Below are 141,742 nucleotides of genomic sequence, written 5' to 3'. Positions count from 1 at the left end.
ATTTAGTTGTGTGCAAAAGGCATAAAATTGGAAAATGCTCATTTGTCGTGTGCTGGCACACGGCAAACTAGTTTGCTTTGCCGTGTGTCGTATCATGGGCACACGGCAAAGTAGACTAGTTTGCCGTGTGCCAGATCTATAGCACACGTCAAAGCCGTCCCGCCCCAGTACTTATCCTCTCCCGGGCCGACTCACACACGAACACAACGCCACACACCGTCCGCCGCCCCTCCCACCCCGTGTCGGCCGCCGCCCCTCCCTCCCCTCCATCCCCTCCGGCGAGGCGCCCTTCCCTCCCTCCAGCGAGGCTGAAGCGGCGCTCCTACCTCCCTCCGGCGCGGCCCAGGCGGCACCCCTCGCTCCCCTACCATGGCGGCGCCCCTCCCCCCCTCCACCCCTCGTCAAGCAGCGCCGGCACGCCCTCGCCCCTCCGTGAGCAGCTGCGGCGGCGCCCTCGCCATCCTCGACTTGCAGCTGCGCGGCCCCGCCTCTCCCTCACCGGCGATGGTGCGACCCCTCCCCTCCCCAGATCTGCGATGTGGATGGCCGCCGCCATTGCTACCTTCCCGGATCTGCGAAGTGGATGGCCGCCATCGCTCCCGCTTGTGGATGGCCGTGTGCGCCACAGCCGTCGCCCCCTTCCTATAGCGCGGCCCCCTGGCCTCGACCCGAGGGTGGCGGCCCTGCCTCTCCTTGGCCTGTGGCGGCGCGGCACTGCCTCTCCCCGAGAGCAGCGGCAATGGCGCGGCTCCGGCATTCTATCAACGGCCTGCAAGCGGTGGAGCGGGGGTGCGGCTGAGGCTGCTGCGGTGCGGCGGCGGTGCGACATCGACGGTGGAGGCGCAAATGGCTCCAACGGCGGGGGAGCGAACGGTGACATCGGCCGGCATGGCAGTAGCGACGGCGGCGGTGCGACATCGACGGTGGAGGCGCAAATGGCTCCAACGGCGGGGGAGCGAACGGCGACGGCGGGGGAGCGAACGGCAACATCGGCCGGCATTGCAGTAGCGGCGGCGCCGGGGGTGCGGGCGGCGGTGGGAGTGCTGCCGGGCCTGCATGGATTTCCTTTTTTTATTTGCTATTCATTTTTTGCCGAGTGTCAGAAAATGCACATGGCAACCTCTTTGCCGTGTGACCGACAAAATGCACACGGCAAATGACCTCTTTGCCGACAGTTGTATACCGTGTGCACTTTGTCATGTGTTACACACGGCAGTTATATTTTTAAAAAAAATGTATTCCAACTAAAAAATAAGTTAAAATAGTTTCTCTATCATCTACTCTACCTCTGTTAAAGTTGTATAATTTTTAGACCCATTTAACTATTATTTTCTTGTTATCAAAGTTGGATTGAAAAAAAAAGGAAAACTGCTCTGCTATGGTGAAAATCAGAGTGGTTTTGGGGGGGGGGGAGGGAGGGAGGGGGATGTGGTGTAAATCAAACGGTTTCAAGAGTTCAGGATGTACGATATCCAGTTTCATAGTAGTTCAGGGGGAAATTCGGACTTCGGCGAGAGTTCGAGGGTATAAAGTGGACTTGTTCCTTTAGAAAAATGCTGAATGAACATTAAAACATTATCGGGGGTATTTCTTTTATCATATTTAAGGGCTCTGAAGAGCCACATTGCCACGAAACAAAGGGAAGAACAACATATATTCTCTCTGGTTGGTATACAAGATTAGCCACAAGCCAAGGAGTTTATAAACAAAAAATATCGCTAATTCCATCTTCTATACTGAGATATACCATCAGACATGTAATATGATTCGTGCTCTCGCAACGAATTGAGCCTTTAGGTGCCCGTGCTACATAAACAGGGTCCTCTCTTTTTTTTTGCTGCACACAGAAGCAGCACTACTAAAAAAACATTTTAAGGGCGAGTAAAAACCTATTTTTAGGAACGGGTGCGCTACCCACCTCTAATTTCCGTAGCTTAAAATAGGATTTGTAGGAACGGGTAACATGCCCGCTGCTACAAATAATTTGTAGGAGTGGATCATGGGCTCACCCACTCCTACAAATCAATTTGTAGCAACGGGTGCGCCCATGACCCGCTCCTACAAATCATTTTCTAGAACACGAAAAAAATTAGAAAACAACTCGAAAACAACAAAACAAAAAAGAAAAAAATACCCATACTAATCGGCCACCACCACAAGCTCCTCTCCTATCGAGGTACATTTTTTTTATGAAATATATGCACTTGCGTAAACCGGGATTCGAACCGCCTTCCTCAAGTCTCTTGCGTACTTTCCTTACCGCCACACTACACAGTCACTTGTGACTCTATGGGGTATGCTATTCTTTTATATTAATTATGAAATTGATTTGTAGGGGCGGGTGATGCCACCACCCGCCCCTAAAAATATTTTTTCTATTTTATCAAAAAAATTATTTAATTGTTTAATATAGCAAAACAAATTAAAAATATATGAAACTTCTACACCATGATTATTGTGAACTATATAAATATAAAAAATATGCCAACTATATTTCAGTTTATATAAAGGTTAAGTTTATGGAAACTTTAAAGTATGGATTCAGTTATATGAGATACTACATAGTTATTGCTATTAGATAACTTATAATAATTTTTTGGACCATTAGATGACCTTAAATGAAAATGTTATCAACTATATAGTTTTAGATCTCATCATTCTCTACAATTTTGATATAAAATTTGACTTCATCCGAAATTTTTTTTGTGTGGAACCATTTGTAGGGATGGGTCATGCTATCACTCGCCCCTGAAAATGCCACCATTTGTAGGAACGAGGGAGGCCATGACCCGCCCCTACAAATGACACCATTTTTAGGGGCTGGTAACACGCCCCTAAAAATGCTTTTATAGGGCGGTCGGATGCTACAGTACATTACTAGAAAAGATACCTTTGGCACCGGTTGAAGAGGGCCTTTGGTACCGGTTTTTCCAACCGGTACCCGGAAAGTGGTACCAATAGCTAGGGTCATCAGCACCGGGTAAAAGAACCGGTGCCTAAGGCTCTCTTACCAAAATATTTTTGTCAAAAAGGTCTGGCCGGGTTTCGAACTCAGGATCTCTGACTTCACATGCACCTTTCTTACCATCTCACATACACATCACTTCTGATGGGAAGAGAGATATTTTCCTTTTAAAGTAATCCATGGATGAGCCTAAGGTACCGATTGGTAACACCAACTGGTACCTAAGGCTCCTAAGGTACCGGTTAGTAGCACCAACCGGTACCTAAGGCTCATCCATAGGCACCGGTTGGTGGTACCACCCGGTATTAATGTAAAAATTACCACCCGGTGCCTATGGAGAGCCTTAGGTACCGGTTGGTGTTATCAACCGGTACTTAAGGCTCGTCCATAGGTTCCATCTAGTATAGGTATCGGTTTATCTTCATATCGGTACTTTTGGGGTGGACCTTTGGCGTGTTTTCTAGTAGTGGCAACCCTGCTCCATTTGTAGTAACGGATGAAATTTTGGTCCGCTCTTTAAAAAAATCGGGGCATTGCTACAAATTATTTTTGTAGTAGTGCAAACTCCTAGCTAGAGAAACAAAAGCTTATAGAGAAGCTAGCCAAACTTTGCTTTCCTGTGTGCCATTCTCGTCGAGGCATCTTCCAGGCATTCTAAACGAGTTGTATTTGTGCACAGCTGAACACGGATTCGTCATATATAGTATATGGTCACCACATTGGGCTTCCTGATGCCGCTCAAGCCTGAATGTCTTTACCTGCATTTTCCTGTCGAGCAAGCAAACCTAGCAGAGTAATAACTAGCTACACTATTAGTGCTTTAGCTTGTACAGCAGTAAAGGTCGATTTATAGGCATGCATGGTTGTATAAACCGATTATTATTGGTACTTATATATCATGGCAAGTAATGAGCTAAGTCAAGGATATGAAAGTTGAAAAGCGGCTATTCATTTAATATTTTATCTTTTAAAATTGAGTTTAGGAATGTCATACTATCAAGAGGGACATGAACTCTTACAATCTTCTCAAGATGTAATCCTATGTCAATTTCTTTTTGCAGAATCAATCGATTGGGGGTCAAATGAGCCTCGGGACGAGAATTCACCGGCACCGGCAGCGTCGCAGTGGCCACCTAGCTGATTTAGAGTTGCTTATGGTATTTGTTCTACAGACTTATTGTTGTTGGACTAGACTTGTTTAATTAGTTGGACTTGTGCTTGTTGAACGTTACACTTATGGCATCAATGTTGGACTTGTGCTATTTGTGATATTCGTGCGATGTAGCGTGAGATATTTGTGTTATTATGTGATATTTGTGATGGATGTGCCTTATATATACTATATCGCTTGTATGGAATGTATGTATGCTTTATTTGTGATGATGAATGTGGTTATTACATAAAAAACAGAAGAAAAAAACAGCAAGCTTTGCCGAGTGTTTTTACCCTGACACTCGGCAAAGCAACCATTTTTCTATTTACTGGAAAACTGATTTGCCGAGTGTAATTACCTAGACACTCGGCGAAGTTTGAAACTTCGCCGAGTGCTGCAGATCTGGCACTCGACGAACTTTGGATCTGTGCCGAGTGCCACGCGTCTGGCACTCGGCAAAGTTCCCCTCCCCTGTCCCGTTCGCCCGTTCGGCCGTCCCGTTTCAATTTTTTTTGTCGAGTGCGGCGTGGCACACGGCAAAGGTTTGCCGAGTGCCCGAGAAAAGACACTTGGCAAAGCCGGCTTCGCCGGTAGAAGAAAGGCCGTGTGCGCTTCGCCGAGGGCTACACTCGGCGACTTCTTTGCCGAGTATTTTTCTGCCTTTGCCGAGTGTCTCTGGCACTCGGCAAAGTAGGCGAGTCGGGTAGTGCATTTTGAAATCTCAAGAATTTACTGCAGACAAAAAGTGATGCTCTCATATAAAAAAGGCACCTTTGTTTGTCATAATTGACCGATCTGAATTTGCTCTGCAACACGGGAATTAAATATTTGATGCTACTTTCCTAGTGTAAATTCTGAGTTTCTGACTAATGGTTCCATTTTTGAAGTTAAATTGAGTGATTTCATTATTAGATTGAAAAAAAATAAGAAAGCAAATACCATATATACACACACACACACACACACACACACACACACACACACACATATATATATATATATATATATATATATATATATATATATATATATGACACCCCATGTCTTGCCATCAAGTGTAATGCCCAAGCTTGGCCGATCTGCAGACCGGGGCGGCGTCTCTGAACCTCCAACCTGGCATTGTCCACCTGAGCATTACCAACCTCTACATGCTAATCATGGACCGAACATTACCCCCCACCATGCATCTCAAAGTCATGCATGTGTGATGGGCTGGTACATACAGGAGCTAATGTGCCTCGCGCAGGCTGAACAGTACTATGGAGGAACTAAAACCTTGGTATTTACAGATTGTGGTTTCCTGATACCGCTCATTACTGAATATCTCTAGAGAAGTTTTTTATTGCTGCAACTTTTGCTCGATCATTTCTTAGCTTGCATGCATCCTCCGAGAGGACAAGGTCTCTCTCATGTGCTCCATCTCACAGATCATGTGCCGTGCACAGGTCATTTTATAGCTAGGCATGCCTGCTCGTATGCATCATTACAATTAGTATCTTCTTGCAAATAAATAATAAAGAGTCAACTACTAATAATTGAAAGGAGCTTGGCATAGATGTAATGATATAATACTACACTAGCCACAACAGCACGTCCATTTGCTGAAATAAACAGAAGACTACTGGCCGGGAAGGGGCCATTAGCGCCGGCTCTTAATAAAGTGTACTATCAGTTGGTCAACCGGTAGCACGGCCTTACCTGGGCGGGCGGGCGGGCGGGCGGGCGCGCGCGCCCACACACACACCGGACTAGACAACGGGTAGTGAAATATAATCAACCAGCTCACTCCCAGTTTAATTTGTGTCACCAGCCTATAGCCAAATAGGAGTAAGTGACAATTGAACACCGCATCGTCATGTCGTCATCATCATCACTCACAAATAACTTGGGCTCCTCTGTGCTGAACGTTGCTGCATATTGCTAACAACATCTATCGTCCAGGAAGGTTCGTTCAGGTTTATGTGAAATAGAAGAATGCATGGATCGGATCAGCCGACAGGCAGAAATTATTGGGATTAGTCCCACATTAATTATGGGGGAAAAATTGAACCAACTTAAAAGTGGAGGGAGTCACTCACCTCTTGAGCTAGCTTTTGGGGTGTAGCAAGACTTTCTCCGGGTGTGCGCTCCGTTGGGCCGACTCTCCTGGTTTTTGGGCCGACAATTGGTATTAGAGCTGGGTCTGCAATCTCCTGTGCCCGTGCACACTCGGGTGATGCAGGCCCGAAGCCCAGTGGACTCATGGGTGTGAGACCTGTGTGTGCTCGTGTGTCGAGCCGGTCAGTGGTGGACCTGTGGGTGTGTGGCCCGTGTGTCGGGCTGGTCACTGGTGGACTGTGTGGGTGTGGGACCCCGGTCAATGCTGAGGGGGCAACAATGTGTGACGGGGGAGATTGTTCGGATTAGTCCCACATTGGTTGTGGGGGGGGAGTTGAACCAACTTAAAAGTTGTGGGAGTCACTCACCTCTTGAGTTAGCTTTTGGGGGGTAGCAAGACTTTTTCTGGGTGTGCGCCCCGTTAGACCGACTCTCCTGGCTTTTGAGTCGACAGAAATGAGAGGGATCAGGAAACAAATGTATGAGCGGCCCGATCCCTCTCATTCGTTTCCTGGAAAACGGAATAAATTGAGTTGAAAAATGGATTGATACGGTAGATCCGGACATGCTCTCTGCTGGCTGAAAATTAAATTGGAAATGGATTGTCCAGTACCGATTTGAGTTGTTCAGTGGTTCTGGCTGGACTCCCATGCATAGCTCTGTCTCGGACTCTGATGCTGCTGCTATTGCAAATTGATACCAGTAACAGTAAGTGTGATAATTGCTTGAAAAAAGTGTAGGGACATATTTTATTTATATTGTTTGTACCATGCACGGTGCCATCAATATTCCTGTAGTAATGTGAAATGTTAAGAACTTAAGAATTGAGTTTTGGTTGCCCTTCTTCGGCTTGATCGAGATTGTGTCACATCCGGTTTTAAGAATAATACCGAATGCATAACTATATGTATGCCAGAATCAAGTTTCATACATATAGAGACATTATAAGTGAATAATCAGTAACAGTATCATGAAAAAGAGAAAATAAAATAATTAAAAGACTATTAGAGTTATACAACTTATCCTGGAAACGAAGGCTTCCAACTTCACAGGCAAACGACTGGGGGTTGCGTACGCCTAGAACTCAGCAACATCTTCAGAAATCTTTATACACCTTCTCCTTCTGAGCAGCAGTAAGCAAGGGTGAGTACACTTATGGTTGGTACTCAGCAAGGCCACCAGAAATAACCAGAATGTGATTTATATCCATCTTTAAGTTTATTAATCATGTGAGGGTCCAAGCCGCTCTTGACCGTGAGCACGACTGATATATCAGTTTTACACTCTGCAGAGGTTGCACACTTTACCCACAATTCGTGTTTCCCATGTCGTCCGGGTTTGCAAAGCCCTTAAACACTTCCTTTGGTGAGTGGCTAGGGATTCACTACGAGACTTTTCCAAAAAAATCATTATATGTACGCACTGGTCCCTTTTTCCGCGGTACCTCAGAAGACGAAGCTTCCTTCACCCGCTCCTCAAAGCTCAATAACCCAAAAATCCACCAATCCAACTCCCCAGGCACGACATATAGATCATCTAGTTACTTAGCCAAGACCAGAGCCATATAGTATTGTGGTTGCACTGTTTTCTTGGGTGGTTCTCCATGTTCCAATTAAATCAAGTATTCTCATAAATAAGCATAGATCGAAGTATGGTTAGGGTCACTTGCCTTTCTCCAACGAAAAGCTACTCTTACTGCTCTTCGGCTCTGGCTCACTTGGAAATCTTGATTCTTCAATCTTCGAACAATGATCCTTCTACTCAGAACAATTATCGGGCAAACATACAAAGCAAACAATAAGATACATCTAAGAACAATACACCAAACAAAAGAAAAGCTTTAAAAGATCGCAATAAAAGATAGGGCTTGTTGCTATGGTTACGAGAGCGCAAGAAACGCGAAAAACGGAACTAAAACGGTGATTCTATAGACTAAACGGTGCTTCAGGGATCTAGTCGCGATTAACAAAAGGGTTAAGGACTAACAGAAAAGATTTGTAAGACACAACAAAATGTGCTCACGGAGGATAACAAGGTGATAAAACTATTGCACATGTCACAAGGATCACGTGAGCGCAAGAATCGATGAAAACGGAGTTAAAACGAAGAAGTTATAGCCAAAACAAGGTTCTAGTGGCTTATTTGTGAAGAAACAGAGCTTCCATGGGCTAGATCTGAAGAAACTAGAGGTCTAAACATAATTAAACCTAAACTTCAGGGGGCTAACTTGAAAAACTACAGGCTAAGGACGGTGGGTTCTATATTAGAAAAGTTCGAGGGGTTTTCTAAAAAGTTTTGCATTAAAATAGAAATATTTTTAAACTCAGGAGGACTGCAGGTTTATTTAAACAAAATGGAGGGGCTCTTTTGCAAAACGCACCCTGGTTGACCGGTATAGGTTTAGTTGACTTGGATTGGACCTAATCGTGGCCGTCCGATCGCGATCTAACGGTCAGGACAGGTTGGGGCGGCTGGCGGCGGCACAAGCGACCTGCGGCGAGCTAGGGGCGGCGGCGCATCACCGGACTTGGCCGAAATGGCCGTCCGGTGCTCGATTCGAGCGCGGTTTGCACTAAGGGCAAGCGCGCGGCATGAGCAACTCATCTAGGGCGGTGGCGCAGAGCTAGAGCGGGCGGAGCGGAGCTCGTAGCGGCGCACGGAGCGACAGCGTGGGCGCCGGCGGCGAGCAGACCGCGGCGGGGGCTCGCCGGCGTTTCGCGATAACGCGATTCCGGCTCGGTTCAATGCGGGTTTTGCTCGGGGAGGTAGCGCACGACGCCAGGAACGCGATTGCGGCCTCTACATGGCGGATCGGCGGCGTTGAGGTGGCTCTGTGGAGAGCGGCGGTGGAGCAGAGCCGGCGGGCGCGGGCGCGCGCGCAGGAGTGAGAAGGGGAGGGGAAAAAGGGGTCGGAGAGCTCCCTTGCTACCTTGCGAAACTTTGGGGCGGTGAACTTGTCGAGGAGAAGGCACGGGGTCGACGGCGAAATGGCGACGACTCGCGAGAAGGAAGACACCACGACAAAGAGGACGACGAGCTGAGCACTAGGGTGGTGTCGGATTTCACCGGAGATACACGGATGCGAAGGATGGTGGGATTCTGGGGAAAAGATTATTTTAGGGATTCCCAAACAAGGAGCCTCCCTATGGGTAGTCTATATTTTTGTGTGGAGTTGCCATGAGAGGTTGGTTTAATATATAGGGAGAAAAGTCTCATTATCCCACATCAACTAGCAATGTGGTACTAAACCTCCCTCCCATGCTAATGGGCTTTACGTGCATTTAGCCCATTAGGGAACACATGAATGGGCCCTTGAGGTCTATTAGAGATTTATGTACTTTTGATAGACTTAGCCCATTTAAAATTCGGAATTAATTATTTTCGAAATTAAAATAATTCTAGAAAAATCTAGAATTCATATTTAAAGTCCGAAAAATATTCCAAATGGCCCAAAAATTCTAGGAAAAATCCTAGAAATATATTGGGACCTAACGAACTCAAATAAAATATTTGGAGCTCATGAGTAGATTTGGAAGAGCCTCTAAAAATTATAGTTTGCTCTAGGGAAAAATAGGAAAAGAATCCAGAAAAATCCGGAAAATTCCCAAGAAGAACTTTTGATGATAGAACACGTTTTGAAAAGTTTTCACACTCAACAACACTTTGCATGTGACATGAATGCATCACCCGAAGAACAACTTCATTTAATTTGAAAAACAACCAATATTTATTTTCTTTTACACTAAATTCTCTGTGAAGAAAAATAAATGTTGAGAAAATTTTAGAATTGTGAGAAAATTGTTGTTTTAATTTTAATTTTAATCACATCCTGAAATTCAAAAATTTCAGGGTGTGACAGATTGTTAGTATTCCTTCATTAAAGTGGAACACTGGAATTCAAGTGGCCGCCTGCACTTGCGTTCTTTCTTAACCTTCCAACTGAATTTCAACAGTGATTAGTATTTTGCATTTTCTGTGGCCAGAAGTTTGAAAACTGGCCTGCACAGGGAATGCTACAGATCTTATAAGTATTCATGATGAGTGTACCTTTTTGTCTCTATACTTTTTTTTTTCCATAACTCAATGCTCAGTGTGTGCACATTTCTTTGAATGTAAAATTGAATGAACTGGTGAGATCGGAGAAAAATTAAGATACAATGTTGAGGCATTGATTTGTATTGTTTAGGTTGTTTTTGTGAAAAAAAATTATCTGCATACAACGGTAAGCCAAAAAAATGTTTTCTCTGTAAAGTGCTGATATCATGAGCATCTTAGTTTTTAAATTTCTTGCCTGCAAGAAATGTCACATGCACAAAGATATGTAGGATGAATCCTATTAATTATTTTTTGCATATACTGAATTGTATTCATGCCTATTCCTTTGTTGATTTTCTTTTATTTTGTTTGCTGGCAGTGTTGCTGATCTGACGAAGGCATACCCAAGTATTGAAAAAAATGATCTGGTTTTGCTCCAGGAGATTGCCTGCTATATGCTTCTGGCATCCGGAAATGTCTATGTTACTTCGGCAAGAGAGAATTTCAGATGCTCAGATATGTTGACAGACTCTGTAATTGCCTTAATAATTCTGAAACTTTGGACGCAACAGTATAAAATGTCTGGACCGTACTTTTTGTAGGACATTGATGCCCTTACAGTTTCAGCTTTATCTTGTCGCTGAATTTGTTTATCCATTACTCTTCACAACCTTAATTCCTTATAAATGTAATTGTTCAAATATATTTAAATTAAAATTCAGATGATGATGTCCTGACTGTTGCATGCCTATTGCATTCAGGATTAAACATTCTCTTGCCTCTTAAAGTAAATTATTCAGAACCAATGTAAGGTCGCGAAACTGAAGAAGACCATTGTGTTGTTCTTCATGGCAATGTAAGAATTGACTGTTCCTTATTATGTCAATCAAGATAGGAGAAAGCCTGAATTTTGTTTTTGGTTAATTGATAACATGTCTTGCTGTTGTCTTTGTAGTTGTGGTGTTATAAATGGTTATTAGTGTTTGAAATACTGTACTTGTGCACGAAACTTTTATACGTTGTATTAATTGCCTCTTGTTTTGGTTTGGCTAGCTTCAGGGAATGAGAGGGGTGAGTGGTTGAGTAATCTTTGGTTTGCAGTGTTTGACCCGGAAAATAGACACTACAAGCACTTCAACGTGGTTTGCTGGTGCATCAACATTTATATGATGTGTATATTTATTTGTACAACTCAACCTGATTTTGTTCTGTTTTTTGTCAATTTGTTTCCGGTGGAAGATTGTAACTTTGGGAAGATGGTTGGTCAGGTAGCTGAATCCGATGTCCATTCCATGATACTAATTCAATTTAGATTGACTCGAGGCTTTTGACTTTGCAAAAAGCTTGTATGTGTGTCATAGTCAGAAGAATTTCTTCTGTTAGAACTTAGAATTGCGAGCTACAGCCAGCCAAGCAACACACACATTTACCTCTTACATCAGCATCAATCTGGCCTAGATAAACTTCCCCTGAAGTGCAACAATTTTGTTGATTGCCCACTCTTGTAACCTGTCCGACATCAGGTAATATGTTGTCATGGGACACATGACCGACTTGACCAGTTGTAGTCAGCCTGCCAAGTGACTGAAGACACTTCTGTTGGATATCCCACTACACAAAACTTTGGAGGGTTTTTTTTCCCTTTTTTGCTTAAAACATACAGATTGCGCAGCATAGTAGTTAGTAAACAAAGCTATCGGCAACAGCAAGATGCCTCCATATAAGCACATTGCATCTCCACATTTTACAGGGGTAGATGAAGCATTGCAAACGTTTTCTACTCTTCAAATAACAGTAATTAGTTCCAGACTTCTGGGCTTTCAAGGTTTGCAGCACATAGCCAACGGTTACACAACTAGATCAAACGATTTAGTAGTGCAAGTGCAGACACAAAAACAACCAAACAGCGAAACTGAAAAGTCTGCTTACATATCCCCAGTTTAATGCAAGTCTCTGATTACTAATCTCTATGGAGAATGAAGGCGAGATTTCAGCACAAGCAGATGGAAGACGCATCCGTCACTCGCCATCAGCATCAGCGTAGAACATGCTTGGGTACACCCAAAAGGGCTGCAATTGGGTGTACCAGTTCCTCTTGAACTCAATGTCAGGGTCATTGTCTGGATCCCACACAGCATCTGCCTCATCACCAAGCCCATGCAAGATCCAGGGTACATCATAATATGCGTAGTACAAGCAGTTGTTCCTCCTACCCCATCGTCCCGGGCTGATGCAAGAAAACGCAGGGCTCCTCACATCGCTTCCAATAAAGAGCACGTAATTCTCCAGCTTCTCTACCTTCACCCAAACTGCAGGTACAGTTGACATGTCGAGGCGATAAGCTTCGTAGTTGACAGGTGCCCCATCAAATAAAAGGGATATGTAGTGGTCAACAATGAGGAGTATGTCACCACACACCACAAGCCATGGCCTTAGATACGGGCATGCATCCATGTCATCCCACCACACAGTTGATATCTCCTGCAGACCAAGCTGGGGGGCCAAGGATAGAGTGTGGAGCCTGTACTCATAGTCCAGCGCAATGAACTGACCTTTGAACTCCACAATCTGCTCAATCCGTGAATCATTGAGCCTTAGTTCTGACCAAGAATCACTTCCAAGTGGCCAATCAAGCAGGGAGTGTTGGGTGCTGCCTTGTTTGGGTGCGGCGCAAACTAGGAGGTGTGCATCATGTGAGGCGAGGGGAGCTGTCAGCATGCCAGAGTAGAAATAAGTGTCCCCACTGAATCTGAATGGGAGCTGTGGTGGTAAAACTCTGGCACCTGTGAATACATCAACCACAACACAATTTCTGCCGCCACCACAAATCAGCTGACCATAAGAAGAGCCTGCAAAGCGTAACATCTCAAATGTGTCTTCAGGAATCTGGCAGCGCAGGGCAGTTCCCAGGTTGGCTAGATCAAGGACCTGGCATGTGCGGAGCTTGTGACCGTCATCACTTCTGGAAGGGAGACGACGAGCATGGACTCTGATATGAGGTCGGACAAGGAGAGGTGGGAGCAAGGTGCAGAATGTGGATTTGGATGGGTATGAGGAGAAGGCGGAGCGCCAAGAGCGACAGGTGCCCGCAAAAGCGAGGACCTCGAGGAAGGAGCCCAACAGAGGAATGATGGATTGAAGCAGACCTTCTGGGAGATCCGCCCACCCTTGAAGCCTGCACACAGCAGGGGTTGTAGGAGAGGCAGAGGCGCTGGAGATTTTGCTAGGACTTTGCATGATGTCAGACTCTGCGACAAAGAAATGATCAGCAAGTTAGAAATACGAACTGAAAGAGAAATGAAAAATGGCAGATAGCTTGCTTGAGACATAGATACACTACAAAGAATTTAGTATATGTGTTAGATCTGGAACCACTTGTTTGGTTGTTATACAATCACGAACAAGAAACTCGATGCGGCTGAATAGCTCCTAGTATTCATCAGGTAAGACATACAGATGCAGGAAAAATGCAGTTTTGTATCCAGACTCGCTGAAATCTAATCTTTTTCTTCTACACTGCTTAACCCATATCTATTTCAGAACATGATATTTAGAGTGTCCTGCTGTACACAGAATTGACATATGAAACCAAGGTGAAAATTATTTTCTAATGGAAAAAATGCCCAATCAAGTGCTGAAATATGTGCTCATGTACCTTTCAAAAATGAACCGTGCATGACATACAGGAAAAAAAACATTTCAAATATCTTCTCAAAAGCACCAGCTTATACACACAAAAAAAGGTGGATGTTTTATCCTAGTCACATTAGTTGTGGGGCCCTGCACACATCTTTTTTATTCTACTTGACTAACCAGGTTCATATATTCTAGGGTTGGCAGTTGGAAGTATACTATACAGTTAAAGCAGAACTCAGGTGGAAACAAGATGCTAACGAAATTTGCTTGTTTGGTTTGGATTAAGAAATGGATCGGAAGCACTGATGAAGAGACACGGATGTACCAAATGAACCGAATAAAATAGGAAATAGGGACTAGGTGGCACCATGGCAGGTAGCCTCTCTACTACACATATTAGCACATATGCATCATGTACACGCACAAGAAAATTCTGTTCTCCAGATTAAATGTTCCCAGTTCTACTGCCTACTTGCCCAGTAGTCTTAGTCTACACAAATGCCAATACAAGAAAAGAAGCAAGGGTTGTTCAAATCAAGTAAATGTGCAACAATGTGCCAAAAGGTATACAAGTGATTTTAGCTCCTGCACTTGAGGAGAGCAGAACCCTAGCATCGAATTCGCCTAAATGTACCCGATCAATCAGATCCACCGGCACTAGGGTTTCTCCGTGCAGTACATATTATAATCACACCAAAGTCCAATGGGAACGAAACCCTGATAGCTCGATTCAAGACACAGGAACAAATGCTCGACGCGATTTCCGAAGGCCCTAAGGAGAAGGCACGGATGAACCGAGTAAGCAAAAGAAAGGAACCGGAAGAGAGGTGCAGGACCAGGCTAGCAAGCAGGCGTGGGTCGGCAGCGACGGTGCGGCGGCGGCATCTGGTGCCGTCGATGACGGCGTTCCCTTCCTCCGCTTCCCACCTCCAGACGGGAGTCCGGCGGCTTCGTCTCCCCTCCCTCCGGTCTGTACTTTGCTCTCTGGCTGTGGGCCAAAGTTGGGCTTTATTAGGTTGGGCCGTAGATAATTCCATGTTGGGAAGCCCAAATGAAAATCCTGCTTGTCCGTGTGATAATGATGAATGCTTAGCAGAAATGATTCCTCAAAAAAAAAAGAACAGAAATGATTATACTACTGGATGTCATAATACGTCCCTCAAACAAAACACAGAGAAGTTTTTTTAAAAAAAAAACACTGAGAAGTTAATGTGCGCTACGTTCATACAGTAGTATCTAACAATAGTGTTGCTTGCATACTTTTTTTTTTTGAAAAGGGAAATTTTATTGATTTCAAGCACAATACATCAAGGTGATACATCGTCTTGAAATTTTCCCGACCTCTGCCTAAACGACACACAGCCTAAAAAGAGTTTGATAAAGATTCTTCCACACTAATGACTGTCAATCCGAAGACTAGACCGCCACCCATGTGCCCGGGCAAAAAAATCCTTGGCCACCTGTGTCAAGAAATGAGAGGCCGCTACAAGCTTGTCCTGCAAAGTATACTTTTGAAGGATAGCCCATGTACGGAGCCAGTGCGTAGTTGAGTAGATAACCTGCAAAAAGAAAGATTTTTTGTTATCGAACACCACCGCATTTCTGCATAGCCAAACAGACCAACACAAGACTGTCGCGCCCAGAAGTACTAGTGGCTTATATTCTTTAGAAATTCCATTGAGCCAACTCCCACACATACTAGGCATATTATGAGGTTTTGGTATGCCCCAGGCCGCATAGACCGAAGCCCATACCATTCTCGCGAATCCGCAGTCAAAAAACAGATGTTGTATCGTTTCATTCTCATGACAGAAACAGCACTGTTGGTTCCCCTGCCAATTCCGTTTTGCAAGATTATCCTTTGTAAGAATGACGCCTCGTCTAAGATACCAGAGGAATATCTTTATCTTGAGTGGGGCTTTTAATTTCCATATTCTCTTATTTAGATTAGGAGTGTTCTGATTGATTAAACCCAAATAATGTGACTTTACCGAAAAAACACCTGTCTGGTCTAGGTTCCATTTAAATTCATCCCTTTCTTGGCTGAGAACTATAGTTGATAGACGTGAGATAAGATTATTCCACATCACCAACTTATTGCCAATTAGATCTCTACGCCAGGAGAGGTTCGGGATCTGTGTACTTAGTACATCAGCCACCGTATCCTGTTTCTTCCTGACTATATTATAAAGTTGTGGGTATTGATCGCGTAAAGGACTATTTTCTAATCAAGTGTCTTCCCAGAATCTTACTTGAGACCCATCCTTTATCACGAATGTTCCGAATCTTAAAAAATCTCGTGTTACCTTCATCAGGCTTGCCCAAAAATGTGAATCTCCGCTCTTCCATTGGGCCTGTACCAACGGTTTAGACCCTAGGTATTTATTGCGTAAGATCTGCTGCCATGTACCATCTGTTGTTAACAGGCGGTACAGCCACTTACTGAGCAAAGCTATATTTTTTAATTCCAAATTATGAATCCCTAGTCCCCCTTGATCCTTGGGTTGACACAAGATGTCCCACTTTGCTAGCCGATACTTTTTTTTATGCTCGTCACTTTGCAATCCACATATTGTACAAGGTACTCCATGTTAATTTGTGGTATTTTTCTTGGTCTTTTTTCTATATGCAATCATTTTATTTCATTAAACATATTTTTTGGGGATAAGTCAAATTTCAACTACAAGTGTTTTGAATAACGAAATATAATGAATTGAAAAATAATATTCATGTTATTGAGTCCAGTGTGAGGCCGCATCCATAAAATAGGAGGGAATTTCGAACATCTTGCTCACGAATCATGACCACGAACATGTGGCTGAATCATTTTAAAATTGTATAAAAAGCAAACAAAGTCCGAAAAACATAAATTTTGTCATGATATCATGATTTCATACATCGAGGCTATGGTAAAAAAATCGACAAGGTTTTAAACAAGTTATCACGTACGTTCCTTACAAATCGAAGCATCTCCGGAGAAAATCCATTGAGTTGAGAAGGAGTCGTTCAGATTTTGAGTCAAAGTGACGGACAAATTGGGGTTTGACTTCAAAACTTTTTGTATATGCAACACATAATTTAGATTCTTTCGTGCCAAATTTTGGTTATTTTTTGAATTCGTCTGATAATTATAATTTAGTTGTGTGCAAAAGGCATAAAATTGGAAAATGCTCATTTGTCGTGTGCTGGCACACGGCAAACTAGTTTGCTTTGCCGTGTGTCGTATCATGGGCACACGGCAAAGTAGACTAGTTTGCCGTGTGCCAGATCTATAGCACACGTCAAAGCCGTCCCGCCCCAGTACTTATCCTCTCCCGGGCCGACTCACACACGAACACAACGCCACACACCGTCCGCCGCCCCTCCCACCCCGTGTCGGCCGCCGCCCCTCCCTCCCCTCCATCCCCTCCGGCGAGGCGCCCTTCCCTCCCTCCAGCGAGGCTGAAGCGGCGCTCCTACCTCCCTCCGGCGCGGCCCAGGCGGCACCCCTCGCTCCCCTACCATGGCGGCGCCCCTCCCTCCCTCCACCCCTCGTCAAGCAGCGCCGGCACGCCCTCGCCCCTCCGTGAGCAACTGCGGCGGCACCCTCGCCATCCTCGACTTGCAGCTGCGCGGCCCCGCCTCTCCCTCACCGGCGATGGTGCGACCCCTCCCCTCCCCAGATCTGCGACGTGGATGGCCGCCGCCATTGCTACCTTCCCGGATCTGCGAAGTGGATGGCCGCCATCGCTCCCGCTTGTGGATGGCCGTGTGCGCCACCGCCGTCGCCCCCTTCCTATAGCGCGGCCCCCTGGCCTCGACCCGAGGTGGCGGCCCTGCCTCTCCTTGGCCTGTGGCGGCGCGGCACTGCCTCTCCCCGAGAGCAGCGGCAATGGCGCGGCTCCGGCATTCTATCAACGGCCTGCAAGCGGTGGAGCGGGGGTGCGGCTGAGGCTGCTGCGGTGCGGCGGTGGTGCGACATCGACGGTGGAGGCGCAAATGGCTCCAACGGCGGGGGAGCGAACGGCGACATCGGCCGGCATGGCAGTAGCGACGGCGGCGGTGCGACATCGACGGTGGAGGCGCAAATGGCTCCAACGGCGGGGGAGCGAACGGCGACGGCGGGGGAGCGAACGGCAACATCGGTCGGCATTGCAGTAGCGGCGGCGGCGGGAGTGCTGCCGGGCCTGCATGGATTTCCTTTTTTTATTTGCTATTCATTTTTTGCCGAGTGTCGGAAAATGCACACGGCAACCTCTTTGCCGTGTGGCCGACAAAAGGCACACGGCAAACGACCTCTTTGCCGACAGTTGTATACCGTGTGCACTTTGTCATGTGTTACACACGGCAGTTATATTTTTAAAAAAAATGTATTCCAACTAAAAAATAAGTTAAAATAGTTTCTCTATCATCTACTCTACCTCTGTTAAAGTTGTATAATTTTTAGACCCATTTAACTATTATTTTCTTGTTATCAAAGTTGGATTGAAAAAAAAGGAAAACCGCTCTGCTATGGTGAAAATCAGAGTGGTTTTGGGGGGGGGAGGGAGGGAGGGGGATGTGGTGTAAATCAAACAGTTTCAAGAGTTCAGGATGTACGATATCCAGTTTCATAGTAGTTCAGGGGGAAATTCGGACTTCGGCGAGAGTTCGAGGGTATAAAGTGGACTTGTTCCTTTAGAAAAATGCTGAATGAACATTAAAACATTATCGGGGGTATTTCTTTTATCATATTTAAGGGCTCTGAAGAGCCACATTGCCACGAAACAAAGGGAAGAACAACATATATTCTCTCTGGTTGGTATACAAGATTAGCCACAAGCCAAGGAGTTTATAAACAAAAAATATCGCTAATTCCATCTTCTATACTGAGATATACCATCAGACATGTAATATGATTCGTGCTCTCGCAACGAATTGAGCCTTTAGGTGCCCGTGCTACATAAACAGGGTCCTCTTTTTTTTTGCTGCACACAGAAGCAGCACTACTAAAAAAACATTTTAAGGGCGAGTAAAAACCTATTTTTAGGAACGGGTGCGCTACCCACCTCTAATTTCCGTAGCTTAAAATAGGATTTGTAGGAACGGGTAACATGCCCGCTGCTACAAATAATTTGTAGGAGTGGATCATGGGCTCACCCACTCCTACAAATCAATTTGTAGCAACGGGTGCGCCCATGACCCGCTCCTACAAATCATTTTCTAGAACACGAAAAAAATTAGAAAACAACTCGAAAACAACAAAACAAAAAAGAAAAAAATACCCATACTAATCGGCCACCACCACAAGCTCCTCTCCTATCGAGGTACATTTTTTTATGAAATATATGCACTTGCGTAAACCGGGATTCGAACCGCCTTCCTCAAGTCTCTTGCGTACTTTCCTTACCGCCACACTACACAGTCACTTGTGACTCTATGGGGTATGCTATTCTTTTATATTAATTATGAAATTGATTTGTAGGGGCGGGTGATGCCACCACCCGCCCCTAAAAATATTTTTTCTATTTTATCAAAAAAATTATTTAATTGTTTAATATAGCAAAATAAATTAAAAATATATGAAACTTCTACACCATGATTATTGTGAACTATATAAATATAAAAAATATGCCAACTATATTTCAGTTTATATAAAGGTTAAGTTTATGGAAACTTTAAAGTATGGATTCAATTATATGAGATACTACATAGTTATTGCTATTAGAGAACTTATAATAATTTTTTGGACCATTAGATGACCTTAAATGAAAATGTTATCAACTATATAGTTTTAGATCTCATCATTCTCTACAATTTTGATATAAAATTTGACTTCATCCGAAATTTTTTTTGTGTGGAACCATTTGTAGGGATGGGTCATGCTATCACTCGCCCCTGAAAATGCCACCATTTGTAGGAACGAGGGAGGCCATGACCCGCCCCTACAAATGACACCATTTTTAGGGGCTGGTAACACGCCCCTAAAAATGCTTTTATAGGGCGGTCGGATGCTACAGTACACTACTAGAAAAGATACCTTTGGCACCGGTTGAAGAGGGCCTTTGGTACCGGTTTTTCCAACCGGTACCCGGAAAGTGGTACCAATGGCTAGGGTCATCAGCACCGGGTAAAAGAACCGGTGCCTAAGGCTCTCTTACCAAAATATTTTTGTCAAAAAGGTCTGGCCGGGTTTCGAACTCAGGATCTCTGACTTCACATGCACCTTTCTTACCATCTCACATACACATCACTTCTGATGGGAAGAGAGATATTTTCCTTTTAAAGTAATCCATGGATGAGCCTAAGGTACCGATTGGTAACACCAACTGGTACCTAAGGCTCCTAAGGTACCGGTTAGTAGCACCAACCGTTACCTAAGGCTCATCCATAGGCACCGGTTGGTGGTACCACCCGGTATTAATGTAAAAATTACCACCCGGTGCCTATGGAGAGCCTTAGGTACCGGTTGGTGTTATCAACCGGGACCTAAGGCTCGTCCATAGGTTCCATCTAGTATAGGTATCGGTTTATCTTCATATCGGTACTTTTGGGGTGGACCTTTGGCGTGTTTTCTAGTAGTGGCAACCCTGCTCCATTTGTAGTAACGGATGAAATTTTAGTCCGCTCTTTAAAAAAATCGGGGCATTGCTACAAATTATTTTTGTAGTAGTGCAAACTCCTAGCTAGAGAAACAAAAGCTTATAGAGAAGCTAGCCAAACTTTGCTTTCCTGTGTGCCATTCTCGTCGAGGCATCTTCCAGGCATTCTAAACGAGTTGTATTTGTGCACAGCTGAACACGGATTCGTCATATATAGTATATGGTCACCACATTGGGCTTCCTGATGCCGCTCAAGCCTGAATGTCTTTACCTGCATTTTCCTGTCGAGCAAGCAAACCTAGCAGAGTAATAACTAGCTACACTATTAGTGCTTTAGCTTGTACAGCAGTAAAGGTCGATTTATAGGCATGCATGGTTGTATAAACCGATTATTATTGGTACTTATATATCATGGCAAGTAATGAGCTAAGTCAAGGATATGAAAGTTGAAAAGCGGCTATTCATTTAATATTTTATCTTTTAAAATTGAGTTTAGGAATGTCATACTATCAAGAGGGACATGAACTCTTACAATCTTCTCAAGATGTAATCCTATGTCAATTTCTTTTTGCAGAATCAATCGATTGGGGGTCAAATGAGCCTCGGGACGAGAATTCACCGGCACCGGCAGCGTCGCAGTGGCCACCTAGCTGATTTAGAGTTGCTTGTGGTATTTGTTCTACAGACTTATTGTTGTTGGACTAGACTTGTTTAATTAGTTGGACTTGTGCTTGTTGAACGTTACACTTATGGCATCAATGTTGGACTTGTGCTATTTGTGATATTCGTGCGATGTAGCGTGAGATATTTGTGTTATTATGTGATATTTGTGATGGATGTGCCTTATATATACTATATCGCTTGTATGGAATGTATGTATGCTTTATTTGTGATGATGAATGTGGTTATTACATAAAAAATAGAAGAAAAAAACAGCAAGCTTTGCCGAGTGTTTTTACCCTGACACTCGGCAAAGCAACCATTTTTCTATTTACTGGAAAACTGATTTGCCGAGTGTAATTACCTAGACACTCGGCGAAGTTTGAAACTTCGCCGAGTGCTGCAGATCTGGCACTCGACGAACTTTGGATCTGTGCCGAGTGCCACGCGTCTGGCACTCGGCAAAGTTCCCCTCCCCCGTCCCGTTCGCCCATCCCGTTCGTCCCGTTCGCCCGTTCGCCCGTCCCGTTTCAATTTTTTTTGCCGAGTGCGGCGTGGCACACGGCAAAGGTTTGCCGAGTGCCCGAGAAAAGACACTTGGCAAAGCCGGATTCGCCGGTAGAAGAAAGGCCGTGTGCGCTTCGCCGAGGGCTACACTCGGCGACTTCTTTGCCGAGTATTTTTCTGTCTTTGCCGAGTGTCTCTGGCACTCGGCAAAGTAGGCGAGTCGGGTAGTGCATTTTGAAATCTCAAGAATTTACTGCAGACAAAAAGTGATGCTCTCATATAAAAAAGGCACCTTTGTTTGTCATAATTGACCGATCTGAATTTGCTCTGCAACACGGGAATTAAATATTTGATGCTACTTTCCTAGTGTAAATTCTGAGTTTCTGACTAATGGTTCCATTTTTGAAGTTAAATTGAGTGATTTCATTATTAGATTGAAAAAAAATAAGAAAGCAAATACCATATATATATACACACACATATATATATATATATATATATGACACCCCACGTCTTGCCATCAAGTGTAATGCCCAAGCTTGGCCGATCTGCAGACCGGGGCGGCGTCTCTGAACCTCCAACCTGGCATTGTCCACCTGAGCATTACCAACCTCTACATGCTAATCATGGACCGAACATTACCCCCCACCATGCATCTCAAAGCCATGCATGTGTGATGGGCTGGTACATACAGGAGCTAATGTGCCTCGCGCAGGCTGAACAGTACTATGGAGGAACTAAAACCTTGGTATTTACAGATTGTGGTTTCCTGATACCGCTCATTACTGAATATCTCTAGAGAAGTTTTTTATTGCTGCAACTTTTGCTCGATCATTTCTTAGCTTGCATGCATCCTCGGAGAGGACAAGATCTCATGTGCTCCATCTCACAGATCAAGTGTCGTGCACAGGTCATTTTATAGCTAGGCATGCCTGCTCGTATGCATCATTACAATTAGTATCTTCTTGCAAATAAATAATAAAGAGTCAACTACTAATAATTGAAAGGAGCTTGGCATAGATGTAATGATATAATACTACACTAGCCTCAACAGCACGTCCATTTGCTGAAATAAACAGAAGACTACGGGCCGGGAAGGGGCCATTAGCGCCGGCTCTTTATAAAGTGTACTATCAGTTGGTCAACCGGTAGCACGGCCTTACCTGGGCGGGCGGGCGCGCGCGCCCACACACACACCGGACTAGACAACGGGTAGTGAAATATAATCAACCAGCTCACTCCCAGTTTAATTTGTGTCACCAGCCTATAGCCAAATAGGAGTAAGTGACAATTGAACACCGCATCGTCATGTCGTCATCATCATCACTCGCAAATAACTTGGGCTCCTCTGTGCTGAACGTTGCTGCATATTGCCAACAACATCTATCGTCCAGGAAGGTTCGTTCAGGTTTATGTGAAATAGAAGAATGCATGGATCGGATCAGCCGACAGGCAGAAATTATTGGGATTAGTCCCACATTAGTTGGGGGGAAAGTTGAACTAACTTAAAAGTGGAGGGAGTCACTCAGCTCTTGAGCTAGTTTTTGGGGTGTAGCAGGACTTTCTCCGGGTGTGCGCTCCGTTGGGCCGACTCTCCTGATTTTTTGGCCGACAATTGGTATCAGAGCTGGGTCCGCAATCTCCTGTGCCCGTGCACACTCTGGTGGTGCAGGCCCGAATCCCAATGGACTCGTGGGTGTGAGGCATGTGTGTGCTCGTGTGTCGAGCCGGTCAGTGGTGGACCTGTGGGTGTGTGGCCCGTGTGTCGGGCTGGTCACTGGTGGACTGTGTGGGTGTGGGACCCCGGTCAGTGCTGAGGGGGGCACCAATGTATGACGGAGGAGATTGTTCGGATTAGTCCCACATTGGTTGTGGGGGGAGAGTTGAACCAACTTAAAAGTGGAGGGAGTCACTCACCTCTTGAGCTACCTTTTGGGGTGTAGCCAGACTTTTTCCGGGTGTGCGCTCCGTTGGGCCGACTCTCCTGGTTTTTGGGCCGACACAAACAAGAGAGATCAGGAAACAAATGTATGAGCGGCCCGATCCCTCTCATTCGTTTCCTGGAAAACGGAATGCAAAATTGATTGACATGGCCGATATGTACGTGCTCATGTATGTTTACTGGAAAGTAAATTGAAAAATGGATTGATATGGTCCATCTGGATGTGTCTTCGTACATGTATATTTGCTGCAAATTGAGTTGAAAAATGGATTGATACGGTAGATCCAGACATGCTCTGCTGGCTGAAAATTAAATTGGAAATGGATTGTCCAGTACCGATTTGAGTTGTTCAGTGGTTCTGGCTGGACTCCCATGCATAGCTCTGTCTGGGACTCTGATGCTGCTGCTATTGCAAATTGATACCAGTAACAGTAAGTGTGATAATTGCTTGAAAAAGTGTAGGGACGTATTTTATTTATATTGTTTGTACCATGCACGGTGCCATCAATATTCCTGTAGTAATGTGAAATGTTAAGAACTTAAGAATTGAGTTTTGGTTGCCCTTCTTCGGCTTGATCGAGATTGTTAGTATTCCTTCATTAAAGTGGAACACTGGAATTCAAGTGGCCGCCTGCACTTGCGTTCTTTCTTAACCTTCCAACTGAATTTCAACAGTGATTAGTATTTTGCATTTTCTGTGGCCAGAAGTTTGAAAACTGGCCTGCACAGGGAATGCTACAGATCTTATAAGTATTCATGATGAGTGTACCTTTTTGTCTCTATACTTTTTTTTCCATAACTCAATGCTCAGTGTGTGCACATTTCTTTGAATGTAAAATTGAATGAACTGGTGAGATCAGAGAAAATTTAAGATACAATGTTGAGGCATTGATTTGTATTGTTTAGGTTGTTTTTGTGAAAAAAATTATCTGCATACAATGGTAAGCCAAAAAAATGTTTTCTCTGTAAAGTGCTGATATCATGAGCATCTTAGTTTTTAAATTTCTTGCCTGCAAGAAATGTCACATGCACAAAGATATGTAGGATGAATCCTATTAATTATTTTTTGCATATACTGAATTGTATTTATGCCTATTCCTTTGTTGATTTTCTTTTATTTTGTTTGCTGGCAGTGTTGCTGATCTGACGAAGGCATACCCAAGTATTGAAAAAAAATGATCTGGTTTTGCTCCAGGAGATTGCCTGCTATATGCTTCTGGCATCTGGAAATGTCTATGTTACTTCGGCAAGAGAGAATTTCAGATGCTCAGATGTGTTGACAGACTCTGTAATTGCCTTAATAATTCTGAAACTTTGGACGCAACAGTATAAAATGTCTGGACCGTACTTTTTGTAGGACATTGATGCCCTTACAGTTTCAGCTTTATCTTGTCGCTGAATTTGTTTATCCATTACTCTTCACAACCTTAATTCCTTATAAATGTAATTGTTCAAATATATTTAAATTAAAATTCAGATGATGATGTCCTGACTGTTGCATGCCTATTGCAGTCAGGATTAAACATTCTCTTGCCTCTTAAAGTAAATTATTCAGAACCAATGTAAGGTCGCGAAACTGAAGAAGACCATTGTGTTGTTCTTCATGGCAATGTAAGAATTGACTGTTCCTTACAATCAAGATAGGAGAAAGCCTGAATTTTGTTTTTGGTTAATTGATAACATGTCTTGCTGTTGTCTTTGTAGTTGTGGTGTTATAAATGGTTATTAGAGTTTGAAATACTGTACTTGTGCACGAAACTTTTATACGTTGTATTAATTGCCTCTTGTTTTGGTTTGGCTAGCTTCAGGGAATGAGAGGGGTGAGTGGTTGAGTAATCTTTGGTTTGCAGTGTTTGACCCGGAAAATAGACACTACAAGCACTTCAACGTGGTTTGCTGGTGCATCAACATTGATATGATGTGTATATTGATTTGTACAACTCAACCTGATTTTGTTCTGTTTTTTGTCAATTTGTTTCCGGTGGAAGATTGTAACTTTGGGAAGATGGTTGGTCAGGTAGCTGAATCCGATGTCCATTCCATGATACTAATTCAATTTAGATTGACTCGAGGCTTTTGACTTTGCAAAAAGCTTGTATGTGTGTCATAGTCAGAAGAATTTCTTCTGTTAGAACTTAGAATTGCGAGCTACAGCCAGCCAAGCAACACACACATTTACCTCTTACATCAGCATCAATCTGGCCTAGATAAACTTCCCCTGAAGTGCAACAATTTTGTTGATTGCCCACTCTTGTAACCTGTCCGACATCAGGTAATATGTTGTCATGGGACACATGACCGACTTGACCAGTTGTAGTCAGCCTGCCAAGTGACTGAAGACACTTCTGTTGGATATCCCACTACACAAAACTTTGGAGGTTTTTTTTTCCTTTTTTGCTTAAAACATACAGATTGCGCAGCATAGTAGTTAGTAAACAAAGCTAACGGCAACAGCAAGATGCCTCCATATAAGCACATTGCATCTCCACATTTTACAGGGGTAGATGAAGCATTGCAAACGTTTTCTACTCTTCAAATAACAGTAATTAGTTCCAGACTTCTGGGCTTTCAAGGTTTGCAGCACATAGCCAACAGTTACACAACTAGATCAAACGATTTAGTAGTGCAAGTGCAGACACAAAAACAACCAAACAGCGAAACTGAAAAGTCTGCTTACATATCCCCAGTTTAATGCAAGTCTCTGATTACTAATCTCTATGGAGAATGAAGGCGAGATTTCAGCACAAGCAGATGGAAGACGCATCCGTCACTCGCCATCAGCATCAGCGTAGAACATGCTTGGGTACACCCAAAAGGGCTGCAATTGGGTGTACCAGTTCCTCTTGAACTCAATGTCAGGGTCATTGTCTGGATCCCACACAGCATCTGCCTCATCACCAAGCCCATGCAAGATCCAGGGTACATCATAATATGCGTAGTACAAGCAGTTGTTCCTCCTACCCCATCGTCCCGGGCTGATGCAAGAAAACGCAGGGCTCCTCACATCGCTTCCAATAAAGAGCACGTAATTCTCCAGCTTCTCTACCTTCACCCAAACTGCAGGTACAGTTGACATGTCGAGGCGATAAGCTTCGTAGTTGACAGGTGCCCCATCAAATAAAAGGGATATGTAGTGGTCAACAATGAGGAGCATGTCACCACACACCACAAGCCATGGCCTTAGATACGGGCATGCATCCATGTCATCCCACCACACAGTTGATATCTCCTGCAGACCAAGCTGGGGGGCCAAGGATAGAGTGTGGAGCCTGTACTCATAGTCCAGCGCAATGAACTGACCTTTGAACTCCACAATCTGCTCAATCCGTGAATCATTGAGCCTTAGTTCTGACCAAGAATCACTTCCAAGTGGCCAATCAAGCAGGGAGTGTTGGGTGCTGCCTTGTTTGGGTGCGGCGCAAACTAGGAGGTGTGCATCATGTGAGGCGAGGGGAGCTGTCAGCATGCCAGAGTAGAAATAAGTGTCCCCACTGAATCTGAATGGGAGCTGTGGTGGTAAAACTCTGGCACCTGTGAATACATCAACCACAACACAATTTCTGCCGCCACCACAAATCAGCTGACCATAAGAAGAGCCTGCAAAGCGTAACATCTCAAATGTGTCTTCAGGAATCTGGCAGCGCAGGGCAGTTCCCAGGTTGGCTAGATCAAGGACCTGGCATGTGCGGAGCTTGTGACCGTCATCACTTCTGGAAGGGAGACGACGAGCATGGACTCTGATATGAGGTCGGACAAGGAGAGGTGGGAACAAGGTGCAGAATGTGGATTTGGATGGGTATGAGGAGAAGGCGGAGCGCCAAGAGCGACAGGTGCCCGCAAAAGCGAGGACCTCGAGGAAGGAGCCCAACAGAGGAATGATGGATTGAAGCAGACCTTCTGGGAGATCCGCCCATCCTTGAAGCCTGCACACAGCAGGGGTTGTAGGAGAGGCAGAGGCGCTGGAAATTTTGCTAGGACTTTGCATGATGTCAGACTCTGCGATAAAGAAATGATCAGCAAGTTAGAAATACGAACTGAAAGAGAAATGAAAAATGGCAGATAGCTTGCTTGAGACATAGATACACTACAAAGAATTTAGTATATGTGTTAGATCTGGAACCACTTGTTTGGTTGTTATACAATCACGAACAAGAAACTCGATGCGGCTGAATAGCTCCTAGTATTCATCAGGTAAGACATACAGATGCAGGAAAAATGCAGTTTTGTATCCAGACTGGCTGAAATCTAATCTTTTTCTTCTACACTGCCTAACCCATATCTATTTCAGAACATGATATTTAGAGTGTTCTGCTGTACACAGAATTGACATATGAAACCAAGGTGAAAATTATTTTCTAATGGAAAAAATGCCCAATCAAGTGCTGAAATATGTGCTCATGTACCTTTCAAAAATGAACCGTGCATGACATACAGGAAAAAAAACATTTCAAATATCTTCTCAAAAGCACCAGCTTATACACACACAAAAAAGGTGGATGTTTTATCCTAGTCACATTCTAGGGTTGGCAGTTGGAATTATACTATACAGTTAAAGCAGAACTCAGGTGGAAACAAGATGCTAACGAAATTTGCTTGTTTGGTTTGGATTAAGAAATGGATCGGAAGCACTGATGAAGAGACACGGATGTACCAAATGAACCGAATAAAATAGGAAATAGGGACTAGGTGGCACCATGGCAGGTAGCCTCTCTACTACACATATTAGCACATATGCATCATGTACACGCACAAGAAAATTCACCGGCACCGGCAGTGTCGCAGTGGCCACCTAGCTGATTTAGAGTTGCTTATGGTATTTGTTCTACAGACTTATTGTTGTTGGACTAGACTTGTTTAATTAGTTGGACTTGTGCTTGTTGAACGTTACACTTATGGCATCAATGTTGGACTTGTGCTATTTGTTATATTCGTGCGATGTAGCGTGAGATATTTGTGTTATTATGTGATATTTGTGATGGATGTGCCTTATATATACTATATCGCTTGTATGGAATGTATGTATGCTTTATTTGTGATGATGAATGTGGTTATTACATAAAAAACAGAAGAAAAAAACAGCAAGCTTTGCCGAGTGTTTTTACCCTGACACTCGGCAAAGCAACCATTTTTCTATTTACTGGAAAACTGATTTGCCGAGTGTAATTACCTAGACACTCGGCGAAGTTTGAAACTTCGCCGAGTGCTGCAGATCTGGCACTCGACGAACTTTGGATCTGTGCCGAGTGCCACGCGTCTGGCACTCGGCAAAGTTCCCCTCCCCCGTCCCGTTCGCCCGTTCGGCCGTCCCCTTTCAATTTTTTTTGCCGAGTGCGGCGTGGCACACGGCAAAAGTTTGCCGAGTGCCCGAGAAAAGACACTTGGCAAAGCCGGCTTCGCCGGTAGAAGAAAGGCCGTGTGCGCTTCGCCGAGGGCTACACTCGGCGACTTCTTTGCCGAGTATTTTTCTGCCTTTGCCGAGTGTCTCTGGCACTCGGCAAAGTAGGCGAGTCGGGTAGTGCATTTTGAAATCTCAAGAATTTACTGCAGACAAAAAGTGATGCTCTCATATAAAAAAGGCACCTTTGTTTGTCATAATTGACCGATCTGAATTTGCTCTGCAACACGGGAATTAAATATTTGATGCTACTTTCCTAGTGTAAATTCTGAGTTTCTGACTAATGGTTCCATTTTTGAAGTTAAATTGAGTGATTTCATTATTAGATTGAAAAAAAATAAGAAAGCAAATATCATATATATATATATACACACACACACACACACATATATATATATATATGACACCCCACGTCTTGCCATCAAGTGTAATGCCCAAGCTTGGCCGATCTGCAGACCGGGGCGGCGTCTCTGAACCTCCAACCTGGCATTGTCCACCTGAGCATTACCAACCTCTACATGCTAATCATGGACCGAACATTACCCCCCACCATGCATCTCAAAGTCATGCATGTGTGATGGGCTGGTACATCCAGGAGCTAATGTGCCTCGCGCAGGCTGAACAGTACTATGGAGGAACTAAAACCCTTGGTATTTACAGATTGTGGTTTCCTGATACCGCTCATTACTGAATATCTCTAGAGAAGTTTTTTATTGCTGCAACTTTTGCTCGATCATTTCTTAGCTTGCATGCATCCTCCGAGAGGACAAGGTCTCTCTCATGTGCTCCATCTCACAGATCATGTGCCGTGCACAGGTCATTTTATAGCTAGGCATGCCTGCTCGTATGCATCATTACAATTAGTATCTTCTTGCAAATAAATAATAAAGAGTCAACTACTAATAATTGAAAGGAGCTTGGCATAGATGTAATGATATAATACTACACTAGCCTCAACAGCACGTCCATTTGCTGAAATAAACAGAAGACTACGGGCCGGGAAGGGGCCATTAGCGCCGGCTCTTTATAAAGTGTACTATCAGTTGGTCAACCGGTAGCACGGCCTTACCTGGGCGGGCGGGCGCGCGCGCCCACACACACACCGGACTAGACAACGGGTAGTGAAATATAATCAACCAGCTCACTCCCAGTTTAATTTGTGTCACCAGCCTATAGCCAAATAACTTGGGTAAGTGACAATTGAACACCGCATCGTCATGTCGTCGTCATCATCACTCGCAAATAACTTGGGCTCCTCTGTGCTGAACGTTGCTGCATATTGCCAACAACATCTATCGTCCAGGAAGGTTCGTTCAGGTTTATGTGAAATAGAAGAATGCATGGATCGGATCAGCCGACAGGCAGAAATTATTGGGATTAGTCCCACATTAGTTGGGGGAAAGTTGAACTAACTTAAAAGTGGAGGGAGTCACTCAGCTCTTGAGCTAGTTTTTTGGGTGTAGCAGGACTTTCTCCGGGTGTGCGCTCCGTTGGGCCGACTCTCCTGATTTTTGGGCCGACAATTGGTATCAGAGCTGGGTCCGCAATCTCCTGTGCCCGTGCACACTCTGGTGGTGCAGGCCCGAAGCCCAATGGACTCGTGGGTGTGAGGCCTGTGTGTGCTCGTGTGTCGAGCCGGTCAGTGGTGGACCTGTGGGTGTGTGGCCCGTGTGTCGGGCTGGTCACTGGTGGACTGTGTGGGTGTGGGACCCCGGTCAGTGCTGAGGGGGGCACCAATGTATGACGGAGGAGATTGTTCGGATTAGTCCCACATTGGTTGTGGGGGGAGAGTTGAACCAACTTAAAAGTGGAGGGAGTCACTCACCTCTTGAGCTACCTTTTGGGGTGTAGCCAGACTTTTTCCGGGTGTGCGCTCCGTTGGGCCGACTCTCCTGGTTTTTGGGCCGACACAAACAAGAGAGATCAGGAAACAAATGTATGAGCGGCCCGATCCCTCTCATTCGTTTCCTGGAAAACGGAATGCAAAATTGATTGACATGGCCGATATGTACGTGCTCATGTATGTTTACTGGAAAGTAAATTGAAAAATGGATTGATATGGTCCATCTGGATGTGTCTTCGTACATGTATATTTGCTGCAAATTGAGTTGAAAAATGGATTGATACGGTAGATCCAGACATGCTCTGCTGGCTGAAAATTAAATTGGAAATGGATTGTCCAGTACCGATTTGAGTTGTTCAGTGGTTCTGGCTGGACTCCCATGCATAGCTCTGTCTGGGACTCTGATGCTGCTGCTATTGCAAATTGATACCAGTAACAGTAAGTGTGATAATTGCTTGAAAAAAGTGTAGGGACGTATTTTATTTATATTGTTTGTACCATGCACGGTGCCATCAATATTCCTGTAGTAATGTGAAATGTTAAGAACTTAAGAATTGAGTTTTGGTTGCCCTTCTTCGGCTTGATCGAGATTGTTAGTATTCCTTCATTAAAGTGGAACACTGGAATTCAAGTGGCCGCCTGCACTTGCGTTCTTTCTTAACCTTCCAACTGAATTTCAACAGTGATTAGTATTTTGCATTTTCTGTGGCCAGAAGTTTGAAAACTGGCCTGCACAGGGAATGCTACAGATCTTATAAGTATTCATGATGAGTGTACCTTTTTGTCTCTATACTTTTTTTTCCATAACTCAATGCTCAGTGTGTGCACATTTCTTTGAATGTAAAATTGAATGAACTGGTGAGATCAGAGAAAATTTAAGATACAATGTTGAGGCATTGATTTGTATTGTTTAGGTTGTTTTTGTGAAAAAAATTATCTGCATACAATGGTAAGCCAAAAAAATGTTTTCTCTGTAAAGTGCTGATATCATGAGCATCTTAGTTTTTAAATTTCTTGCCTGCAAGAAATGTCACATGCACAAAGATATGTAGGATGAATCCTATTAATTATTTTTTGCATATACTGAATTGTATTTATGCCTATTCCTTTGTTGATTTTCTTTTATTTTGTTTGCTGGCAGTGTTGCTGATCTGACGAAGGCATACCCAAGTATTGAAAAAAAATGATCTGGTTTTGCTCCAGGAGATTGCCTGCTATATGCTTCTGGCATCTGGAAATGTCTATGTTACTTCGGCAAGAGAGAATTTCAGATGCTCAGATGTGTTGACAGACTCTGTAATTGCCTTAATAATTCTGAAACTTTGGACGCAACAGTATAAAATGTCTGGACCGTACTTTTTGTAGGACATTGATGCCCTTACAGTTTCAGCTTTATCTTGTCGCTGAATTTGTTTATCCATTACTCTTCACAACCTTAATTCCTTATAAATGTAATTGTTCAAATATATTTAAATTAAAATTCAGATGATGATGTCCTGACTGTTGCATGCCTATTGCAGTCAGGATTAAACATTCTCTTGCCTCTTAAAGTAAATTATTCAGAACCAATGTAAGGTCGCGAAACTGAAGAAGACCATTGTGTTGTTCTTCATGGCAATGTAAGAATTGACTGTTCCTTACAATCAAGATAGGAGAAAGCCTGAATTTTGTTTTTGGTTAATTGATAACATGTCTTGCTGTTGTCTTTGTAGTTGTGGTGTTATAAATGGTTATTAGAGTTTGAAATACTGTACTTGTGCACGAAACTTTTATACGTTGTATTAATTGCCTCTTGTTTTGGTTTGGCTAGCTTCAGGGAATGAGAGGGGTGAGTGGTTGAGTAATCTTTGGTTTGCAGTGTTTGACCCGGAAAATAGACACTACAAGCACTTCAACGTGGTTTGCTGGTGCATCAACATTGATATGATGTGTATATTGATTTGTACAACTCAACCTGATTTTGTTCTGTTTTTTGTCAATTTGTTTCCGGTGGAAGATTGTAACTTTGGGAAGATGGTTGGTCAGGTAGCTGAATCCGATGTCCATTCCATGATACTAATTCAATTTAGATTGACTCGAGGCTTTTGACTTTGCAAAAAGCTTGTATGTGTGTCATAGTCAGAAGAATTTCTTCTGTTAGAACTTAGAATTGCGAGCTACAGCCAGCCAAGCAACACACACATTTACCTCTTACATCAGCATCAATCTGGCCTAGATAAACTTCCCCTGAAGTGCAACAATTTTGTTGATTGCCCACTCTTGTAACCTGTCCGACATCAGGTAATATGTTGTCATGGGACACATGACCGACTTGACCAGTTGTAGTCAGCCTGCCAAGTGACTGAAGACACTTCTGTTGGATATCCCACTACACAAAACTTTGGAGGTTTTTTTTTCCTTTTTTGCTTAAAACATACAGATTGCGCAGCATAGTAGTTAGTAAACAAAGCTAACGGCAACAGCAAGATGCCTCCATATAAGCACATTGCATCTCCACATTTTACAGGGGTAGATGAAGCATTGCAAACGTTTTCTACTCTTCAAATAACAGTAATTAGTTCCAGACTTCTGGGCTTTCAAGGTTTGCAGCACATAGCCAACAGTTACACAACTAGATCAAACGATTTAGTAGTGCAAGTGCAGACACAAAAACAACCAAACAGCGAAACTGAAAAGTCTGCTTACATATCCCCAGTTTAATGCAAGTCTCTGATTACTAATCTCTATGGAGAATGAAGGCGAGATTTCAGCACAAGCAGATGGAAGACGCATCCGTCACTCGCCATCAGCATCAGCGTAGAACATGCTTGGGTACACCCAAAAGGGCTGCAATTGGGTGTACCAGTTCCTCTTGAACTCAATGTCAGGGTCATTGTCTGGATCCCACACAGCATCTGCCTCATCACCAAGCCCATGCAAGATCCAGGGTACATCATAATATGCGTAGTACAAGCAGTTGTTCCTCCTACCCCATCGTCCCGGGCTGATGCAAGAAAACGCAGGGCTCCTCACATCGCTTCCAATAAAGAGCACGTAATTCTCCAGCTTCTCTACCTTCACCCAAACTGCAGGTACAGTTGACATGTCGAGGCGATAAGCTTCGTAGTTGACAGGTGCCCCATCAAATAAAAGGGATATGTAGTGGTCAACAATGAGGAGCATGTCACCACACACCACAAGCCATGGCCTTAGATACGGGCATGCATCCATGTCATCCCACCACACAGTTGATATCTCCTGCAGACCAAGCTGGGGGGCCAAGGATAGAGTGTGGAGCCTGTACTCATAGTCCAGCGCAATGAACTGACCTTTGAACTCCACAATCTGCTCAATCCGTGAATCATTGAGCCTTAGTTCTGACCAAGAATCACTTCCAAGTGGCCAATCAAGCAGGGAGTGTTGGGTGCTGCCTTGTTTGGGTGCGGCGCAAACTAGGAGGTGTGCATCATGTGAGGCGAGGGGAGCTGTCAGCATGCCAGAGTAGAAATAAGTGTCCCCACTGAATCTGAATGGGAGCTGTGGTGGTAAAACTCTGGCACCTGTGAATACATCAACCACAACACAATTTCTGCCGCCACCACAAATCAGCTGACCATAAGAAGAGCCTGCAAAGCGTAACATCTCAAATGTGTCTTCAGGAATCTGGCAGCGCAGGGCAGTTCCCAGGTTGGCTAGATCAAGGACCTGGCATGTGCGGAGCTTGTGACCGTCATCACTTCTGGAAGGGAGACGACGAGCATGGACTCTGATATGAGGTCGGACAAGGAGAGGTGGGAACAAGGTGCAGAATGTGGATTTGGATGGGTATGAGGAGAAGGCGGAGCGCCAAGAGCGACAGGTGCCCGCAAAAGCGAGGACCTCGAGGAAGGAGCCCAACAGAGGAATGATGGATTGAAGCAGACCTTCTGGGAGATCCGCCCATCCTTGAAGCCTGCACACAGCAGGGGTTGTAGGAGAGGCAGAGGCGCTGGAAATTTTGCTAGGACTTTGCATGATGTCAGACTCTGCGATAAAGAAATGATCAGCAAGTTAGAAATACGAACTGAAAGAGAAATGAAAAATGGCAGATAGCTTGCTTGAGACATAGATACACTACAAAGAATTTAGTATATGTGTTAGATCTGGAACCACTTGTTTGGTTGTTATACAATCACGAACAAGAAACTCGATGCGGCTGAATAGCTCCTAGTATTCATCAGGTAAGACATACAGATGCAGGAAAAATGCAGTTTTGTATCCAGACTGGCTGAAATCTAATCTTTTTCTTCTACACTGCCTAACCCATATCTATTTCAGAACATGATATTTAGAGTGTTCTGCTGTACACAGAATTGACATATGAAACCAAGGTGAAAATTATTTTCTAATGGAAAAAATGCCCAATCAAGTGCTGAAATATGTGCTCATGTACCTTTCAAAAATGAACCGTGCATGACATACAGGAAAAAAAACATTTCAAATATCTTCTCAAAAGCACCAGCTTATACACACAAAAAAAAAGGTGGATGTTTTATCCTAGTCACATTCTAGGGTTGGCAGTTGGAATTATACTATACAGTTAAAGCAGAACTCAGGTGGAAACAAGATGCTAACGAAATTTGCTTGTTTGGTTTGGATTAAGAAATGGATCGGAAGCACTGATGAAGAGACACGGATGTACCAAATGAACCGAATAAAATAGGAAATAGGGACTAGGTGGCACCATGGCAGGTAGCCTCTCTACTACACATATTAGCACATATGCATCATGTACACGCACAAGAAAATTCACCGGCACCGGCAGCGTCGCAGTGGCCACCTAGCTGATTTAGAGTTGCTTATGGTATTTGTTCTACAGACTTATTGTTGTTGGACTAGACTTGTTTAATTAGTTGGACTTGTGCTTGTTGAACGTTACACTTATGGCATCAATGTTGGACTTGTGCTATTTGTTATATTCGTGCGATGTAGCGTGAGATATTTGTGTTATTATGTGATATTTGTGATGGATGTGCCTTATATATACTATATCGCTTGTATGGAATGTATGTATGCTTTATTTGTGATGATGAATGTGGTTATTACATAAAAAACAGAAGAAAAAAACAGCAAGCTTTGCCGAGTGTTTTTACCCTGACACTCGGCAAAGCAACCATTTTTCTATTTACTGGAAAACTGATTTGCCGAGTGTAATTACCTAGACACTCGGCGAAGTTTGAAACTTCGCCGAGTGCTGCAGATCTGGCACTCGACGAACTTTGGATCTGTGCCGAGTGCCACGCGTCTGGCACTCGGCAAAGTTCCCCTCCCCCGTCCCGTTCGCCCGTTCGGCCGTCCCCTTTCAATTTTTTTTGCCGAGTGCGGCGTGGCACACGGCAAAAGTTTGCCGAGTGCCCGAGAAAAGACACTTGGCAAAGCCGGCTTCGCCGGTAGAAGAAATGCCGTGTGCGCTTCGCCGAGGGCTACACTCGGCGACTTCTTTGCCGAGTATTTTTCTGCCTTTGCCGAGTGTCTCTGGCACTCGGCAAAGTAGGCGAGTCGGGTAGTGCATTTTGAAATCTCAAGAATTTACTGCAGACAAAAAGTGATGCTCTCATATAAAAAAGGCACCTTTGTTTGTCATAATTGACCGATCTGAATTTGCTCTGCAACACGGGAATTAAATATTTGATGCTACTTTCCTAGTGTAAATTCTGAGTTTCTGACTAATGGTTCCATTTTTGAAGTTAAATTGAGTGATTTCATTATTAGATTGAAAAAAAAAATAAGAAAGCAAATATCATATATATATATACACACACACACACACACAGATATATATATATATATATATATATATATATATATATATATGACACCCCACGTCTTGCCATCAAGTGTAATGCCCAAGCTTGGCCGATCTGCAGACCGGGGCGGCGTCTCTGAACCTCCAACCTGGCATTGTCCACCTGAGCATTACCAACCTCTACATGCTAATCATGGACCGAACATTACCCCCCACCATGCATCTCAAAGTCATGCATGTGTGATGGGCTGGTACATCCAGGAGCTAATGTGCCTCGCGCAGGCTGAACAGTACTATGGAGGAACTAAAACCCTTGGTATTTACAGATTGTGGTTTCCTGATACCGCTCATTACTGAATATCTCTAGAGAAGTTTTTTATTGCTGCAACTTTTGCTCGATCATTTCTTAGCTTGCATGCATCCTCCGAGAGGACAAGGTCTCTCTCATGTGCTCCATCTCACAGATCATGTGCCGTGCACAGGTCATTTTATAGCTAGGCATGCCTGCTCGTATGCATCATTACAATTAGTATCTTCTTGCAAATAAATAATAAAGAGTCAACTACTAATAATTGAAAGGAGCTTGGCATAGATGTAATGATATAATACTACACTAGCCTCAACAGCACGTCCATTTGCTGAAATAAACAGAAGACTACGGGCCGGGAAGGGGCCATTAGCGCCGGCTCTTTATAAAGTGTACTATCAGTTGGTCAACCGGTAGCACGGCCTTACCTGGGCGGGCGGGCGCGCGCGCCCACACACACACCGGACTAGACAACGGGTAGTGAAATATAATCAACCAGCTCACTCCCAGTTTAATTTGTGTCACCAGCCTATAGCCAAATAACTTGGGTAAGTGACAATTGAACACCGCATCGTCATGTCGTCGTCATCATCACTCGCAAATAACTTGGGCTCCTCTGTGCTGAACGTTGCTGCATATTGCCAACAACATCTATCGTCCAGGAAGGTTCGTTCAGGTTTATGTGAAATAGAAGAATGCATGGATCGGATCAGCCGACAGGCAGAAATTATTGGGATTAGTCCCACATTAGTTGGGGGAAAGTTGAACTAACTTAAAAGTGGAGGGAGTCACTCAGCTCTTGAGCTAGTTTTTTGGGTGTAGCAGGACTTTCTCCGGGTGTGCGCTCCGTTGGGCCGACTCTCCTGATTTTTGGGCCGACAATTGGTATCAGAGCTGGGTCCGCAATCTCCTGTGCCCGTGCACACTCTGGTGGTGCAGGCCCGAAGCCCAATGGACTCGTGGGTGTGAGGCCTGTGTGTGCTCGTGTGTCGAGCCGGTCAGTGGTGGACCTGTGGGTGTGTGGCCCGTGTGTCGGGCTGGTCACTGGTGGACTGTGTGGGTGTGGGACCCCGGTCAGTGCTGAGGGGGGCACCAATGTATGACGGAGGAGATTGTTCGGATTAGTCCCACATTGGTTGTGGGGGGAGAGTTGAACCAACTTAAAAGTGGAGGGAGTCACTCACCTCTTGAGCTACCTTTTGGGGTGTAGCCAGACTTTTTCCGGGTGTGCGCTCCGTTGGGCCGACTCTCCTGGTTTTTGGGCCGACACAAACAAGAGAGATCAGGAAACAAATGTATGAGCGGCCCGATCCCTCTCATTCGTTTCCTGGAAAACGGAATGCAAAATTGATTGACATGGCCGATATGTACGTGCTCATGTATGTTTACTGGAAAGTAAATTGAAAAATGGATTGATATGGTCCATCTGGATGTGTCTTCGTACATGTATATTTGCTGCAAATTGAGTTGAAAAATGGATTGATACGGTAGATCCAGACATGCTCTGCTGGCTGAAAATTAAATTGGAAATGGATTGTCCAGTACCGATTTGAGTTGTTCAGTGGTTCTGGCTGGACTCCCATGCATAGCTCTGTCTGGGACTCTGATGCTGCTGCTATTGCAAATTGATACCAGTAACAGTAAGTGTGATAATTGCTTGAAAAAAGTGTAGGGACGTATTTTATTTATATTGTTTGTACCATGCACGGTGCCATCAATATTCCTGTAGTAATGTGAAATGTTAAGAACTTAAGAATTGAGTTTTGGTTGCCCTTCTTCGGCTTGATCGAGATTGTTAGTATTCCTTCATTGAAGTGGAACACTGGAATTCAAGTGGCCGCCTGCACTTGCGTTCTTTCTTAACCTTCCAACTGAATTTCAACAGTGATTAGTATTTTGCATTTTCTGTGGCCAGAAGTTTGAAAACTGGCCTGCACAGGGAATGCTACAGATCTTATAAGTATTCATGATGAGTGTACCTTTTTGTCTCTATACTTTTTTTTCCATAACTCAATGCTCAGTGTGTGCACATTTCTTTGAATGTAAAATTGAATGAACTGGTGAGATCAGAGAAAATTTAAGATACAATGTTGAGGCATTGATTTGTATTGTTTAGGTTGTTTTTGTGAAAAAAATTATCTGCATACAATGGTAAGCCAAAAAAATGTTTTCTCTGTAAAGTGCTGATATCATGAGCATCTTAGTTTTTAAATTTCTTGCCTGCAAGAAATGTCACATGCACAAAGATATGTAGGATGAATCCTATTAATTATTTTTTGCATATACTGAATTGTATTTATGCCTATTCCTTTGTTGATTTTCTTTTATTTTGTTTGCTGGCAGTGTTGCTGATCTGACGAAGGCATACCCAAGTATTGAAAAAAAATGATCTGGTTTTGCTCCAGGAGATTGCCTGCTATATGCTTCTGGCATCTGGAAATGTCTATGTTACTTCGGCAAGAGAGAATTTCAGATGCTCAGATGTGTTGACAGACTCTGTAATTGCCTTAATAATTCTGAAACTTTGGACGCAACAGTATAAAATGTCTGGACCGTACTTTTTGTAGGACATTGATGCCCTTACAGTTTCAGCTTTATCTTGTCGCTGAATTTGTTTATCCATTACTCTTCACAACCTTAATTCCTTATAAATGTAATTGTTCAAATATATTTAAATTAAAATTCAGATGATGATGTCCTGACTGTTGCATGCCTATTGCAGTCAGGATTAAACATTCTCTTGCCTCTTAAAGTAAATTATTCAGAACCAATGTAAGGTCGCGAAACTGAAGAAGACCATTGTGTTGTTCTTCATGGCAATGTAAGAATTGACTGTTCCTTACAATCAAGATAGGAGAAAGCCTGAATTTTGTTTTTGGTTAATTGATAACATGTCTTGCTGTTGTCTTTGTAGTTGTGGTGTTATAAATGGTTATTAGAGTTTGAAATACTGTACTTGTGCACGAAACTTTTATACGTTGTATTAATTGCCTCTTGTTTTGGTTTGGCTAGCTTCAGGGAATGAGAGGGGTGAGTGGTTGAGTAATCTTTGGTTTGCAGTGTTTGACCCGGAAAATAGACACTACAAGCACTTCAACGTGGTTTGCTGGTGCATCAACATTGATATGATGTGTATATTGATTTGTACAACTCAACCTGATTTTGTTCTGTTTTTTGTCAATTTGTTTCCGGTGGAAGATTGTAACTTTGGGAAGATGGTTGGTCAGGTAGCTGAATCCGATGTCCATTCCATGATACTAATTCAATTTAGATTGACTCGAGGCTTTTGACTTTGCAAAAAGCTTGTATGTGTGTCATAGTCAGAAGAATTTCTTCTGTTAGAACTTAGAATTGCGAGCTACAGCCAGCCAAGCAACACACACATTTACCTCTTACATCAGCATCAATCTGGCCTAGATAAACTTCCCCTGAAGTGCAACAATTTTGTTGATTGCCCACTCTTGTAACCTGTCCGACATCAGGTAATATGTTGTCATGGGACACATGACCGACTTGACCAGTTGTAGTCAGCCTGCCAAGTGACTGAAGACACTTCTGTTGGATATCCCACTACACAAAACTTTGGAGGTTTTTTTTTCCTTTTTTGCTTAAAACATACAGATTGCGCAGCATAGTAGTTAGTAAACAAAGCTAACGGCAACAGCAAGATGCCTCCATATAAGCACATTGCATCTCCACATTTTACAGGGGTAGATGAAGCATTGCAAACGTTTTCTACTCTTCAAATAACAGTAATTAGTTCCAGACTTCTGGGCTTTCAAGGTTTGCAGCACATAGCCAACAGTTACACAACTAGATCAAACGATTTAGTAGTGCAAGTGCAGACACAAAAACAACCAAACAGCGAAACTGAAAAGTCTGCTTACATATCCCCAGTTTAATGCAAGTCTCTGATTACTAATCTCTATGGAGAATGAAGGCGAGATTTCAGCACAAGCAGATGGAAGACGCATCCGTCACTCGCCATCAGCATCAGCGTAGAACATGCTTGGGTACACCCAAAAGGGCTGCAATTGGGTGTACCAGTTCCTCTTGAACTCAATGTCAGGGTCATTGTCTGGATCCCACACAGCATCTGCCTCATCACCAAGCCCATGCAAGATCCAGGGTACATCATAATATGCGTAGTACAAGTAGTTGTTCCTCCTACCCCATCGTCCCGGGCTGATGCAAGAAAACGCAGGGCTCCTCACATCGCTTCCAATAAAGAGCACGTAATTCTCCAGCTTCTCTACCTTCACCCAAACTGCAGGTACAGTTGACATGTCGAGGCGATAAGCTTCGTAGTTGACAGGTGCCCCATCAAATAAAAGGGATATGTAGTGGTCAACAATGAGGAGCATGTCACCACACACCACAAGCCATGGCCTTAGATACGGGCATGCATCCATGTCATCCCACCACACAGTTGATATCTCCTGCAGACCAAGCTGGGGGGCCAAGGATAGAGTGTGGAGCCTGTACTCATAGTCCAGCGCAATGAACTGACCTTTGAACTCCACAATCTGCTCAATCCGTGAATCATTGAGCCTTAGTTCTGACCAAGAATCACTTCCAAGTGGCCAATCAAGCAGGGAGTGTTGGGTGCTGCCTTGTTTGGGTGCGGCGCAAACTAGGAGGTGTGCATCATGTGAGGCGAGGGGAGCTGTCAGCATGCCAGAGTAGAAATAAGTGTCCCCACTGAATCTGAATGGGAGCTGTGGTGGTAAAACTCTGGCACCTGTGAATACATCAACCACAACACAATTTCTGCCGCCACCACAAATCAGCTGACCATAAGAAGAGCCTGCAAAGCGTAACATCTCAAATGTGTCTTCAGGAATCTGGCAGCGCAGGGCAGTTCCCAGGTTGGCTAGATCAAGGACCTGGCATGTGCGGAGCTTGTGACCGTCATCACTTCTGGAAGGGAGACGACGAGCATGGACTCTGATATGAGGTCGGACAAGGAGAGGTGGGAACAAGGTGCAGAATGTGGATTTGGATGGGTATGAGGAGAAGGCGGAGCGCCAAGAGCGACAGGTGCCCGCAAAAGCGAGGACCTCGAGGAAGGAGCCCAACAGAGGAATGATGGATTGAAGCAGACCTTCTGGGAGATCCGCCCATCCTTGAAGCCTGCACACAGCAGGGGTTGTAGGAGAGGCAGAGGCGCTGGAAATTTTGCTAGGACTTTGCATGATGTCAGACTCTGCGATAAAGAAATGATCAGCAAGTTAGAAATACGAACTGAAAGAGAAATGAAAAATGGCAGATAGCTTGCTTGAGACATAGATACACTACAAAGAATTTAGTATATGTGTTAGATCTGGAACCACTTGTTTGGTTGTTATACAATCACGAACAAGAAACTCGATGCGGCTGAATAGCTCCTAGTATTCATCAGGTAAGACATACAGATGCAGGAAAAATGCAGTTTTGTATCCAGACTTGCTGAAATCTAATCTTTTTCTTCTACACTGCCTAACCCATATCTATTTCAGAACATGATATTTAGAGTGTTCTGCTGTACACAGAATTGACATATGAAACCAAGGTGAAAATTATTTTCTAATGGAAAAAATGCCCAATCAAGTGCTGAAATATGTGCTCATGTACCTTTCAAAAATGAACCGTGCATGACATACAGGAAAAAAAACATTTCAAATATCTTCTCAAAAGCACCAGCTTATACACACAAAAAAAAAGGTGGATGTTTTATCCTAGTCACATTCTAGGGTTGGCAGTTGGAATTATACTATACAGTTAAAGCAGAACTCAGGTGGAAACAAGATGCTAACGAAATTTGCTTGTTTGGTTTGGATTAAGAAATGGATCGGAAGCACTGATGAAGAGACACGGATGTACCAAATGAACCGAATAAAATAGGAAATAGGGACTAGGTGGCACCATGGCAGGTAGCCTCTCTACTACACATATTAGCACATATGCATCATGTACACGCACAAGAAAATTCACCGGCACCGGCAGCGTCGCAGTGGCCACCTAGCTGATTTAGAGTTGCTTATGGTATTTGTTCTACAGACTTATTGTTGTTGGACTAGACTTGTTTAATTAGTTGGACTTGTGCTTGTTGAACGTTACACTTATGGCATCAATGTTGGACTTGTGCTATTTGTTATATTCGTGCGATGTAGCGTGAGATATTTGTGTTATTATGTGATATTTGTGATGGATGTGCCTTATATATACTATATCGCTTGTATGGAATGTATGTATGCTTTATTTGTGATGATGAATGTGGTTATTACATAAAAAACAGAAGAAAAAAACAGCAAGCTTTGCCGAGTGTTTTTACCCTGACACTCGGCAAAGCAACCATTTTTCTATTTACTGGAAAACTGATTTGCCGAGTGTAATTACCTAGACACTCGGCGAAGTTTGAAACTTCGCCGAGTGCTGCAGATCTGGCACTCGACGAACTTTGGATCTGTGCCGAGTGCCACGCGTCTGGCACTCGGCAAAGTTCCCCTCCCCCGTCCCGTTCGCCCGTTCGGCCGTCCCCTTTCAATTTTTTTTGCCGAGTGCGGCGTGGCACACGGCAAAAGTTTGCCGAGTGCCCGAGAAAAGACACTTGGCAAAGCCGGCTTCGCCGGTAGAAGAAAGGCCGTGTGCGCTTCGCCGAGGGCTACACTCGGCGACTTCTTTGCCGAGTATTTTTCTGCCTTTGCCGAGTGTCTCTGGCACTCGGCAAAGTAGGCGAGTCGGGTAGTGCATTTTGAAATCTCAAGAATTTACTGCAGACAAAAAGTGATGCTCTCATATAAAAAAGGCACCTTTGTTTGTCATAATTGACCGATCTGAATTTGCTCTGCAACACGGGAATTAAATATTTGATGCTACTTTCCTAGTGTAAATTCTGAGTTTCTGACTAATGGTTCCATTTTTGAAGTTAAATTGAGTGATTTCATTATTAGATTGAAAAAAAAAATAAGAAAGCAAATATCATATATATACACACACACACACACACAGATATATATATATATATATATATATATATATATATATATATATATATATATATGACACCCCACGTCTTGCCATCAAGTGTAATGCCCAAGCTTGGCCGATCTGCAGACCGGGGCGGCGTCTCTGAACCTCCAACCTGGCATTGTCCACCTGAGCATTACCAACCTCTACATGCTAATCATGGACCGAACATTACCCCCCACCATGCATCTCAAAGTCATGCATGTGTGATGGGCTGGTACATCCAGGAGCTAATGTGCCTCGCGCAGGCTGAACAGTACTATGGAGGAACTAAAACCCTTGGTATTTACAGATTGTGGTTTCCTGATACCGCTCATTACTGAATATCTCTAGAGAAGTTTTTTATTGCTGCAACTTTTGCTCGATCATTTCTTAGCTTGCATGCATCCTCCGAGAGGACAAGGTCTCTCTCATGTGCTCCATCTCACAGATCATGTGCCGTGCACAGGTCATTTTATAGCTAGGCATGCCTGCTCGTATGCATCATTACAATTAGTATCTTCTTGCAAATAAATAATAAAGAGTCAACTACTAATAATTGAAAGGAGCTTGGCATAGATGTAATGATATAATACTACACTAGCCTCAACAGCACGTCCATTTGCTGAAATAAACAGAAGACTACGGGCCGGGAAGGGGCCATTAGCGCCGGCTCTTTATAAAGTGTACTATCAGTTGGTCAACCGGTAGCACGGCCTTACCTGGGCGGGCGGGCGCGCGCGCCCACACACACACCGGACTAGACAACGGGTAGTGAAATATAATCAACCAGCTCACTCCCAGTTTAATTTGTGTCACCAGCCTATAGCCAAATAACTTGGGTAAGTGACAATTGAACACCGCATCGTCATGTCGTCGTCATCATCACTCGCAAATAACTTGGGCTCCTCTGTGCTGAACGTTGCTGCATATTGCCAACAACATCTATCGTCCAGGAAGGTTCGTTCAGGTTTATGTGAAATAGAAGAATGCATGGATCGGATCAGCCGACAGGCAGAAATTATTGGGATTAGTCCCACATTAGTTGGGGGAAAGTTGAACTAACTTAAAAGTGGAGGGAGTCACTCAGCTCTTGAGCTAGTTTTTTGGGTGTAGCAGGACTTTCTCCGGGTGTGCGCTCCGTTGGGCCGACTCTCCTGATTTTTGGGCCGACAATTGGTATCAGAGCTGGGTCCGCAATCTCCTGTGCCCGTGCACACTCTGGTGGTGCAGGCCCGAAGCCCAATGGACTCGTGGGTGTGAGGCCTGTGTGTGCTCGTGTGTCGAGCCGGTCAGTGGTGGACCTGTGGGTGTGTGGCCCGTGTGTCGGGCTGGTCACTGGTGGACTGTGTGGGTGTGGGACCCCGGTCAGTGCTGAGGGGGGCACCAATGTATGACGGAGGAGATTGTTCGGATTAGTCCCACATTGGTTGTGGGGGGAGAGTTGAACCAACTTAAAAGTGGAGGGAGTCACTCACCTCTTGAGCTACCTTTTGGGGTGTAGCCAGACTTTTTCCGGGTGTGCGCTCCGTTGGGCCGACTCTCCTGGTTTTTGGGCCGACACAAACAAGAGAGATCAGGAAACAAATGTATGAGCGGCCCGATCCCTCTCATTCGTTTCCTGGAAAACGGAATGCAAAATTGATTGACATGGCCGATATGTACGTGCTCATGTATGTTTACTGGAAAGTAAATTGAAAAATGGATTGATATGGTCCATCTGGATGTGTCTTCGTACATGTATATTTGCTGCAAATTGAGTTGAAAAATGGATTGATACGGTAGATCCAGACATGCTCTGCTGGCTGAAAATTAAATTGGAAATGGATTGTCCAGTACCGATTTGAGTTGTTCAGTGGTTCTGGCTGGACTCCCATGCATAGCTCTGTCTGGGACTCTGATGCTGCTGCTATTGCAAATTGATACCAGTAACAGTAAGTGTGATAATTGCTTGAAAAAAGTGTAGGGACGTATTTTATTTATATTGTTTGTACCATGCACGGTGCCATCAATATTCCTGTAGTAATGTGAAATGTTAAGAACTTAAGAATTGAGTTTTGGTTGCCCTTCTTCGGCTTGATCGAGATTGTTAGTATTCCTTCATTGAAGTGGAACACTGGAATTCAAGTGGCCGCCTGCACTTGCGTTCTTTCTTAACCTTCCAACTGAATTTCAACAGTGATTAGTATTTTGCATTTTCTGTGGCCAGAAGTTTGAAAACTGGCCTGCACAGGGAATGCTACAGATCTTATAAGTATTCATGATGAGTGTACCTTTTTGTCTCTATACTTTTTTTTCCATAACTCAATGCTCAGTGTGTGCACATTTCTTTGAATGTAAAATTGAATGAACTGGTGAGATCAGAGAAAATTTAAGATACAATGTTGAGGCATTGATTTGTATTGTTTAGGTTGTTTTTGTGAAAAAAATTATCTGCATACAATGGTAAGCCAAAAAAATGTTTTCTCTGTAAAGTGCTGATATCATGAGCATCTTAGTTTTTAAATTTCTTGCCTGCAAGAAATGTCACATGCACAAAGATATGTAGGATGAATCCTATTAATTATTTTTTGCATATACTGAATTGTATTTATGCCTATTCCTTTGTTGATTTTCTTTTATTTTGTTTGCTGGCAGTGTTGCTGATCTGACGAAGGCATACCCAAGTATTGAAAAAAAATGATCTGGTTTTGCTCCAGGAGATTGCCTGCTATATGCTTCTGGCATCTGGAAATGTCTATGTTACTTCGGCAAGAGAGAATTTCAGATGCTCAGATGTGTTGACAGACTCTGTAATTGCCTTAATAATTCTGAAACTTTGGACGCAACAGTATAAAATGTCTGGACCGTACTTTTTGTAGGACATTGATGCCCTTACAGTTTCAGCTTTATCTTGTCGCTGAATTTGTTTATCCATTACTCTTCACAACCTTAATTCCTTATAAATGTAATTGTTCAAATATATTTAAATTAAAATTCAGATGATGATGTCCTGACTGTTGCATGCCTATTGCAGTCAGGATTAAACATTCTCTTGCCTCTTAAAGTAAATTATTCAGAACCAATGTAAGGTCGCGAAACTGAAGAAGACCATTGTGTTGTTCTTCATGGCAATGTAAGAATTGACTGTTCCTTACAATCAAGATAGGAGAAAGCCTGAATTTTGTTTTTGGTTAATTGATAACATGTCTTGCTGTTGTCTTTGTAGTTGTGGTGTTATAAATGGTTATTAGAGTTTGAAATACTGTACTTGTGCACGAAACTTTTATACGTTGTATTAATTGCCTCTTGTTTTGGTTTGGCTAGCTTCAGGGAATGAGAGGGGTGAGTGGTTGAGTAATCTTTGGTTTGCAGTGTTTGACCCGGAAAATAGACACTACAAGCACTTCAACGTGGTTTGCTGGTGCATCAACATTGATATGATGTGTATATTGATTTGTACAACTCAACCTGATTTTGTTCTGTTTTTTGTCAATTTGTTTCCGGTGGAAGATTGTAACTTTGGGAAGATGGTTGGTCAGGTAGCTGAATCCGATGTCCATTCCATGATACTAATTCAATTTAGATTGACTCGAGGCTTTTGACTTTGCAAAAAGCTTGTATGTGTGTCATAGTCAGAAGAATTTCTTCTGTTAGAACTTAGAATTGCGAGCTACAGCCAGCCAAGCAACACACACATTTACCTCTTACATCAGCATCAATCTGGCCTAGATAAACTTCCCCTGAAGTGCAACAATTTTGTTGATTGCCCACTCTTGTAACCTGTCCGACATCAGGTAATATGTTGTCATGGGACACATGACCGACTTGACCAGTTGTAGTCAGCCTGCCAAGTGACTGAAGACACTTCTGTTGGATATCCCACTACACAAAACTTTGGAGGTTTTTTTTTCCTTTTTTGCTTAAAACATACAGATTGCGCAGCATAGTAGTTAGTAAACAAAGCTAACGGCAACAGCAAGATGCCTCCATATAAGCACATTGCATCTCCACATTTTACAGGGGTAGATGAAGCATTGCAAACGTTTTCTACTCTTCAAATAACAGTAATTAGTTCCAGACTTCTGGGCTTTCAAGGTTTGCAGCACATAGCCAACAGTTACACAACTAGATCAAACGATTTAGTAGTGCAAGTGCAGACACAAAAACAACCAAACAGCGAAACTGAAAAGTCTGCTTACATATCCCCAGTTTAATGCAAGTCTCTGATTACTAATCTCTATGGAGAATGAAGGCGAGATTTCAGCACAAGCAGATGGAAGACGCATCCGTCACTCGCCATCAGCATCAGCGTAGAACATGCTTGGGTACACCCAAAAGGGCTGCAATTGGGTGTACCAGTTCCTCTTGAACTCAATGTCAGGGTCATTGTCTGGATCCCACACAGCATCTGCCTCATCACCAAGCCCATGCAAGATCCAGGGTACATCATAATATGCGTAGTACAAGCAGTTGTTCCTCCTACCCCATCGTCCCGGGCTGATGCAAGAAAACGCAGGGCTCCTCACATCGCTTCCAATAAAGAGCACGTAATTCTCCAGCTTCTCTACCTTCACCCAAACTACAGGTACAGTTGACATGTCGAGGCGATAAGCTTCGTAGTTGACAGGTGCCCCATCAAATAAAAGGGATATGTAGTGGTCAACAATGAGGAGCATGTCACCACACACCACAAGCCATGGCCTTAGATACGGGCATGCATCCATGTCATCCCACCACACAGTTGATATCTCCTGCAGACCAAGCTGGGGGGCCAAGGATAGAGTGTGGAGCCTGTACTCATAGTCCAGCGCAATGAACTGACCTTTGAACTCCACAATCTGCTCAATCCGTGAATCATTGAGCCTTAGTTCTGACCAAGAATCACTTCCAAGTGGCCAATCAAGCAGGGAGTGTTGGGTGCTGCCTTGTTTGGGTGCGGCGCAAACTAGGAGGTGTGCATCATGTGAGGCGAGGGGAGCTGTCAGCATGCCAGAGTAGAAATAAGTGTCCCCACTGAATCTGAATGGGAGCTGTGGTGGTAAAACTCTGGCACCTGTGAATACATCAACCACAACACAATTTCTGCCGCCACCACAAATCAGCTGACCATAAGAAGAGCCTGCAAAGCGTAACATCTCAAATGTGTCTTCAGGAATCTGGCAGCGCAGGGCAGTTCCCAGGTTGGCTAGATCAAGGACCTGGCATGTGCGGAGCTTGTGACCGTCATCACTTCTGGAAGGGAGACGACGAGCATGGACTCTGATATGAGGTCGGACAAGGAGAGGTGGGAACAAGGTGCAGAATGTGGATTTGGATGGGTATGAGGAGAAGGCGGAGCGCCAAGAGCGACAGGTGCCCGCAAAAGCGAGGACCTCGAGGAAGGAGCCCAACAGAGGAATGATGGATTGAAGCAGACCTTCTGGGAGATCCGCCCATCCTTGAAGCCTGCACACAGCAGGGGTTGTAGGAGAGGCAGAGGCGCTGGAAATTTTGCTAGGACTTTGCATGATGTCAGACTCTGCGATAAAGAAATGATCAGCAAGTTAGAAATACGAACTGAAAGAGAAATGAAAAATGGCAGATAGCTTGCTTGAGACATAGATACACTACAAAGAATTTAGTATATGTGTTAGATCTGGAACCACTTGTTTGGTTGTTATACAATCACGAACAAGAAACTCGATGCGGCTGAATAGCTCCTAGTATTCATCAGGTAAGACATACAGATGCAGGAAAAATGCAGTTTTGTATCCAGACTTGCTGAAATCTAATCTTTTTCTTCTACACTGCCTAACCCATATCTATTTCAGAACATGATATTTAGAGTGTTCTGCTGTACACAGAATTGACATATGAAACCAAGGTGAAAATTATTTTCTAATGGAAAAAATGCCCAATCAAGTGCTGAAATATGTGCTCATGTACCTTTCAAAAATGAACCGTGCATGACATACAGGGAAAAAAACATTTCAAATATCTTCTCAAAAGCACCAGCTTATACACACAAAAAAAGGTGGATGTTTTATCCTAGTCACATTCTAGGGTTGGCAGTTGGAATTATACTATACAGTTAAAGCAGAACTCAGGTGGAAACAAGATGCTAACGAAATTTGCTTGTTTGGTTTGGATTAAGAAATGGATCGGAAGCACTGATGAAGAGACACGGATGTACCAAATGAACCGAATAAAATAGGAAATAGGGACTAGGTGGCACCATGGCAGGTAGCCTCTCTACTACACATATTAGCACATATGCATCATGTACACGCACAAGAAAATTCTGTTCTCCAGATTAAATGTTCCCGGTTCTACTGCCTACTTGCCCAGTAGTCTTAGTCTACACAAATGCCAATACAAGAAAAGAAGCAAGGGTTGTTCAAATCAAGTAAATGTGCAACAATGTGCCAAAAGGTATACAAGTGATTTTAGCTCCTGCACTTGAGGAGAGCAGAACCCTAGCATCGAATTCGCCTAAATGTACCCGATCAATCAGATCCACCGGCACTAGGGTTTCTCCGTGCAGTACATATTATAATCACACCAAAGTCCAATGGGAACGAAACCCTGATAGCTCGATTCAAGACACAGGAACAAATGCTCGACGCGATTTCCGAAGGCCCTAAGGAGAAGGCACGGATGAACCGAGTAAGCAAAAGAAAGGAACCGGAAGAGAGGTGCAGGACCAGGCTAGCAAGCAGGCGTGGGTCGGCAGCGACGGTGCGGCGGCGGCAGCTGGTGCCGTCGATGACGGCGTTCCCTTCCTCCGCTTCCCACCTCCAGACGGGAGTCCGGCGGCTTCGTCTCCCCTCCCTCCGGTCTGTACTTTGCTCTCTGGCTGTGGGCCAAAGTTGGGCTTTATTAGGTTGGGCCGTAGATAATTCCATGTTGGGAAGCCCAAATGAAAATCCTGCTTGTCCGTGTGATAATGATGAATGCTTAGCAGAAATGATTCCTCAAAAAAAAAGAACAAAAATGATTATACTACTGGATGTCATAATACGTCCCTCAAACAAAACACAGAGAAGTTTTTTTTTAAAAAAACACTGAGAAGTTAATGTGCGCTACGTTCATACAGTAGTATCTAACAATAGTGTTGCTTGCATACTTGAAAATTAAGTAGAAATGGTCGTAATATATATGCAAGCTAAGATGCGTGATGGCAAGAATTTATCACAATCTTTATTTAGGATGCACTGAAACTATTATACTATATTGAATGCATCCAAATATACAACGCCTCACCCCTGCTGAAAAATAAATGCGTGACAATTGTTTGAAGAACAAAAAGGAAACAATTTGGCATGCTTCTTTCCTGACCAATGTATAGCAGGCCACCCTTTCTTCTTCCCTTATAGAATTAACACTGCCCGATCATCACTCACAAAAAGAACTTGCATTGGGCTACCAATGTTTGGGTATAGGTTCGTTCAAGTCTCTGCTGTGAGATGGAAGAACCGTGGGACGCAAGGAGGTCGTGGAAATGAGAGGCATCAAGAAACAATTTAGCACATCATTGCTTTGTGGAGGGGAGGTGTATGTTCAAAGCGACAGTAGGGCAGGCCCAGACGTATTCGAGGGTTTCGAAAGGCTTTCTATATCCTGCATGCATACACCTCACTCAAGCAACTGTTGGATTATTGCTAGCGCAGCATGGCGTGCTAATCTTGTAACCCTGCAGGAAACAGCAGACCATGACGCCCCATTAGCCATTCAGACCACATTGGTGTAAACGGACATTATTGACGTCAGAAACTTTAGTGCAGAAAATGAAAGTTTCAGACACTCAGACCGTCAGACGCTCAGTGTCAGTGTACGGCATATATAGCATTAGTAAAATGTATCAAAACTATGGAACAACAGGACAAACATAAAGCCATTAAATTATCACCGAAACTGCTTTTTTCTGAGACAAGTGATTGTATTCTGGTTCTATTGAGTGAATTTTTGAAATGAACTAAGAAGCTGGGAGCTAAAAAAATAGCTTCTCCAGCTAATGAATCATTTCTCTTGAAGAGTTAGCTTCCTTAAAGAATTAGATGTATCTCTACCGGACTGGCCTTTAGTTACGAGCAACAACAGGAGCTAGCATTAAGCAATTCAATTATGAGAAATTTTACAATGGTTGAAGAAAAATAGGAACCGTCCATTTTATAAAATTCTAAAGTGGTCAAAGTAGAACATATCCAGAAATATCCAAAATATAGGACCAAGTACCAAAAATAGAGGGACCAAATATTGATTTAATTTAATTTCCATAGATCAACTGTCAGAAAAAATTCAAGGGAGAGCATCTCCAAAAGTTTGGCAAATGGAGTTGGCATTCTTAATTTTTGGCAAAAATGCTTAAAACACTCCTCCAACAGTTTGGCAAACGACTTGGCAAAATATGACAACTTGGCAAAAACCCTCCCTCACCGCACATATTTGGCAACTTGGCAAAGGGCTTGGCAAATCCTCTCCATGCTTGCATGCTACGTTGTGACCATAAAAATAAAGTCTTCTCCATACTTGCATGCTGCCTATTGCCTTTTTTTATTTTACCAAGTCCGAAATAGCAAACTATTGGAGAGAAACTATTTTTTTACTTTGTAAATAGTTTTGGGAGTTGGCAAATCACAAAATTTGCCAAGTAGAATATGGCAAACTTTTGGAGATGCTTAGTACCTAAGTCTACTTTACAATCATTGTAAAAGAGCTTTTAAATTATACTCCATCCGTTCCAAATTATAAGTCGTTCTAAGAATCTTAGAGAGTCAAACCATTTTAAAGTTTGACTAAAATTATCTTATTATATAAATTTGATCAAATTCGAAAAACTTTGACTCTCCAAAATTCTTGAAATAATTTGGAACGGAGGGAGTAATCAAGACAGTTAGTAGACTGATCCTTGAGTGGTCGTTTTTTCCTCTCCATGATTTTTTACAGAGCCTCGCCTTCTGGCTTGACCAGAACTGCCAAAAAAGCCGAATCAAACAAAAAAAAAAAGAAAAAACTGCCAAAAAGGGAATAAAAAAGCGGAGGACAAAAACGTCGACAGCAGGATTCGAACCTGCGCAGGCAAAGCCCAACAGATTTCGAGTCTGTCTCCTTAACCACTCGGACATATCGACGGCTTGTTGCTGTGCCAAAAGCAGTAATCTATATAACCATATATACGCATGTGAACCTTGGCAACTTATTTAATTCCTGCCTTGGTTAATAGTACGCCTCTGTAAGGTAGAGTCACAAAGGTCGCATTGACCATTACGGAACCCAAACCACCATATAAAATTAAGGATGCAGGTGCATTAACTAATCCAAAAGCGAACAAAACAAAATACCCATCATAACATATTGAGACCAAAAAAACAGAATTTGTTCCTTATTGAACATCCTAGAGGACATCGTTGGAATGAAACATGCCAGTTTGTTTGCGTTTTCCAGTCCATTTGGCACGCGCCTATTTCACAACTACCGTATCCAAGAGGGGCGACTAGCGAGACTTCGTTCAAAACCGTGCGCCCCTCGCAATGTCTGGTACAACGACATCCACACTCAGAACAAAGTGATGAAGGGCGACATCATTTCTTCTTGCTTGAGACACTCAGCTGCTGGAGGTTGAGCAGCAGGTCGTTGGAGTCCAGGAAAACCTTGTTGGCCGAGGCCGCGATGGTGTGAGAGATCTCCCTTGCAGCTTCAATCTGCCTCAGGGCAAGGAAAGCTGGGTTGTTTGCGATGGCCTGGCCAATCAGCTCCGCAGACTTGGCCTCTCCCTGTTCACAGCATAGAACATCAAAAGCAGATTGTGTTTCAGAACTCATCTCACAAAACAGATCGACCTATAAAACCTGGCCAGCATGAAGGCAAAATTATCAATAGAACCAGCATCTTCCTCTAATTGTACTCCCAATCCTTTTCAGACATAGGTGTCATGCTTATACAAGAATTGTTTTCTTACCTGAGCCCTGATAATTGCACTTCTCTTATCCTGCTCGGCTTTCTCTACAATGAACTTCGCACGCTCAGCTTCCTGTGCAGCAACCTGTTTGGCCTCAATGGCATGGGTGAACTCCTTCCCAAAGCTCAGGCTTGTAATTGAGACATCATCAAGAGCAATGTTGAAGTTTCTGGCCCTCTCCGTCAGTATCTTCCTAATCTCCCTACTCACAGTCTGAAATTGGAGGGAAAAAAGAGTAAACAATTTGTGCTATTTAAGTATGAACTTCTTTCCATATAATCCCTCTGTTTCAAATTATAGGTCATTTTGGCTTTTCTAAATTCATAGATTTTACTATGCACCTAGTTATATAATATGTGTAGATACACGATAAAAACAATGAACCTAGAAAGGCTACGATGACCTATAATTTGGAATGGAGGGAGCAATAGATAAGAAATAAACAGAGAATACGTAGACCACACCTCTCTCTGTGTGATCAGTTGGCTAGCATTGTATTGGGCGACAACAGCTTTCAGTGTTTCATGAATGATAGAAGGCAGAACTCGCTCGTTGAAGTTCTCCCCTAGAGTCCTGTAGATATGGGGTAGCCTCTCTGGCATAGGCCTTGTGAGGACACGAAGACCAATTTTCACCTGCCCAAACAAAGTACAAAACAGACAGCTCAGAATATAAAAAATGAGTCACATGATTAATGATAGCTTGTTACAAAAATAATATATACCATTTCATAAACTACAGCAATATATTATGATAAAATCAAAGAAGTGCATGAGAACTTAATAGGAAAAACAAACTGCAGCGTCCCGCAGAGCATGATAAACAATGTAGCCCACTCCATAACATGAAAAAAGTTAAAAGATTACCGTTTGCGCCTCAGGCATAAAAAGTAACTAGAATAGATGTAGGTAGAAGAGCATGCAAAAGAAAAATGCTTTATTTTTTTTGAAATGGAAAATTGCTTTATTAATATCTGGTTAAAGCACCCCAGATGGCAACAACTGATAGTGGTCAAACAAACTGCAAGATAGTCTTCTGAATTTAGGTTAACCATTGACATCTTTTGCAGCAAACTAGCAATGATACTACTCTCCCAAGAATTTACGAACAAATATATTGAATATAAATTGAAGAGAACCCACTTCTGTTGACATAATCATAACAGCCAATGCAGCCATTTTAGGCCCATATGAACTAATCAAGGATGAAACAGGTTGGTCGGCCCAAATTTCAGATGAACTTGATACTTTGATAGTGCAACAACAACAACAACAACAACATAGCCTTTTTTCCCAAGCAAGTTGGGGTAGGCTAGAGATGAAACCCGAAAGAAATAAGTTCAAGGTTCAGGCACATTAATAGCTAGTCTCCAAGCGCTCCTATCCAAAGCTATCTCTTTAGAGATGTTCCAATCCTTAAGGTCTCTCTTAACCGACTCAACCCACGTCAGTTTAGGTCTACCTCTACCCCTCTTTACATTATCGACTAGCTCAAGGACCCCATTACGCACCGGCGCCTCAGGAGGCCTTCGTTGGACATGTCCAAACCATCTCAGCCGATGCTGAGTAAGTTTCTCCTCAATTGGTGCCACCCCGACCCTATCCCGAATAACTTCGTTCCGGACTCTATCCCTCCTTGTGTGCCCGCAAAACCACCGCAACATCCGCATCTCTGCTACACTCAGTTGCTGCACATGTCGCCTTTTTGTAGGCCAACATTCAGCACCGTATAACATCGCCGGACGAATTGCTGTCCTATAGAATTTGCCTTTTAGCTTTTGTGGCACCCTCTTGTCACAAAGGATGCCAGAAGCTTGCCGCCATTTCAACCAGCCAGCTGAAATTCTATGCCTAACATCTTCATCAATGTCGCCATCCTTTTGTAGCACCGATCCTAAATACCGAAACGTATCCTTCTGGACCACCACTTGCCCATCTAGACTAACGTCTCCCCACTCATGCCTAGTCGCGCTGAAATCGCACATCATGTACTCGGTCTTGGTCCTACTAAGTCTGAACCCTTTCGACTCTAACGTGCGTCTCCACAGCTCTAACTTCCTATTAACCCCTGCCCTACTCTCGTCAACTAGCACCACATCATCAGCAAAGAGCATACACCAAGGGATAGTGCATTGATCCCTACTCGATACTTTGATAGTGCATTGATAGAAAAACTGAAGAATAATAAGTTGGAACCATTGGACTAAAAGAGATATGCATATTTACCATCTGAAGATCCCTGCTTCCAGAAGTACTCTCAACAAGATTCGGGCGAGCGCGGACATCATAAATGATTGGCCGTTCAAACCATGGGATCATAAAGTGAGTCCCTTCAGGGTATACCTGCATAAAGAAAACATTTGCTACATTTAGCAAAAAAAAATGAACTGGCTCATCATCCAGAGGAGTGTGCATACTAAATGATAACCCAATCAACAAAGTCAAACTGCACATCAAGAAATTTTCACTAGTTCACACATTAAAGCCCTACAAGTACATCAAATTTTGGTGTACTGGAGAACACAGTAACTGATATATGACAGCAAATCTAGAACTACAAATAATTTTGAGCTATTTATAACAGTCACATACATCTCTGAGCACATGCACGCCACACCAATGCAAAACTGTTAATCAAGTACTTTATGACTACACACAAATGAGTAAATGGAAAAACATGCTTCCTTAGCTACACTCTTCATTAGACTCAATGAGAAATAAGCATCCACACACTAAGAAAGCGCAAAGGATACCTAGCATCTATTTGCATCAATTGTGTCTAATTGTAGACTTTATAAAGCTTGCATGGGTCCTCAAGATGACTTCCTAACAAGTTGGCTCTGTATGGTAGATGTAGATAAACCCCCATCCCTCTTTGTACTGTTGGCACCAAACTAGCACCGTAGCAAAGCCCAGCACATTTCATGGCATTATTGGTGGTAAAATTCAAAGCACCATTACAGCAATTATGATGTAAAAACTAGCAAGCATTTCACAGGAAGGATAGAGGACTCAGGAAAAAAATCGCATAGATAATCATTTATCAGCAAAATCACACAAGATGTCCTTTTAACTCTAAGGCCATCTAAGACCAAGATGCTGTGAATCCTCCCCTAAGAATTGGTAGTGCGCACCTGCACCAACAACTCTTCCATTTTGAATTTGCAGAAATGTTGCAGAAAATAGCATGGCAAGAAAACAACATTTCATGTACAGACAATCATTGGGATGAATATCAGGAATGAAGCATATAAAGATGAATGAAGTCAAAAATAACAACTATACAGGTTACATGTACATAAAAAAAGGGCGTACCCAGTGCCGTAGGCTTCCCGCACTGTGCGGGGTCTGGGCCTCTGGGGAAGGGTTGTCTTTAAGCCCCATGCCTTACCCACACAAATGTGCAGAGGCTGGGGCTCGAACCCGGGACCTAAAACTAGAAAATTTTCATCTGGTCAATTGAACCAATAATTTCTTTCAAGGAACAAATAAAGAGCACCCAAGAACACACATCAATTAACCTAACATGGCAGAAAGTAAAATAGATATATTTCTGTCCATTATGATTAGAGAAATAACAAGATGTAGAGTTGATTTACAATATGCAAATGTGTCGCATCAAATATAGGATAAACCCTTAGAAAAGCAAGTGCACCTGTCTGTGATAAACTGCTAGTTCAGATTTTTGTAGATGAAATTCAACAAAGGTGAAAGTGAGGTTTTCTTATCTTGCATGGCAGTTGCTAGTTCCAAACCATATTTTACTGAAAATTCCAAAATTACCATAACTGTCATCTCTGAAAGTGGGATAACATACACATAGACACATCAAACTATAGTTGTTCAACAATAAAGCTTGCAAGCACTTCAGACTTCGTAGATTAGATGTAAACAGAAACCAGAAGATTAAATCGCAACTATTGAAGTAGAGTGTGGGATGTTATTGCAAGTACTCAGCAACCATCCTGAGAATAAATGACTAGGATTTGAACCATCGTCAGTATGTTCTCTAATCTGAATTAGGGAAAGGGTGACGTTCCCCATTGACAATTTGATAGGCGCACCTCATGTTTTTTTCCAATTGCAATACACAGTTAGCACTAATTTATGGGAATTATATGCCATTAACATACCAGACTGCAATTCAGCAAACTACACTATCTCTATTTCTCTAACCACATTTGACGAACGCCAAAAGGATGCCAACCCTGCTGATGATATGAAAAGTTGCTACAGATGCACATGGTACATTCCCCCTTGGCGATTTGAATGGCACAGCTCACGTTTCGCCAATTGCATTACATGGTTAGCTCTGATTTACGGGAAATAAGTCCAAAATGCCAATATTATTAACATCCCGGACTACAATTCGGGAAACCACACTATCTCTAGCCACATTTCACAAAAGCCAAAAAGGATGTCAACCCTGCTGACGATATGACAAGTAACTACAGACGCACACGATACATGTCTCAGATTCCTTCTATAAAAGCAGCATGCATGATTATCCCAGATTTACCGGGATGTACCTACAAATCGAGAGAAATGTTCGAAGGGGCATCATCCAGGACGCAATCCATGTCAACACAGCGCCTACAGCCACATTTCTCCCCCAATCGCACCCTCAAGCCTACCGAACCAACACTCCACCGCACATCGAATGCAGAGAGAGAGAGAGAGAAGAAAGGGGGGCCAGCGAGGGAGCGCGTCGGCCGCGGCGTCCATACCTTGTCCTTGATCCCCTGGATGCGGTTGAAGACGATGGCGCGGTGCCCGCCCTCGACGTTGTAGAGGCTCTGCGTGGCGGCGTACACGGCGGCGCCGCCGAGCACGGCGACCTTGACCAGCGCGCTGGCCCCCGGCGGGGGCGCCGGGATCCGGCCGCCGCCCTTCACGTTCATCCTCGCCGCCGGAGACGGAGCTGGAGGTACGCGGACGAGGGGGGCCGCGCGAGGAGGAGGAGGAGGTGGAGAGCTGGGGGGCGGCGCGGCGGCTAGGGTTTATCTGGGGGGTTTGTTTGAGGAGGGCTGGAGGGGGAACGGGAAGCCGCGGCCTTGAGGAGGGCGGCGGGTGATCGCAGCCGTCGGATTTCGAGTGGACGGCGGGGGAGCAGAGGTGAGGGGATAAGGCCCGCTTAGTTCGCGAAAAAATACTGTAGCACATAATGTCTAATTATAGATTAATTAAATTTAAAAAATTCTGTTAATTAGTTAAACTGTGTAATTAGTTATTTTTTTAACTATATTTAATATTTCATATATGTGTCAAAAGATTCGATGTGACAAGTACTATACGAAAAATTTTAAAAACTAAACGGGGCCCAAGCGGGTGGTTTTCTTTCCTGCACAGCAAGAAAGAAACGGATTCTAGAGGTCACGTTGCAGGGTGGGAGCGGTGAGGTGCACAGGCACAGCTGCAGGCCTGGCCTCCGTCCACGTGGCAACGTCCAACAATGCGATCATGCCTATTCAACAAAAGTCAGTGTGCTAATCTTAAAGCAAAGCGAAAAGCATACCCATTCCGACGGTGGCGGAGCGGTGGCGGAGCTTGAGCGAGTAATCAGAAGGATCAGCTATGATACTTTGTCTTAAAAATCAATATCAGTAGCTGGCTTACTGTTTATTTAGTGCAGATTTTCAAAAATCAGAGGAGCCATGGCCCCCTTTTAAATGCACTAAGCTCCGCCAGTGCAATCCGATATCCATTGCTAGTTGTCATGTATAGAGTTTTAAAACATCATCATATTTATAGGTATTTTAAAAATATGATTTTATAATGTAGAGAGAAAAAAAAGTTGGAGATACAAGACACGTGCGATCACTTATAGAGTTGCAAGTTGAGAGGTAAGATTGGTTCTCGACTTGTTTTGGCTTATTTCCTCTCACATAATACTATTCATTCTACCAGCCGAATACTATTTATCAGATCAGCCGAACAGCCTCTAAATTTGTACGAAAGATTGGTTTGTAAAAAGGTTTGTGCAGTACTCATCACATCGAATCTTCGGACATATGCATGGTGCATTAAATGCAGTTACACAGTCTAACTGATTCATACGAAATGAATTTAATGATGCTATTAATTCATAATTGAACACTAATTATCAAATAATAACGAAATATACTACATTACTAAAATTTAAAATTTTTCACCATCTAAACACAGCCAGCCATAGTGTAGTACTCCAATACTAGTAGTGGACAATTTGATGACGTAGACACCTCGTCCGCCTAATGTTGGCACCACTCTTCATTCCACCTTCATTATCCTTGTTAATGACCTTCGTTTTCTAGCACCAAATTAAGCAAGTGAATTTGTAACCAACACTCGAGTAATTTTCGATTTGCTTTGTCAATCGATTTTCTGTACGTCGGCTGCTTGCCTGCCTTGCCCTGCCGGCCCAGCAAGCGAGCTAGCTCTGCAGTAGCCAAGCCCGCAACTAGTGCTACAGAGGGGCCGTTTGGAGGGCTTCACCCACAGCTCCGCCAGCAGCTCCAACCGGAAGCCGTGCCAAACGGTCGCACAGGCGGAGTGCTCCAAGGCAGTGCACTGGGAGAGGTGGAGCACTTTTTACAGAGTGCTCCGGTGGAGCCACAAAACGTGGCTTCACATGCCAGGGAGCCCTCCCAAACGGCCCAGAGCCTAGCACTCTGGGCTCCTTGCCTGCTGTGTGACTGAGAAGGCCGAGCACGTGTGGCTCGCAGCTAGCTGCCGAATTAGTTTATGATGTGAAAATTTTAGCCTATTTTAACATTGTTAGCGTGTATTGTAATTATTGTTGTGGTACACTTTATTACTGTATTGTTACTCAAGTAAAGATCAACCAGGTTGATTTGATCTGCTAAATCTTTAGAAAGGTGCTACAGGTGGTGGACTCAACAATCTAACATATTAGCTATGGTAGACTCAAAGAACAAACCACATTAACCATGATGTAGAATCAATATGTGCGCATCTTAGTAACAAATCAAGTTTATCCAAGTTCCAGAATCTCAACTAATGACTGGTCATGCTATTAAACCGTGAGACAATGCTGGTGGGCCTTATACAATATCCATACCAACATTGGTAGTTAAATAAAGCCCTGTTTAGTTGGTGAAAAGTTTTTGGTTTTGGTACTGTAGTACATTTCGTTGTTACTTGACAAATAATATCCAATCATGAATTAATTATGCTTAAAAGATTCATCTCATACTAATCAGTTAGACTATGTAATTAGTTATTTTTTTAATTGTATTTAATGCTTCATGCATGTGTATATGACGGGTAGTGTAGAAAAATTTTCGAGTATTAAACAGGGCCTAAACGAAAAGAACAATATTGAAACGGACGCTGCCATGCAACTTTGATGTGCGTGCGTTGGGCTATGGGCCTCACGTACATTTTATTCCATTGAAGCAATTTTGGTTTTCACTTGATTTTTTCCTAGCATGTTTGATTATTAAATCGATTGACTTTTTGTATTCTTGTCACTCAGTTTTGTTAGCTGGCAAAACCACGTGGCTTCATCCTATTGGTTTGGAAATTGAGTGATGTTGTCACAAATTTTTACTCGCTTGTTGTGGAGTCATTGCCTTCTTTTTCGGCCCTTAAGTAGTCAGGTCCATTGAATTGAGACCAGCTGGAGAGGCCCATTAGGATAAGTTACCTGGTTCCTGGCCCATTAGGTTTTTTTAGATGTTAACTAACCTTCAGTCCATCAACACATGCAAGGTGGTTCCTGGCCAATGCATCAAGGAAATCCGGCCGAGCAAAAATGGCTTGGTTCCATAGCACATTTTGTGCTAGAGAACTTTGACCGTTAATTGCTAGTATTAAATGAAAGCAGTTTGTAAAACTAACTTCACAACCTCTGCGCTAGGAATACTGAAGAATCTAATAAGGCATTTGATCGCGTGATTAGAGAATGGTTACTGTAGCATAACTATAGTCAATCATCAATTAATTACTATCATTAGATTCGTCGCGAAAAGTTACGCCCATTTTTTAAAAAAATTGCAAATAGACTTCATTTGGAGAACCTGCGTTCGATTCTAGTATGTAGTAGGATCCAAACAAGGCCATGGACTGCAGCCTGAAATATGTCAGCCCCCAGGCCTGGACGTCGCCAACCTCAATAATCATCAGCCTCCAGCAAGTCCCCTAGAGCGGATAAGCCTCCTCCGTACACAGACAATAACTAGGAGCCCGTCGCAAATTCGGTGAGGATGACGCCGTCCGTTGAGAACATGAACACACGTTTGGCCAGTAAAATGCACGCACACGTAAAAATCTATGAATCTAGAAAAGTTAAAACACACCATTGCATTTGAGAATGATTGGAACCTGAAACAGAGGGAGTATGTATAATGTCCGACAATGTCTGAAAGAAAAGGTGCAAACAAGAAGGCAACAACAATAATGATAATTGCACCGGCGCGTGCACTCAGTAGAGAAGGCAGACCGCGGTGCCGTAGTATGGCCGAAATTGGGCCAAGAGTCCTACTCACGACTACGACGTACTGTGGGGGTTACAATGCAATGTACACTTGCATCTCCGATTCTCCGTTAGTCGGATGGCGCGTCACAATCCAAAGCAACAGCCAGAACCCAGAGCAACCATGAACCGCGGCCTGCCGCTCCTTGTACTACACCTCCTCCACCACCACCTCGTCGCCACCATGTGCTCCGGCGACGACGACCAGTTCGTCTACTCGGGCTTCGCTGGCGCGAGTCTCTCGACGGACGGCGTCGCGGCGATCACGCCGGACGGCATGCTCGAGCTGACCAACGGGACGCTCCAGCGCAAGGGGCACGCGTTCCACCCGTCGCCGGTGCGCCTGCTCCGCGCCGGCGGCGGCGCGCGGTCCTTCTCCACCTCCTTCGTGTTCGGCATCCTGTCCGACCACGCCGGGCTGAGCGCCCACGGCATGGCGTTCGTGGTCGCCGCCGGCACGGACTTCTCCGCCGCCCTGCCCAGCGGGTACCTGGGCCTCCTCAACGTCCGGAGCGACGGGGACCCCCGCAACCGCCTCCTCGTGTCGGCGTCGACGTCAACAGCCTCCACTCGGCGCAGTCCTACGCCGCCGGCTACTACGACGACGACCAGGGCGGCGGCGAGTTCCGCAACCTGACCCTGATCAGCGGCGAGGCCATGCGGGTCTGGGTGGACTACGACGCCGCCGTCGCGCGTGTCGACGTCGCCATGGCTCCGCTCGGCGTGCCCAATAAGCCTTCGAGGCCACTGGTGTCCGCCACGAGCAACCTCTCGGCTGTTGTCGCAGCCGACTCGGCCTTCGTCGGGTTCTCCGCGGCGACCGGCGGGACCCTGCGATCCAGGCACATCGTTCCCGGCTGGAGCTTCAGCATGGACGACCGTCCCGCGCCGGCGATCGACATCGGCAAGCTACCCAAGCTGGCTCGTCTTTCCAGCAAGGATCGGTCGAGGATCCTGGAGATCGTCCTGCCGGTAGCAACCGCGGCCTTCCTCGCCGCTGCCGCCGCTGCCATCTTCCTTGCGGCGAGGCGACATCGGAGGTACGCTGAGCTCCACGAGGACTGGGAGCTCGAGTTCGGGCCGCACAGGTTCTCGTACAAGGATCTGTTCCACGCCACGGGGGGCTTCAAGGACTCGAACCTCCTCGGCATCGGAGGGTTCGGGAGGGTGTACCGGGGGTGCTCCCCACCTCCAAGACAGAGATCGCGGTGAAACGGGTGTCGCACGAGTCGAGGCAGGGCATCAAGGAGTTCGTCGCGGAGGTCGTCTGCCTCGGCCGCCTCCAGCACCGCAACCTCGTGCAGCTGCTTGGCTACTGCCGGCGCAAGGGAGAGCTCCTGCTGGTGTACGATTACATGCCCAACGGGAGCCTCGACAAGTACCTGCACGCTCCATTGTTGTTGCTGGACTGGGCCTCGAGGATCCGGATCATCAAAGGTGTGGCGTCGGGCTTGCTGTACCTGCACCAGGACTGGGAGAAAGTGGTCGTCCACCGAGACATCAAGGCGAGCAATGTCCTCCTCGACGGCGAGATGAACGGGCGGCTCGGCCACTTCGGCCTCGCGAGGCTCTACGACCACGGGTCCCGACCCAAAACCACCCACGTGGTCGGCACCATCGGTTACATAGCCCCGGAGCTCGGGCGCAGGGGAGAGCGTCACCTCTCACCGACATCTTCGTTCCAGAGGTGTTATATTGTGATCCAAATTCTAATGGGAGATTGTTGGAATTTGGACTTGACCCATTAAGTATTTCATTTATTTCAAATAAATCCCAAAAGTCCATGTGGTGCAAATTTTTAATCCCACATTGCTAGTACAAGTTGAGGAGACCATATGACTCTCCTGTATATCTAACCCATAGGCTTCACCAGAGAACATCAATTCGATTATTCCCCTTATAAACTACCGTTAGACGTTGTAAACACACACCCGATATATTGAAGTTCTTGCTGGCTGGCGCCCGTGGTTTTTACCCTTCGCATTGGAGGGGTTTTCCATGTTAAATCCTTGTGTCTCTTGAAGTTTGATCTTTGTTGTTTTCATCGTTTTGTTCGCCGTCGCTTCTAACAAGTGGTACCAAGAGCCGTGGTTTCAAGTTAGGGTTTCGTGATGGCGTCGATGAAGTATGATCTACCGATGTTGGACTACAAGACGAGGTTCTCGATATGGCAAGTCAAGATGAGAGCTATTCTGGCGCAAACCAATGATCTTGATGAGGCACTGGAAAAATCGGGAAGAAGAAGAAGGATGAGTGGACCGATGAGGAGAAGCGCAAGGACCGTAAGGCTCTTTCTCTTATTCAGTTTCATCTATCTAATGATATTCTGCAAGAAGTGCTGCAGGAAAAGACTGCTACAGAATTGTGGCCAAAACTGGAATTGATCTGCATGTCGAAGGATCATACCAGTACATTGCATATGAAGTTGAAGCTGTATACGCTTAAGATGCAAGAGGGTGATTCGGTGATGGGTCACCTATCTGTCTTCAAGGAGATCGTTACTAACCTAGGGTCGATGGAGGTTAAGTATGAAGATGAGGACTTAGGTCTTCTCTTATTATGCTCTTTGCCAAGTTCTTATGCAAGTTTTCGTGACACCATACTATTAAGCCGTGATGAACTAACCATTGCGGAAGTTTGTGAGGCACTCCAGTTTAAGGAGAAGATGAAAGACATGGTGCAGACAGATGGATCGTCCTCAAGGGGCGACACCTTGCATGTTAGAGGCAGATCAGAGCAAAGATCATTCAGCGACAACAACGATCGTAGCAAGAGCAATGACGGTAGAGGCCGCTCCCAGTCCAAAGGTCCCAAGAAGAAATTATTTTGTAAGTACTGCAAGAAGAAATTTCATATGATTGAGGATTGTTGGAAATTGTAGAATAAGGAGAAGAGGAAAAATAAATCTGATGGTAAGGCTAGTGTTGCTTCTGCTGGTGAAAACTCTGAGTCAGATTATTTGGTTGTCTTTGCTGGTTGTGTTGCTGGTCATGATGAGTGGATTCTTGATTCTGCATGTTCCTTTCATATCTGCACTAACAGAGATTGGTTCAGTTCCTATGAGTCTTTGCAGAACGGTGATTTTGTGCGCATGGGAGATGATAACACGTGTGAGATTGTTGGCATTGGCTCTGTTCAGATCAAGACCCATGATGAAATAATTCGCACACTAAAAAATGTGAGGCACATACCAGGAATGAAAAGAAATTTGATCTCGTTGAGCACACTTGATAAAGAAGGACTCAAATACACCGCTTCAGGTGGAGTTGTAAAGGTATCTAAAAGTTCTCTTGTATGTTTGCTGGGTGATCTAAATCCTTCAAATTTATATGTTCTCAGAGGTTGTACTTTGCATGGTTCTGTTTCTGCTGCTAATGTTGCTAATACTGAACCTAGTAAGACTGACCTTTGGCATATGCGTCTTGGACACATGAGTGAACTCAGTATGACAGAATTAATGAAGAGAAACTTGCTGGATGGCTGCATTCTGAGTGGCAAGAAGTTCTGTGAGTATTGTGTATTTGGTAAGCACAAGAGGGTCAAATTCAATACCTCTATTCATACCAAAAAGGTACACTTGATTATGTTCATGCTGATTTGTGGGGTTCTTCCCGTAAGCCTTCATATGGTGGTGCTCGTTATATGCTTACTATTATTGATGATTACTCTAAAAGAGTCTGACCTTATTTTCTGAAAAACAAAGATGATATTTTTGCTGTTTTTACAGAGTGGAAAGTTATGATAGAAAGGCAAACTGAGAAGAAGGTCAATGTGCTTCGCATTGATAATGGTGGAAAATTTTGTTCGGATGTTTTTGATGATTATTGCAGAAAAGAAGGCATTGTTAGGTATCACACCATCCCATACACTCCGCAGCAGAATGGTGTGGCCGAGCGCATGAACAGGACCATTATCTCGAAGGCTCGTTGCATGCTGTCCAACGCCCGCATGAGCAAGCGTTTTTTGTGCTGAGCCTGCTAATACTGCATGCTATTTAATCAACATGTCGCCTTCTATTCCACTCAACAAGAAGAATCCTATTGAGATATGGTCTTGTACACCTGCAGATTATTCACATGAGTTTTTGGCTGCACTGCTTATGCTCATGTTGATAATGGAAAATTAGAGTCTAGAGCTATTAAATGTCTGTTTCTTGGTTATGATTCGGGAGTCAAAGGATATAAATTGTGGAATCCTGAAACTAAAAAGACTTTCATGAGCAGAAGTATTGTTTTCAATGAGTGTGTGATGTTTACTGACAGTCTGTCCACAGATGATACTTTAGTTGAAAAATTGCAGCCACAAGTTAGTGTGCAGGTGGAGCTTATGGATGAACAGAAAAATGAAGTTGTTGGTAATGATATTTTAGATAGTATTCCTGATACAGTTCAGCACTCACCTCCAGTTTCACAGTGTGATTTGCAGCATGAGAAGGATGTAGATTTACCTATTGCTCTTCGCAGATCAAAGATGAGTTGTGGACCTCCAAACCGTTTAATTAAAGAGTGTAATATGACTTATTATGCTTCGAGTTGTGCTGAACAGGTGGAGGATGCTTATGAGCCAACAACATATTCTGAAGCCGTTGATTCTGTTGATAAGGAGAAGTGGATCTCAGCTATGCAGGAGGAGATGCAGTCTCTTGAGAAAAATGGCACATGAGAGATTGTGAGCTTACCTGAGAAAAAGAAGTCTGTTCGCTGCAAATGGGTCTTCAAGAGAAAGGAGGGTTTGTCTCCTAGTGAGCCTCCAAAATTTAAGGAAAGGTTAGTTTCAAAGGGCTTCAGTCAGATTTCTGGTGTTGATTATAATGATGTGTTCTCTCCAGTTGTGAAGTATAGTTCAATTCGCACTTTCTTTAGTATTGTTGCTGTGCATGATCTTGAAGACTGCATTTTTGCATGGAGAGTTTGAGGAGGAAATTTACATGGATCAGCCAGAAGGATTCATAGTGCCAGACAAGAAGAATTATGTTTGCAAATTGAAGAAGTCCTTATATGGTTTGAAACAGTCTCCTCGTCAGTGGTATAAGAGGTTTGATTCATTTATATTGTTACATGGTTTTAAAAGATCTGAATATGATAGCTGTGTTTACATTAAGATTGTTGATGGATCACCTATATACTTGCTGTTATATGTTGATGACATGCTTATTGCTGCCAAGAGCAGAAAAGAAGTCACTACAATAAATAAATTGTTGAGTAGTGAATTTGATATGAAGGATCTTGGTGTTGCTAAGAAAATTCTAGGTATGGAGATTACCAGAGACAGAAAATCTGGTTTATTATTTCTTAGTCAGCATAATTACATTAACAAGGTTCTTCAGTGTTTCAATATGCATGATTCAAAGCCAGTTAGTACTCCTATTGCACCTCACTTTAAATTGTCAGCCGCTCAGTGTCCTAGTTCTGATGAAAATGTTGAATACATGTCAAAAGTCTCATATTCTAGTGTTGTTGGCTCTTTGATGTATGCCATGGTCTGCACTCGTCTAGATTTATCATATGGTATGAGTTTGGTTAGCAGATACATGTCTAATCCTGGTAAAGAACACTGGAAGACAGTTCAGTGGATTTTCAGGTACCTCAGAGGAACAACAGATTCTTGTTTGAAGTTTGGGAGAACTGATCAGGGACTCATTGGTTATGTGGATTCAGATTATGCTGCTGATTTGGATAGGCGCATGTCACTCACAGATTATGTGTTCACTGTTGGCAGTTGTGCTGTGAGTTGGAAGGCTACTTTACAGTCTGTTGTTGCTATGTCTACCACAGAAGCAGAATATATGGCTATTGCTGAAGCGTGCAAGGAGTCAGTTTGGCTGAAATGTTTGTTTGCTGAGCTGTGTGGAGTTGATTCTTGCATTGATTTATTTTGTGACAGTCAAAGTGTTATTTACCTCACCAAAGATCAGATGTTTCATGAAAGGACAAAGCATATTGATGTCAAGTACCATTATGTTCGTGATGTTATTTCACAAGGTAAACTGAAGGTACGCAAAATTAGTATTCATGATAATCCAGCTGATATGATGACTAAACTAGTTCCTGTAGCTAGTTGGTTTGACAGCTTATCCCAAGAGGCTATTTGGCGCCAGAACTTATATTCTTTGTTGTGTTCAGGTGATGATTTTGATATGCTACAAGAAGGAATTTGTCTCAAGGTGGAGTATGTTATATTGTGATCCAAATTTTGGTGGGAGATTGTTGGAATTTGGGCTTGACCCATTAAGTATTTCAGGTATTCCAAATAAATCTCAAAGGCCCATGTGGTGCAAATTTTTAATCCCACATTGCTAGTAGAAGTTGAGGAGACCATATGACTCTCCTATATATCTAACCCATAGGCTTCACCGAAGAACATCAATTCGATTATTCCTCTTGTAAGCCGCCGTTAGGCGTTGTAAACACACACCCGATATAGTGAAGTTCTTGCTGGCTGGCGCCCGTGGTTTTTACCCTTCGCATTAGAGAGATTTTCCACGTTAAATTTTTGTGTCTCTTGAAGTTTGATTTTTGTTGTTTTCATCGTTTCGTTCGCTGTGCCTTATAACAGATCTGTGGGCAGAGGCCCGTCATCCCGCTGGCGCAGGATAGCGAGGTCTTGCTGGTGGACTGGGTGCTCCATCACTGTGGCAGAACGGATCACTCTCGGAGACGGTGGACGCCAGGCTCCAAGGAGACTACGACATTGGCGAGGCCTCCACGGTGCTCAAGTTAGGGCTGCTTTGTGCGCACCCGTTCGTCGACGCGAGACCCAGCATGTGACAATCAATCAGTACCTTGATGGTGAGGTAGCATTACCGGAGCTTCTGCAGCCAACCTACCAGATACCGTCATCCGGCATGATGATGGTCCCGGTGCTGGTGGGAAGGGAAGGATTTGGTCGTCTGCGCAATACGTCGACGCAACAATATTAATCCAAGGCAAGCAACGGGATCAGCATATCAAGCCTCTCAGGGGGGAGATGACTTGCTTGTTACGTACGCCTAGCCGCGCCTGTAGCAGGGCTCTGTCTCTCTGATACTGATCATATATATTCATAACTACGATCGAGCATAGCAGGGCTGTAAGAATATCTAGAATATGTGTATGAAGCTAATTAAGGCAGTGCACCAATAATGCAAAGGCGTAACAAAATTGTACAGTAGATTATATTGCGAGAGTGAACCAAATGGGCCCTTCGACCCTTTCATTCCTCCTTTTTTTATCTCGATACTAGCTCCCTGTTTGTAGTCGTAGGCGTATTGCTGGGATTTGTAAAAGGTTGAACTTTATAATTTTTTACTAACGAGGAATCAAATTATATTAATGCTTTACATACAGTGTATCAAAATTATGTGAACTGATTCATATTTCAAACATAATCCATTATTGGTTTTATATCGACTATTGACGTATTGTAAGATAAATTGGCGATCATATACACCTCTAAATTAAAGACTCATGCTAGGATTGTAATATGCTTACTAAAAATGAATATATTGAGTATAATGGATACCTAATAATGCGTAGTGATGAAATGGAGTGCACAACCTTTTGGCCTAGCTCTCTTTTACTTCAAGTCAGCAGCGATCATCGACGTGGGTTAACATAAAAGACTAGCATTATGGGTGAGGGCTGTGTAACAGTTGCGTAGGTACATATTGGGCTTGCCCACACCAATTTCCAATATAAGACTAAATAATCTAACAGTTTTCTATCACACGTCAGGCTAATCACTCTCTCTTTTTAGATTACATAGTACGATTCAAACACCCATAATGCACGCATACTCACATCTTTATAAACACACGATGCAAAATTCTACTGCTATGAGCATCTTCAAAAACTCAACACTCTCTAACACTCACGATTCTTACTAGGACTCCTGGAATACATTATTATCCAAGGCCCCACCAACGCCCAAGTCATAATTGTCCCTATCACACACAACCCATATGACACGGAGATGTTCATGGGTTCTCCAATTACCATGTGACCGAAAGATATTTAAATCCGTCTTTAGCTCTAATACCTCCTCGTGTTAGCGGTCTGGCCTAACACACCTTTTATCATGATTTGGGACCCAACCAATGAAATGATCACAACAATGGTCTTGAGCCCAGATCTGCTTGGCGCTCGCAACCAGCCAAGCCGTCATGCCTAATTTAACGTAAAAGATAATCTTTGCTATGTGAGAATTGTGCCACTATATTCAGCATGCTTCCCCATAATGTCGAAAAGCAACGTTGAGCCATTGTGCAACATAAAAACTGGCAAAAAATAAATCAACCCAGAACAAACGCTGGGGTCATATGGTTGCGGGGGCTTGGAATAACCACATGAATAAACGTGGGTCCTTATGGTGGAGGGGTCTAGCACAGCAGCTCTAGGGTCACACCGGTTCCGGTCATGAGGGAAACCTAAGACTCGGTGTGTGATGGAGAGATAGATATTTTGACTTATTTTCTCACGACAAAATTTGTTAAATAAGAAGCATGATTTATAAGGTGGGATAATTTTCACCCATCAGACTTTAGATTGACGCGCGAGTGTGATGCATCGCAATCGCAGAAGCAACGTTCGAGCCGCTGCCATTCGGGCCCCCAATCACTCCTACTCCTTTTCTTCAACGCATCTTGCCGGAGTTAGGGAAGGAGGGTCTCCCGTGGGGGGGAGGGGGGTCCACAGGCGGTGGTGGCGGGGTTGCTGGGCGGCGCGGCGTCAGTAACGCCGCCGGCCAGGGCGGCGGTGAGACATTTGGTGGATCACAGACAGGCGCGGGGGCGCAACAGTCGCTTGGATTAGCACGGCGGACGGTGGGCGGCGGATGGAGAAGATGGGGTGTGACGCCTCATCTCCCAGCTGTCGTAGTAGTGACTCCTAGCACCCCTAGTTAGTTTACCACCCAACCTAGTCCATTTGTCTTCGATCACATCCCAGAGAAAAATATAATGAGTAAATTGCACCCATCATACATCAACTTGTGTGGTTGTATCATTTTAGTCCAACAAATTGAAAAACGCACGAATAGATGCATGAGCTTGTCAAAAGTGTGCACCTACGGTCACACGTACACCATAGTGTGTATTTAGATCACAAGCTTTAATGTGGAGAAGGGGGAGGACCCCAATGCAAATATCTCTTGGCTGATGTTGGTCTCTGCCATGTGATGATGCTCTCGCTACCCGGTTCGATCCGTCGATAGCTCATTACACATGATCATATATCTGATGTTTGCTTTTGTGGCCACTCTTGATAGTGTGACATCAAAATTTAATGTCCTGAATTCTTGAGGCCTAGAATATTATAAGCAAATGCACAACGAGTTGAAAAAAACAAACAAGAATATTATAGTCTAAATAAACACTAGTGACAGCACTAGAGATTCATGCATTGTCCATAACAATCACACTGTCATGGGATTTCTAGGGTACCCACAGCCGGATGGCGGAGCGCACCCGCCTATTCCCAGTGAGGGAGGACTCGGGGAAGTACTTTGGCGATTGGGCTGATCTAGCTTTGAGACAAGCACACAAGAACACACAATTTAGAGTGGTTCGGGCCGCCGGAGCGTAATACCCTACGTCCACTAGGAGAAGTATTGTTCTTGGTTGTGTATGAACATATCCTCTGCCGGGTCTTGGCTTTCACCCAGCCTGCCTTCTTCTAGCGGGCGCCCCCCTTTTATAGACCAAGGGGTGCGGTTACATAGGACGTTGGGGCCCCGTCAAGTGGGCCCAATGTGACTGTGCAGCATACTGCGCGGAGGACTTAAATGGCTACAGTAGTTATGAATCTTTTCTCCGATATGCTTCCATACCCCACTGCCCCTCTGACTCAGGGGAGTCTTCTCTTGTCCCGTCAGCTAGGTGCCCGTTGGAGTATCGTAGCTTGCAGCGTGGCCTGCTGAGGCTATTATGTAGGCGTCATAATGGGTGAAGCCGAGCAGTCGTATCCATCTGTCTGGGCAGACTGACAGGCGCGGTGCGGGCGGCGCCAGCAGCTCCACTACACGTCTTGGTAATACTCGATCAATAGTGTTCCTTGGTCAATGAATCGCCTCGGCTTCTGCTATATCAATGCGGACGTCCACCTACCGCAATGAATGCAGTGGTAGGTGAGCTTTAGTATGGAGCCCAGGCGGGCATACCTTGCAGACACGTGGCGGCTCCGGACCACCTCAAGGCGGGGTGTCGATTTCTTCCCTTAGTGAGGGGTCTGGTTACTATACAGGGGGTCCGGGACCCCATGAGGGGTCCGGGTCCTCCGCGGGGGTCCGGACTCCACGGGAGGTCCGGACCCCCGGCTGTTCGGGCTGAGCGCCTGCCTCTTCCGGGACACGCGGTGTTCCTGGACCTTTCCCAGCTGTGGGACAGGTCCGGGACCTTTGTCGGGAGAACAGGACTCCGAACCGCAGGGGTCCAGCTGTTTGGACGTAGTCAAGGATAACTACAAGGCCCTTGTCTAGACACAGCAAGAGGGGGTACCCCAGTCCTGGGGTACCGACACACACGGTAAAAAAAGAGATTGTTTTTTTTTTAAAAAAGACTCGTAATGGCCTGGGTGCCTGCGTTGAGTTGGCGTGTAACATAGTGTCTTGAGTTGATCCCACCGGTTGCCGATGCGAAGCCGACGTATGATTCCTCCATGAGCACCGGTGAGAGGTCATAGGTGGCCGAGACCAGCGGCCTCGCCGGCTTGGCCACTCCGACGGGTGCCAAGGTCACATCGATCAGGCCGGTCTCGCCGTCGTACTCCACCCACACCTGCATCGCCTCCCGGCTGAAGAGGGACAGGTTCCTGAAGACGCCGCCGGCGCCGTCGTCGTAGAAGCCTGTGGGGTAGGACTGCACCGAGTGTAGATCGTTGACGTCGATGCCGACGTGGTTGGAGTTGATGTCCTGGAAGTCGGTGTTCTGGGTGGTGTCGAGCTCGACGGCGAAGAGGTGGTTGCTGGCGTTGCCGTTGTTCTGGACGTTGAGGAGGGCCAGGTACCCGGCCGGCAGCGCGGCGGCGGCGAAGCCCGTGCTCGGGGCCACGACGAAGGCCATGCCGTGGGCGCTGAAGTCGGTGTAGTCGGAGACGATGGCGAACACGAAGGCGGCCGCGAAGGAGCGCGCCTTCCCCGACGCGCGGCGGAACGGCAGCGGGGCCGGGTGGAACGCGTGGCCCTTGGGGTTGGTCTTGCGGCTGGTGAGCACCAGCAGCCCGTCCGGCGTGACGGTGGCGTTGCCGTCGAGGGTGAGGTTAGCGCCGGCCCGAGTAGGCGAACCGGGCATCGCCGGCGGCGACCGCGATGCTGAGACTGATCATCAGAGGGAAGAGGAAGAGGAAGACCGTGTGCTTCATCTTCATGGTGTGTTAACAAATTGTGGCGTGAGGAGAAGGAAGGAAAAAATATCTTGAGGCTACAATAATGCAACCTCTAGAACATGGCCTGGCCTTGATTTAGTTATTGCTGCTGCCTGTGCCTGATATCTGAAAGTGAAACTAACTAGTACTGTATAGGCGGATCGGAGCAGTACGTAGTGTGTCAGGATGATCAGTCAGTCCAGTCAAAAAGGTCAAGCTGACACGGCTTGATTTTAGTTGTTGCTGCTGCTGCTTTTTCCTTGGAGAAGTCTAGTTTTTTTTTACCCTGAATGCATAGAATGCTGATCCGTTTGCTATGAATATCATTCCATCATATTGCTTGGTCTCCGTAATTGGAGGCGTCCACCGCTGGCGCCTCGCCGCGCATGCGCACGGCGTGGCCGGCCACGGCCGCCGGCTCGAGCTACGCCACGTCCACCCAGACGTATCCCCCAATACAGCTGCTGCAGCGCCCCCATGGTGCCCGCGTCTCCGTAATTCCCCCTCCCCGCGGTGCTCGTAGCCGGAAGCCATGGATCGTGGGTTGCGGTCGGATTATCTGGCAGGAAAGAAACTGCTCGGTCTTTAATCGATCCATGACACAGCGGCATGGCGGGCAAGGAAAAGACTTCAGCCACGTCTAGTAAGCTTAACTTCTGGCTCTGTACGCTGAGCCATAGCCAAGCTGTGAATCCCAAGCCGAGGAGCCGAGCGGACGAGGCACCACCAATCTACCATCGGATCCGCTGGATGCACAGGTGTCTCGCATCGGACATGGGTATGCACGGGAGGAGATTTGGAGACCGGATGCACCAACTGTGGCCCAACTTTGATCATACTACATACTACGGCAGCGCACAACAAACAAATATGTGCATTGGCCCCTAGCCTGCTTCCGCAATGCAGCTCACCAATATTTGGTTCCCTGCATAGCCCTCTAAGCCAGGCCCGGGTAATGCAAAAGCACCCCTCCGGTCTGCATTGTTGGAAACGCCCGATTTGGACGTATCCAGCTAGTGCAGCCTGGCTTGCACTTGGGCTGGCCACTCGAGTGGGTCCACTTGCTCTCGTGCATCCCCCCGAGTGCACGCAACAAAACCAGAGTGGAGCTCTTGGGTTACCACTTCATCTACTCGGTTCCGCGTCACGCCGCCAGCCATGCTTCCCGCTCTCCCCCTCACACGCCGCTCGCCGCTCTTCGCCACCGTTCTTGGCCAACGCCGCCGTGCGGTCCTTCCCCCGGCGAAGCAGCTTGTAGGTCTCCGTCCGCGGCACCTCTCCGGAGCCGGGGGGTACCCTTCTCAGCCCTGTGCTTGGATCCAAGCTTGCCGCCACTCATGGCACTTCGGCGGACTAGGCGACAGCGAGGGTACGAGAGCTCGAGGGGGAGGCGGCGGGAGGTGAGCGGTAGGACTGAGCGATAGGGTTTGAGAGAGGGTGAGCACTCCTTTTAGTATGGGCCAAACGGGTAAGTATACCAGGTCATGGGCACGGTACTCACACCAGGCCTAAAGCAAGCAACCAATCAAGCCCATGTAGCATTCCGCAATCCAGTCCAGCTTATAGTCCAGGCATCCAATCATAATCTTAACCAGGCCAAAACTAACAATGCAGCCATCCAATCACAGCTCTAAAGGCTTGCGGTAGCCTGGCTTGGGCTATCCATGCATACATCTAGGCCGGGCTTGGGCTAGCCCAACCATCCAATCACACCCTATATGCATAGCAAATACTGTATATATGTGCGTTATATTATCTATGCATAGATTTTCTTTTTTTAGATTCATATATTTATATATTTTTCTATGCATAAATATATGTTGTATCTAGATGCATAGCTGTTGACGCAAAATCCGGTCAACACACTGAATGTGCTAAAACGCGTGGATCACAAGAGGACCGAATCACCGTGAGACTGCGTTGCGTAGACTGGCTAGACCGGTTCTACAATCCGGTTCAAGGGGGATAACTACCATGCTTACATGATGGACGGCGGCTAGGTTTATGAGCAAAACAACAAAGGGATAACCAACGCACTTACGTGATGAGCAAACTAGCAAAGATCCTCGATGCTCACGCCCACGAGAGGGATCCGTTAGGGTGTGCACATCGCTGAACGTGCCCTAGGCAGACTAACAAGCCTAGGGCGCCATCAATGGTCGTGGAGATCACAGAGGTTGGAAGAGAGATTTAGGGTTTCGAAGATAAAATGGTAAGAACATGATTGTTTGTTTTTTTAAAGAAAAACTGTGGAGGAGTTCTCCACATCACTTCAATTTTCATTAAAAGAGGTTAGAGGGGATAGAATAGAGTCTGAAATACTTACAAAGAGGGAGGGGAGAAAAGGTAGGGAGGGAGCACCTATACAAAATCTACTTCAAAAAGAAGATAACCAAATTTTGACTGGAGTTGCTTTTACATCTTTGAAACAGAGAAGTTGAAGTTGCACTTGGTCCCTGAACCGCATGGTCCAAAGGTGAAAGGTTGGTTGAACACGATCAAAGATAACTGCATTTCGTAGCTTCTAGATTTCCCAAGTGGCAATCAGGAAAAATTTCATGAAGACAAGGATAGCAAGGATGTTTCTTTTGCCTGTGCAATTCTGGGTTGAATGTCTAGAGTTAAACCCCACTGAATTTGCAGTTTTGACCAGCATCTTGTAGCAAAAGGGCAGGCAAGCAAACAGGAGATGATCAACATTTCTTCATGGAAATTAAAGTGCAATTCTAGGGTGAATGTCTAGATGATTGTTTGATTTGATTGGGTTACCCTCAATCGGTCGTTTTTTGGCGGGAGGGTATGAATTATGTATCAAAATATAACTCCTAGCTTGGATTGAACAGTTTTGACCGCTCTAAGTCCTCCAATTGGTCAGACTGCCCCCGCCGGTCTGACCTGGTGTAGGTCTTTCTGGAGCCATAACTTTCTTGTCCGGACTGCAAACCGGATGTTCTATGTATGCATTTTGATCGTTTTGACGAGATCTACACAATGATGTAGTCCAATTGAAAATTTGATAATATTATTGAGACCGGTCTGACCGGTTTACATAATCGGTCTGATCGGTCGGTTCAGATTATTCAGCAAACCTCAATTGTAATAATTTTAGTTGTCAACAATAGCAAATACTGTATGTGTGTATTTTCCTGGGCAAACATGTATGCATATTATCAACGAGAGGCAGCGTCATCCTCGGCGAATTTGGGGCGGCTCCTACGAGTCGTTATTGTCTGTGTGCTGAGGCTTATCCGCGCCGTGGACTTGGAGGGTGTGCTTATTGAGGTAGGCGACTTGCAGGCCAGGAGGCTGACATATTTCGAGCTGCAGTCCATGTGAAGAAGCCATTTTGCTCGGCTGGATTTCCTTTATGGGTGGATAATGCGACATTTTGCTCTCCAACTAGCTCGCCCCTGGCAGGTGCGATTCTGGTGAAAACTGTCCACTGCTGTGTATGATCGGATTGGAGAACTTGCAAGTTTTTTTTTTATCAAATACGTAAGAGGATTGCGTATCTTTTCATTAGGGTAGAAAGAAATTTAAAACAACGCGCCTGCTAAGCGCCTCGGCAACAAGCGACGTAAGTACGCAAGCAAAAACAACATAGGAAAACCGGGTGGAAGAGGGGGATTGAATCCACCCCATTCCACATGGTTTTGATGAAAACTGAACAGAGGGTCTAAACCAGGTTACTCGCAAACTAAACAAAGCCTTTTTGCTCCGGGTACCGGGTTCAATCCAAAGCCCGCCCTTCAGCTTACCCATGACGGCGGAAGTAAGGTTTCTTGCATTGGGCTCTTTCCAAACTTGCAAAGTTACCACATTAACAGGCCGCATGACATAGATGCTAGCCTGGGCCAGGAACTACCTTGTTTGCTTGATTGGACTGAAGGTTAACCATTAAAAAAACCTAATGGGCCAGGAACCAGGTAACTTATCCTAATGGGCCTCTCCGGCTGGTCTCAATTCAATGGGCCTGTCTACCTAAGGGCCGAATACCAGCTCGGTTGCTCCAGGAATCTCGTGCCAAGTGAAAATTAATTAAAGTAAAATGGTTGTTTAATTTTGCACTAAGATAGAGTGTACATGTTTTTCAACTCATTTCTCCATGTTTATGGCCTCCCCTACTGTCCACTGAGTTGGGCACGTTTCCCCCTCGAGCTGGGCCCTTATTTGATCAAAATCATCATTTGTGCTAGATGTTGTGCGATAAAAAAAATCCTGAGGGATTTAGCAGCCGTAGGATGGAGAATAATGGATGCCATCCAACAAAGGGGAAGTCATGTGCGACGACTTCGCTCGAGCAAAGTTAGAATCCGCGCGCGCAATTCTCGATGTGTAGCACTGGCACCAGACTCTGTTTTTCTGGGATCCCGTGATTTCTACTCCCTCTCAAGGTCAATTATCTATGTGCTCATTCTGAACGAACACTTGTTGTATCATCGTCTGATGTGCAATCTTCTTTGCCTAGTAAGGCAGAGATATTGTAGTACTGTTTCAGTGAATTGGGTGTGCCCATGCGCGCCCGTGTTGCACTCAAGGTTTTTTTAATCACACAATACAACTTCAACACTCACAACGCACACACACTCACACCTCTATGAATACACGTACGTAAACTTTACCCTTATGAACATCTTCGAAGACTGAGCCGGCAAATTCTCGAGATTGACGAAGTCACCACAGGCGCCTCGCTGTCGATGGAAACACCGCCTACCATTGAATGCACAACACCGTTAAATCCCATAATATTCGCTCCCATAGGAAGTCGAACTCAAGACCTCAAGTGCTACCGATGCTCTTGTACCCACTAGGCTACAGGGCCTTTCGCTGTTGCACTCGAGGTTTGATATATCTCCTATGACATCGTTTTTAAGGTAAAATAGACATTTTGGTCCTTCAATTTTGCTTCAAGAGTCAATTTGGTTCCTCAACTTTTGTTTTTAGGTCAAATTTGTCTCTTTACTAATGTAATGCTCCATAATACCATGCGACTACTGCTAAAAGGTCATCTTTACTCTTGACTATTTTCTCTCCTTCACAATTTGCATATTTAGCAGTGGTGCAACAAATTAATCAAATATGTGCATGATATATTTTTATATGATTTAGACAAAATTAAATATGAAAGGGCATTTCAACGAATATGAGAGACATCAAACCAATGGACAGAATAATAGATCTCTTGTGACTTATTATTGATTAATTACAACTATACAATAAAGAAAACTGAGTATGAGAAAGAGCTAAGAGTAAAAATGATTTTTCACATCTATCTCATAGTATTATGAAGCATCACATCAATATAGAGACAAATTTTGATCTAAAAATAAAAGTTGAGGGACCATTAAAAATTGAGAGACCAACTTGATCCTTGAAGCAAAGTTGAAGTATCAAAGTGGCTATTTTGCCCTTTTTAAATATTTAATTAAATATATTTATTTTTCTTTTAAAAGAAAGCGCACTGCATTTAAGCCTCGTTTGGTTTTTAAGTTACTTCCACATCGAATGTTCGGATGTCAATTTAAATGTTTAGATGTCAACTTAATATAAAACTAATCGCATAAGTTGCTATTAGAGCTCTAGATGTTACTAATCGCATAATGTTTAGATGTCAACTTAATATAAATGTTTAGATGTCAATTTAATATAAAACGAATCTATTAAATATAATTAATACACTGTTAATTGATAGTTACTGTAACAATTAGTGGTCAAATTATGAACTAATTATGCGATGTGATGAGATTTATGACTTAAATTGAAAAAAAAATCAAATGAGGCCTTAAGAAGGAAGCACCATTAAATATATTCATTAATTAACGGAGGAGAAAGTGGACATGCCGCCATTCCAGCCAATGCAAATTCTCCTCAGCACAACTGCCATGGGAGATGATCGAGAACGTATAGATGGCCATTCGGGACGCCCGGCCCGGCCCTGGCCTGGGCCCGCCCTAGCCCGTTCTTTATCGGGCCGTGCCTAGCCCGGCCCTATATCCTAGCGGGTCGTGCCGTGCTAGCCCACGGGCTCCCCCGACGGCCCAAGCACGGGCCCACGGGCCAGTTTCGTGCCGGGCCGGCCCGACAGAGCCCGGCACTATAGCAGCAGCCGGGCCGCCCGAAGCCCAACGGCGCCATCCGCTGCGTCCGCCGGAGCCAGGCAGCCAGCAGGGGCCGCCGCGCCGCGCCGCCCGCCTGCTGCGTCCGACGGAGCCTGCAGGGGCCGCCCCGCCGCGCGGCCCGCCTGCTGCGTCCGCCAGAGCTAGCTGACGCCGCCGTCCCTGCATGCCGCCGCCGCCGCATCCGCTACGCCCGCCGGCCCCGCTTGCCGAAGTCGCCGCGTCCACCAGCCCCGCACACCGACGCCGCCCGCAGCGCAGGCTCGCCTCCCTCACTGACACCTGGGCCCCGCCGGATCCAGGTTGCGCGCGTGCTCGCCGCCCGATTGGCCGGCGGCGGAGCGTCGTGGCCGGTATAAAGCGGGGGGAGCGCCGAGCGCGTCGCGTGAGCCGCTCGCACGCGCGCGCGCAGCCTTCGCATTCCATCGGCGAGTCAACTCCGCCGGCTAGCGCCGCCGTGGGACGCCGCTGCGTCTGCTTGCCACGCCCGCCCATCCTGCCTGCTAGCAGACCGCCGCCGCGCCCTCCGATAGGGATGAGGTGAGTGGGACGGAGCCCACGATGGGGATTGGGGAGACTAGAAGGAGCCGAGCACAAGCAGACAAGGCTGACTGGTGTCTCGTACGTGGGCTGAAGTAGTCAAGTGGAGTAGAGTTAACGGGCCACTTCAGCCCCGAATCAAAAATTCGTGCCGGGTCGGGCCGCCCGCCGTGCCATGGTGACAGCCCAAGCCCGGGCACGGGGAGCAGGCCGGGCTAGCCCGGGCACGGTTTGGACCGGGCCGGGCCGTGCTTGGGCCGGACCAAATTAGTCGTGCTCTGGGCGGGCTAACGGGCTGTGGGCTATATGGACATCTGTGCGAGAACGTCAACAACGCTGGGCGGGGTCGATGTTCTCGAGATCCTCCGCAAAAGCTTCATATTTTTCTTCCACAAAAAGCCGCTGGAAAAAGTCTACTTAACCCCCTGAAGTATCAACATGTGTCTAACCTACACCACCAACTATAAAACCAGGTAATGAACACATTAAACTTTACAAAACCAGGCAGAGAACCCCCTCGGGCGGTTTGGGAGGCTAGTTTTGCCTACGTGGACAGACAGCGTAGCAAGCTTCTGATGTGGAGGGCTGGATTGACTGGGTTGACGGTGGGACCCACCTGTCAGGCTCCCTCCCCCACATAACAGCCGACGCCTCACCTTCTCTTGTTCATTTCTCTCCCTGTCCGCTCTTTCTCGCCCTCTCCGTCTCGGCCTCTCCGGCGACGTGGCCTGCACGGTGATGAGCGGTGGCAGCTTGCAGTGACCGGCTTCCGCAAGGTGATCCAGGTGCGTGATGGCTGGTTGTCTTTGTATTTCTTGGCCGCGATGGCATGTTCGATTGAGAGGAAATGTGGGGGGGGGGAGGGGTTTCTAGGGTTTGTCGCGACCGGATTTCTTGCCTTGATTGCATTGGGATGTCTGTTTTAGTAGCAGTAGAGGTTAGTTTAGGTTCAATTGATGGTGAAATCGTGACCCTTTTGGACGCGATTCAATGATTAATGGTGGATGGAGGTAGGGCTAGGTTTTGTTGCAGTCTGTTGGTAAAGCCAGTGATTTTAGTTGGGTTGTAATGCAGTGTTGTGTTTTTCGTGATCAGGATGGATGCCCTGGACAAGATTGCTATAAGATTTCATTACGGTGGTTCATTTGAAACTGCAAATGGTCAATCGATGTATGTGGGTGGAGATATTGCAGAGTCCTGGATTGACGTGGACAAGATGTCTTATTTTGAGATCAAGGGTCATTTAGCTGATCATTTCAAAACTGACAGTATTCTGCGGCTTTATTGGTTGAAGCCAGGGAAGAATATAGGGGATGGACTAGTCATGTTGACAGATGATGCTTCCTGTCAGTTTATGCTTGATGAGCAGAGAGATGGTCTATTGGTAGACATGTATGCAGAGGAGGTGGGTATGCAGATGACTGCTGATGACGAAGACATCTGGGCCCGAGATGATGAGGCAGATGATGGTCACATACAAGTGGATGAAGCATTAGCAGGAAAAACACCTGTGATATCTCCAACTTCGAAGTTGCAATCCAAGGATTATGCATCATTTTGTGCATTCTATAGGAGCCCTGCCAAGCTGTCACAGGAGTATATGTACAATGATGGGGAAGATGTGGTAACAAAAAATGATGTTGAAGATGATTACAAGGGATTAGGTGTTGATGGAAATGTGTTAGCTGACAGTGATGGCTCTGGTGCAGACAGTGCTGATGATTCATTAGACAGTGATTATGTGCAAGCCTCAGATGTTGATAGCTCTGCAGAGGAAGAAGAAGCTGCAGAAATGAGAAAGTTTGCATCTGAAATCAAGAGAAAAAACAAAGCAAAGAAGCTGGGTGTTCATGGTAGTCAAATAAGACTTGAGGATATAGTTGCAGAGGTGCCTGACTTGGAAGAACCTGGTAGTCCATATCAGGAGTCAAGTGATGATTATTCATATGATGAGACCAGTGATGGTGAGAGTGTAAGGTGGAAGAGCATGGAAAACAGGTATGACAGCAAGGCTCCAATTCCAGTGTTTGATCTTGGAATGGCATTCAGATCAAGCAGGCACTTCAAAAAAGCATTAGTAAAGTATGGATTGAAGACACACCATCACCTTAAATTTGTCAAAGATGAAGAGAAGAAGGTTAGGGCAGTGTGTACTTGGCCTGGATGCAAATGGTTGATTTATGGGTCCATTACAAGCAGATCTGAATGGCTGAAGGTGGTTACATTTGATGATGTTCACACTTGTCCTCCAAGGAGGAACAACAAATTAGTCACTTCTACCCTGATTGCCAAGCATTACTACCAAGAAATAAGGGACAACCCCACTTGGAAGGTAGGACAGATGCAGATAAGAGTTCAGAAAGATTTCCTATCAGATGTGTCACTATCCAAGTGTAAGAGAGCAAAATCCATTGTCATGCAGAAAGTTTTAGATGGAATGAAGGGAGAGTACTCGAGGGTAAATGATTATCAATTGGAGCTACTAAGGACCAATCCTGGCAGCACCATTGTTGTGACACTGGACCCTGAAATTGAGGACAGGAAAGTGTTTGAGAGATTTTATGTATGTTTTGATGCATGCAAGAAGGGATTCATGTCTGGGTGTAGGAAAGTGGTAGGCTTGGATGGGTGCTGGCTCAAAGGGTCCCATAATGGCAATCTATTGTGTGCAATAGGAAGAGATGCTAATAATCAGATGTACCCTGTTGCATGGGCTGCTGTTCCAATAGAATGTTATGATACTTGGTACTGGTTCCTTGGTCTCCTTCAGAAAGATCTTAACATCAACAATGGTGGGGATGATTGGGTCATCATATCTGATCAGCAGAAGGGGCTGCTCAAGGCTGCTGCTGAGTTGATGCCCAATGCTGAGCATAGAATGTGTGCTAGACACATTTATGCTAACTGGAGGAAGAAATATACTAACAAAAAGTTGCAAAAGAAATGGTGGAGGTGTGCAAAGGCGTCCTGTAGGCCTTTGTTCAACCTATATAGAGCATATCTGGCCCAGGATACACCAGATGGAGCTAAGGACATGATGTCAACTTCACCAGAGCATTGGAGTAGAGCTTTCTTCAGATTGGGTTCGAATTGTGATTCAGTAGACAATATGTGTGAGAGCTTCAACAATAACATCATGGATGCAAGGTTCTATCCAGTCATCTCAATGATGGAAGCCATAAGGAAGAAAATAATGGTCAGAATTCAGGAAAACAGAACCAAGGCAGAAAGATGGATAGGGACAGTATGTCCAAACATCTTTAGGAAGTTAAAGGTCAATATTGCCAGGTCAGGATGCTGCATTGTTCTCTGGAATGGAGCAGATGGATTTGAGGTGCAAGAGAAGGAAGACAGGAAATATGTGGTGAACTTGCAGCAGAGATCTTGCACTTGTAGGTACTGGTAGCTCTCTGGCCTACCTTGTTGCCATGCAATCAGTTGCATATACAAGGCATCATTGCAAGTTGTTGACTTCATTGCAAACTGCTACAGCATAGTTGAGTACCAGAAGACTTATGCTCATGTCCTGCAACCAATTGAAGGTCCAGGCAATTGGCCAATTTCAGACATGCCAAGGCCAGATCCCCCAGCATATGTGAAGATGCCTGGCAGGCCCAAGACAGAAAGGAGGAGGGAAATTGGAGAGAAGCCGAAAGGCACTAAACTCAGCAGGGTTGGGATCAAGATGACGTGCAGGCTATGTAAGAGAGATGACCACAATGCTAGAAAGTGCCCAAAAAATCCTGAAGCTGGAAAGAAAGCTAAAGCTCACATCAAAAGAGAAAAAGCAAAGAAGAGGAAGGCCCAAGAAGGTGCTGGTTCATCCAAGAAGAAAGGCAAAACTTGTAATAAACAGGTAACAATAACTTTATCAGTTAATTTGACATATTACTACAATCTGACCCAAACACTTTTTCTAGATGGGTGGTCCAAGCCAGCCTGAGTCAAGCCAAGGCCCAAGCCAGCCTGAGTCAAGCCAAGACCCAAGGCAGGCTGCACCACATGGCCGAGGTGGAAGACAACCTGGTGGTTCTAGTGGAACAAGGGCAGGAACAAGAAGGCTTCAGCATATGCTATTTGGAGACAACTACTGATCATTTGCTGGATGTAAGGCTTCAGCCTGTTAGTATTTTTTAGGGCATACAAACTGCCACAAATTCCAGTGTAGTTGCGCTTACAAACTGAGTACCTTTTGTGTAAGATACAAACTGTGTGTTAGATGGATGCGCACTCTGTGTAAGGTTCCATGCTGGAGGGAAATGGATGGGACTAGTTAATGTCTGTGTCCTCAATTATTTACTGCTCAATTATGCAACTATTTGCCATGGATAACTGGTCATCAAACCACATTAACACCATGTTCCATACCATAACCATCACGTTCATGTTACAAACCACATCACCCACATGTGCCAAACCTGACCACCAAAATAACAGGGACATGGCCATGTTCCCAACCATGACATCTACCATACCAGGACCACTTCCTAACCACTTGCATCCAGGCCATACATACAAAATAACAGGACCACTTCCTAACCAGGGGAAAGTCATACTTACAAAAGAAACTTAGCCTACCCTAAATCTTCTAACTTGGCTTCATGCCTTGTTGCCATTGCACAGAATGACCACCATGGTCAGAAGCAGGAACATACAAAGCACAGCAGCATGTCTATGCACTTGTTCTTATTCTTCAGCCGTGCTTCCAGTAAAGCCACAACTTGTTCCTTGGCCTGCACCTCCTGCTGCTTGGCATTCAGCTCCATGACCATGTCCTCAACCTCCTTCTTCTTCACCTCAACCTCCATCTCCTTTGCCTCCAACACCATGTCCTTGGCGTCCAGCTCCCCATCCTTCTTCCTTAGCTCCCTCTTCAGCTCCCAGACAGCATCTCTCAGGTCCCTGAGCAGCTCCTTGAACCATTCAGAGCATTCCTCATCGGCCCAAACAAAGAAGCCGCAGTCAACTCCGGTCTGCAGTTTCATCATTGCAGATCAAAACAGGCAACACAATCAAATGAGGGAGATTTGATAGATTGCTTACCCTAGACTTCTTGCACCTGTAGTACCTGCGCCCTGGCTGGGCATTGCTCCACGAAATCCATCTGCAGGCCTTGCCATTGCACCTGCATAGCACGTCGGGCTCGTACGCGAGAGGGCCAACGCGGTACGGCACCGGCGAACCCTGCCCTTCGTACCCGCCGCTGACGCCTCCGCCACGGCCTTGGCTGCTCGATCCCGACCGAGAGCTTGCCTGCGACATCCGACAAGCCGGAGACGGCAACAAAACGCGGGGAAAGAGGGGCGGCGAGAACCCGCCGGAACCCTAGCTATTCGGGAACTCCGCTGCCGGGGACGAGAACGAACGGAGAGGGCGAGCAAAATCGGAGAGGGAGAGAAACAGAGGAGGCCAGTCAATCCAGCCCTCCACATCAGAAGCTTGCCACGCTGTCTGTCCATGTAGGCAAAACCAGCCTCCCAAACCGCCCGAGGGGGTTCTCTGCCTGGTTTTGTAAAGTTTAATGTGTTCATTACCTGGTTTTATAGTTGGTGGTGTAGGTTAGACACATGTTGATACTTCAGGGGGTTAAGTAGACTTTTTCCTCTCAAGGAGGGATCCCTCCCTCTCTCTCTCCTGGTTGCTCGAGGAAACTGCCAAAGAGCACGAGGATTCCGCCGCCGGACACGCCCGGGGTAGCCCTGCTAATGGGTTGGAACCCGCACCATACCCAACCCCACCCAAAATTAACATATTTAGATACCCAATCCCACCCAACCCAATTAGTTAATTTCTCAACTATAACCAACCCGCCCCATTATAAGCGGGTAACCCATAAAAACCCATGGGTTCTACTATGCAGATGAATTTAGTGGTTCTACACTTAACGTGGGGACCACATATATGTCTAGCCACACTACTTTGCACAGAGTATCTGTCAGTCATATTGACTCATTTCTAAAAATTTCAGTCAATTTCGATAAAATTTTATAGTGTGAACGCGATGTTTTAATTCCAGGGTCCGAGTCTTGATGTGGAGGCCACGTGTAGTTCTAGCCACGCTACTTTGCACAGAGTAGCTGCCAGTCGTACTGAGTCATCTTCAACAAATTTCAGTCAATTTCGATAAAATTTTATAGTGTGAACACGAGATTTTAATTCTAGTGTCTGGCTCTTGTACTGAGTCATCTTCAACAAATTTCAGTCAATTTCGATAAAATTTTATAGTGTGAACACGAGATTTTAATTCTAGTGTCCGGCTCTTGATGTGGAGCCCACGTGTAGTTCTAGGCACGCTGCTTTGCACAGAGTAGCTGCCAGTCGTACTGAGTCATCTCCAACAAATTTCAGTCAATTTCGATAAAATTTTATAGTGTGAATGCGAGCTTTTAATTCTAGGGTCCGGCTCTTGATGTGGAGCCCACGTGTAGTTCTAGGCACGCTGCTTTGCACAGAGTAGCTGCCAGTCGTACTGAGTCATCTCCAACAAATTTCAGTCAATTTCGATAAAATTTTATAGTGTGAACGCGAGGTTTTAATTCTAGGGTCCGGCTCTTGATGTGGAGCCCACGTGTAGTTCTAGCCACGCTGCTTTGCACAGAGTAGCTGCCAGTCGTACTGAGTCATCTCCAACAAAATTCAGTCAATTTCGATAAAATTTTCTGATATAAACACGTGGTTTTAATTTTAGAGTCCAGCTCTCACGTGGGACGCACATTTATATATAGTTATACTATTTTGTAAAAAGTATCCATTTCAACCCACCCCAACCCGCCTCAACCCGCATTTATATAGAACCCGCCCCGACCCACCCCATTAACTAATACAACCCATTTTAAATCATCCAAACACACTCCATTTCAAAACTCACCCCATAAAACTCATTTCAACCCAACCCATTAGCAGACCTAGCCCGGGGCCCGGGCGTCGGGCGCCGTGACGGATGACGTCACCGTCCACCAACCAACCCCCCACCAGCGCGGAACCTGCTCTTCTCCCCCTACCTGTGTGGCCGGAGCGAGGAGATTAGCAGCAGCCAGACTCGCACGCCGCTCCTCCTCCCTGCTCCCGCCGCCACCGCCGGCTGTGTTCGCCTTCCTCCTCGCAGCGATCGAGGTACGGTTCCGCTTCCGCCCCCCAATTCCCCCCCCCCCACCTCTTTCTTGGACCCGGGCCTGGGCTGGGCGGCCCCCCACCAACCTCCCCCTGGCTTGCTGTTGCGAGGATCGGTCGCTAGTTACTGCTCGCTTGCGGGCAGGGCTGGTGCTCGTATGGTTTTCTTTCCCCTTCCTTCGGGAGGTACCTCGCTCGTATTGTGGGTGGAATTGGATGGCCGTGAGTTGCGGACAGGAAATCGGCTGGAATGCTAGTGACTAGTTTAAGCGTCTGCGCGCGAAGAGAACCAATGAGTGAATAAACAGCTTGCCTGAGTCTGCACATCACGGTTTGCAGAGTACATGATGCATGGTTGTGCCGATGGCTAGTTAGGGAATGAGTAGGTTCGGATCAGTTTGTGTTCTTGTGCTTCTAACATTATACAGCTATACTAGTAGAGTCATTAAAACGATGCGCATCATGAAGCAAGTGCCTTTCTTCAGTTAACTACGTTTTCATCTCTCTCTCTCTCTCTCTCTCTCTACCTCCCGCGTGTTTTAACTTTCTTTTTTCTCCTTGCACTAATCCTAAGTTTCTCCCTTTATTCTCTTTTCTTAATCCTGTCCAATTTTACTGATAAATTCTGTTCTGGATGAAATTACTGTATACCTGGGAGCAGACAGTCCAATATGACTTACCGCTTTCTGGAATTTTGTCTCTAACAGACATCAGTTCAATTGTATTTATAGAAGCATCATTTTAATTCTAGCAACTTCATGCAAAACAATCGCTTCTTTGTGGAAGTCCAGTATATGGATGGATATTTTGGGGATATTCATGATAATTTTCAGTCTCTTTGAGGGAAATGGTGTCCATGGTTTCACACTATATTGTTTATTTCGATTGCTTTGCTCATCATTACAGGCCATTATTCGAAAATGGGTGACTCAAGTGTGAGCAATGGCCTTGGCCCTGTCACACGGGTGCTGTTCTGTGGCCCATATTGGCCTGCTGCTACTAATTACACCAGAGAGTATCTGCAGGACTATCCCTTCATTCAGGTTAGTTACACATTTTACATGGTACAGTTCTGTAACTTAGGGCATCCTGAGTGTTGGAAATAAGAGGGTCGTAAGTCCTTTAAGATAGACCGTATACATAGCACAGCAGGTTCTAAGTGGAGGTCATAAGCAAAAAAGCTTGAGGCCCGACCTCACGCTTAAGGCCTCTGGTCATAAGGAACAAAAAATTTGGAGCGGAGCGGCAGGGGCAGGTGGAGATAGAGACATGGAGCATGAAAGATGCCAAAATCCCATCAGCAGTGCATTTTTTATTTGGAAGGTGGGGCCCTACCTAAAGACCAGCACGTTCTTAAACACAAGAGAAGCTGGCCTTAGAGTCCGTGGGGCCCAGCTTAAGGTCGGGTTGGGCTTAAGCACTACTGATGCCCTTAGGCTTGTCACTGGTTCCTTTTTTTCATGTTTATTGGGAATAAGTTGTGTAATATCTGCTTTTAATTTTCTATTTCCTCCATTTTGATAACATGAAACAAATTTTGAATCCTTATATTCTAATATAGTAGTTTGACAGTGGGTTCTTCATGGTATTGAGAAATGAGCATGCCTTTTTCTGAGAGTCAAATATGACTATGTCCATGCATTTTGCAGGTCGATGAAGTAGGTCTTGAGCAAGTACCTGATGTTATTCAAAACTATAATTTATGTGTAGTAAAAAATCGGCGTATAGATTCAGATATCATTGCCAAGGCAACTCAGATGAAGATTATAATGCAGTATGGTGTTGGGTTAGAAGGTGATTAGAACTCTGGTGTTATCTGGTCTTTTCAATCTATCAACTTTACTAGCCAATCTTATATTAAGTTCACACTTTTCTGCAGGTGTTGATGTAAATGCTGCTACAGAACACAAAATCAAAGTTGCACGGATACCTGGAAGTACGACAGGAAATGCTGTCTCTTGCGCAGAAATGGCAATCTATCTTACTCTGGGCGTTCTGCGCAAACAAGTATGTGTTGTATTGCTAGTAGTTTTGACCATGTGCATGCTGGAAGTACTCTTCTTTTGTTTCAGTTTTTTGAAGCTTCTCTTCGATGAACATTGACAGTATTAAGCTAGCACTTGTATCTTACTTTATGCACTTTTTGCTTTATCATTAGGAGTGCCTTGGCTCTCAAGTTGATCATGAGATGCCTTGGTTCTCAAGTAGTCTAAGCATCTTGCTTTATGCAAGGAATATGCTGGTTGAGGCCCTGCTCTATATAAGCAGTTGCCATCCTCTTGTAAGCAACCCATGTATCTTTATCATTTCAATCCAAGCGGCGTAATGCCAAGCTGCCCTCCTGGGGTTCAGCTGCATAATTGAGATGGTTCCTGGTTATCAATTGGCATCTAGAGCCTAGGTTAGACACTTTTCCCCCTCCGCCGCCGCTTCAGCCAGCGCCGCCGCCGCAGCGAAGGGCAAGGATGTCTCTGGGTCGGGCTCCGGTGGTGGCACCGTGGAAGACCAGACACAGGAGGCCCGTCTTGCCACCACAGAAGTAGCGGCCGCGCAGGCAGGCAGCAGCCCAGGCGGCAGAGGCGGCTCAAGCCGCCGTAGCCGCGGCCGCCGCCTTGTGCCAGGAGATCGAGGATGGGAAGCCGGGCGAAGGGTTGGAGCGTTTCCACACTCCGGAGCGCCGTCGACACCTCTCTCCGTCCCCAGATCGGCGCCACAGGCGACGCAGTCGGTCGCCGGTGGTGCAGGTCTACCGCGACATCGGCGGCAGGTGGCCCATGCTCACCCGCGCCAACTACCACGAGTGGAGCCTTCTCATGAAGGTGAAGCTCCAGGCGTGCGGTCTCGATGGGCACACTGCTCGACTTCAGGCAGCTCACAATCGAAGACGTGACCGGCCGGCTCAAGGCGGCTCAGGACCGCGAGCGCGCGCCGGAGTCGGAGGCCGCCGCCGGCAAGCTCCTCTACACCGCTGAGCAGTGGCGGGCCTTCGAGAAGAAGGAGGAAGGAGCCGGATCGTCCAAGGATCACTGTCGATGTCCCCGTGGAGGCAAGAAGAACAAGCCCAAGGGCGGTGACCGCGACGGAGACCGTGGCGGCGCGGATCGCGGTGGAAGGGACAAGGCAGGCGCCGCCGGCGGTGAACGCAGGGTGAATCGCGACGACACCTGCCTCAATTGCAACGGTGCCGGTCACTGGGCACGCGATTGCCCCCATCCCCGGCGTGATCGTGGTCGAGATCGTGGCGGCGCGGCGAACGTGGCGGAAGCAGAGGATGACCATGCCCTGTTCCTCGCGCATGGGTTCTTGGAGATGGACGCGGAGGCGTACAGCGGCAAAGCTCCAGCTTCGTCCTTCTACACCAAGAGCGCCGACCTCGACCTCCATGAGCCAAAAGCCAGCGCCTTCCTCGACATCGGCTCCAGTGTCAGCGACAAATTCGACGGCTGGTACCTGGACAGCGGCGCCACCCACCATATGACTGGATGTCGCGAGCTCTTCACTGACCTGGACACGACGGCCAGAGGCACGGTGAGGTTCGGCGATGAGTCAAAGGTGGAGATTCACGGCGTCGACTCCATCATCTTCGAGGCGAAGAACGGCGAGCACCGAGTGCTTCATGGTGTGTACTACATCCCCGCCCTTCGCAACTCGATCATGAGTCTTGGCCAGCTGGATGAGGGAGGGTCCAAGGTGGTGATTGATCACGGAGTCCTAAGGATCTGGATCAGCGCAAGCGGCTCCTTGTCAAGGTTCGCCGCTGCGCCAATAGGCTCTACATCCTCCACATCAAGACAGCTTCACCGCTCTGCCTCGCTGCGCGCAAGGATGATGAAGCTTGGCGCTGGCACGAGCGGTACGGCCACCTCCACTTCGACGCACTTCGTCAGCTGTCCAAGGATGACATGGCGCGCGGGCTGCCGGCGACCAGCCACGTCGGCCAGTTCTGCGACACGTGCGTCATCACCAAGCACCGACGAGCTCCGTTCCCATCTGAAGCCCAGTACCGCGCGCAGGATCCGCTGGAACTCGTCCACGGCGACCTTGCGGGCCCATCGTGCCGGCAACTCCCGGCGGCAGGCGATACTTCTTGCTGCTGGCGGACGACGCCACGCGGTACATGTGGGTGGCTCTGCTAACGACCAAGGGTGCTGCTGCTGATGCAATCAGGCATCTTCAGGCTGCAGCAGAGAAGAGGAGCGGGAAGAAGCTGCAGACGCTGCGCACGGACAACGGGCGCGAGTTCACCGTCTCCGAGTTCACGGCGTACTGCGCCGAGGAGGGGATCCAGTGCCACTACAGCGCCCCGTACACGCCGCAACAGAATGGAGTCGTGGAGCGGCGGAATCAAACGGTGGTCGCGATGGCGCGGGCTCTGCGGAAGCAACGCGGGTTGCCGGCGTGCTTCTGGGGCGAGGCCGTGGTGACCGCGGTTCATCTGCTGAACAGAGCACCCACCAAGGCGCTGAAGGGCGTGACGCCGTATGAAGCGTGGCACGGGAAGGCGCCGGAAGTCGGGTATCTGCGCACATTCGGATGTGTGGCCATCACCAAGGATCTATCGCAGCTTAAGAAGCTCGACGATCGCAACATCCCCGGCATCCTCATCGGCTACGCCGACGGCGCCAAGGCGTACCGCATCTTTAACCCGGCGACACAGCGTGTGCGCGTCTCGCGCGACGTTGTCTTCGACGAGAGTCGCGGCTGGGATTGGATCAAGGAAGGAGGCAGACAGGTTCCGGCGGACGAGGAGTTCGCCATCGAGCATGTCTGGGAGGATGGAACAGAGGGAGCGCTGACACCAACGTCTGCTTCCCCTGTTTCAAGCCCGTCCTTTGCTTCATCTGCGCCGCACTCGCCATCTCCAGCTCCAGGGGAGCAGGGAAGCCCTAAAACAGAGGATGCGACTCCTCTGTCTCAAGCAGAGTCCACGCCGGCGATGCCAATTCCGCCCTCTGCGCCAGAGGTTGAGCACGCCACGCCTTTGGAGGATGATGAGGACAGGCTCGATGTGTTCTACGACGATGAGCCTCTCCGCTACCGCACGATGGCGAACAACCTCGGCGACGACTCCCCTCCAGGTCAGGCGCCGCGACTCTTCGCCCAGCTCCACCTCTCTCATGCTGGCGAGCCGACCGGATACGCGGAAGCCATGGCGATCCAGCGTGGGAGGCCACCATGAAGCAAGAGCTCCAAGCCGTGGAGAAGAACAAGACGTGGGAGCTAGTGCACCTGCCCGTCGGCCACCGCCCAATCTCCCTCAAGTGGGTGTACAAGCTCAAGAAGGACGAGAAGGGGATGGTGACCAGGCACAAGGCCAGGCTGGTGGCGCGCGGATTCGTGCAGCAGGAAGGCATTGACTTCGAAGATGCCTTCGCACCGGTGGCGAGGATGGAATCCGTGCGGGTTCTCCTCGCACTGGCGGCGCAGGAAGGTTGGAAGGTGCATCATATGGACGTGAAGTCCGCCTTCCTCAACGGCGACCTCAAGGAGGAGGTGCACGTACGACAGCTGCCTGGTTTCGTCATCGCCGGAGAAGAAGGAAAGGTGTACCGGCTGCGCAAGGCTCTCTATGGGCTGAGGCAAGCACCGCGCGCCTGGAACGCGAAGCTGGACACCACACTGAAGATGGGGTTCACGCAGAGCGCGCATGAGGCGACGGTGTATAGGCGGGGCAGTGGGCGCACTGTCCTGCTCGTCGGCGTCTACGTCGACGACCTCATCATCACCGGCGCCGATCAGGGGGAGGTGGAGAATTTCAAGGCCGCGATGAAGGAGCACTTCGACATGAGTGACCTCGGCCTCCTCTGCTTCTATCTCGGCGTCGAGGTGCGCCAAGATGCCGAGGGCATCGTCCTTCGTCAGGCTCGCTACGCCGAGCGCATCCTCGAGTTGGGAGGAATGGCGGGGTGCAATCCAGCCGCCACACCAATGGAGGAGAAGCTGCGGCTCAGCCGGGAGAGCAAGGCGGAGGAAGTGGATCCCACGCATTGCCGGCGGCTTGTCGGCAGCCTGCGGTACCTCGTCCACACTCGGCCGGACCTCGCGTTCGCCGTCGGGTACCTGAGCCGGTTCATGCAACGGCCTACGGCGGAGCACCTGCAGGCGTTCAAGCGTGTGCTGCGCTACGTGGCCGGGACCCTGGACTTCGGTCTGTACTACAAGAGGGCTCCAGGCACTGCGCGCTTCATTGGCTACTGCGACAGTGATCTCGCCGGCGACGTGGATACAAGCAAGAGCACCAGCGGGACTTTGTTCTTCCTGGGAGATTGCTTGGTCAGTTGGCAGTCCGTGAAGCAAAGGGTGGTGGCACTGTCCAGCTGCGAGGCTGAGTACATTGCAACCACCACCGCAGCAACTCAAGCGCTGTGGCTGTCTAGGTTGCTCGGGGAGCTCCTGGGCAGGAAGATGGAGGCAGTGGAGCTTAAGGTAGACAGCAAGTCTGCTCTAGCTCTAGCCAAGAACCCTGTCTTCCACGATAGGAGCAAGCACATCCGGACGAAGTTCCATTTCATCAGGGACTGTTTGGAAGAAGGGAGCATCAAGGCCATCTACATCGCCACCGCTGACCAGCTCGCTGACATTCTTACCAAGTCACAGGGAAAGGCCAAGTTCCAGGAGATGAGGAGGAAGGTTGGTTTGAAGCAGGTCACCTAGTGCTAGGCTTAAGGGGGAGATTGACAGTATTAAGCTAGCACTTGTATCTTACTTTATGCACTTTTTGCTTTATCATTAGGAGTGCCTTGGCTCTCAAGTTGATCATGAGATGCCTTGGTTCTCAAGTAGTCTAAGCATCTTGCTTTATGCAAGGAATATGCTGGTTGAGGCCCTGCTCTATATAAGCAGTTGCCATCCTTTTGTAAGCAACCCATGTATCTTTACCATTTCAATCCAAGCGGCGTAATGCCAAGCTTCCCTCCTGGGGTTCAGCTGCATAATTGAGATGGTTCCTGGTTATCAAACATTAAAAACTAGTAACACCAATTTTATTGTCGTAAACATTATAATGCGTACACTTCTCAAGTTATCATGACTGGTCCTTGGCGGGAACAAAAATGACCCTGCTATCCCAGGTCGAGGAATGGTACCTTCAACCTCGTTTCCTGTGACTATCTTGGTTGGCCCTGGATTGATTGATGCAAGCAAGTAATTACTCTGCAGCACTAGGTCCTTCATTTAACCTGTGTTTAAATTTTTTTGGTATTCTATAGATGAGTAATAAAGAAATAATGTTTTTAGCTACCAGTTTTGAGTTTCAGGCCTGCAAGTTCTGTCCAAACACAAAAAGTCCAAGTTGAACTTTTGGTCTGAAATTTGCAACAATTATATGAGACATCCCCCCTTTTCTATTTGCAGTTAGGCAGCTGCCACGAAATCTAGCACTGACACATTATCAAACCCTCATAAATCATAACTTAGTTAGAATGCATTTTTTAGGCATAAAGGAATGTAATGCTGCAAAAAATATGTTGCACATTGATGATTGTAAAACTACTCCCTTTGTTCCTGGATAGATGGTGTCTTTAACTTTTTTACAGAATTTGACATAAGAATTTAATTGTTGACTTCTCAAATAATAGATAGGCAAATATACGAAGTATAAATCTATATGGAAAATGGATGATACTTCAACCAGTATCATTTCCCTCTGTAAATCATAATAACTTTAATTTACAATAGTAATAGTCTTCAAAGTTTAAAGGTTAGAATGTGTATACCAAAGTGACATCTATATGGGAACACAGGGAGTAGTTTTTAGTTCAGGTGTCTCCTCTACTTATTTTAGTAACCAAAATTTCAGGCCATTGAACTAATCTTTGGTTTATCATGTACATACTGTAGAGGATGCGTAGTCATACCCTCCTAGTTTTTGTTATTTGGACATCTTTACTAGATAATCATAAGTCCGAGCCTGTCATATGGACTGCCCATGGTTTAACATTGGGCATTTACCTTGCAGAAGGAGATGGACACTGCTGTGAATCGGACAGACCTTGGCGTTCCAGTTGGAGAAACATTATTTGGAAAAACAGTATGCTCGTGGTGTCTACATTGTTGCTTCATTGGTCTACTTTGCATGGGAAAATATCCCATTCCTGTAGTTATACTGTGTAGGTCCTTGTCCTAGGATTTGGAGCCATTGGCGTTGAAGTTGCCAAGAGGCTAAGACCCTTTGGAGTAAAAGTTCTTGCTACCAAAAGAAATTGGTCATCAGATACATTGCCATGTGGTAAGCTACAACACCGTGTATAAATATTTTCTGTTCTGTTCCACTTCCCTAAAACATTCCAGTGCAGATGTTGATGAGATGGTTGACAAGAAAGGTGGTCCAGAAGATATGTATGATTTTGCTGGAGAAGCAAACATTGTTATAACATGCATGGCCTTGAACAATGAAACAGTTAATACTTCTCTTGATGCACTTTTTTCTAGATTTCTTCCAGATGGCCTCTACCTGACTTGATTAGGGTGTAATCATTTTTACAGGCTGGAATTGTGGATCACAAGTTCCTTTCGTCAATGAAAAAGGTAAATGCTTGTTTCCAACATACTGAATACTGCTGAGGACATCTTTACTAGATAATCATTTGCAGATCAGAATATTAAAGTAATGTTGGATAATCATTATGCTCTGGATGTCTCAATGGATTAACTTGAATCACCTTTACGTTCACGCAGGGATCATATCTGATCAACATTGCGCGAGGGCGCCTACTGGACTATAATGCTGTGTTTGATCACCTCAAATCAGGTCATTTAGCTGGTTTGGGCATTGATGTTGCTTGGATGGAGCCATTTGATCCAGAGGATCCTATTCTGAAATTCCCAAATGTTATTATAACACCACACGTGGCTGGAGTCACCGAATATTCTTACAGAACGATGGCAAAGGTTTGTTCTCGTGCCTTGCAAGGCCCATGTTACTTTGCATTACTTAATTTTCATCTATTTGTCTTGAGTACTGTCTAGTACTACAGTTAAATATCAGTATGAACTGTACATTTAAATTTCTCTGTCTTGGATAGGTGACATGTTTGTAGAGTCTCCATAGGTCAGATGAAAACACTACGCTATGGGGAAAAGAATCCTCTTTACGCAATTAGAAGTATCACATAACAAGAACCTTTTTCTGAATATAAAAGGTACTGTCATGAAGGTCTTTCATGATACTGTGAGTACGCACGGGCAGGGATGCAAGTGGGTACCCATTGGTGTTTTGGGGTTTCTCATTTTAGTTCATTTTCTCTCCCTGATTATGTAGCATGCCATTCTAGTTCATTTCATTAAGTTTTGGGTCGACCCAATGATCCAAAAAAGGTGGGACTTGCATCCCTAGTTCCCTATGCACGGGTGTACAACTGTGCTGGTGCAACTGTGTGTTCACGTGATTTTCCTTGTGGGTTCAACTTCAATAATCCTATAATTTCTATTTACTTACAGTTTTGCAATATACATTTGTGTCAATGGAATAACCATTCATGGTAGCAAGTGACAAAATGGACTGTAAAGCTAAGTTCTTGCTATAATGCACTATATATTCGAATTACGGTCGCCGCTTATTGCATATTGCCTTGTGATGTATGGAGAAAGCACTTCATGTCGCAAACACGTTGTTGCCTGTTTGTGTGTCCCGATTCCATGTTACTAACTTCTGCTCTGCCTTGTGCAGTCTGTTGGCGACACCGCCCTCCAGCTTCATTCAGGGGAGCCGTTCACGGGAATAGAATTCGTCAACTGAATATTAGCTGTTGACTCCAGATGAGAACTGTTGTTTCTGTTGGGAATAATGAGCGGGCAACTTGTAGGTATGCACCTTGCCATGGGTTACAGAAAGTGGTTATGATATCCAGACAAATAATAAACATCACATATCTTTGACTGAACTGAATTGTTGCTAGTGATGAGATCTGAGACTTTGTTCTTGATTTTTTTTATTTGAAACAATCTGGATTTACAAATCATTGTGGAAAGAATCTGACAAATAATAGTTACTAGGGAAACATATGGTACTTCAATTAAGTCCCAACAGCACCATGCATTGGGCGACACAACATGTAATGTTGAGCTAGGTCTGGCAGTACTTATTGTAGTTTCTTAAAATGTTAAAGCAAAAGATCAATATAGTATATAACGAGTGGATCACGTAGACTATATATTACTAAGTAAAAAAAGACGAAAGGAAGAACGGAGCTCTCTAGTGCTCAACTTACACTTTCACGCTGGCCTGCCTTGTTGGGCCTCCAGCGAGTGCCAAGGTCCAGAAGGTGGGCTTTGGTTGGGCCGCCCGATGCAGAAGCTCTATCTCCGGCATTGTGTGCAAGGTTCGGCCGCGACACGAGTGCTATGAGCAACAATCAGACTGCATGTCAGGAGCTCACCCCATCAGAGTTTTTACCATCACGGAGAACTGATAGCTAGCAAGTATTCTCACAGTTCTATATCCAAGAACGTACCGTGCAAACGATTTTAAGTAGGGATGTAAATGAATCGGATAAAGACGGATATTATTAATATCGTATTTGTTTTCATATTTGTGTTCGAATATGGAGTCGGATATAGATAGTGTTAGTTTTTGCCGGATAAAATTGTAATGGATATCGACATCATAAAAATGCAACTTTTGAGTATTTGGATACGGATATTAGATACTCGGAATCGAATACGGACGGATAAAAACCGTTTCATACCGGATCGAAGTCGAATACGGTCGGAAAATATTCGTACCATTTACATCCCTAATTTTCAGACACTGTTCTTAGCAGAAACTGACAGATCACCCGGGATCATTGTTCCTTTCCTTGATCCTTTGACAGTAACTGAGAGGCAAAAGCAGTACTGAATGTATGTCAAGTGTAATACCAAAATATTTTGAAGAGAAAAAAAAACTTTAATAGAGGTCCAAACCAAATTGGGCCAAGAGCCATCCAACCAGCCCACTCGTTGGCCCAAGTCCAAATCCTTTTCCCCATAACCCTACGGGGCGCCGAGCCCCTTCCAGCGCCGTCCCCCCCCCCCCCCCCTCTCTCTTCGTTCTTCCTCGAGGAACTCCTCTCTCCCTCTCCTCAGCACCTCCCTCCTCTCTAGAACCTCCACCACAGCAGCAATAAGCAAGGGAAAAAGGAGAAAAATGGATTGAGGAGGAGGGAAGGATCAAGATGTGGTGCATCTTTGGAGTAGACTCGCTCTTCCCCACCTCAATCCCGCAGCCCTAGGTTTGAGGAACGAGCAAGGTAAGGTGAATCCTTTTTAGAAGTGCTAACTGATGTTTTTAGAGGGTTCTTGGTCATGGGAATTAGTGAATTAGTGGGGGAAAACACGGTTTGAAGGCCGATCTGAGGTTTGCTGTTCTGTAGCTCGGGCAGTGCTGCTGTCCTTGCAGTTTTGGCAATCTAAACGATTTTTCCTCCGAAGGTGGATTATACAAAATTTGTAGAGGTTTATGGGATCTAGCTGCTGTAAAAATTTCACATTTTTTGGTGGAGTATATCATTAGTTATTGATTTTTGTTTGGGCGCTGTCCCTGATTGTCCAGATTTGGATAGTAGATGTTCAGAGGTGTGTTAGACGAACTTAACCATGGAATTAGAGGAAACCCATAATAACAAAGTTGTAGTTCTTCCAGAGATGTACATGCTGTCAAAATTTGAGAATATTTGGACAACAGGTTTGGGAGATATGGATTTTTGTATGCTGCTGCCCAGAATTTGAGACAGATTCTGTTCTTCACTTTTAGCTGCAGTTTGACCCCCTATTGATGTCATGTTAAAATATAGCAGCTGCACAGAGTTTTAGGTCCCTCCCTTGGTTTTCTAAAGTGTGCTCGTTTTCAGTCATACCATTTGTAAATTAAAAGATACAAAAATATGAAGCAGCAGTGCTGCATTTTCCTTGTGACCTTTTCGATGTTTGGGTTGGACGATGGTTTGGGGAGGGGGGGGGGGGGGTGTAGGAGCGCATTGTTTATTTGAATGCTTATTGGTATGAGTTGTTATCTGATCTTGCTTTATCAAACAGGTGGTAGTGCCTCGGATCGCGCCTAAAGCGTAAACGTAGCGGTGGTTTGCTACGAGCTTTAACTTGTTATTTATTCTATCTCCACCTTAAAAATTCAGATCCACAACTAATACAATATGATCTAATTGATTATGCTCTAGTTAGTTTGTTATATATTCTCTATGGATCAATGTGAATATCTATGTTCTCTATCTATGGCTCTATGATGCTATGTTGGTGGAATGGAGTGAGGCCTATTCTCTATCAAGAGAAATGTTGTGGGTATATATATGGTTTGTTTTTTCTTTATATGGCATTTTTTCTCGAAAGACGCAAGAGAACTGCGCTTCATTATATTAAGAAGAGAAAGGGAAAGATCCCTGAAAATACAAAGCAACACAAAGACACAACTCAACACCAAACCCACACCGGAACACACATCTTAGCACTCACACACCCGCCCACAGGAATCCTAAAACAATCGCGCCTGTTGACAAGAATAGAAAGAAAAAACGACCACCAGCGCCCCTCCTTTCATTCCACTAATGTAGAGGCAGTAAGGAAGGAAATTCCTCGAGCCCCCGCCATCGACCATAACTTTCTTTCTTCGCTGGACAGAATAAGAGCCCGAGCCACATCAGGAGCGGCTCCGTCAAAGACACAATTGTTTCGTTGAGTCCATATAGTCCAAGCCCCAATAATGATAAGAGAGTTGATTCCTTGAAGCACTAGAACACTACAGTCAATGGTGATCCTCTCCCACCAGTCATAAAAGGATGAATCTAAAAGCTGCGGAGAGAGAGCTTGCAGGCCGACCTGTGAGAGGAAGCGATGCCAGAATTCCCTTGCAAAAGGGCAGCCGATAAGGAGATGATTAATTGTCTCTGATTCTTGGTCACACATAGGACATTGATCAGGACGAGGGAGGCCTCTTTTTGCTAGGCGATCCGTAGTCCAACATTTGTTATGGGCAACAAGCCACATAAAGAAAGAGCATTTGGCGGGAGCCCAAGTCTTCTAGATTTTCTCCCAAGGTCTAAAAACAGTTGCCCCCAGGAAGAAACCCTCATAAGCTGTCTTCGCAGAGTATTGCCCATTAGCTGAAAACCGCCATATGTGTTTATCTTCCATTTCAGGTTGTAGGTGGAAGTTAGACAGAATATCCCACAACCGAAGGTAGTCTATGAGAACTCCAACAGGGAGACCACCTTGAATATCCGAAACCCAAGCATGGTTGACAAGAGCTTCTTGTACTGTTCTTTTCTTGCGTCTTCTTATTGGGATAGCAGCCATAAGGCGAGGCGCCAGGTCAGCAATACTCTGACCATGGAGCCAGCGGTCTGTCCAAAAAAGAGTAGTAGTGCCGTCTCCAACCTCCGTATAAACGGCTGCTGCGAAAAAAGCTCTAATCTGTTCGGGCATATGTATGTTGAAGTCCGCCCATGGACGGTTGGGCTCTGTTTTTTGCAGCCAAATCCAACGCATCTTCAGTGACCATCCCAGTGTCTTAAGGTCTGAAATTCCGAGTCCACCAAGTCCTTTGGGCCGGCATACTTTTGAGCCAAGCGATCACGCAATGGCCCCGACGTGCTTCCCTGCGGCCTCTCCAAAGGAATCCTCACAGAATTTTGTCTATCGCTTTGATTGCCCATGCTGGAAACTCAACAGCCATGAAGAGGTAAATGAGCATTCCAGTAAGCACAAACTGTACTTGGACCCTTCTCCCTGCCTTAGTCATTAGGTTTGCTTTCCATCCTTGAAGTTGATCAGCAATTCGGTCGATGTAAGGCTGCACTTGTTCTTTGGTTAGTCTCTTTAGGGAAAGAGGCAAGCCAAGATATTTGCATGGAAAATCCACAAGGGCGCATGGGAGCAAAGTCTGAACAGTTGATATATCTGTGTCCTCGCATCTAATGGGCAGTACATTGCTTTTTTGCAGGTTGGTCTTGAGCCCCGTTGCCTCCCCAAAAAGGTTAAGGATGTCCATGGTAATCTCAATGTCCTCAGCGGCAGGGCGGAGGAAAAGCACCACATCGTCCGCATACATGGAGACACGGTGCTTGAACGCCCTTCTAGATAAAGGCAGTAGCAGTCCTTCATTGGCAGCCTTCGAGATCATATGCCCCAACACATCCATGACCAAGATGAAAAGCATTGGCGAGAGGGGGTCGCCCTGTCGTAGTCTTCGACGATGAGAGATGTGATCACCAGGGATTCCATTCAATAATACCTGAGTGGTTGAAGTGTAGAGAAGCCCACTGATTATATCCCGCTAAATCTGTCCGAACCCCAAATGTTGCAAGATTTCGAGGAGGAAGGGCCATGACACCGAGTCAAAGGCCTTAGAGATATCCAGCTTTAGCAGTATGCAAGGTTCTTTCTGTTGGTGAAGATATCTGGCAGTCTGTTGCACTAACATGAAATTATCCTGAATGAAGCGTCCCTTGATGAAGGCACTCTGGACAGGTGAGACCATTTCCTGTAATTTAGGTGCAAGGCGATTCGCCAGCAACTTGGTGACTAATTTAGCAAAGCTGTGAACTAAACTTATAGGTCTGAAATCTTTGGGCCGATCTGCATCCTCCTTCTTGGGAAGTAGAGTGATGTATGCTGAGTTGAGAGTCCCAAAATTAACGAGCTTCCTACTCCAGATTGCAGAAATGGCAGCCATGATGTCCTCCTTTATAATGGGCCAGCAAGTTTTATAGAAACGACCTGTGAATTCATCAGGACCAGGCACTTTATCTGAAGACATCTGCTTAATGGTGCTCCACACCTCTTCTTCAGTGAAAGGAAGATCAAGATCAGATAGGTTATGTTCAGAAATTCCCAACTTAGCTAAATTAATAGTATGTTCTCTAGCTGTGCAACTTCCCAGCAGATTAACATAAAACTCATCAATAACTGCAGCTTTGTCTTGTTGGCTGGTGTAGATTCGATTTCCAGAAACAAGCCTCCCAATGAAATTCTTCCTTTTCCTGTGCCGGGCATGAAGGTGGAACAGCTGCGTGTTAGCATCCCCATCTTTTAGCCAACTGATTCGTGACCGTAGACGTGCCATTGTGCGCTTGAGAGAAGCAAGAGCTAAGCTGTGCTTTTTGAGATTATTCTTAAGCCAAATCTCCTCCTCGGATAGTTGGCGGCTGTCTTGAGCGATCTTAAATTGATGGAGAATTTTGCGTGCAAGAGCTAGCTGCATAGCTAACTGACCGACAGTTTTGCTGCTCCAACTCTGCAAGCTCTTGGTGACAGCTTTGAGCTTCTTATCAATAGTGGTGAAAGGACACGACCCAACAGGAACAGAGGTCCAGGCAGAGGCAACAGCTTCATGAAAACCCTCAAGCTTGGGCCAAAAGGACTCAAAGTGGAATCGACGTCGGCCACGTTTATTATCATGAAGTCCAAGCAGCAAGGGACAATGATCAGAGTCATCCGAGGCTGAACTTTGGAGCAGATAGTTAGGAAAAATATCCTCCCAATCAACTGTACACAACACTCTATCTAGTTTCACAAGGGTGGGAGAGTCCTGCTGATTAGACCATGTGAATTTACCATGCAGAGGTAATTCTTTGAGGGCCAGATCATTGATCAATTTCCGAAAGCGCCCCATCATTGCTCTATTAAGATTTGGATTGTTCATGTCTTCATCCTTGTAAATAAGGTTGAAGTCACCAGCCACCATCCACGGACCTGGGCAAGCAGCCCGAATGTCACGCAACTCTTGCAGGAATTGGATTTTAGCATCATTTCCTTGGGGACCATAAACACAGGTGAGCCACCAGTGTTGTCCATTCGACTGAGAAATACGAATGGTGGTACTGTGGCTATCAATTCGAGGAGTGTCCAAGACTTTGATGTGTCATCTCCAGGCAACCAGAATCCCTCCACTGACGCCCGCAGCAGGGACAACAGTGTATTCAGAAAAATCCGAGCCTAGAGCAGAAAGCAATACTCTATTGGTCATTGTCAAAATTTTTGTTTCTTGAATGCACACAATGTCTGCCTGAGAAGAATCCACAATCGTGCGCACAGAGTCTTGCCTAGTAGCGGAGTTAAGCCCTCTCACGTTCCATATTAGAATTTTTCTAGGATCCATGTAAAAAAGATAGAGAAATAACGACCATAGGAGAGAAAAAACCACTCAGGCTAATAAATCTCCATCAACACTCTGTCCCAGGTCCTCAGGCAAGGACCAACTGAACAATGCCGTCATGGCCTGAATATGTGAAGCAGACGGGCGATAACCAAATAATTTAGCATATTCATCTTGGGCTTGCGGAGTAATACCTTCATTCTCGCCGATGATGTCCAAGGCCCTCATGACCTTCTTTCTTGCTCTTGTCTCAAGATCTCCAAGCTGGAATTCCACGGCAGAACCAGTGAGTTGGCGGCTTCTTCTAGGAGTCTCACTAGTCAGCTGGGATTTGCGCCTGCGCTTGTGGATGGCAGGCACCGGCAGCAGGCCTTCAGCGTGGCGAGTGAGCTTGTCGAGGAAGGCGGTCCGAGCTTCAAGAGGGGTGAGAGGGGAGGAGGGCATCCTGGCTGGAGATGGAGCGGCTCCTGGAACTCCCACAGCCGGAATCACAGCCGCATCGATCTCAGTCCCAGCCGCATCCGGCATCACAGCAGGCTGGGCAAGGGTAGGCGCATCCCGAGCCTCTCCATGTCTTCCATTCTGGTGGCGAGACTGACAAAATTGGCGCTTGGAATAGAACCGCGTCGGGGTGGAGTGGAGGCGAGGCAGCTACGGCGACATTGAAGTCGCTGGCGGGGCACGAGGAGTGTGTAGGTCCGTGGCCTCTACAGCTGCCGGGCTGGGGAAGTCCGGAGGCACCGCAGACTCCTCAACGGCCAGGTCCGAGGAGGCCGGAAGCACCGTAGCCACCCTAGCAGCCGGGCTGGAGGAGGCCGGAAGCACCGTAGCCACCCCAGCAGCCGGGCTGGAGGAGGCCGGAAGCACCGTAGCCACCTCAGAAGCCGGGCCGGAGGAGGCCGGAAGCACCGTCGCCCTAATAGTGACCGGGCCGGAAGAGACCGGAAGCATTTCAACCGTGTCCAGGCCCAAAGCATCAAGCCCATTCACCAAGCTGTCCGTCTCAGACTCATATGAACCCACAGCCGGCCGACCGAAATCACCAGAAGGCCCAGATGGAGATAATGCAGGCGCTGCACCTTCAAAATTTGAAACGTTGGCCTTAAGAAGGCCGTCCTTCATAAAATCAGCCGGCACCACTTTGCCTTTAGCAGGGTCGTGCTGCTCACGGTCTTCAAGGGCCTCCAATAGTAATTGCTTTTCATTGATGACCTCCGCTTCGAATCCCAGCGAACCTTCCCCGCCCAAGCCGGCTACCTGGGAACCCGAAGCCACCATTAATGTCACTGTTCGCGAGGAGCCGGATGTTGGTTGCCTCCCACGCGCCTGTGAAGCAGAAACATCGCCGCCGCCAGCGGCATTGACGCACCTAACGATCATCTGATGATGGGAATGCGGCGGCGCAGATGCTGAGAGTCGCCGCCTCTGTCGTGTGGAGGGATCTTCATCACTGCCATCTTCATGAGGGGGTGGCGGCGGGTTTGGAGCCAAACCACAGGAAGGAGACACGACAGAAGTCTTGAAACTGATAGGGTAAGACAAGAACCTCTTCACCGGCGGGTCTTCTAGAATGACGTTTGGAGGTTCAGCAACCCATAGCTCCTTAGATGGGGGAACTTTGCTTACATCCAAACACCAAGCAGAGCACCGAAACGAAGCCAAGTCGTTAAGCTCAACCGTGGTTTCATGCACATGATCAGTCCAGGCATGCGGGTTTAGGAGCTATTCCACTGTGGAGGTCTCCCAAACGTGAGTAGGGATACCGCAGATCTCGACGTCCAACTGACAGGGCAAGACTTTCCTTGTTGCTCCGGCAAGCCGGCTCCATTTCTTGCACAGAAGACTGAACTCTGGTGAACGTAACGACTGCTTACGATTAACCAAACGAGTCATCGAGCTCACATCTGGGAGCATGAGCAAATAACTTGATGATGAAGCACGGCGGAGGACAAGGGAGCTTGGATCGACGTCCAGGTTCGCCACCAAAACCCCAGCAACAGCAGGAACAGGAGCAAGTGGCGAGGCACCAATAACCGTCACGATCACAGCATGCTCAAGATCATGCTCAGCCCGTGCAATACGGTCACTCCAATCGATGATGCAGGGTGGGACAGCCTGCTCCTCCGGGGCTGGGGCTGCATGAATCACCATAGCTTCGACGTTGTCCAAGTTGGGAGCTTCGGGTGATGCAGGATCCTCAGACCGATCACCGCCAGGATGGCGTCTGAATCTCGGCCGTCGCCTCCGGCGCCGGCCAGACCCCTGGCCAGCATCCCGCTCTATCAACTGATCTGATGTCGTCGTTGTTGCTGTCGTCGTCGCCGCCGTCGTCGTCGACATCGCCAAGACATGACCGACCAAGGAATCCGTTGCACACATCTTTATATGGCATTTGCATTGCATCGGCATATGGAGTTATGTCTCGAACCTATAATTCCGACCGTACCGGTACAACATCGTTTATTGGTTTATTGGGCATAACGATACAGCTTCATACCTTGTTGAGTATGAAGGCAGGAGACATGACATTGCATTGCATTGCATTTATATTATGATTTGGGATATGAGATGTGTGTTTTGGAGTATGGCTTTGGGAGTTATTGGATGGAGGTGATCCGTATCTAAGGATTGGTGGTGTTTAATCTTATTCTTTATACGGTTGTATCATTTGATTCGATATATCTTATTGTTCCTCTTTGATTCACTTGTATTGAAAATTTTAAATCGATGCATAATGAACTTGTAGATTAAATAGTTTGATAAAGCAGTTTACTTGCTGAGATCTCGCATCTCACACCCTCTTTTATCATTCCAGGTACTCGAGTGACTTTTGCGTGAAGGGGGTGGGAAATAGCAGCTCACGTCACTCTCACACCTTTGTCCAGTTTAACTTATGTTGTAATATAAGAAGTGCTAGAATTTAATTAGACTTGTGGATCATGTTAGTTGTTCCTAGACTCTGGTACTGTTTCCTACTCTAGGATGTTTTATCTCGCTATTGTGCTTGTTTAATCATATATCATGTTATGGTGTTTGCTTCCGCTTGAACTCAAAACAAGAGAGATGCTGTCAAAAATTCTTCTTGGCTTGATATATGTTATTTTGGTGGCATCCTGGTTAAGGCATGTTTAGGGGTGTTACATCAAGCACGATGATAAAAAAAATGCGGCCCGGGGCTTGAAACGCCTCCACCGTATTTCATTAGGAGAAAGCGATAACAGTTTTTCCGGCCGTGGGAAAACGCCCCGAACCTTGCCTATGTTTATAAAGATCATGCCTTATGGCGAGCACAAGGGAGATTTTTTTACCCGCAGACAGAAATTTGTCCTAGGAGTTCCAACTCTGCAACCTGCGGGTGCCAACCGTTTGTTGTCGCCGCTTGAGGCAAGTACGATCGATCAGGCGGTCTGGTTAACGTTGGTGCCCATCATCAGTCGATCTCTTGCGATTACATGTAGCAACACCAGGCCAATTATCAGGACCGTGACATGTCGCCCTCCGTACTGCGCCGATCCAATTAACAAATGATCACAAGGCTCTTTCTTAAACCGTTCGCGCGGAACACGATTGTTTGTATATTATTGTCGGTTATTAAACTCGATCTGAAAGATCACCATTTTGTGAACCAGTCAATGATAATGGTTCGTTGGAGTTCTACCACTCAACTAACAGAGAATCATAAAGTCCAAAACATACATTATATTTTATTCAAAAAAAGTAAACATTTTTATGTTTTTTAATTGTCATGCCCCCACAAGAATTTGGTATCTCACTTTACCGAAATCGTTTAATTTGGTCTACATTCTCTCTTAGATGAACTAAAATCGGTGAGAAACATAAACACCTTTTTCCGGATGATTTTCCCTCATTTTGTTGAATAAGAAACGTTTAAAAGTGATTAGGGAGAAATGTTTCTTATTTTTCACCGTTTGGTATACGGATTCCACTAATTCTGGCTAGAATCAGATTCTTGCAACCAAACGGGCCCCAAATAGAATAGAAAAAAAAAGAATCAAATCAAATCAATGCACTTGTATAAAGAGACCATTTAGAGTTTCAAGAAAATAAGTCTACCGTAAGCACAAAGGAAAGTGATTTAGGAGGCCTTTGGTTTTCCTACATGGCGGGAGCAAGATTAGCATCAAGGCTCACACACTCGCCCGCACACCAGCTCTCTCGCACAGCCGCCGCCGCCGCCGCCGCAGCTGCGGCCTCTTGGCGCCGTCGCCGGGATTCCGTTTCCCTCCCGCGAGGTACGGCCGTCCCCCACCGATCCCCCTCTCTCTTTCTTGGACTCTCTGCCTCTCTGGGCACGCCTCCTCCTGCCTCGTGGGGTCCTGCTAGCCTTCGTTCTTGGGGGCCTCCCAGTTCGCAATGTTGGGTGAGTCCTCAAAATTGGTGTCGATTCCCCTCGGTTGCAGCGGGGAGCGTGGGTTCGCAACTTCGCGGCCGCTTGATATACTTGGATTGGTTTTTGGGGAGATTAAATCCGATTAAATCCTCAAAATGGGCACAGGGAGGGTCAATCTCTCTCAAATTAACTTGATTGATCAAACTATTATAAAAGAATCGATTTTTCTTTGTCAAATACTCAAATTGATAGTAAGGTTTTGGTTATCCAGTAGATGGATGAATGGATGGATAGTTTTATCAATAATTTTTAATGGGAAATTATCACATCCGTGGAGAAACTGTTTTATATCAGTTGTTTTGTTCATACTGTTCTTCCATTGCAGGTTCTGTTTCCAGAATGTCCTGCTCAGTTGGAAGCAGCAAGGTTACAAGGGTGCTATTCTGCGGCCCCTATTTTCCTGCTTCTACTATTTACACCAAGGAGTATTTGCAGAGCTATCCATTTATTGAGGTCGGTTGATCTTTTCTCTGGGGCATATGAGCACTCTATATATAGATGATAATCGATTTTTGAGATTTGAGGATGTATGTAGACTTAGCTGGTTGTCATTTGTACTTGTAGGCTAAATGTATAGCTGAAATTCTCACTTCAATGCATTTTGCAGGTTGACGAAGTAGGCCTTGAGCAGGTACCTGATGTTATTCAAAATTACCATATATGTGTAGTAAAAAATCGACGCATAGATTCAGATATCATTGCCAAGGCAACCCAGATGAAGATTATTATGCAGTATGGTGTTGGGTTAGAAGGTAAACTATTTGCCTGGTGTTTCTTATCTACTTAATCTAGTTATTAACAAAAGTAGCTCCTCATATATTAAGTACATGATTTCCCACAGGCGTTGATGTAAATGCTGCTACTGAGCACAAAATTAAAGTTGCACGGATACCTGGGAGTAAGACAGGAAATGCGGTGTCTTGTGCAGAGATGGCAATTTATCTTACCCTCGGTGTTCTGCGGAAGCAAGTATGTTTAACAGATAGCAGTTTTGAATTTTGGCCACTTGGAAGTTGGAAGTGCTTCGCACATGGTTCATGTTTTCTGATGCTCCTGTCTTCAATGATCATTCATTGCTTCTTTTTTCCTCACTACCTAGAGGCTAGAGCATTTTTACAACTGTACAAAGCTACATATCTAAACTAAGCAAATTATCAAGACTTATCATATCCTGGATTTAGCCAGTCCAGGAATGATTGTAGCAAAATCTGAAGCAAGCAGGCATTTTTCTTTGCTATTACCCAGTCATTGGTTTAACATGGACTTAAAATTCACAGTAGCCTATGGGAATGTAACAAAGGCACAAATAGTTTGTTCTAGATGCTTTTAGTTTCAGATCTCTACTTTAAGGTTGATAAAAAACCTATTCGAGAAAAAAAGGTTGATAAAAAACAAGGGAAAATTCGATTCATGCCACCACAACTCCGTGAAATTGGGTTTCACGTTGAAAATCATGCCACTCAATGGCATGGATTTCAACATGAAATCCAACTTCGTGAAATTGTAGTGGCATGGATCCAACTGACCCAAAAAAAAATGTGCTAAGTCAAAATTTGAAAAATTATATTGTTCATCTATTTTGTTATTTCAAGTTCGGAAGATACTATGAACTTTGTCAAAAATTAAGATAAAATGCATTTTCAGAGATGAGAGGGTATGCAATGCAACAGATTTCTGGGATATATGCTAGATGATGTATTAAATCTAGTGTTTGTTTCAACTTTCTTATACATAATATAGTAAAAACAATGTTTCTCTTGCGTTAGTTATTGTTAACTGCTGGCATACATAGTGAACCACTCACGTTCTGAATTTTGGGCATTATTTTGCAGAAGTTGATGGATAATGCTGTCAATCAGAAGGACCTGGGCAGTCCAACAGGAGAAACAATATTTGGAAAAACAGTATGCCCTTGGGCCTTGATGTAGAAGTTGCTCATTTTTTCTGTTTTGGGGAATTACCTATCTGTGTAATGAATTATTTTTTATGATTGCTGTCTAGGTCCTTATCCTGGGGTTTGGAGCCATTGGCGTGGAAATTGCCAAGAGGCTAAAACCATTTGGCGTAAAAATTCTTGCTACAAAAAGAAATTGGTCATTAGGCTCATTGTCATGTGGTAAGCTGCAGTGGTTAACATGCCTACATGAAAATTCCCAATGTTTGGCACTTTCCATACTTCGTGGGTGCAACATGAACAAATTCGCTCATGATCAAGTTACAACCTAAGATCTATGACTATATTATGTTAACTGTTCGTATTTTGTTCATTCCATCGGTATGCTCCCAGGTACCTGTAATTGTGATCTGTTTGCGAGAAAATTAGCTTCTCGTTTGAAACATTCCTTGTGCAGATATTGAGGGGCTTGTAGATAAAAAAGGTGGACCAGAAGATATGTATGAACTTGCTGGAGAAGCTGACATAGTCATAACATGCTTGCTACAAACCAGTGAAACAGTTAATACTTCTCTTGGCCCATTTCTTTTTCTCTTATCTGCATCCTTTACTTCTAGTTATTAAGCGAGCATATTTGTAGGTTGGAATTGTTGATAATATGTTCCTCTCAGTGATGAAAAAGGTATGTACATTTCCTTCTGACACACTGATATGGAGAATTCAGGAGGTAGAGATCGGGGAGGTTTTGAAGAGGATAAAGGGAGGTAAAGCGATGGGCCCTGATGGTATCCCCATTGAGGTGTGGAGATGCATAGGAGATAGAGCAATAGTATGGTTAACTAAGTTTTTTAATCTCATTTTTCGGTCAAACAAGATGCCGGAAGAATGGAGGAGAAGTATATCAGTACCTATCTTCAAAAACAAGGGCGATGTTCAAAGTTGTACTAACTACCGTGGGATTAAGCTGATGAGGCATACGATGAAGTTTTGGGAGAGGGTTATCAAGCATCGCCTAAGAAGAGTGACAAGTGTGACCCAAAACCAATTTGGGTTTATGCCTGGAAGGTCAACCATGGAGGCGATTTTTTTAATACGACAATTGATGGAGAGATATAGGGAGTAGAAGAAGGACTTGCACATGATCTTCATTGACCTTTAGAAGGCATATGAAAAAGTACCTAGAAATGTCATGTGGTGGGCTTTGGAGAAGCACAAAGTCCCAACTAAGTACATTACCCTCATTAAGGATATGTACAAAGATGCAACGACGTTTGTCCGGACATGTGATGACAACACCACTGATTTTCCTATTAACATAGGCCTACACCAGGGGTCAGCATTGAGCCCTTATTTATTTGCTTTAGTTGATGGATGAGGTCACAAGGGATATACAAGGTGAGATCCTTTGGTGTATGTTTTTTGCTGATGATGTGGTGCTAGTTGACGAGAGTAGGGCAGGGGTTAATAGGAAGTTAGAGCTGTGGAGACGCACGTTAGAGTCGAAAGGGTTCAGACTTAGTAGGACCAAGACCGAGTACATGATGTGCGATTTCAGCGTGACTAGGCATGAGGGGGGAGACATTAGTCTAGATGGGCAAGTGGTGGTCCAGAAGAATAATTTTCGGTATTTAGGATCGGTGCTACAAAAAGATGACGACATTGATGGAGATGTTAGGCATAGAATTTTAGCTGGCTGGTTGAAATGGCGGCAAGCTTCTGGCATCTTTTGTGACAAGAGGGTGCCACAAAAGTTAAAAGGCAAATTCTATAGAACAACAATTCGTCCGGCGATGTTATACGGTGCTGAATGTTGGCATACTAAAAGGCGACATGTCCAGCAACTGTGTATAGCAGAGATGCGGATGTTGTGGTGGTTTTGCGGGCACACAAGGAGGGATAGAGTTCGGAACGAAGTTATTCGGGATAGGGTCGGGGTGACACCAATTGAGGAGAAACTTACCCAGCATCGGCTGAGATAGTTTGGACATGTCCAACGAAAGCCTCATGAGGTGCCGGTGCGTAATGGGGTTCTTGAGCGGATCGATAATGTAAAGAGGGGTAGAGGTAGACCTAAACTGACGTGGGATGAGTCGGTTAAGAGAGACCTTAAGGATTGGGATATATCTAAAGAGATAGCTTTGGATAGGAGCGCTTGGAGACTAGCTATCAATGTGCCTGAACCTTGAACTTATTTCTTTCGGGTTTCATCTCTAGCCTACCCCAACTTGCTTGGGAAAAAATAATATGTTGTTGTTATTGTTGTACATTGATATGAAAATGATAGATCAGATTTATATGTTCATTTTTTTAAATATCCTGCCAATGGCTTTATTTATTCATAAGAGAATACCATTATATAAATAATCTTCTGTTATAATAATAATGGAAAATAAAACGTTGCTGGTGTCTTTAACGTGACAACCATTCACTTCCCTTTATTTAGGGGTCATATCTGGTCAATATTGCTAGAGGACGTCTATTGGACTACAAGGTTGTGTTTGATCACCTCGAGTCAGGTCATTTAGGTGGTTTGGGCATTGATGTTGCTTGGACAGAACCATTTGATCCAAATGATCCAATTCTGAAATTCTCGAATGTTATTTTAACACCACATGTGGCTGGAGTCACCGAATACTCTTACAGAACTATGGCAAAGGTTTGTATTTGTTTTCTATATGGCCTGTGATTATTTTTCATTAGTGCAATGCATTTTTGTTTTTTTGAATAAATGCATTTGTTATTCACTAGTAGTTCCTCTGCATCTATTAATTGATTGTCAAGTTCCACAGTTGAATATTGTTTTATTGCATTACTGTATTTGTCAGATGATGTGTTAGCAGAGCCTTCAATATGTGGTTGCTCCAAGGGCTTAATACACAACACACTGCTGCAGTTTTATGTGGGTATCTCCACCTTTTGGTCATCTTTTGCCTTCCTTGTGCAGGTTGTTGGTGATGTTGCTCTCCAGCTTCATTCAGGAGAGCCATTCACCGGAATTGAATTTGTGAACTAGATCCAGAGGTGGCAGCCGGCCTTGATGTTGTCTGCTGAATTCAGACAGGGTACTGGAATTGTTTGTGTGTGAGACGTGCATTGTTCCAAGTGCATAGGGAATAACTTATCGGCAATGCCAGTAAGAAATAATTGTCGCTCTCCCGAAATTGAATTTGGGTGAAGCAAAATTACACATTGCAGCAGGTCTATCCACATTGATCTGCACAAAAGAAACAAGAATAGTGTTTTTTTGCCTTATTTTCGCATAGATATTGCTTGGAAGTAAAACAGTTTCCCAGCAAGTGGGGCTGAATGCCATTGTACGTGTTCTCTTTGTCAATTATGTAGTTGATAAAATTTGTTCGGAATCATTACAAATAATGTTCCAGCGAATACATCAGAATAAAGTTAGGCTTTCCCCTCTCGCGTGCTCCCAAATCGCCGGAATCGCTGCCGGATACCTGTCACAAGGTGAGGAAATCTTCCGCCTGTCTCTGGCATGCGAGGACGACGACGGCGCTCGAGGTCTCCGGGCCAAAGCAGGGTACAGGGAGGGTCGTGTCAAGGGATCCGTTGGACTGGGTAACCTGTGCTTGTGCAGAGGCAGCAGCGATTCCTTTCCTTAAAAAAAACAGCAATACCTGAATAGTGCTGATTTTATTTGCACTGAAGCTTGGGCCTAGCTTTGCAGGCTTGAAAGAGGTACAGGGTGGGCTTGGGGGCTGGTCCTAGGCCCAAAATCAATTGACATTTCTGTCGGTCCGGTCCAAATATATCTATCCTTTTCTCGGCTCAGCTCTAGTCGGAAAGGGATTAAAATGTAACAACGTAGATTTGTACCAGACTTTTTTTGTCATTATTTCTTGTGGGACTTGACTTGTTTCAAACAAAAATAAATTTCGGCTGTTTACTTCAAAAAAAAAATGACACTGATACTTTTACCATATCCTTTATATACATGATGCAATAGGAAATGCAACTCCTTCACACTGAGCTCAAACTCAGTGGAGCTCGAGAGAATAAGGGAGGCAATTTGTGATGATAAATAATCAAGAATAGGAGTACGTGAAGCGCATCTAGGCCGATAGATGCTAATGGTAAGTTTCGGTGATTAATGACAACCGTATGTGACTAACATGCGTTTTGAAGGAAAAATCAATGATTAGATTAGTCTCATATGTAATATGAAAGGAGACCCCTCAATTCAAAACAATCATGCGTGCCAAGGACTCCATTCCAAAGATTAAGAACCTTTCTAGTCTCAAGTGTCACAAGGAGATGAATGACACTTGATTTAGCTAGGGTTTATAGTATTTAGTTCTTGACCGTACTATTAAGAGGGGTTCATGAGTTAGTAGCTTGACCAAATTTGAGTTGGCCTTAGAAATCTTGCACACTCGCTCAAAAACAGCCCAATATGGTCAATAGAAGTCAACACAACACTTGGAAGAAGAAATAATCGAAGTTACATTCAAATCCAAGTCAATTCAATTGAAAATGAAGAAAAATAGCAGCACCGGTTTAACCGATGCCCCTATCATTGGAGCATCCGATGCTTGACGGAAGTTCCGACGCCCTGTCGGTCTATCTCTCTTGGAAGCAAACTGAAATCAAGTCACTCTATATCACCGGTTGAACCGATGGTCCCAAGCAAAGCACCGGTGCATTAGATGTACTTTGTTCCAGAGAGCATGTTTTGGTGGACCTCAACTCGTCTTCAGCACCGGTTGAACCAACGCTTAAGAATCAACCATCGGTGCATTGGATGTACTATGTTCCAGAAAGCTTGTTTGAGTTGATCCGTGAACCTCTTCAGCACTGGTTGAACCGATGCCCCTACGGATCATGCACCGGTGCAATGACGCAAGCCTGGATACTGTGTCAGAACCCCCAATGGCTATTATTTGACACAAAGAGACCGGTTGAACCGATGACTTCAATTTCTCACACATCGGTTCTTCCGATGGTCACAATTTTTCTGCAGTGGACTTCCAACGGCTATGTGACCCTCTCCACTCTATATATGGGCACCCCCTGGCTCATTTGAACTGCCTTTGACACCTTAAATACCTGAGGCCACTCTTGAGAAGAAGAGAAAGTGCTTTGAGCAAAAGAGTGAAGATCTAGTACATTGATTGTGCTTCAACCTTGAAGAATTCAACCTTTACAAGTGTAGCAAGTGTGTTTGAGCTAGGGCCAACTGAGTGTAGGTCAAGTGAAGGCTTAGGAGCTTGTTACTCTTGGGGTTTGACGGCACCTAGCCGGTCTTGGTGATCGGGAGGTTCTTGGTGAGCTCTTAGAGTTTGTGGGAGCCCCAAGACAAGAAGCTTGTACACGGTGTGAAGCTCGCCGTTCCGGAGATGGAGAAGGAGCATTTTTAGTGATCACTTGCTCCTTGGTGAAGCAACGGAGCTATACCCTTGTGTGGGTGCTCCAACGTGGATGAGGGGGGAGCGTCAAGTCCTCGATACCACGGAAAAAAAATCCGATTGTCTCGTGTCTCTTACTTTTATTTCAAGAAATTAAATTCATTTGTTGTTATTCTTGCTTTTGATTGCTTGTAAATTGACTAAGATAACTTGCATGGTAGTGTGATCTCTTGCTTATGTTTTGATCTTGCTAGTGTGCCACCTTCTAGACAAAATGATCATGATAGTGTGTTTACCTACCTAAGGACCTTTTGCTAGCGTGCTCTAGTGACTAGGTCTCAAATTTGTAGTTTGGGCAATACTAGTCTAGGTTAAGGACTAGGTAGAAATTTGAAAAAGTCCCAATTCAACCCCCCCTTCTTGGGCGTCGATCCTTTCAATTGGTATCAGAGCGAGGTATCTCTTTTTAGGCTTAAAATCCTAGAGAATGGCCGGTGGGAGTGGTGGTCCACCCAAACTCGATGGGAGAAACTATGCTTATTAGAAAGCTCGCATGGCGGGTTACCTTGAGGCTATTAATCCCATCGCTTAGGCGGTCACGGAAAAATCTATTGTCGGTCCTTGGAATGAAGATCAAATCAAATATGGTGCTAGAGCGAAGAATGCTTTGTTTGATGCTCTTAGTGAGGAGATTTTTGCTCGTGTTTATAGCAAAAAGACCTCTCACGAAATTTGGGAAGCTCTTGAAGCTATTTATGTTGGTTCTAAAAAGCTTCGTGAAGAGTTGGTTGAACAAATGTATGCTCGATTGAAGCTATTTATGTTGGTTCTAAAAAGCTTCGTCAAGTGCTTAAGGAAAAAACTCAATGAATTCAAAATACTTCCAAATGAGTTGGTTGAACAAATGTATGCTCGACTGAATGTGCTTATTGAGGACATTAATGCTCTTGAAATTTCTCATTTGTCTACTAGTGATATCATCCGGAAGATCCTTCATTGTCTACACAAGCCCAAGTACAACATCGTCACCTCATTGCTCTATGAGAAGGATCTTGAAACACTTGAAGTGAGTGATGTTATTGGGAAGATTCGGTCTCATGAGGTGTTTCTCTTGGGAGAAGTTGATCCACCGCAAGACAAGAGAGATCTTGCACTCAAAGCTAAGAGTGATCATAAGTCCAAGAAAAAGAACAAGTGCAAAGTTCCATCACCAAGCTCAAGTGAGGATGAAGCTAACGAAGATTCAAGTGATGAGGATGGTGATGTTGAGCTATCACTTCTCATAAGGAAGACCTCCAAGATGATGTCAAGGTTGAACAAGAGAGGCTACAACTATGACCCCAAGAAAACAAGTTTCGTACCCGGAAAAGCAAGGACAATGCCAAGAAAATTTGCTACAACTGTGGCAAATATGGCCACCTCTCATATGATTGTTCGGAGCCTTCAAAGCTCAACAAGAAACAAGAAGATGATGAAAATCAACACAAGACATCAAAGAAAAGTCATGAGAAGAAGGACCACAAGAAGAAAGGGTCTTTCACAAGAAAAGAGAAGGTCAAGGCTTTTCTTGGAGAATGGATCATGGATGGTGAATCCTCAAGTGATGACTCAAGTGATGAAGAATCCAAGAAAAAGATTGTGGGGATTGCCATGCATGATGATGATGATGATGATGCTGATGATGGTGATGAGGCACCTCTACCTCTACCACTCATGTGCTTTATGGCAAGAGGTAACTCCAAGGTGGGTGATGATGACGATTCCTCTAGTGATGAAAGTGAACATGGCTTATCTCCTAATGAAGTGCAAAACATCCTAGATGAGTACCAAAAAGTGATCGAGAAGTACAAATCAAAATGTAAAGTTCTTGAAATTGAATATGCCAAGCTGAAGGCCTCAAATGATGAGTTGATTGTTAGACACAATGATGTAATAGAAACTCATGATACATGTATTGTTCCGAGCAAGCAACTTAGAGCGGAGCATGACAAGCTACTTGCTAAGCACGATGAATTGAATGTTAAATATGAGGAAGTAGTTGTGCTTAACAAGTCACTTACTTCATGCAACTAGAAGTTTAAGCTTGATTATGCTAACTTAAGTATGAAGTATCAAGAACTTGACCTTGCCTTTGATGCCTTGGATGAAAAACTAAAAGAAACTCAAAAGGAAGTCATCAAAGTCAATATATCTACTTTTTGTGATGATCTTGTGGAGTTTCCTCGCCCTACTACTTGTTATCATACTTCTCCTTCTTGTTCAAAGACTAACCATGATAGGGAGAAATAACTTGAGGAGGAGCTTGAAAGCATGACCAAATGCATGTTCAATGTGACAAGGGGAGAATACTTGCATAAGGAGATTCTCTTCCACAATGCAAGGCACTTTGGTGCAAATGGATTTGGATCATTTCCCAAGCCTCCAGAAAATTGTCCCAAGTCGCCGGAGCTCAAGGCATGCTTCAACAAAGAAGTTAGCTCATATTGTCAATATTGTCAAATTCCTACTCATCCACCTCCTACCTTGCCTCCTAATTATAAGTCTCAATTCAATAAATATCATTTCTTGTTAAGCAAGCTTAAAAGTGGCAAGGTTAAGGCAAAGTTTATTGGCACTCACATGAAGGGAAAGTTATCACGCCAACTATGGGTTCCTAAAGCTTTAGTAACTCATGTCAAAGGACCCAAACTTGCTTGGGTTCCCAAACCTCAAAAGTGATTCATTTGTGGGTAGGTGAACTACAAAGCCGGTGGCAAGCATTGGGTGCTTGATAGCGGATGTACACAACACATGACCGGCTATGTAAAGATGTTCACCTCACTAGATGAAGATGTGGGCGATTATGAACATGTCACCTTTGGTGATAACTCAAAAGGAAAAGTGGTAGGTTTGGGTAAGGTAGCCATTACCAAGGATGTTTTTATGTCTAATGTGTTGCTTGTTGAGTCGGTTAGTTTCAATTTATTATCTATTGCTCAACTTTGTGATTTAGGACTAATATGCACCTTTACTGATAGTGAGGTTGTAGTGACAAGCAAGGAGGACAAGAGCTTAATATTCAAAGGATTTCGACATGGTAACATTTACCTTGTTGATTTCTCATCTAATGATGCAAGCTTGGCGACATGTCTCTTCTCCAAGAACTTCATGGGTTGGCTTTGGCATCGCCGCATTGCTCATATTGGCATGAGCCAACTCAAGAAGGCCTTCAAACGAGGTATGGTGGTTGGTGTCAAAGATGTTACTTTTGACAAAAACAAATTGTGTAGTGCTTGTCAAGCCGGGAAGCAATTTGCATCATCACATCCCATGAAGGCTTATTTGACAACATCAAGAAGCTTGGAGCTATTACAAATGGATCTCTTTGGGCCAACCACCTACAAAAGTCTTGGCGGTAATCTCTACTGTCTTGTAATTGTTGATAATTACTCTAGATATACTTAGACTTTCTTTTTAGAGGACAAGAGCAAGACTATGGGGATCTTTAAGATTTTTATCAAGCAAGCTCAAAATGAATTTGAGTCCAGTGTTGTGAAGGTTCGGAGTGACAATGGCACGGAGTTTAGGAACACTCAAGTAGAAGAGCTTTGCAACGACATGGGGATCAAGCATGAGTTTTCATCAACATACACACCTCAACAAAATGGAGTGGTGGAGAGGAAGAACAAGACATTAATCACTCTTTCAAGAGAAATGTTGGATGACTATGACATCTGACAAATATTTTGGGCGGAAGCCATCAACACCGCATGTCATGCATCCAACCGAGTTTATCTCCACTGCTTCTTGGGAAAGACACCCTATGAGCTTCTCATTGGGAGGAAGCCCAACATCTCCTACTTTCGGGTGTTTGGTTGCAAATGCTACATATTCAAGAAAAGGAAGCACCTAGGCAAGTTTGAAAGTAGATGTGATGTTGGTTTTCTTGTTGGTTATTCATCAAACTCCAAAGCATATCGAGTATTCAATAGTGCTACTAGCAAGATTGAAGAAACTTGTGATGTGAAGTTTGATGAGACTAATGGCTCCCAAGGGGAAGTTTTCTCTTGTGATGATATAGGTGATGAACCACTTCGAGAAGTCATGAAGAACATTACTATTGGGCAAGTCAAGCCAAAGGAGGAGGTAGAAGAGCTACAAGTCTCATCCACTCAAGTTGAAGTCACTTTCAAGGATCACTCAAAGGATAAAGACAAGTCTACACCACCACATCACCATGATGAGTCATCCGATGAAGAAGATGATGCCTCACCTCCTTTCCATGATGCCCAAGATGAACAAGTGGTTGAAGAACAACTTTCATTTGATGACACGCACATCACAAGTGAACGAGCCCAAGCTCAAGATCAAGATGGCGAACCACTAGAAGAATCAATGTCTCAAGCACAAGAGAGGCTTACAAGAACTTCAAGAAATCATCCCATTGACTTGGTCATGGGTGACCCCTCTGGTGGAGTAAAAACTCGTAGACGTCAATATGCCTCTTTTTGTGAACATTACTCGTTTGTTTCTTGCTTGGAACCCACAAATATAGATGAAGCTCTTGAGGACCCGGATTGGGTGATGGCCATGCAAGAAGAGCTCAACAACTTCACCCGCAATGAAGTTTGGGTTCTTGAAGAACGTACTCAAGACAAGAATATCATTGGTACTAAGTGGGTCTTCCGCAACAAACAAGATGAGCATGGTGTAGTGGTTCGCAACAAGGCAAGAGTTGTGGCAAAGGGTTTTGCACAAGTTGAAGGGTTGGATTTTGGTGAAACATTTGCCCCCGTTGCAAGACTCGAGGCCATCCGTATCCTTTTAGCGTACGCTTCACATCACAACATGAAACTTTTTCAAATGGATGTGAAGAGTGCGTTCTTAAATGGCTTTATTAATGAGTTGGTGTTTGTTGAACAACCTCCCAGGTTTGAGGACCCAAGATATCCTAATCATGTGTATAGGTTGCACAAGGCGCTCTACGGGCTCAAGCAAGCGCCAAGGGCTTGGTATGAACGCCTTCGTGACTTCCTTCTCAACAAGGGCTTCAAGATTGGGAGGGTGGATACAACTCTATTCACAAGAATCATCAATGAAGAGCTATTCATATGTTAAATCTATGTTGATGATATCATTTTTGGCTCAACTAACCCCACTCTTTGCAAAGAATTTGGAGAAATGATGGCTAGGGAATTCGAGATGTCCATGATCAGTGAGCTTAATTTCTTCCTTGGGTTTCAAATCAAACAATTGAAGAAAGGGACTTTCATCCATCAAGAAAAGTATACAAAGGATATTCTCAAGAAATTCAAGATGGATGATTGCAAGCCGATCAAGACTCCAATGCCAACAAATGGACATCTTGACTTGGATGAGGGAGGTAAATCGGTTGACCAAAGTCTCCATCGTTCCATGATTGGGTCACTTCTTTACTAACCGCATCTAGGCCCGATATCATATTTAGCGTATGCATGTGTGCCCGCTTTCAAGCTAATCCTAAGGAATCACACCTTAGTGCCGTTAAGAGGATCCTTAGATATCTCAAGCATACGCCTAGCATAGGCTTGTGGTACCCCAAAGGCGCTAGTTTTACACTCTTGGGATACTCGGATTCGGACTTTGCCGGATGTCGTGTGGATCGCAAGAGTACATCGGGTGGGTGCCACTTGCTAGGGCGTTCCTTGGTCTCTTGGTCGTCAAAGAAACAAAATTCCGTGGCCTTGTCAACCGCGGAGGCGGAATATATTGCCGCCGGGGCTTGTTGTGCTCAAATCATCTACATGAAGCAAAGCCTCTTGGATTATGGTGTAGTATTAGATAGGATCCCGCTCCTTTGTGATAACGAGAGTGCCGTTAAAATTGCTAATAACCCGGTTCAACACTCTCGCACCAAGCACATAGATATTCGCCGTCACTTTCTAAGAGATCATGTGGCAAGGAATGATATACTACTTTGTGGTGTTCGTTCCGAAGATCAATTGGCGGATATCTTCACCAAACCTCTAGATGAGAGCACCTTTTGTAGGTTGCGAAGTGAGCTTAACGTTCTAGATGCTTCTAACGTCATGTAATTGCCTTGTCATATAGATGCATTTCATATGTACATATACTAGGGGCTTGTCTAACCTTGTCAAGATAGTGATGAACATGGGTCTTGCATGAGCTGGTGGTCTTGGTTTCGCTCATGGCATGAAGAATGGTTCATCATGAAGAAACTTGCCAAGGGTTCAAACTTGACAAGATAGATTTAAATTCTTGCAATGCATGTGCTTGGCATATAGAATGCATCCATGTTTAATTTCTCGCTTTGCATTGGCATTGCATCACGTTAGTAGCATCACAAGGGAGCAAATCACACTTCGAGAAAGATATTCATGCTAAATATGATATATCAACTCTACAAGAGTGATAAGATCAATATTGCGCTTTCATGCCTATTGAGCCACGTCCTATCGAACTTAAAGTTTCAATTTCTAAGTTCATAGGCAAAGTGGCTCATACATTTGGTTTTTTGTGTTTAAAACCTCGCTTGGATCTTAATTTGCCTATGTTTATGTAAAAGCTTGCGAGCACTGTAAGTATGAGTGTTTGAGGGGTGAGGTTGTCTCTAAAAAATGGTCCAAATTGAGCGTTTATGGCCTTGGTTTTGGATATTAGGATCAGAAGTAGAGTTTGTAATTCAGCAGAAAAATTTCCTTAACCACCGGTCAAACCGACGCCTTGTTTTCCCTGCATCGGTTTAACTGGTGCTTAACTCCTTGTGGCATGGTTTGTGCATCGTCTCTGGAACAACCTCCGACCGTTACACCGACGGCCACCGGTGCATCTGATGGTTGGAGGATGAACCGACGCCAAAGCATCGGTTCAACCGGTGCTACTGCGTGGAGTTTTGGCCCTTGCAGCGTCTCTGGACCTTCCTCCTGCAGTTGCACCGACGCTCATCGGATACTCCGATGACCGAGTGGTGGTTCTTCCGATGCCCTCTGTTGACCACGTTTTCAACTCATCCAGATCTGGTCAACATTACACCGATGAATACACCGATGCTTATATCTTCAGCACCATCGGTCCTTCCGATGACTAGGGTTTGCGGGCCTGCACGCACCGTTTCGGTTATATTCTTCGTGGGCCCCGCACGTCAGACTCACGTGCCTCCTCTCCCCTTCCAAATCGAGCCGCCGCCGCCGCCGCTACGTACCGCGCCCGTGCTCGCCACTCCAAGCCGCCGCTCCGCCGCCACTCGCGCGCAGCACCGCAGTGCCTGCGCCACGCCCGCGCCACCCGCGCGCCGCCTCTCATCCTCTGCGCCGCCGTTCGCCTCCGCCTACAGTGCCACCGCGCCTTCCCCACACTCCGCGCGCGCAGCTCTACATCCTCTACCCTCCATGCGCCGCAACCTAGACTCTGCTCCATCTTCTACACCTTTTGCTCAGGCGCCCTCAAGGTGTTCGAGAAATTGCTCCTTAGGCATTTTCATCGACCTTCTCTCGGTTTCGTCGCTGTTTAGCAAGGGTATACTCTACACTTCCTTGGCATGTGTCATGTATTCATTTTCATATCTTTTACACATGACCACACATGACCCTTGCCTCTCACACACACACTTGGCTCTTGACTTCACAAAATCTCTTTCAGTGTGTTAGTGAGTTGTTATCCACTAGATCTCACCATGATAGGCTCATATCATTCCATGCTTTGCTTAAGGACATTCTTTCCTTTAGTGGATATCTCGTATATGCATAATTCTTTGTCTCACTTATTATCTTCTATCGATTCTCTATGACAGATGGCTGGAGATAAGAAGAGTAAGGGCAAACAGGTTGTGCAGAAGAAGAAGCACACTCGTGAGGACCGAGAGCAAGAGAGAGCAGAGGTAGTTGCAGATGTAGCAGACAGGCAGGGTTCGCTTCGGATCAAGGATCCTCAGGCTCAGGGGGAGCCACATCAGCAGTTACGTCGCTCAGGACATACTCATCAGCCAGAGACAGCTCAGACCACACCTGAGTCCCGCTCTCGTCCACAGACTCGGGGTGGTGGTACTCATAGGGCAGCAGGCCGTGACAGTGAGAGAGAGGCAGCTGGACAGGACAGTGATGCAGAGTCAGAGCCACCTCAGGTCGAGCTGTTGGATCTCAGAGGGATACCAGGGCCTCGAGTGAAGAGATTGAGATACGTTACCCCTGAGACGTGGTTTCCTGAGCAGAGGGATATTGGAGTTGATCGTCGCTTTCACATTCTGCTCCAGGAGTCTTTTTATCACGCTTATTGCCAGATGGACATTAAGATCAGTGAGCACAAGATGCTTCACTGGGTGGCTATGCGTGTGGCAGCCGGTGGAGTTCCAGTACTCCCTTTCTTCGAGCACTACGATGGGCTGCCAGCACTACTCAGTGAGAGGTTCAGATATATCTGAGAGTGGGTCCGCATCTTCTACGCTACCCTATTTGTTGAGGAGGACCAACAGTTCATTGATTTCATGTTCCAGGAGAGGCACTATCGTTTGACTCGCGCCAGATTGGCTACCCTGCTTGGAGTACAGATTGCCAAGGAGCCCCACTACATACACTATCAGGCTTATGGGAACACGGTGCCCCCTCATCGCCCTCACGAGACCCACTTCCCGTCTGACGAGGAGGTCAGTGTGCTTTTCCAGCAGCCATTTTTGCCTGGCACTCCTAGGACTCCGGACAGGCTGACTCCCGTGGCACACACTATACATCTTGCTCTGAGGAAGAGTTTGCTGTTCAGGATAGGCTATAATGAGAGGATCACAGCTCTGCAGCAGTGGCTATTACTGTACATCATGACAGGTCGCGACTTTGACCTTGTCGACTTCTTCATCTGCGAGCTAGAGGACGTGATCATGGATGGGATGACAGTTCACCGTCGCCACCCCTTTGCTCACTGGATCTGCTGGATTCTTGCCCAGCTCAGTCAGAATGCTCATATGGATGAGCTAGCACAGTCGAGGATGCACTTCGCAATTTACTCACCTACTACTCCTCGAGACGGCCGCCGCGGCCCGAGAGGCCAGCGCAGAGCACAGCAGGTTTTGGATGAGCTTGCCTTGGCTAAGGGCCGAGTTGCAGATGATCCCACGGCAGCTGAGGACACGTCACTGATTCAGAGGATTCGGAGGATGATGAGAATTACATACCCACTGTTACCGTCCCTCGAGGTGCTCATGATGATGAGGCAGGATACTCTGGTGCAGCCCGCACCCCTGCTCCTCCAGTTACCACTGCTCAGGTCACTCAGCCTGATTCACTCGCTGCTATTCTTCAGAGGCTCTCTGACCAGTAGGATAGATGTGCTGCAGCTCAGCTGAGCATGCAAGCCGAGCAGGCTCGCCAGCAGGAGGCCCAGACACTTGTACTTTAGGGGATCCGGTAGCAGCAGGAGGCCATGAGGTTACAGCTTCAGCAGTAGTCCCAGATTCAGCAACAGATGTTCACTTTCTTCTCGGGATGCTTCGGTCAGCTGTACCGTCACACTGGACTGCCTGAGCCTCAGCTCCCTACACCCCAGCAGCTCCAGTTCGACCCCACTGCTCCTGCTCCACCTGTTGGCGGCTTTGTGCAGACACCCTTAGCGTCTTTCCCGATGTCACCTCTTCTTCAGACCGGGTTGTTTGCCAGCCCTGCTCCTACTTCCACTCCTGATCCGGCTCCTGCTCCATAGCCTAGTGTCTGGACTGCCGAGCAGCGTGCAGAGTTCCTCAGGCAGCAGTAGGTTTTGCATCAGCTACATCACCCCTCAGCTTAGTCCCTCACGTTCGAGTCATCCTCACAGCTTGAGGTGCTCCGTCCGTCCGTTGTTCGCCCTACTCAGCCAGACACGACTCCCGTCACGTCTGCTTCTCCGACGGACTCCACGGTCGTCACTGCGCTAGCTGCTACCTCTACTCCAGCTACTTCTGCTACTCCGACGACTCCGGTCGAGCAGAAGTCCTCTTCGGCCGACGAAGACTGGACGGACGACGACGCCGATGACTCCGCCACTCAGTTATCCACCGGACCGAGCATGAAGACCCCGCCTTCTCCATCTCAGGACTAGATCGCCTTCCTTTTTGGTGCTTTGTTGCCAAAGGGAGAGATAGATAGGGGGAGTAGAGATAGGGGGAGCTTAGTGGTTTGTGGCGTGATTGGATCTTCATAGATTTTATGTATGGACATGTTATTTGGATATTGTGTATGCTCTGTGATTGACATGTTCCTACATGTGCTTAATTTCTAGTATTGCATACTTGTTTATCGCTTTCAATTTCATATTTTGTGTATCTCTACTTTGTGTTGTCATCAATCACCAAAAAGGGGGAGATTGAAGCGCATCTAGGTCGATAGATGCTAATGGTAAGTTTCGGTGATTAATGAGAACCATATGCGACTAACATGTGTTTTGATGGAAAAATCAATGATTAGATTAGTCTCATATATAATATGAAAGGAGACCCCTCAATTCAAAACAATCATGTGTGCCAAGGACTCCATTCCAAAGATTAAGGATCTTTCTAGTCTCAAGTGTCACAAGGAGATGAAGGACACTTGATTTAGCTAGGGTTTATAGTTTTTAGTTCTTGACCGTACTATTAAGAGGGGTTCATGAGTTAGTAGCTTGACCAAAATTGAGTTGGCCTTAGAAATCTTGCACACTCGCTCAAAAACAGCCCAATATGGTCAATAGAAGTCAACACAACACTTGGAAGAAGAAACAATCGAAGTTACATTTAAATCCAAGTCAATTCAATTGAAAATGAAGAAAAACAGCAGCACCGGTTTAACCGATGCCCCTATCATCGGAGCATTCGATGCTTGGCGGAAGTTCCGACGCCCTGTCGGTCTATCTCTCTTGGAAGCAAACTGAAATCAAGTCAAGTCACTCTATATCACCGGTTGAACCGATGGTCCCAAGCAAAGCACCGGTGCATTAGATGTACTTTGTTCCAGAGAGCATGTTTTGGTGGACATCAACTCTCCTTCAGCACCGGTTGAACCGACGCTTAAGAATCAACTATCGGTGCATTGGATGTACTATGTTCCAGAAAGCTTGTTTGAGTTGATAAGTGAACCTCTTCAACACCAGTTGAACCGATGCCCCTACGGATCATGCACTGGTGCAATGACGCAAGCCTGGATACTGTGTCAGAACCCCCAACGGCTATTATTTGACACAGAGAGACCGGTTGAACCGATGACTTCAATTTCTCACACGTCGGTTCTTCCGATGGTCATGATTTTTCTGCAGTGGACTTTCAACGGCTATGTGACCCTCTCCACTCTATATAAGGGCACCCCTGGCTCATTTGAACTGCCTTTGACACCTTGAATACCTGAGGCCACCCTTGAGAAGAAGAGAAAGTGCTTTGAGCAAAATTGTGAAGATCTAGTACATTGATTGTGCTTCAACCTTGAAGAATTCAACCTTTGCAAGTGTAGCAAGTGTGTTTGAGCTAGGGCCAACTGAGTGTAGGTCAAGTGAAGGCTTATGAGCTTGTTACTCTTGGTGTTTGACGGCACCTAGCCGATCTTGGTGATCGGGAGGTTCTTGGTGAGCTCTTGGAGTTTGTGGGAGCCCCAAGACAAGAAGCTTGTACACGGTGTGAAGCTCGCCGTTCCGGAGATGGAGAAGGAGCATTCTTAGTGATCACTTGCTCCTTGGTGAAGCCATGGAGCTATACCCTTGTGTGGGTGCTCCAACGTGGATTAGGGGGGAGCGTCAACTCCTCGATACCACGGAAAAAAATACGGTTGTCTCGTGTCTCTTACTTTTATTTCAATCAATTAAATTCATTTGTTGTTATTCTTACTTTTGATTGCTTGTAAATTGACTAGGACAACTTGCATGGTAGTATGATCTCTTGCTTAGGTTTTGATCTTGCTAGTATGCCATCTTCTAGACAAAATGATCATGATAGTATGTTTACCTACCTAAGGACCTTTTGCTAGCGTGCTCTAGTGACTATGTCTCAAATTTGTAGTTTGGGCAATACTAGTCTAGGTTAAGGACTAGGTAGAAATTTGAAAAAGTCACAATTCAACCCCCCTTCTTGGGCCTCGACCCTTTCAGTACGAGGTGTCAGGAACCCCACCGAGAGTCATCACACTTTTTCTCGATCCACTGTGGTCTTAGATAGCGTCATATTATGGCGTCTACATATGTGGTTTTGTAGAGGTGTTTCATTGTTTCTCTATAAGATCAGAACTCTGTAATAAGTTGTCCTTTGACTTAATTTATTTTCGTTTCTTCTAGTTCTGCTATGTGACTCACCTGTGTTTGGGAAGTCGCAGAACAAAAATCTCTTTTATCTAAACAACGAGTTCTGTGTTTGACAAGTGTACAAGAATGGATATCTAAGCATATTGTAAGACGAACATCAGAGTTGTCAGTTTACATGGTTTAGTTTGTCACATATCATATTTGTGCAGAAGAAGATTCAGGTGCATGCTTGTAAATATGGAACTGCATTATTAAAGTAACTATAACCACGATCAACTTCCAGCTACAAGACAGTTACACAGTGTGTTTGATTTGCATTGTTAGATGCCAGAATATTGTCCAATCCAAAAGCCGAGCTTGGCTGTGTAGCTTGGTTTATTTGCATTGCCAAACAGACTGATCCATCTCTGGCACGCTGGGCTGCAGGTCGCTGAGTTTTGCTAATTGCTGTAGGCCCTCACAAGCGCTACGGTACCAACCTCTGGTCTCTTATCCTTATTGCATCTGCACTTATCTTGCATTGTAAGGATATGAGAGACTTTTTTTAAAAAAAAATGCGGGTTGTTTCTTTGTATTTTCTAGTGATTCTTCTGTTCTTTCTCCAAATATGGAAGGTTCATTTTTGGCTGCATTACGTTTTTTCAGTTTTATGATCCATTTATCCATTTTTTCTTGAGCTTCTTTGGCTCCTGATGATCCGTTAGCAAATCACTCTAGGGGCCAAGAACAACAGTGGGACTTGAGCTTCTTTGGCTATTTCATTTGGTGTTTTAGCGAGATAAATAGATGAAATTTCTTGCAACTTTGACATATTGGAGTGAAATTCGCGGAGTATTTTATCTTCTCAAAATTTTTGGTATCCAGTTGAGAGAGATCTCAGCTCATCATTCTATACTATGTACATCCCATGAGAAAAATGATCATGGCGATCTCTCCATACCTCAACCCTTAAACAAAAATGGTCCTTGAGCATTTCATTTCTTAATCCAAATAAGTTCAACGGACTGCCGACATTGCTATGGGGGCCTCCCCCATCACTTAGTGTCTGCACTTTGTGGGACACATCCTCTATGCTCGGACATGTAATTGCTGTTGATGTATCACACATATTATTACAAAATGTAGGACAACTAACTTCGGAGTTTGATCTTTTTAGGAAGAAGCACTACAAATCAGAAACAAATAAAGAGGAACAATAGATGTGGTAGGTGCTTTTTTTCATCAATGTCTTATTAGTTTTGCTCCGGTGGTTCCTTCCATGAAGTTTGCACAAATATTAAAGCAGCTGACAATTAATTATATTATTTTTTCCGAGTGGGTACTATCTAGGCCCAGCCCTATCCGTACCCGAATGAGGCCCGGTCCAAATCCAAAGCCTGGTACCTATGAAGCTGGCACGCTACCATTCTTCCCGTGTCTTTCCAAATCCCCCATCATTCTCCTACCATGAGGTATGCACGGCGGCGGCGGTGGCGATGTGCATCAGCGGCTAACCAGCTACAGGGCCGCTGCTTCGCAATCCTCCATCGACAGGGTCCAGGTGCACCAACACAGCTCACCCCTGTTTCGATCTCATCCGAGCATCCCCTCCCCTTCCTGATGCGTTTTTGTTGTGTACGGCAGCAGCTTCAGCCCTTGATCAACTGCGAGTAAAAATGTTTTATGGTTTTTATGTCAATCAACGAGCAGAGGTTTTAGTGTTTCTGCTGACTTGTCGATGTGAGTAAATGATGAAAGCCTTCTGTGGATGTCTCCTCCTTATTTTCTGCACTTAGTTTGAATTTTTTTCCTATCACTTCTGCAAATATAGCTGGTGACAGAATTGCCCCTGCTATCATACAAGACAGACCAGCATGCATGCATTTTAATCAAAGGTACATCCAAATTTCTCTAGTGCAAAGATTTACCATAAAAAGCCTCTTTCCTGGGAAAAAGTTTGTTGGCTCAAAACTGTCATGTGCAACGGTTTGTCATTCATACTAATTCAGATATATCAAAATTTCCACTTGTTTAAATATTTGCTGATAAAAAGCAGTGTCAATTAGTTATTACCAGGGCCAAATGTTGGAAAAGTGATCGTGTTTGAAATGCAGGAAGGCTAGCTAGTAGCCTTGCATGATAACAGGAGCAATTTAGTCACCTACTACATTGAAAAAGTGCTTGAGGAAAATATGAGAGGGAGAAATGGATGTGAAATGCTGTTATATGAATGCATTCTGTGCTTGAATGCTATTTTGTGAATTCATTGATTTCTAGTGCTGTTTTCTGATCACCATTGCTTGATGTGCTTTTTTTGCGCTTGTTGCATTTTTTCAGCATTCTTACTCATAAAACCTTCTCTTTGCAGAAAGAAATACTTGTACAATGCTGTATTTGATGAGGGCACTGTGATAATCTCTGACCAGTTCATCAGCAGGATTGTTTCAGCAGAGGCCGGAACTATGCCTTTTTCTAAAAAAGATAATCAGGACGTTCAATGATTTTGTTAACCATAAACCACCTCTCTTTGGTCCGTTTCTTCTTCAGTGGTCTCAGCTGCCTTCTGATGCTGGATGTCCTGCGTTATCTCGTCTGAATTTCTTGAGATGCTAACAATATTGGACCAATTGAGCAGAAATTTTGATTTACCATTTCAATGCTAACAACCCAGATGGTGTTGACGTGAGGCTTATTATCAGTTCGCTGGCGAGTTGTTAGATCCGCTCATATATAGTCACAACTCTGCTTTCTTTGGTTAAAGAACCACAAGTGGAAGAATTGTACTGCATCCATTGTACATGTAGACCCGCTCATCTGTCATGATTTTGTTACCTAAATGCTGTATTTCGACCCCTATGTTTGTAACTGGAGTATGTACGGTGTTTGACATGAAGTTTTTAACCTTCTCGCATGAATCATAGAGTTTGAGGTTATTGTCTTCTCCCCGGCTGTAACCTTCTGATCATGAATTATAGAGTTTAGCACAGGGAGGAGAAGCCATGCAGTGACACACACAACATCTGTAACAATGGAATTTTTAGCATAACCTTCTGGAAATTGATCATAAAATTTAGTATCATGGAGCAGGATCATAAAGTTTAGTATCAGGGAGCAGCCAAAAGGAGTCACACAAATAACATGCATCATTCAAATTCTTAAATAGACCCAACTGAAGGCCACCAAGCATTCAAGCCAAAAAAAAAAAAAATGTACATCCTTCATTCAAACCACAAAGCATATGTAACTAAGTCTCTAACTACTCCAACCTTTTATAGTAACTTAGACCCAAACTAAGACTTAAACTAAATAGTTGGAGAATCTACATCATTGTCTTCCTCCCGATTCATGAGTGCTTGAATGGCTTTTTTCACATCCTAAGCTCGTTTGCCTCAGCAAAAATAAGGTCAGCGGCCATCTCCTTCCTGAAGTTGTCAATATCCGCCTGTAATTGACATCCAAACAAGTTTGTTCACAGGAGTTGTTACAAAATAATAAGATGCCCGTAAAGATGTGTTATCATGATCTGAACTGATATCATTACCCGGCTCAAGATGAAAGTCCAATTCCTCATCATGTCCAACTTCACGTTACTACTCATGATGATCAGTGTCTGTAACCAGACCCCTCAAAAAGACAAAAACGCCTTTTCTAGAATAGTTTATGTTGCCAGATAAATTTATAGGAGATTGAGATTGTAATATGTAGTTTAGACTTAACAAAATTCAAATGGTCAATTAACAAATTGGATACCAGCTTTGCACTGTTAGTTATCTAAAGGCCTAGGCAACTACTGAAATGTAATGCCAACAGTGAACACAAAAGTACAAATGATAAGTTGTTCCTTTGGAGCAGGTTTTATCTCAAACAAATGGTAACTTCATTCTTCAGATCAGGCTTTATCTTGAATAAATCGGTTGCAATTGTGACAGCAAAAACAATGTGATTCATTTGGCTGAAGTCTACAACCACTATGTAAGAAAGGGTCAAAGGTGACAGACATCATCTCGCAAAGGTGACGGGCATTGCGCCCGACACCTTTGTCGCGTCATTGTTGTGAAGTCAAAGGTGAAGTGACGTACTTCGTTCTTAGGACGTCACCAATCTGAGTCACCCCTGACCCCGAGTGGGGTCTTGGCCCATCACCTTTGGTAGAGATAGGTGACGCACTACTTGTTGCGTGTCACTTATCTTCAAACTATAGGTGACACGCAACATGTTGCCCATCATCTGAGTTCTATATGTAGGTGACACTCTCTATATGTTGCCCGCCACCTATGATCCCCAAGCAGTATTATTTTTAGGCTTATGAGCTGACAGAACAGAACCAAATCTTAGAAATTATCTCGGAGACGAGCCAAATTCATAGAACATCAACATTATCTCATAATCATTATGTACAAGATAGGGTTAGAACCATGTCACATAATCGTTATGTACAAGCTAAGTGTTAAAACCATGTCACATAACACCATCATTTTATTTCTAGCCTAGCCATGTAATCACAATGGTAAAGGTACACACTAGCTTTAGTCAGGAATCTTGTACTGTATTTTGATGGAGCTGTGTAGTCAGGAATCTTGCATTGCATTCTCGGCCATTGAACCAAGACTTATCCATAAGAACTCGATCCTTGGATTTCCCATGCATTTATTCCATCCCAAAACATCGACTTGTAACAATCTTCAATGTAATCCCAAAGCATCGACTTGTAATCCCAAAGCATCGACTTGTAACAATCTTGAATTTAATAGCACTCATGAAAAATAAAAGGCAAAGGCATGATAAGTGCAAGATTTAGCAACTGAAAGGACGGCATCAGCACTCCGAAATGCATTATTTGATCTTTGATAAGAACAAAAACCTTCCCTAAATGAATAAATCTATCCCTAGTCTCTATTCGAGGAGGAGGAGGGGCTCACCGGTGACGAGGAGGCAGAGGTCAGCGACGCCCGAGTAGGAGGAGGGGCTCACCGCCGACGAGGAGGCGGCGGTCAGCGACGCCCGAGGAGGAGGAGGGTGGCGGTCGGTCGGTGGCGTGGAGGACGAGGAGGCGCTGGTCCTGGCCCACGCGCGGCGGCGTGGAGGAGGGCGGTGGTTGGACGGTGACGTGGACCAGGGACGACAGCCACCGGTTCCGCGGTGGCGTGGAGGAGGCGGCGGTCAGGGGCCCGAGGAGGAGGAGGGGCTCATCGGCGACGAGGAGGCGGCGGTCATCAACGCCCGAGGAGGAGGAGGGCGGCAGTCGGTCAGCGGCATGGAGGACAAGGAGGCGCTGGTCCCGGCCCACGCGCGGCGGCGTGGAGGAGGCGAGGAGAGGTGGAAGTGGGCTAGGGTTTGGAAGAGAAAACGGCCAAGTGTTGTTCTATATATTCAAACAAAAGAGAAAGGTGACGCGCGATATATGTAGCCCGTCACCTCTATCACATGAAAGGTGACCCACTTTCTATATAATGCATCACCTATCTTTACATAAGTGACGCGCAATATATGTAGCGCGTCACCTATGTCATGTGATGCGGCTAACAACATTCAATTGCTAGGAATCGCAACCGCCGGTGCCCTCTCTGTGCATCTCCACAACCATGCGCCCTCTCGGCATCCGCGTGCTGTTTCGCATTCATCTCTCGATCCCACGATCTCTAGCCATCGCCATTATACTGCCTCCCGCCCGCTCTCGGCTGCCATCTTCTTCGCTGTAGCACGCACGCTCTCGCCACCATTGCCATCCCCTCAAACCCCTGCTCTTGCGTGCCCTAGGTACAATGATGTCGGGTTCCTTCTCTCGCTCCAGCCGCCGCCGCTGCCACATTCAAGTGGACTCGTCGTCATCATCGTCGCCTTCTTCCTCCCCCACCTCCTCTCACCGCCGTCGCCATCGCCAGCCGCCTCCTCCTGCTGCAGCTCCGGCCCCGGCTCTTGCATCAACCCCTACTCTGGCCCCGGCTCCAGTGCCGGCCCTGGTGCCTGCACCGGCCCCTGCTCCAGCGCCTGACGATCTGAGGTTCAATCCGGACCACCCCTTCGGCTTCGGCGATGCCTGGGCAATCAGCGTTATGAAGGATTCATTCAATGAGTTGAACGACTACCTTGTCCGCCTTGGAAAACCGGAGGTGAACTCGCCACGCGTGCAGAACGTCGCCGGATATGTCTATGCCATCTTCAAGGTGGCGGAAGTTATTGGGGAGTTGCCATGACTATATATATCGTAGTTTGTATGTAGGTCCCTTTATATATATATTTGTGACAAACTTCTGGCTTGTTATATATCTCACAATAATCTCAGCATTGTTACCTCGCAATTTTCATCCTTTTGTTAGAACGTCATCTTTGTATAGTGACGTGCTAAGTAAAGGCCGTCACCTTTGCTGCTTAGGTCCTGGCCCATCACCTTTGTATGGACTATAGGTGATGCGCTAAGAATGTAGCGCGTCACTCTTAGTATAGGTGATGTGCAATGTTAAGCCCCGTCACCTTTGCTCTCTCAAAGGTGACGTGGCACGTTTCTAGCAAGACCCCAAAATGATCCAAGGTGACGCATGGAGATGAAGCCCGCCACCTTTACTTGAGGGGTGACGGGCGACAACTGCCTGTCACCTTTGTGCGCATCACTATAGATCGTTTCTTACATAGTGAACACGGAAGCACACATGCCATGTCTCCATGATCTGTGTATTCAAATAAAATCTAAGCAATACATTGTTAACTCCGAATCTGTGTTCAAACTCAATTTCTTTATGATTATGCTTGCGTTGTCTATATTTTTTTGAAAAAAAAATGCTTGCATTGTCTATCTATCTACCTACCTACACTTTTCCTTGAATTTGTCATAGCTCCCTGCCTCCCTCCACTCGGCCTCATGGAAATGCCCCGCCGCTAACAGAACAAAGGTGAGCTAGTGCAGGTCGCTGTTGATCAAAGGCTGAAGGTGCTGCCATACCCAACAAAAACGGATCAGGAAGGGGAGGGGATGCTCGTTGTTGCTGCCACTGCCGCCGATGAAATCAAATCAGTAGGGGTGAGATGAGTTGAGGCACCTTGACACTATCGAGGGAGCGCCACCAAGCAGCGGCCACGGTGTCGAGGCCGTCACCATGCTGTAGCCGGCTAGCCGCTGATGCACGCCGCCGCGAGCACACCTCACGTCTCACGGCAGGAGAATGACGGGGAGTTGGAAAGATGTGGGAAGAATGGATCTGCTGGTTGCGTACCTGCTTTCTGGGTAACATGATTTGGACTTGGATCGGGCCTTAATAGGATACGGATAGGGCCGGGCCGGGCCCAGACAGTACCCACTCAGGAAAATTAATAAAATCAATTGTTGGTTGCTTTAATATTGGTGCAAACTTCATGGAAAGGACCACCGGAGTAAAACTCATGTCTTATTATGGTTGTACGACAAATTAGTAGTGAACGAATGCATAGTATAGCTCTAGAAAAACTGCAACGGATTGCGGAGCATATATACAGAGTTGGTTGCTGAGTGGATGGAGCTAGTACTCCATAATATATATAATAGTTAATTTCAAGACTTCTTTCCCTTGATTTCTTGCTAAAGTGCTCTTATGCTCTCATATATGCATGAGATGAGGAACAACCTTAAGTAGGAGCTGGATGCATCGGGGCAAAAGGCAAGTATTGTTCCCTCTTGACATGCCATTATATTGTTAAGCAAAGTCTCCCCATATCGGAAAGATTGTGGCATCCGAAAGACATCTGGAAGCTTGGCTCCAGAAGGTAAGGATACCAGAAGAAGACGGTGGAAGGAGTACCGAGGGAGGTTGCCACTAGCACGAAGCGAGATTCACAGGACAGCTTAGCATATGATGTCCAGAAGTTGGCCACATGCTACCAACAGGTGGCACAACATGACCTTCCTCGAGAGAGCAAAACGCTATGCCAGGAAGAGCAAAGACAAGAAGATCATGAAGATCCTGGAATATGCAAGGGAGTACCCTACCTACTAACTGTACTAGGAGTAAAAGTGTACATACAGGGCCATGCAAGCATTGAATTTGTAATTGAAAAGATTGAGCCTTTCCCATTAGTAGCATTTAGAGCGGTCTTCCAGCTCTTAAGGCCTCCAGACACTTGTTTTTGCTAAGCTTCGCATTACGACCAATAACTACCACTGCCTGTCCACCAATAGCTTCCAGCTGCAATACAACTAAAATCAAAATCCATTGATCCACTAGAGCACTTCTGTCCATGATACATTTATTAACCTATTGATTTGTGGCATCATTTATTAACCAATTGATTTTAAAAAATAGTGGAATCATAATTCATATATAGAAGAAGTATCAGAGTGTATAATATATATGAGTGTATTGGGAGAAACAGAACTACTTATGCCAACTATCCATCCATCACTCACCATTGCATTAATTTTTTTTTGAACTGTACCATTGCATTAATTAGTACTTGCATGACTGACAAACGGCACTCTTGTGCACTTTGGTTCCTCTCTTTATATCCCTCCCGTTGCAGCTTCAGTCTCACCATTCGGAACAAACTCAAGGATCACGTATGCATGATCAGAATGAGCACAATGCCAATGATACTAGATGATAACACGATTCGTAATAGGAGGCTCATAGTTAAGTGGGGGCATAGGACTTAGAGGCATTGGGAGCATAACATATAGAAGTTGGTGTCTGATCAGTAAAAATAAGGCCGTGACCCTGTTTGTGATAGTTTTCTGATAATCTATTTTCTGGGAAGCAAGATTTTCTGAAAAAAGGCTGCCAGACAATTTGCTGACTAAAGAAGCTAGGTGTTTGGCAATAACTATTCTAGTAGATTAGCTGGCTCCAGGCGTTGAAGACGGCCGTGCTCAGTCCGCAGCTGCCGAGTAGTTCCATGGTGAGCAATGTCACACCCAATTTTAAGGACAAAACCGAATGCATAACTATATGTATGACAGGATCAAGTTTCATATATATAGAGACATTATAAGTGAATAATCAGTAACAGTATCACGAAAAAGAGAAAATAAAACAACTAAAAGACTATTAGAGTTATACAGCTTATCCTGGAAACGGAGGCTTCAATCTTCACAGGCAATCGATTGGGGGTTGCACACGCCTAGAACTTAGCATCATCTTCAAAATACTTCACTTCGACTTTCTCTTCTGAGCAGTAGTAAGCAAGGGTGAATACACTTATGATTGGTACTCAGCAAGGCCACAAGAAATAATCAGAAAATGATTTAAGTCCATCTTTAAATTCAATTAATCATGTGAGGGTCCAAGCCGCTCGTGACCGTGAGCACAGCTGATATCTCAGTTTACACTCTGTAGAGCTTGTACACTTTACCCACAATTCGCGTAAAAGTTCCGAAGAACTTTGAACCTAACCACGCTGTGCTAGCTAGGCATAATACCACACTTCCGAGGTGTGATTGCATAGGAACGCTATGAGGCCTTTCCAAGAAATTCCTATATGTATGTGTTGGTCCCTGTTTTCTGCGGTCTCTCAGAAGACGCAGCTTCCTTCACCCGCTTCTCCAGACACAAACTCATAACCACCAAACTAGCACCCCAACACAACATATAGTTCATACAATTACTTAGCCAAGACCAGAGCCTATTATGGTATTGTGGTTGCACTGTTTTCTTGGGTGGTTCTCCATATTCCGATTAAATCATAGTATTCTTATAAATAAGCACAGATAGAAGGATGGTTAGGGTCACTTGCCTTTTTACAATGATAAGCTACTCTTACTGCTCTTCAGCTCTTGCTCACTTGGAAAACTTGATCTTCAAACTTCGAACATCGATCCTTCTACTCGAAGCAATCATCCAGCAAACATACAAAGCAAACAACATGTACAACTAAGAACAATACACCAAAACAAAAGAAAAACTTTAAAAGGGCGTACTAAAAGATAAGGCTTGCTGGTACGGCTATGAGAGCACAAGAAACACGGAAAACAAAGCTAGGGTCGAAAAGCCACAGCTATCGGAAGATTTGCATTAACAAAGCAACTATACGCTTCATTTATTTTATTTGGGAAGCAAACGCAAAAGATATTTAAAAGAACTATCCCGAATTATAGTTAACTCATATTATATTTTTATTTGCAAGGCGAGGTTGAACTTAGTCAAATTTTATACACAATTGTCTATGTAGAAATTAACTCTAATTAAACAATTAATTAGAGAGCAAAATTTGTGAGAGCATCTAAACACATAACTTTAAATGATTCAGGTTGAACTGGACAAATTAAGTTATAAACACATTTAATTTGATATTAATCAAGTTAATATTAATTATGAAAACTGAGGTAAAGACTTAATTTGCTTTTATTTAAGAAAAACTAGATAAGAGAACATAACAAATTAAATCCATTTTTAATTTTAAAACAGGAACTATGGCACAACAACGCTACCAAAAGATAGCTTACGCTAAAGCAAGACTAACACAACAAGAACAGGTCGAAACGGATCTAAAACGATGATTCTACGAGCTAAACGGTGGTTCTACGATGTTGCCGCGATTAAACAAAGAGTTAAGGGCTAATGGAAAAGATTTGCAAGACACAAAAATTTGTGCTCAAAGAGGATGATACGATGATAAAGCTATTGCACATGTTGCAAGGGTCACGAGAGCGTCAGAATTGATGGAAACGGAGTTAAAACAAAGAAGTTAAGGCTAAACAAGGTTTTAGGGGCTTGTCTGGGAAAGATTTAAAAAGAAAAGGGCCTGGGCTGAAGAAACTAGGGACTAGAACATAATTAAACCTTAACCTCAGGGTTAGCACGTAAAACTACAGGCTACGGATGGCGGGTTCTATTTTAGAAAAGTCCAGGGGCTAAAACATAAAAGAGAAGGTCTGTTTTGTAATTATTTTTTTTGAACTGCGATGGACTGCGGGTTGATTTTGGAAAAACAGAAGGGCTCTTTTGCAAAACTACCATGGTTGACCAGTACCGTGCTGTTTGACTCGAGCTAGATTTAATCGGAGCCGTTGGCTTTAGATCTAGTGGCCGTGGTTTAGATCGGATCGGATCCGCTGGATCCAGATCCGACGGCTCGGGTTGAAAGGGCGAAACGGCGGCGGCATTGATGCACCGGCGACGCGAACCACGGCGGCGGTCCGCCGGAGCTCACCGAAAACGGTGACCTAGGCTCGGTTTGGCACGGGGTTTGTCCGGGGAGGATGCGCGCGACACAACGAAGCTAACAAGGGGCTTGCGCGGGCGAAAACACGGCTGCCGCGGCGGCGAGCAAACGCGCCTGCACAGGAGCGAGAGAGAGAGAGAGAGAGAAGCGGCCCGCGATCATCCTTACCACAACGCGAAGCTCCGGCGTGGGTTCAATTTGGCGAGGCGGCGGCGGAGCAGAGCTTTGGAGGTGGCGATGACGCGCGCGGCTAGGGTTAGGGTTTGCGTGAAAGCGAGGGCGGCGGCTGCGTGTTGGGGTTAAGGGGTCGGTACCCGCTATTTATAGGGGCGCGGAGGTGGCCTCGGCGTGTGGGCCACGGCCGTCTGCGCGGCGTGCCGCACCCGGACTCGGGCTCGAGTCGGATCCTAGCATGAGCTCGGGAAGGGATCCGATCAACGGGATCCGACCAGCAGCGAGAGCGAGGGAGAGAAGGAAGGCCGGGCTGGGCCGGGGGAGGAGAGGAGCGCGGCGCAGGTTAGGCTAGGGCGGCGGAGTGGCGCGGTCGGACTCACGGCCGTGCCCCGGCGCGGGGAGGAAGGAGACCCTGATAGGTGGGCCCCACCTGTCAGCGGTAGAAAGTGAGAAAGGAAAGGGAGCGAGCGGGGGAAGCCGGCTGGCGGTGGGAAAACGGGCTAGCGCTGGGCCGCGGGGAAAGGATGAAGGGCTGGGTTGGAGAGAAGAAAACGGGCCGCGGGAAGAAGAAGAAAAAGAAAAGGAGGTTTGGGCTGGGCTGGGATGGCTGCAGGTTTTTTTTCTTCTTTTCTTTATCTTTTGCAAAACAAATTCAATTCAAATTCAAATTCAATAAATTTGAGTTCAAGTTGAACAACAAGTAATCAAAACACTGCATAGGCAGCATGAGTGCAAAACAAATAAAAAGTTTTATTTAATTTTAGAAAAACAACCAATCTATATTTACTAAAATTCCCTGCGAAGAAAATAAATGTTGCAAAAATTTTAAAATTATAAGGAAAATTGTTGTTTTATTTTTACTTTTAATCACATCCTGAAATTAAAAAAATTTAGGGTGTGACAAGAAAGCAAAGCATATTGGCCCAAGATTTGAGGCGATTCTTCAATCAATAGTGAAAAATGGCAATCCGGTGGTACTAACCTTCATTATTACCTCCCCCAATAAAATGGAAGGAAAATCCATGTTCCTATTATGAATGAATGGAGGTTAAAATGTTGGATTGTATTGACCAGCCCCAAATGGGGATAATATAGTACGTGAGAGCACCCAAACCCTAGAATAGGAAATTACAATACTACCATTAACTATTATACTTTTAGCACCCCCTCTCAAATACAATGTGAATGCAATGACGTTGCATTTGAAGAGTTGATACTAAGCACTAGACCAAAACAAAGTGAAATCGATACATCCAAAGTCCAAAATCAAAGATGTCATCAAAGTATGCAACTCTAGAACATGTCGATGTAAATGATCTCCTCCGTAAGAGGGTATTGCCACAACCATACATCAGCAAATAGCCCGAATCTTCACAAACCAGTAGTTCAACTCTTCAAACATGAACCTTGCATTGAAGATTTGAACTTGACAATAACAGTGATATGTGTCAAACCAGCCAAAGAGAGGATAGAGAGATCATTGCTGCAAGACGGCAAGCAGGAGGACATGATGATGACGACAACGAAACGACCATCGATCATGACATGGAGCAAAACGGCTCCAAAAGGGACCACGAGGGCATTCCCGCACCAACAATGATGATGTGATTAGCTAAATCGACGGGACTCAGCTAACAATAAAACAAAAAAAAGAAGAAATTGACTGACTGACAATGAATTTGTGGACACACACGGCTTGGATGAACTGAATGTTGCAATTGGACTTGGATAGACAATGGTTTAGGCTGACTCCAGCGGCTCCCGGTTGCGGATGCGGAAAGGGTAGGTGTTTCCGCAGGGAGGCCCACATGTAAGGCTGCGCAAAAGAAGTGGCTCTCCAGCGGACTGTGGGTGTGGATGCGGAGCTGTAGACGGGCGTTGAGAGTGGCGCCAAAAGGCAGCGGCGGTCTTGACCTTGGCGGGAAAGGGACTGGCGGGCGCGAAAGGCCGGAGCACCGAGGTAGGGAGGTGCCGACGCGGTCCAGGCAGGCTGTGTGCTCGGCGGCGACATTGGTCTTGTCCCCGGGCCCGGCGGCGCGTCGCTGTCCGGCGCGGCACCCGCGCGATTCTCCTCCCTGGTGGCAGTGGGATTGCGAGCGAGGTCATCGAGGAAGACCGAGGTGAGTAGCTCCAGTCCATCCATTGGTACCTTGATGCAGCTATATCTTATTTGGGGATCTTGATTGTAGATGTGGAGTTAACTATTGGATTATAGTAAAATGTTGAAATATTAGGCTCAATTGTTGATTTCGTTGCAGTATGTCGTCTTCCCGCAAGCGACGTGCTCGGCATCAGCAAGCGCAAAACTTCTATGCTGAGCAACAGCTCTTGACAGCGGCAGCGATAGTTGAGGTAATGCGCAACGATGAGGAGACCCAACCACGCCGTGGCTCTGTCCCTGGTAGGAAGACAGTACCGAGAAACAAGTACGAAGGGTACCATCGGTTGATGTCTGATTATTTCTATGACCCCCCTGTGTTTGATGAAATGTTCTTTCGGCGCCGATGAGTGATTGGCATGTCCATGTCCATTGATTACTTGATGTTATAGGTGGCCTAAGTCATGAGCTTCATTTGATATAGGTTCCGCATGACGAAGCATATGTTCTTGGACATATGCCACGCGGTGTCGGCAAAGAATGACTACTTCAAGCGTAAGTGTAACGCCGCCGGTCTTGCTGGTTTCACAACCGTTCAAAAGGTAACAGCAGCGTTGCGTATACTTGCATACGGGGGTGCTGCAGATCGCCTTGATGAGTACTTTCATATGGGCGAGTCTACAATTCTAGAGAGCGTGAGGGAGTTCACAAGTACCATGATTGACATATATGGGGATTGGTACCTACGACAGCCTAATGCGCAGGATGTTGCAAAGTTGTTGGCAAAGGCTGAAGAGAGGGGATTTCCTGGGATGCTTGGGAGTATAGATTGTATGCATTGGGAGTGGGAGAAATGCCCAACTAGGCTACATGGCCAATACAGGGGACACCACAAAAAACCAACTATTATCCTTGAGGCCGTAGCTAGCCACAACCTCCATATTTGGCATGCTTTCTTTGGAATGCCAGGGTCATTGAACAATATCAACGTTCTGCATCGATCCCATGTATTTGATAGCATCTCCAGTGGTACATGTGCCCCTGTGAACTTCAATGTCAATGGTACGGAC

General features: G+C 45.2%; 11 protein-coding genes, 2 long non-coding RNA genes, 1 other non-coding gene and 1 pseudogene across 18 annotated transcripts in view; 7 read left to right on the top strand and 8 right to left on the bottom strand.

The window, feature by feature from the left end:
• Positions 1-12,007: 12,007 nt before the first annotated feature.
• On the bottom strand, positions 12,008-14,842 carry LOC120665999. Of its 2 annotated transcripts, none has more exons than XM_039945767.1 (2): positions 14,723-14,842; positions 12,008-13,498 (listed from the first exon to the last, which is right to left on the bottom strand). In XM_039945767.1, exon 2 carries the CDS (start codon positions 13,485-13,487, stop codon positions 12,270-12,272), a length of 1,218 nt encoding a protein of 405 aa, XP_039801701.1. In that variant the 5' UTR covers positions 13,488-13,498; positions 14,723-14,842; the 3' UTR covers positions 12,008-12,269. The 2 variants fall into 2 exon arrangements, with proteins under 2 accessions (XP_039801701.1, XP_039801707.1); XM_039945773.1 differs by having other exon boundaries at positions 14,704-14,831.
• Positions 14,843-26,056: 11,214 nt separating this feature from the next.
• Positions 26,057-27,783, bottom strand: LOC120665990 (putative F-box protein At3g25750). Its single transcript, XM_039945756.1, has one exon. The coding sequence runs from the start codon at positions 27,538-27,540 to the stop codon at positions 26,323-26,325; it is 1,218 nt and encodes a 405-aa protein (XP_039801690.1). The 5' UTR covers positions 27,541-27,783; the 3' UTR covers positions 26,057-26,322.
• Positions 27,784-33,302: 5,519 nt separating this feature from the next.
• LOC120665981 (putative F-box protein At3g25750) lies at positions 33,303-35,029 on the bottom strand. Its single transcript, XM_039945747.1, has one exon. The coding sequence runs from the start codon at positions 34,784-34,786 to the stop codon at positions 33,569-33,571; it is 1,218 nt and encodes a 405-aa protein (XP_039801681.1). The 5' UTR covers positions 34,787-35,029; the 3' UTR covers positions 33,303-33,568.
• Positions 35,030-40,575: 5,546 nt separating this feature from the next.
• On the bottom strand, positions 40,576-42,829 carry LOC120665974 (putative F-box protein At3g25750). The gene has a single exon (XM_039945736.1). The coding sequence runs from the start codon at positions 42,057-42,059 to the stop codon at positions 40,842-40,844; it is 1,218 nt and encodes a 405-aa protein (XP_039801670.1). The 5' UTR covers positions 42,060-42,829; the 3' UTR covers positions 40,576-40,841.
• Positions 42,830-47,856: 5,027 nt separating this feature from the next.
• LOC120665965 (putative F-box protein At3g25750) lies at positions 47,857-50,661 on the bottom strand. Of its 2 annotated transcripts, none has more exons than XM_039945705.1 (2): positions 50,517-50,661; positions 47,857-49,351 (listed from the first exon to the last, which is right to left on the bottom strand). In XM_039945705.1, the coding sequence occupies exon 2, from the start codon at positions 49,338-49,340 to the stop codon at positions 48,123-48,125; it is 1,218 nt and encodes a 405-aa protein (XP_039801639.1). In that variant the 5' UTR covers positions 49,341-49,351; positions 50,517-50,661; the 3' UTR covers positions 47,857-48,122. The 2 variants fall into 2 exon arrangements, with proteins under 2 accessions (XP_039801639.1, XP_039801646.1); XM_039945712.1 differs by having other exon boundaries at positions 50,498-50,658.
• A 2,200-nt stretch (positions 50,662-52,861) lies between these two features.
• TRNAS-CGA lies at positions 52,862-52,943 on the bottom strand. Its single transcript has one exon. It is a non-coding gene; the product is annotated as a tRNA-Ser (tRNA).
• A 155-nt stretch (positions 52,944-53,098) lies between these two features.
• On the bottom strand, positions 53,099-58,793 carry LOC120665973 (prohibitin-2, mitochondrial-like). The gene is made up of 5 exons (XM_039945722.1): positions 58,497-58,793; positions 55,996-56,112; positions 54,235-54,405; positions 53,771-53,983; positions 53,099-53,585 (listed from the first exon to the last, which is right to left on the bottom strand). The coding sequence occupies exons 1-5, from the start codon at positions 58,668-58,670 to the stop codon at positions 53,394-53,396; spliced, it is 867 nt and encodes a 288-aa protein (XP_039801656.1). The 5' UTR covers positions 58,671-58,793; the 3' UTR covers positions 53,099-53,393.
• A 3,540-nt stretch (positions 58,794-62,333) lies between these two features.
• Positions 62,334-64,134, top strand: LOC120665962 (annotated as a pseudogene).
• Positions 64,135-81,390: 17,256 nt separating this feature from the next.
• Positions 81,391-84,529, top strand: LOC120665946. The gene is made up of 2 exons (XM_039945672.1): positions 81,391-84,093; positions 84,158-84,529. The coding sequence occupies exon 1, from the start codon at positions 81,406-81,408 to the stop codon at positions 83,641-83,643; it is 2,238 nt and encodes a 745-aa protein (XP_039801606.1). The 5' UTR covers positions 81,391-81,405; the 3' UTR covers positions 83,644-84,093; positions 84,158-84,529.
• A 73-nt stretch (positions 84,530-84,602) lies between these two features.
• LOC120665951 lies at positions 84,603-85,641 on the bottom strand. Its single transcript, XM_039945678.1, has 2 exons — positions 85,281-85,641; positions 84,603-85,210 (listed from the first exon to the last, which is right to left on the bottom strand). Exons 1-2 carry the CDS (start codon positions 85,497-85,499, stop codon positions 84,875-84,877), a joined length of 555 nt encoding a protein of 184 aa, XP_039801612.1. The 5' UTR covers positions 85,500-85,641; the 3' UTR covers positions 84,603-84,874.
• A 1,546-nt stretch (positions 85,642-87,187) lies between these two features.
• LOC120665938 (hydroxypyruvate reductase-like) lies at positions 87,188-97,303 on the top strand. Its single transcript, XM_039945661.1, has 10 exons — positions 87,188-87,350; positions 88,254-88,390; positions 88,997-89,141; positions 89,227-89,354; positions 95,305-95,376; positions 95,460-95,574; positions 95,642-95,745; positions 95,832-95,873; positions 96,024-96,236; positions 97,015-97,303. The coding sequence occupies exons 2-10, from the start codon at positions 88,268-88,270 to the stop codon at positions 97,081-97,083; spliced, it is 1,011 nt and encodes a 336-aa protein (XP_039801595.1). The 5' UTR covers positions 87,188-87,350; positions 88,254-88,267; the 3' UTR covers positions 97,084-97,303.
• A 1,059-nt stretch (positions 97,304-98,362) lies between these two features.
• On the top strand, positions 98,363-106,542 carry LOC120665935. The gene is made up of 2 exons (XR_005671457.1): positions 98,363-98,575; positions 106,247-106,542. It is a non-coding gene; the product is annotated as an uncharacterized LOC120665935 (long non-coding RNA).
• A 958-nt stretch (positions 106,543-107,500) lies between these two features.
• Positions 107,501-127,583, top strand: LOC120665911 (hydroxypyruvate reductase-like). Of its 3 annotated transcripts, none has more exons than XM_039945635.1 (11): positions 107,501-107,684; positions 108,168-108,295; positions 108,450-108,594; positions 108,684-108,811; positions 109,675-109,746; positions 109,844-109,958; positions 110,194-110,297; positions 110,377-110,535; positions 112,180-112,392; positions 112,681-113,112; positions 127,461-127,583. In XM_039945635.1, exons 1-10 carry the CDS (start codon positions 107,552-107,554, stop codon positions 112,747-112,749), a joined length of 1,266 nt encoding a protein of 421 aa, XP_039801569.1. In that variant the 5' UTR covers positions 107,501-107,551; the 3' UTR covers positions 112,750-113,112; positions 127,461-127,583. The 3 variants fall into 3 exon arrangements, with proteins under 3 accessions (XP_039801569.1, XP_039801580.1, XP_039801575.1); XM_039945641.1 differs by having other exon boundaries at positions 107,503-107,684; positions 110,377-110,418; XM_039945646.1 differs by lacking the exon at positions 110,377-110,535 and having other exon boundaries at positions 127,461-127,508.
• Positions 127,584-127,779: 196 nt separating this feature from the next.
• On the top strand, positions 127,780-128,837 carry LOC120665930. Its single transcript, XR_005671453.1, has 2 exons — positions 127,780-128,501; positions 128,627-128,837. It is a non-coding gene; the product is annotated as an uncharacterized LOC120665930 (long non-coding RNA).
• A 12,326-nt stretch (positions 128,838-141,163) lies between these two features.
• Positions 141,164-141,742, top strand: part of LOC120695060 — a 1,032-nt gene continuing 453 nt past the window's right edge. Inside the window, exon 1 of the mRNA XM_039978380.1 lies at positions 141,164-141,742. This exon is cut by the window's right edge and continues 453 nt beyond it. Coding sequence (XP_039834314.1) covers positions 141,164-141,742 — 579 coding nt within the window.

Source organism: Panicum virgatum, chromosome 2K (assembly GCF_016808335.1).
Source record: "Panicum virgatum strain AP13 chromosome 2K, P.virgatum_v5, whole genome shotgun sequence".
Classification (NCBI taxonomy): domain Eukaryota; kingdom Viridiplantae; phylum Streptophyta; class Magnoliopsida; order Poales; family Poaceae; genus Panicum; species Panicum virgatum.
Note: the sequence above shows the minus strand (reverse complement) of the source record. Positions and strands in the feature narration are given on the sequence as shown.

What these genes read in the sequence shown, in the direction of transcription:
- LOC120665999 (XM_039945767.1), bottom strand. Translation starts at nt 13,487, where the DNA reads ATGCAAAGTCCTAGCAAAATCTCCAGCGCCTCTGCCTCTCCTACAACC.
- LOC120665990 (XM_039945756.1), bottom strand. Translation starts at nt 27,540, where the DNA reads ATGCAAAGTCCTAGCAAAATTTCCAGCGCCTCTGCCTCTCCTACAACC.
- LOC120665981 (XM_039945747.1), bottom strand. Translation starts at nt 34,786, where the DNA reads ATGCAAAGTCCTAGCAAAATTTCCAGCGCCTCTGCCTCTCCTACAACC.
- LOC120665974 (XM_039945736.1), bottom strand. Translation starts at nt 42,059, where the DNA reads ATGCAAAGTCCTAGCAAAATTTCCAGCGCCTCTGCCTCTCCTACAACC.
- LOC120665965 (XM_039945705.1), bottom strand. Translation starts at nt 49,340, where the DNA reads ATGCAAAGTCCTAGCAAAATTTCCAGCGCCTCTGCCTCTCCTACAACC.
- LOC120665973 (XM_039945722.1), bottom strand. Translation starts at nt 58,670, where the DNA reads ATGAACGTGAAGGGCGGCGGCCGGATCCCGGCGCCCCCGCCGGGGGCC. An exon ending in TCCAGGGGATCAAGGACAAG is followed by an intron (nt 56,113 to 58,496) that starts GTATGGACGCCG and finishes TTCTTTATGCAG; the next exon opens with GTATACCCTGAAGGGACTCA. An exon ending in GAAGCAGGGATCTTCAGATG is followed by an intron (nt 54,406 to 55,995) that starts GTAAATATGCAT and finishes TTGTTTGGGCAG; the next exon opens with GTGAAAATTGGTCTTCGTGT.
- LOC120665946 (XM_039945672.1), top strand. Translation starts at nt 81,406, where the DNA reads ATGTATGTGGGTGGAGATATTGCAGAGTCCTGGATTGACGTGGACAAG.
- LOC120665951 (XM_039945678.1), bottom strand. Translation starts at nt 85,499, where the DNA reads ATGTCGCAGGCAAGCTCTCGGTCGGGATCGAGCAGCCAAGGCCGTGGC. An exon ending in ACAGGTGCAAGAAGTCTAGG is followed by an intron (nt 85,211 to 85,280) that starts GTAAGCAATCTA and finishes ATGAAACTGCAG; the next exon opens with ACCGGAGTTGACTGCGGCTT.
- LOC120665938 (XM_039945661.1), top strand. Translation starts at nt 88,268, where the DNA reads ATGGGTGACTCAAGTGTGAGCAATGGCCTTGGCCCTGTCACACGGGTG. An exon ending in AGGACTATCCCTTCATTCAG is followed by an intron (nt 88,391 to 88,996) that starts GTTAGTTACACA and finishes TGCATTTTGCAG; the next exon opens with GTCGATGAAGTAGGTCTTGA. An exon ending in TGGCCTTGAACAATGAAACA is followed by an intron (nt 95,746 to 95,831) that starts GTTAATACTTCT and finishes TCATTTTTACAG; the next exon opens with GCTGGAATTGTGGATCACAA.
- LOC120665911 (XM_039945635.1), top strand. Translation starts at nt 107,552, where the DNA reads ATGGCGGGAGCAAGATTAGCATCAAGGCTCACACACTCGCCCGCACAC. An exon ending in TGCTACAAACCAGTGAAACA is followed by an intron (nt 110,298 to 110,376) that starts GTTAATACTTCT and finishes GCATATTTGTAG; the next exon opens with GTTGGAATTGTTGATAATAT. An exon ending in CTGATGGTATCCCCATTGAG is followed by an intron (nt 110,536 to 112,179) that starts GTGTGGAGATGC and finishes CCCTTTATTTAG; the next exon opens with GGGTCATATCTGGTCAATAT.